The sequence below is a fragment of the Scardinius erythrophthalmus genome (genome assembly GCF_964197995.2).
Source record: "Scardinius erythrophthalmus genome assembly, chromosome: 10".
Classification (NCBI taxonomy): domain Eukaryota; kingdom Metazoa; phylum Chordata; class Actinopteri; order Cypriniformes; family Leuciscidae; genus Scardinius; species Scardinius erythrophthalmus.
In genome coordinates, this window is record NC_138230.1 from 17,791,642 (window position 1) to 17,935,820 (window position 144,179).

Below are 144,179 nucleotides of genomic sequence, written 5' to 3' on the forward strand. Positions count from 1 at the left end.
GTAATGTCCTTAAACATAACAATATGGCTGGCCATACACTGAGAAAGCGCGCGTGTTCGATACCTCGAGTTGTAGACGCAGCGCTGCGCTTCTCGTCCGTGTGCGACCCCCTCAGTACCAGCCCTTATAAAACTAAATTTTATGTAATCAGCGTCGTATTTTATCACCACACACTTCAAAGCTTTTCCTTGCACAGGTCTGTTTCCCACATCTGCTTTTCTTTTCAGAAAACGATCCATATTACAGTACTGCATCTGGTCGAACAAACGTTCAATCTGATCTGATTGGTGTTGCGATATTTAAACTTAAATTAGCTTTTAGATAATGCATCTTGACTTGACTTGAGTGTTTTTGATCATATAAATTCATAAGAACAATTAGATAATTAGAAAATAACAAGATTTGTAAATTAAAAAATAAATAAAAATTAATTTGGGGGTAGTCTACCACTGTCTACACGGCCCACCAGATGGCGCTCCGAGGCCCACCAGAGGGCCGCGGCCCACCGGTTGAGAATCACTGCAGTAGATGACAATAACAGTTCAGTTTATTCCCCTTATAAGCCCCTTTCACACAGAGATTCCGGAAAATACACGGATAAAGTGACCCGGGTTCGTTTGATTTTTGGTTCATTCACACTGCCAGTGATTTTCCGGAATCAGATAGTGCGTTCACACGCAAGCCGTAAAGACACGTGACATCCATGTGACTTTAATGTCTCAGCAGCGTCTGAAGTTTGCTTATGAGCTGCAATTTCTCTCTCGAGAAACCATGCTTGTGCATTTTTTTTTTCTCTGATTCGATCATAAACTTTCGCATTACATACCAGCTGGAGAACGATCACGGCTTCAGCGTCATCACTATGACACGGCATTATTACGGCTTTTGTTCACACAGCGCGCGTTCCGGGACTGAACACGGCAATGTTACTAGGTCCCCAACCCGGCATCGATCCCGGCATAAATCCCGGGATTTGCGTGTTTGCGTTCACACAGAAGGCACTCTGGCAATTTGCCGGCAATTTCCCGGGTTCAAAGCGCTGTGTGAAAGGGGCTATACTGACATGGATGTTTACGGAGCAGATGTCAGTCAGGTCACCTTTCTTTAATTCCTTGGGGAGAGATGGGCTTTTGTCTTATTTTGTGCTGTATTATTTGGTAACTGTGTTATTTCTGTTTCAAAAGGCAGCAATAATTAACACTTTAAAATCTGAAGACTGTTCATGTGATTTTTATGCATTATGCTTACATAAGTATTGTGATAATCATGAAACCATGATTATTTCTCAGACTATAATTGTACCAAAAAAAAACTATAATCGTAGCATCCCTAGCAGCGTACCAAGTACCGAAATGAGCAAAATCATGATATCGTACATTTTGAAATAAAAATATATACCGAGATTTTCACAGTACCGGTATACCGCCTAATTCAGTATTTGTGCTTTCTGAGCATGTGCTTCAGATGTGTTACGATTGATTTCTCTTTTGTGTCTTGTGCTTGCATATTTAAATTAGTTGGCTTAAAACACATGCAAGTAATAAACTTTCTTGAAGATGCAGCCCCGGCCTGAGCAGACAAGTGACTGTTCCTTTAACTGTCCCGGATGTTGTTCAAGCTGCCATCGGGCCGTCCTTATTGTCAATCCCTGCTAAAGTGTTTTGTCACACTTGTGCACCCTATTAAGCTATCTAAATGTTGTCATTTACAATAGTCATTTTGGAGCACCATGTGGATCAGTAAATTCTAAGAGATTATTTTTCTGTGGGTAAACTATGCTTTTATAGAATATTTCTTGGAAACTGTTTTCAAAAAATATTTATTGCTGTGTCACCTCTGATTTGTTGCTCACCTTCTTCACAGGTATGGTTTCGTTTATTTCAGCGAGGACGTTGATATCCAGAATATTGTTGATGTAAGGTCACTTTTACCTTTCTTCAAGACTTTCTTCTCTCTTTTCTTTCTGGGTGTTAGTGTTATGAGGGCAAGGTGATATATTGTACATTTTAATTCTTTTACAGCAGCAGATCAGTTTTAAAGGGAAAAAACTCAAACTGGGACCTGCCATCATGAAAGAGCGAAATTCTCGTGAGTCCATGTGCTTTGCTTTCTGTTTGGTCTTGTGCAAAATGTCATGGAAATGTCTGATCAAATACACATTTTAAATGGTGTCATTGGAGACATTTGTATTGCTTGTAATTTGTAATTGCTTGTTTTTAGTAATTTTAAGGATTGGTAGTGGATATAAAAATTGGGAAAACATCTTTTTAAATTAATTTTGAAATCATAAATGTAATCTTATTGATTGAAAATGTCATGGTTAAAATATTTTGGGATCTTTCTTATCCCAGGTTCAGTGTCATCTCCAATAATTGGTCCATCACAGTGGGTTAGCCCCACCCCGTATGTGTATTGCAGCTGCTGTCCCCCAGGCCTGGCCCCACCCTCACCTGTCTTCAATGGAGGGAATCAATACATGCAGGTAACACATCATGACACCCTGTGTAAAAACATAATGCCCCCACATTTACGAAACAAACGTATGACAAAACTGATCGTAAAACTTGCCATTTATCAATATGAACGTGAGTTTTGGAGTTAGCATGAACTTGCGAGCTGCATAGCAAATCTGGTGGAAAATTATTGAGAGCATTTTGTTCGATTTAGATTATTTTCCTGACCAACAACCGACGCTTTTTAACTGATCATTATCTGTTGAACGACAAGATTAGAATGTCAAGTTGAAATTAAATTAGAATAGATGGGTTTCTGTCACCCGTTAGAAATACAAATGTTTTACATGTGCAAATAGCAGAATAAACGACACTCCACGAACAAGTTCACAGAAAACGAGACCGCAGAAAGCGCATTGTATTTGTTTTCTTAATTTTTATTAAGTCCAACTGATCGCGCAGGTGCCGCACGCACACACAAACATATCAGTTTGTTCCATTGCTAACTTAACATTTCAGAGAGTTCATCAAACTAAAATGCAGTGAACCAAACATAAGTTACACTGTTCAAATTAAATGGTCCGCTGTACAATATGTGCCGGTCAGCGTGCCCACCGCCCCACCAAACACACATTTTGGATGAATTACACATTTTTCAAGGATGTTGTTCTTTCATGGATATTGGAACATGAGTGAAGTACTAAGCCTTGTTTAAATCATAAATAACGTTATACACCAGTACACCAAATGTTAGATTGGTGTATACATCGGACGTGAGCGGTGCGATGCGAAAAAAGACCATGGAACCCATTATAATCAGTGATGTTGTCTACACTGGATGCGACGCGAGCGACACCGGATTTGAGCGACACGATGCGAAAAAAGACCATGGAGCCCATTGGTCTTCAGTGATGGCGACACCGGACACGAGCGACACCGGATGCGAGCGGCGCAATGCGAAAAAAGACCATGGAACCCATTACAATCAGTGATGTTGTCTACACTGGATGCGACGCGAGCGACAAATCTCCGACAGTAAACTGATGCCTCGTTCTATTTATGACGTGCTGATATGAAGGACAAATGCTTTGCAGCGGGTGCTTTTAGCTGTTGTGACGCAAGCGACAATGGTCGCGTCCGGTGTAGACATGGTGTTTGCCCATTCTACCTATAATGCTTAAATGTGCATTTAAATTGTATTATTCATTATTATTAGTAATAGATAAAAAGATAAGAAGATAAAAAAAATCTTTTCTTTTTTTTAATAACAAAGAAAATGGCAGAGATATACATTACATACTGTATACATAACATAATATACAAATTAAATAATTATTTTTTAATTCTAAATGAACAAATATTAAAATAAAACACTACATAGACCTCACTGTATAAATACATTAATTCTTATGAATGCTACTATTAAAGTTCTCATTCAAGAGCAGCGAGTGACTTTCTCCTTTTTTTAGTGCCACCAAAAATTTAAATTGTAATTTACTCTCATGTTGTTTTAAACTCGAGTTAGTTTCTTCTGTTGAAAGTTAGTCATTTTGAAGAATGTGGGTTACCAAACAGTTGCTGGTCCCTAGTGACTTCCATAGTATATTTTTCCTACTATGGAAGTCAGTGGGGACCAGCAACTGTTTGGTAACCCACATTCTTCAAAATATTATATATTATATTTTGTGTTCAGCACAAGAAAGAAATTAATACAGGTTTGCAACAACATTAGAATGAGTAAATAATGACAGAATTTTCATATTTTGGGTGAACTATCCTTTTAAGGATAAGCAGCAGCACGTTAACTAAGACCGGAACGCATCTGATATAAACACATGTGATTTTCTCTCAAATGTTTGCTTTCACTTTAGACATAACCAACTGTTTATGTAAACATTGTGTGTATTTGACAGTATTAACCCAATAAGACTCTAAAGATAACTTAGTCCAGTAACCAGGTGATGTTTGACAGGCTTTTAAGTGCATGTGCGCTTCAAGTGTAGGCTACGTGCTCTGGAAAGTGCATGTTAGAACAGCGCATCAGCACGCAAATGAAATTTTTAACTGGCAAGGTTTTAAAGCATATGCAAATAGTGAACTTTTATGAATTGCAGTGTTCTGTGTGTAACTCTACCTCTGCGTTAACATGTGACGTGAAGTACATCGCGTTGTACAGTATGTTGAGACGGAGGCGCCAGAACTGCAACTGATAAAATGCTTCTTCAAAAGAGGGTCGTGGAGACATTCTTATCGTCCACGATCAAAAATCATGATATCGCACACCCCCTAACTGTACTATTATTTAACAACATACTGATTGTTCAGCTGACGAAATGTCTTTCTGTTTTATGGAGTTATCAAAGTTTTTCGGTTTTGAGTTGAGTTGTAAAAAAAATTGTGAGTGCGTTCATTTATAGTGTGTTATATCCCTCACAGCCTCGTTTTTCAACTGCATTGGCGTCTAGCAGAGTTCACACCACAGCTATAATGATAATAGCACAGAGGAACAATATTGTTGATCACGTTCACAACTATATTTAGTTCCAGCTGATCAATGCAAAAAATATTGACTTCTGAAATATTGAGGAAATCCACCCCGCTTTGAAGAGCTCAAACGTTTTAAATGACAGACAACAGAACTGCAGCACTCACTAATAATTGGGTCTTTAAAGGGGTCATATAATGGTACATGCACTTTTACAAGTTGATTGTACTGAAATGTCTGTTGGCAGTGCCTGTACACAACCATCCTATCATGATTAAAATCCATCCAGTGGTTTTGTTTTAATCTCCTTATATGTTTGACCATCTATGAAATCAAGCCGTTCGATATTGTGACGTCATAAGATCGTACGCCCCTCCCGCGATTGTGATTGACAGCCGTGCTTCAACACAAGACCCGCCCTGAGCAAGCTGTGACAGCCGTCGTCATAGTAGTCCGCCATTGTTGATATGCTGGAGTAGAATGGCGTCTACGCGATTGTGGTGTTCTGTTCTTAGATGTAATAAGGAACACAGCAGTCATTTGGATGTTCCTAAATCTGAGCCGTTATAGATGCAGTGGCTGAGTTTTGTCTTTGAAGCGATATGCCCAAAGGATTGACGCGGGGATTCCCCACGATCGTCCATACTTTCATGTTTACGCGAATCATTTCACACCAGACAGCTTTACAAACGAGAAAAAACGGATCGGTACCAACGTGTTCCTGCTGAACCTCCAGAAGATGTGAGTGTAATGTTTTATTAACCTTTATATTAGTATTTATATTCATCTTTGCGAAATTTGCAAACCTTGCTGCAGGCTTCACGATGAATGCATCTAAGGTTTACACTCAGGGTACATTACAGCATGTTTTCGATGTACGACGTTCTCAATATAATTCATAATCCCACGTTTATAATGAACAACGCGTGGTTATTGTGTTACAAACGGTGTACGCACAGAACAGAGGGGCGGGGTGAGCAAAGCTCATTATCATTTAAAGACACATGCACTGAAACGGCGTGCTGAAAACAGAGCTGTTTTTGACCAGGTAAAATTAGTGTTTTCTTACAATACTAATGAGAATTTTTAATTAAAGTATATTACAAACTTTTAATTTAGACCCTAAAGAATCATATTAGCTTGTACAAAAATGGCATTATATGACCCCTTTAAACATTGTGCTTCCTAAAAAAATTGCACATTCCTAAGATTCCTAAAATGTTTTCCCTGTGTCTTTCTTTATAGCCTTATTCTTACTCCAGTCCTCCAGGATTTATGGTCCCACCAGTGCCCATGAACTATGCACAGACCACGTATGCCTACCAGGTACATGCAAACATATGGTCACATTGCTTTCATCACTCAGATAAGCATACTTGGATATCTTGTGTAAACTCTTTACACATCATCTTTTTCAGGTTAAAAAAAAAAAACTCTTAAGAAAGTCAACCTTTGTTTTTGTGTGTATTTATTAGTATCCCCTGCCACAGTGGTGTGGAGAGCAGAGGACGAGGCTTGTCAACCAGGTCAGCTCCACTTCCATTTTTGGGGGGTTGGTAAATGAGGGATTGAGCATAAGAGGTTGAACTGGATTGTTGTTATTGTATCTCAAAATGCCATTCCTATAAATATTTTTAAATTAAATTGAGCTAAAGTGAAAGTAAAGACAGTTACAAGAGATTTCTATTTCAAATAATTGCTGTTCTTTTAAACTTTCTATTGATCAAAAAATCCTAAAAAAGTAGCGGTTTTCACACAAATATAAAGCTGCTCAACAGTTTTCAACATTAGCTATTTCCATGTAACATTTTAATGCACATTTTTGGATATCACATAAAAACATAGGATGGAAACTCCCGGTGCATTTTTTAAAAATGCACAAACTTTTGCGGTCAATTGAGGGGCTTCATTTAACTTTTTCTGGGTCCATTCTAAAACTTTTTCCATTTATTAATTTTACTGATGCTTTCATCCATATCAAACGAGTAATATTGTAACTTTTTTCCTTGTATTTTGGAGGTGCACCAATATTTGTTGTAGCTCGTATGAAACTTAATTTGAATTGATGCGGTAATGTAATTGCTTAGGATATAACCGAACCGAGATATTAGCCACATTGCTTTGCCCTGTAAATTAAATTGAGAAGAGTGTGCGTAAGCTAGTCTGAAACCGCTGCCTCTTGCGTTTTAATAATACTTGAAAAGCTGTCAGTGCAGTGTATCAATAAACACTGGCAAGCTAAATCAAAACATAGTATCAAAATTGGGTTGCGTTTGAAAGTCTAGTGAATCTACAATGTCTGTAAATTCCTAACTTATCTTGCTTTTCATTAATTGAACCGTATTAAATAAGACAACTTAGAAATGTAGATGAAGGATAAGCAGTGTAATGTTGTGATAAGAAAATGCTTCTATATATGTATGCCATGCGTTTTGAAAGTTTTAAGCTTTAAGACATTCATACCATGCAGTGCACTAGCCAATAGTTAATGAAGATTATATTTAATTGTTGTGCCGTGGTTAGCCTTTAGATGGCAGTGCTGACTGGGTATAAAAACTGCAAACACCAGCAGGGAAATAAAGTGGGCCAACATTGAAAGGCTCATTAATATAAGAAGAGTGAATGTGTGACTTTGTCTTTCAGAACTATGTGGATTGTGGAGTCCAGACTTTGCTAACCCTTCTGTAGCTAAACCTTCACTCCTTCTTTTTTTGGTAAGTTTTTGTGCACCTAATATGAAGATTACAAGTATTCTTGAGTCACTTTTAACTAGTCACTGTTTCTTTTTCTTAGGGTAGACTGCCATAGAAGCAGAGGAGAACAATTTAATGGAGAATCAAGCAGTGCACTTCATTGTCTGTTTTCAAACAGTTGCAGATAGGGTCATCCTGGGTGTGATGTGGAGGTGTATTTTGAGGGGACAACATTGATATGATCATATGATCATACTGTAATCTAAGGCCTCACATCCACTCACTGAAACATTTGACAAGCTTTGTTCGCTTTAGCCTATTCCACCCATTTATTTGTATTGTCTGTTTTCTTTTTTCTTCATGGCCAACTTTAAAGACACTTTTAAGCTCACAAATACATATTTATATTTTATTTATGTTTGCTTATTTTAAAATTTGACTCACTGTTGGTGATGCACCGTATGCATTTAGGTAGCTGTTCTGACATGTTCTGTGTTATTTTAAATCAATGTTCATTTGTTTACTGATTCAAGCTGGCGAGTGTTCACTTGTTAAACTTGATTTGTTTTGGGGTTTTCACATTCAGGGCACAAGTTCAGATTTTCTCTGTTTGGTTATTGAGCACCAGGGAACAGTGGCTCCCCTTCCCCTTTTTTTACTCTACGAATCTACTTTGATTCATCAGTAGTTATCACTGTACTTCCATTAATTTTTTTCCTTGATGCTGGTTTTCTTTCTTGTTAGTGCGGGTAAAAGGTGTAAATAAAATCATTGCATTAATTCAGAAATTACAATAAAATTTTATTCTCAGCCCTGTAAGTCACAGCAGGTCACGGGACGGTTGACTTGTTTTAAATTAAAGCGATGACGGAATATTGATATCACTGTGTGGACACAGTCAGGCTGCCTTTTTCTATTTTTCCAGCACTATTTCGCACCAGTTCCCTTTGTTAATTTGAGTTTTGTTTTTTAAAGTTTGCAAAGATTTATGGGTAATTTTGAACACAAAGCACTGTCATTTTATACCTATTGTTACAACACTTGTTTTTTTTATGGGGGGGGGGCTGATTTAATAGCTGTAGCAGATTCATCACATTTTTTTAAAGCGAACTCTGACTGACTTGTATTGACATTTCAGTTTTATTTCCTCAGTTCCCATGGCCTCATGGGAGTTGTGGTTTCTATTGTGCTATAGTCTGAGAGCTGCTTCTAATCATTGTGCTCTGGGTTTGCCGTGTATATACGTTTTGGATTTTGATGTTGGCATTGTATGGTTTTGCTGTTTTTGTTATTAATAAAAAAAATACAATTGAATTAACTTATTTTTGCCTCACGTTTATTAAAGTGTTTTTGTGTTTTTTTACTATTTTAAAATAAAGCAAAAAAGAATGGGGGGGAGGTATTGCTCATACTGAATCATTTTATAATGACTTTAAGATGAAATGTTTGGAGAATCTTGATGTTTGATTCTGTGGAAGGTGTTATACTGTGTTGGACAGACTTTAAATTATGAATTGGTCACTGCTGATTCAAATTAGAAAGGAATTAAATGCTTCTTATACCAATGAATATGCTTTAAAAGTTATATATATATATATATATAGCAAAAAAACATCCACAGATTCATCTGGGACTCTATGCTTCGACCTAGAAAGTTCTTGATCATTGATGTACTCGCTTAAATACTCTTTTCAACTGAAATATAATAAATTCACGTTTCTGGTTGTAGAATAATTCTGTCATGGATTGTCTGAATCGTAATGAGCAATGTTATGCTCATTGTCTTGAACATTACTGCATGTACTGTAGGAATCTACAATATGATAACTTCAAAAAACGTTGTTTTATCAGGATTATTTTGCCATACAACGGAATTTATATAAACTAAAACAGGATTTTTTTTTTTTTTTAAGCGCATAAAGTGTATTATTGGTGGCGCTATATAGCCATTTTAATTTGGGGTTTTAGGGTTGTATTTAATGAATGAGGAAGCAGACCCAGACATTCCTTGGATAACATTGAACTTTGGAATCAACATTTTTTTTTCTCTCTCTTTTGGTGTAAATTAGGGCGCCATTAGTCAACTAGTTCTGGGTTCTAGTGGAGACTGTTTTGTTTGTTTTTTTCCTCCCCGTTTGACTGTACGATGTTGAAGGTGAAACGAGAGACAAAAGGAGAGCTATTTGGAAACAGTGGAGGGCATCATTCCCCTTTTACTCTCAGGGAGGGGAGGAGGAGGAGGAGACGTTAGTAAGCACACTGTATTGAGTGAAGGAGCGGCAGGAATGAACCGCTCATCTGCTCACCTGCTTCCATTCACACACGCGCGACGGCATGAGAGTTGACAAACCGACAGAAAGCTAAAAGAAACGGGAGAGAAGCGAAAGATAGCCTAATTAAGGGAGAAATAAACGGCAGAGGAGACACAAATCGAGAGAGGCATTATCAAAGAACAGCAGCAGGTATGTTCACTCTTTTAATGATTGTGTGTAGTTTCTTTCTCTCACTGAACCCTAATCTAACACTGTTAACTTTCTGATTCTACCCGTAAGTCACTGGTTTCTTCTCTGCTGATTCATCCCTCTCTTCTTTCTTCCCATGCTCTCGCTATACTTGTAATAAAAGCAAACTTCAGTGCTTTTATTTGAGCTTGTATGAGTCACTTTAAAGTTCAAGCTCACTTCTATTAAAATATCAAAGACTTTCACACTTCCATTCACTTCAAACTATATGTATATATATAAAAAACATTTCCATTTGCATGAATGGTTTTGTATAATTCTACATATAACTTATTATATAACATTATATGTAGTGTTTGGCGTTTTGTCACAAAAGTCAAAACCTAAAGCAGTTTTGTGAAAGGGTCATATTGTACATTTTCATTTTTAGTCACATTCAGTCACAATAGTCACATTCTTTGCTCATATAATATAGTTCGAATTTAGTTTATTGTGACAATTTTCCCTATGATCTTTACAATTAAATTGACAGTTTTCTGTGACTATGACTAACATTTTAATTGTAAATAGACCACGGAGGAAAAATGTTTTTTGAACTGTTGTGGACTTTTTCGCTCCTTTGTCTTCAAGACTTTATAATTGAAATGCTGTCTTTGCATGTGAAAAGAAAATTGGTGCTGCAATATACAGTAGTTTTCCTCAGCCCCTGTACTTAAATAGCCTTTTAGAAAGAGTAGCTACATTGAGTTCACAATACAATCTGCACTAAAATGTGCCACTCAAACTCAGACTTAAATGATCTAAATTAAACTTCTGGATCTTTCCTAATGTTAGTATATGCAGAGCTGCAGGTGCTACACACAGCAGGAATTTATTAAATAGTGCTTCGCCAATGTTAATATTTCTTAATGCAAAATATTGTGTGTACTAAGAATATGTGAGAATTCAGATTCAACCTCAAGTATAAGTAAAAAAACTGCTCATAACAGGCACATATTGTTCATTCACACATGATGGTATCACGTAAGATGACTGACTGCCAGAAGAAGATGACCTTCGGTTAGTATTTCTCACACACTCACAGTGGGGCTCCGAGGCTGATATGAGTGACAGCCTAAGCAGTCAAACTCAGAGAGAGAGAGAGAGAGAAATATAGCAAGGGTGAGAGATTGGAAGCGAGAGGAATGAAGTAAGAGATGATTACGAACCTGTGAAATGTGAGGGGAATGTGCTATCATCAACTTTCATATTCAGCCATGCCAGCCTGCTTCTGCGATAGCAACCTACAAAGTCCTACAAACATCTCGCACAAACTTTCTCACATACATACATTACTCCCTGATGATTGCATGTCACAACCGAATACAGAAACAGTTTCAGATTTAAACAGTTTTAAAAGATACATTTTTATGGTACCATAAAAAAGTTCATGATACAGTGATGTCAAATGGTAATAAGTGGTACTTTGCTAAAGTGAGTCTGAGACCACTAGTGAAAATGTCTCTGATGTAATACAATATTTTTCATTACAATTTATTTTCTACCATCAATCTTTTTTAGTGATTATTTTTTTAAATAAAATTATATATATTATATTTATGAAAAAAAAAAAATATGGACACCACTGTATATACCATGGTACTTAATTATTAACATAGTATTTTGATGAATTACTATCTTGCTATATATACAAAAAACAAGATTCCTTGTCAAACTATAGTACTTTTGTACTATGTACTTTTTGTTCTGTTGACATATCGCATATGATAAGATAGTAAAATTTCTGTTATTTTCACATAGTTTTTACACTATTTTATTATACTCTATTGTTCAGATATACAGGATTGTATTAAGATCCTTTGTCAGAGCAAGACATTAGGAGAGTAAATCAGGCTTTTCTTTATTGCATCATATTGACAATCTCCCGTCTCCGTTGGTTACCAGAGCCCCACCACCACCACCACCACCACCACCACCACCACAATTCGATGTGTGCTCTCAACTTATTATCCTTCCCTATCATCTTGCCTAAATTTAGCTCTTCATCTTTCTTTTTCCTTTTTCTTCCGCTCCCCTCCTCACGCTTATCACAGTGAGAGATTATTGTGTGTGTGAATGTCTTCGTGTGTGTTCTGCAGGAAATGTGTAGTGTGGGAAGTGTGCAGTGTGGTTGTGATGTAGAGAGAAACTGTGTATGCACCTTTGTGCTGAAGAGAATCACCAAGTCTGGTTGTATCCTCATATCCTGTATATGAACATAATGTGCATTTAATGTATTTAAGACTAATATATAATTTAATGTAATGTATTTAATATAATATATACAGTGCTATGCATAAGTTTAGACACCCATGCTAAAGTTGACTAAAAAGAGGAATAAAAAATCATCTTTTGGAAATTGAACTTAATGCCTTAATTGAAAAAAATTGGAAAAATCCAACCATACCTAGAGTTTGGCATGGAGTACTTTCCATAAGATCATCTCTCAATGCAAATCAAACCAGCTATTAGGCTAACTGAAATAAAACCATGCCAATCTCTAGGTATGGTGAAGGCTATGTGATGATGTTGGGCTATTTTAATTCCAAAGGCCAAGGAAACTTTATCAGGATGCATAGTATCCTGGATCCATGAAGTAACTGGCCTTTAAAAATAAAAATCTGCCTGCCTCTATGGGAATTTAACATAGGGGTGTCCAAACTTATGCACCCTGTATTTTAAGGAAGAACATTTATTTATTTACGATACATTATTCATTCACAAAGAAAATTGGTGTCCTTAAAGGTTGGATTTTTCCTAATTTTTTAAATTAAGGCATTAAGTTCAATTTCCAAAAGATGATTTTTTATTCCTCTTTTTAGTCAACTTTAGCATGGGTGTCTAAACTTATGCATAGCACTGTAAATATGTAAAAACCCTAATACTGAGATATAAACTCACAATTGCAAGAAACAAGTCAGAATTGTGAGTTTATATCTTATAACTCACTTAATTGACTTTATTTCTTACAATTGGGAGTTTAACTGACTTATTTTCTCTGAATTGTGAGATGAAGGGCCCTATCTTACACCGGTGCAATGGGGCGCCAGGTGCGACACAAGTGTTTTTTGCTAGTTTCAGCCCGACGCAGTTATCATTTTCACGTCCTGCGCCACGTTGTTTAAATAGCAAATGCTTTTGCGCCCATATGTTCGCTCATGGCCGTGCTGGTCTGAAAACATGGTGTGTTCAAGCGCATTGTTGGCGTGTTGCTATTTTGAGGCAACTGAAATAGACTGTGCCATTGACCAAAAAAAAACTGGTCTAAAGTCAATGGCATTTATTATTTTAGCAGTATTTTTTTATTTAAAGGGTGTGTACATAAAGATATGGTGGGATCCGGCTTGTCCCGTAGATGGTCTGCTTGCACACTTTAACCTCACGCACGAGCTGATCAGTTTCCTCGCTAGAGAAGCATTCAGTCTTTTCGCTTTGTTGATTGGTTTATTGTACATTATGCCCAAAACACACCCATTACTCATTAAGAGAATAGGGACAACCCTTTTAGACCATGCACCGTGCGCGCCGACCATTTTTTCCCGTCGTTAAACTAGCAAAAGTGGATTCGGACACGCCCTACGTGCACTTGCGCCATGCGCTTTAGACCATGTGCTTAAATCGTTAAAAAAGGGTTAATAAACTCACAACTACGTTATAAGTTTAAGTCTAAGTTATAAACTTCAAATTGTGAAAAAGTACGAATTTTGATATAAACTAACAATTGTAAGAAATAATTAGATTTGTGAGACATGAACTCGCAATTAAAAAGGTACTTGGAACTTTTTATCTTACAATTCAAGAATGTCAGAATTGCAAAATATAAACTCGCAATTGTGAGTTTTAAAGTTCGAACTGCGAGATATAAACGTCACAAAAGTCACAATTGCCGTTTTAATTTTTATTCCATGCCAGAAACAAGCTTCCATATATGGTACCAATATATCCCAAATGGAAAGGGCTAAGTATCATGCTCACATTGCTGTGCTGTCATTTTTGTGCTCGATGAGGGAGCAACTATCCCCTCACTGAGGCTTATGTGCTCATAGCAGCATTTGTGTTTATGTCAAAGCTTGCGTTTGCTGGTCCCTTGATGGTATTGCAAATTCAGCTGAGATTAAGAATCTGTGGTTTCTTTTTCTGCTCTAATAGTCTAGCTCTCCAAATGTTGTCTCAGTAACTGTGAGCAAACTGATGATCTGTCGGTCTGTTGCCGAGCGATTAGCATCAGTAATGATGTGATTGTCAGGCTAGTGAAGGGAAATGAGTGGAACCGGATGCTTGACTGCCAGTATTAACTTCACTCAGCACAGGTGTGAAGGTCCGTGTATCTCCCATGAATTAGTAATTTATATTCCAGCTGTCGGATTCATAATAAAAGCAAATTGTCTCAGTAAATCTTTGTGATTCACTCCTACTTGCAATTTAAACCTATTATGTTTGAGGTAACGACTCGGACATTATGTTAGCACCTTCCTGTGTATATTCTCTGTTTAAATATAAATTACTCATTCATTTCTTCTGAATGACTAATATTGAAAGTAGCGCATTGTTTCAAATCATTTCAGTTGTTCACTTGAAGTCTGTAGTCCACCATTTTGTGGAATAAAAGAGATAAAACAGAGATTAAACAGATTACAGAAGTATTTGACTTGAGGAGATAACCAGCCACAATCACACCTGAGGCGATCAAAAAATCTATTCTAAAAGAACAGAGGAAATTCAAAGTGAGAGAGCTCCTAAAATTACAAAGAACCACTTAGAGATGCTCTGTAAATATAGAGTTCTACATCAGAGCAGAGATACCAGCTTACGTTTTCCACCTTATTATGGTTTCATTGATTTCTGGAACCTCCCATATACTATTTTGGTAGCATAGCCGGGACCCACTAGTGAGGACCCACTAGGGGTCCTCAAAAAATTTCTAAGGGGGCCTCAAGATGACTTAAAATTCTGTAAAATAAAACAATATTAGCATTAAAATATGTTCAAACAACTAAAAATCAACATTTTTCTTAAGAATTTAATACTTTTTATTCTGCAATGACACGTTCAATTTATCAAACGTGACAGTAGCATTTATGATTTTACAAAAGATTTCTATTTCAAAACAATGCTGTCCTTTTGAAGTTCATGTTTTCAACAATAATATTAAGCAGCACAACTGTTTTGCACATTAATAATAATAAGGATTGTTTCTTGAGCACCAGATCAGCATAGTGACAATATTTCACAATACTACTGTTTTTGATCAAATAAATGCTGCCTTGGTGAACATAAGAACATGAATAAAATATTTATTCATTCACGCTGTATATTTGTTTTTATACTTATTGTTGTGTCATTATTTTACGGGTCTCAATCTGTTTATCTCATTTCTATTGCCATAGTATTTGGACATAGTACCGTAATAAGTAATACTATGGTCTTTTGGACATTACAACAATGGTAATGCCATCATATTCTTACAAATACCTATCAGTACACACTGAATACAATAATCATACAGTACTATGGTATCAAAATTATATTATATAATATTCTGATTCTGTTGCTGTACCATGGTAAGGCACAGTACTGTTTTTAAGTGTCTATCCTGGTCTACTCATATGCACATCTCTCAAATGATCACCCTGTTCCTGATGCCCAAAACCATTCATCCATTGCTCCCCATCCCATCATCATTGCGCAGTTAATGCTTGTTGTCACGGCCACTGGGCTTGTCCGGTTCCTCTCGGTTTCACCTGTTCTGGCTCATCAAACACTGACCTGGAAATGCTGGCAGCTAACTACCCGTACCTGATGGTGTGTGTTTGCGCTGGAGGCTGGAGGCCGGGGCCCACGTGGCATGCCTTTGCTGTCACATCAAGTTAGCGCATTCTAGATGTGACACTTATTAGCATTAGCCACACGCTAATTCATCGGCCACACATTCCACTGTTTGATTGGTTGTGTAGTCACAGATCAAATATGAAGCGTTATCTGATTGCTGCTTCTAGTAGCCAAGGAGACAGTGTGTGCGTTTTGAAGGGGGCATTGTGCTTGATACAGCGAACGCGTGTTTGTGTTAAAGGTTGATGCTTGAAGGTTGATTAGCTTTCCAATTAGACTTCATGTTATGTTACCGTGTGACGAATCTTTGCTTGTGCACGCGTGCGTGTATCTGAATGTTTGTGGTTATGTTTAAAGACATGCCGATATGCCCTCTCCCCTGTTTTGCACGTGCTCAGTTCCTATTTCAGTGTCAATCTGACTTAATTAGCATGACAATTAGGGACTGCTGCCAAGGCAATCAGTTAAATCAATAAAGTAGTTATGAATACATGAATATTTCAGACAAATTATCCATATTCATCTATCTCATTTTCTCGCTCTGTCTTTGTTTTTCTCCACGTGCGCAGACATGGGCTGTAAGTTGCCGAAACCCCGAGGGTCAGATGAAGCTCCGGGAAAGATTTTATCCACCCTCAGAAGAGCACAAGTGGAGACCCACTCAGGAGTGGCCTACACATACCACTTCCTGGATTTCCTGTTAGGAAAGGAAGGTACACATGCTCATTTCCTGCAGCTAAAAACACTATCACTGTTCCCCAATTCTCATACTATCTGTCCTAAATAGTATTCGAAATGAGAATTAGTTTGTCCCAAATCGTAGTGTGTTGAAATCAGTATTCCAACGATTCCCGGATGGTCTACTTTTTCCAGTTAGAATCCGGAGAGCAGATCCGTGAACTCTCTTACGGCTAATGTAACCCACAACACATTGCACTTTGGATGAGGATTCGATTAGAACTACAAACAAAAAAACTACAAACATGGCAGGTGCACATCTGACGGTTAAGTAGAGAGGTTTAGATAAAGGGGTTTGAGTGATTAATTATCAGTTTCTAATAGGGGTGCCACAATATATCGCAATACAAAAATGCAACAATATGTATCTTGGATAGTGACTATATGTATCGTGGATAGTTCACCCAAAATAAAAATTACTGTGTGAGAATTTTTTTTAGTTTTAGTGTAAGTAGTTAAACTACTATATAGACCTTATGTAGCTCCGCCCCTTTTCAGCGCTGCGCTCATTGTCTTTTGACTTCCGGTCTGTATTTTCACAGCGTTTTGCGTGTTTATTAATGAACGGCTCGTTTTAAAATCTTCCCGGTCGATTTACATTTGTTAAGTCATCTGCTTTAAACATTACAGTCCTCATGATAACTTTCGTTAACTTTACATTAAGTAAATCCACTTAAAAAGCTAATTACTCCTGGACAGAAATGCCATATAAATATACAGAGCGACCGCAAAACGGAAGTTAAAAGACAATTTTCCAAAGATGGCGGCGCCCTTGTTTCTCTGGTGCATAAGGTCTATATAATGTGGAATAAAATGTATAGTAATGCAATGGGGGAATATTTGTGGGTCCTGATAATGCTAAATGTCTTATGTTACCAGTAAAAAGTGGCCTACATTATTTTAAATATGTCTAGTCAATGAGCATATTTAAATATGTCTAGTCAGTAGAGTGCAAGCATATTCGTCTAAAATAATTCTGTATTTTCAGCTTCAGAATCATGAAAATTTGTATTCTGGTGTCTCTATTGTCCTGTGCGTTGGGTTACCAGCACCAAGTCCAAACCTATTCATTTCCACCCCAATGTAATACCAAATTTAGCACTTTAATTAACAGTACACTTTTTGTTAACCTTTTATCATATGTCAAGTCAAGTCAAGTCATCTTCATTTATATGGCGCTTTTAACAATATAGATTGTTCCACAGCGGCTTTACAGTGATAATAGGAAATTAAAGTAACAGAGATTGTTTTGGCTTTATAGCAGCTTTAGAATAAAGTTATTGTCCAGCTAAAGTTAGTGATTGATTCACTTCCATCGCAACGATCATTAGTTACTAACTTAGGGGCCGCTAAGACGACACCGTTTTAACAGAAAACTAAGTTCTCTCTGCGCAAACTTTAAAAACGCGAACCTGTGAGAACGCTGATGGCGTGCACATGCGTATTACGAGTTCAGTCTATAGATATGTGTGTTCGAATATATGTGCGATTGTGCGCAAGCGTGTAGTCCTTCCCTACAAACCAACCCTCAACAAACTACTTGTCTGGCCTTAAAATTTATAATACAGAATTTTTATTCCGGACCCGGAATTATCCCGACAACGCTTTAACTGTAGAGAGGTAAAGGGAGGGGAAGGAGGCCTACACAGGGGAGAGACTAGTTGACACTTTAGGACTGTGTTGTCGTCGCGTCCAGACGCAGGTCCTTCATCAGATCTGGATACGGCCTGGATCCGGCAGACTGCGGTAAACCTCGGGATAAACAGAGAGACTAATATTAGCATAGACACCATTCTTCTTATGATGTAACAAGTACATCAGGATTCTTGGGAAGTGTTCCCGATTCCGGCTGACCTAATCTATGCATCCTAAAATTGAATTATAGAAGTCTATAATGTGTTATGTGTATGCTAGGTCAAAGAGATGTGTTTTTAGTCTAGCTTTGAACTGACAGAGTGTGTCTGCTTCCCGGACAATGTTAGGAAGACTGTTCCAAAGTTTTGGTGCTAAATAGGAAAAGGATCTACCGCCAGCAGTCGATTTTGATATTCTAGGAATTATTATCAACTGGCCGGAATTTTGAGATTGCAATAGATGTGAAGGACTGTAATGCATTAAGAGCTCGCTCAAGTGCTGGGGAGCTAAAGTAAAATGTACAATTTTGTAAAATTGTAAAAAAAAAAACCTTGTAAAATAAACGTTGTAAAATTTATTCGATGTTTAGTAGGGAGCCAATGCAGTTTTGATAGAACTGGGCTAATATGGTCATACTTCCTGGTTCTGGTAAGAACTCGAGCTGCTGCGTTTTGAACTAGCTGTAGTTTGTTTATTAAGCGTCCAGGGCAACCACCCAGTAGAGCATTACAATAATCTAGCCTTGAGGTCATGAATGCATGAACTAATTGTTCCGAATTTGTCAATGAGAGCATATGACGTAATTTAGATATATTTTTAAGATGAAAAAATGCGGTTTTACAGATACTAGAAATGTGACTTTCAAATGAAAGATTGGTATCAAAGAGCACACCCAGGTTCCTAACCGACGACGAAGACTTGACAGAGCAGCCATCAAGTGTTAGACAGTATTCTAGGTTATTACGTGAGGAAGTTTTTTGTCCAATAATTAGAATCTCTGTTTTTTTTTAGAATTAAGTAGTAGGAAATTACTAGTCATCCAAATTTTTTATATCAGCTATGCATATGTCTTGGGAGTATCGCAATAATATCGTATCGTGAGTTCAGTATCGTGATATGAATTGAATCGTGACATGAGGGTATCGTTACACCCCTAGTATCTAACCTTACGAAAATGTATTTATTAAATGTTATCCACATTATATTTCATCTGCAACAGCATTGTGAACTTTTCTAATGATACGTTTGGTCATTAACTTTTAAATGCATCATTATGCAAATTGCAAACACATGAGGAGAGTTCTCCACATGAAAGATCCACGACTGGCAGATCAATGTGCTACTATATTTCTCTCCGAAACGGTAGGAAATTAAATTAAATTGAATGTGGAGAATTTTAACTGACAAGATGATTGACAGGGCAGTTTAAAGTGTGACAGGATGCTAACTAAACGACAGAGTGGCCCTTATGACGTAGTATGTCCCAAAGCTTGCCTACTCTTCTGCTACACACTCAAAAGTATGTACTTTTTCTTCACAAAAACAGTACATACTTTTAGGGCATAGTATAAGTAGGTGAATTGGGATGCAGAATTTATCTATTGAAAAGTCCCTTTAGTAAGTGGTATTCTTGTTCATACATAAATTAATGGAATTTTCCTGTTATATGTTAGGGGGTTCACTTTTGATTTTGGAATAAACTGCACATGGGTTCAATTCAACTCACCTTCAGTGGATTTCTCTGACACCTTGTTTCCCCTTTTTTTGTTATGAAAGACTTGAATGTTGAATATATGTTGAATTTAATTATCTTTTCCCGTTGTTACAGTGTTTCACTTCATGTGCTTTGTTCCTAGGTTGATAGGATGACGTTTTTAAGTATGAATAGTGTGTTCACACTGAAAAAATCCGAAAAGAAAAAGTGCACTTTAAAGGGGTCCTATAATGCCCTTTTCAGAAGATGTAAAATAAGTCTCTGATGTCCCAACAGTGTGTATGTGAAGTTTTAGCTCAAAATACCCCATAGATATTTTTGTTTAAAATAAAGTAAATTTAAAATTGTCACTTTTTGAGGGTGAGGAAAAACGTGCCGTTTTCGTGTGTGTCCCTTTAAATGCAAATGAGCTGCTGCTCCCGGCACAGAGGTCGGAGCTACAGCAGCTCGTGTGTTAGTCATGATAATCTATAAATCGCAGTCCCGGGGGCAGGGGTCTTATGTAAATTTTAGGGTTAGTGATGTCACTAACCTGTGAAGAAGCTCCCTACCAGAAAAAGTAGTCCCTACCAGCTGTTTGTTGTAGTCCTTAAAAAGCGATTTCTGTAAAAGAAAACATCTCCCTTTGCTTTGAGCGTTGTAACTTTGCAGATGTTGTTTATGCTCAAACAGCAACATTACACACTAACTAAATAAAAAAGTGAAATCATAATCAACCACCCCTTTAAATGCCCAGATTATGCACTAAATTAAAGGAAAAAACGAAGTGTGGAATGTTGGACACTTCATGCACTTGACTGTTGCAACTTTAATTATGTAGCGGAGGGTCAGACTCCAATGTTGAATGACAAAATAACCTTACAAAGTCACACACTACACAGAAAAGTACCTAGAGTATAAGTGCATAGTGTATAGTGCTTAGTGTTATAGTGTCACAACTCCTGTTTGCTTTTGTTTCCACTGCTGCCTTGTTTGTTGCCATAGTTACCCTTTTGTAGCCATAGTAATTCATTGCCCTCACCTGTTCCTCAGTTGCCCCTTGTTATCCTGCATATATACCCCTGTGTTTCAGTAGTCTGTTGTTGGTCATTGTCTTTGCTTGTCTGTAAGGCTGTTGCTTTCTCGCTCCCTGTCTGATTCTTGTTCCCATTCCTTGTTTGGATTTTGTTCCTGCTCCGTGTTTGGATTATCTTTGTTGGTGTTTTTGAATAAATTTATGCCTTTGTGGTTGTGGTTGATGGAAGTGATGATGAATTTCTGGAATATGTATTATTTACGATTACAGTAGACCTATATGAAACTCAGATGACACCATTTTGTGGGAAAGGTACTGGGAACAGTGTTTTTGTTGTTGTTAACTACTGTAAAACTAAAACAAAAACTCATCAATAAATATTAGATGGAAAACTGAAAACGGAAAACCAAAATAAGAAAAGTTGCATTGGCAGCTAGCTGAAATAAGTTGAAGTACATAAATTATTAAAACTAAAATAAAAATATTGAAATAAAGTTAAAAAAGGTTGAATGACTTAATAATTCATGCATCAGAGGATTAAAATACAGAGTGACATACAGTATAAAAATGATTGCTGTTTTTCAAAATTCAAAGCAACATATATATTGATATAGATATATATAAATTGATACACAAATACACAAAACCCACCTTCAGATGATAAAGTGTAAAGCTTCAAACTGGGAAGAGAAAAAAAAGTGTGAGATTAGGAGAGAGAGAGAGAGAGAGAGAGAGAGAGAGAGAGAGAGAGAGAGAGAGAGAGAGAGAGAGAGAGAGACCAAACAGTGTATTTTCTTTGAGGGCTTATGTTTCTAAATATACTAATGCTGCTTTTGTTAGTGTGCTTCGAGAGAGGCAATAATGGATCCCGCTGTATTCAGAGAAAGTGAATATGAGACAGGATGAGAGAATATAAGACACAGATTGAAGCAGAAAAACAGACCAGCTCATTTTATTTACTTAAAAGCATAGGAGTATATGGGCCATTACTGAGCATAATTACAAGGATATGACCGAATGTAAAATTGTGTATGGATGGGGGTCAGGGACCCCTCAACATTACTATAACCTGAATTTACCTACAGGGCACCAGTCAAAGGTCCCCATGAAGAAAACATGCTAATAAACAAACTAAATAATGCATTAAGGAAAAATACTAAATTTCCTATATGTAAATGTAGGGCATAGAAAATACCTGAGCTCAGTATAATAACAATAAAAGTAAAATAAATTATTTTCCATGGTAAGACTGGACTGTATTTGGTATCATGAACTAACAATTAACATTATTCTTTATTTAGGAATAAATGTCTGGTAAATTAATACTTGTATAGTGAAAAAAAGTAAAAAAAAAAAAAAAAAAAAAAAATGTAAGTAGCACGCCAGTGTGAATTCAACACAGTGAAGAATTCAGTTCGCCAACGCATGACGTCACTCTTTCAAAGTAAATGAGAAGCGTTAACGCAGACTCCCCGTGTGAATGCAGTGCACCATAGTGGTGTGCAGCGTAGGAGTGGCATAGGTTAGTTGGTACAACAACCGAGAAAGTGATATGGAGCCTCTAAATCTCGAACCTCCGGAGAATCACACGTTTACAAAAAAAATGCAGAACAGAGGAGGGTATGCTCGTAATAAAACAAGAATCAGCATTGGCTTGGCTTTTCGGAGACTGCGAGAACTGAGAGATTTGAAATGTTGTAAAAGTGATGCAGAGATGGCTTTTTATGACTCAACAGATGTTTTATTGAACAGATTAATTTGCCATGATTTGTTGCTCTCTTACAGAGTTAATTGTAATGCATTATCTATTGTGAAGGGTCATATTCATCCGCACAGTCATGCAGAGCCGAAGCATTACCAAAATGCACTTTTTTTTTTTACCGCTAGAGGGCCAAACGCTTCATAGTGAAATTTTAACCAATACTTTTATATACAATATACATATGGGATTGGAATACTTAATTTTGACTGAAATCTGATGAGATTGCGCCGTCCAGCAGGATCTCAGAGGACTTTATATTTCTGTAATATAGTGTGTTTGCCTGGTTTCTAATCCAATTATTTTGTTCATTGAAAAATACTATTTTCTATTATTGGAAGCTTTAAGGTAATATAAAGACTAAAAAAAGTATTCTTAGTTTATTTTATCTAGCAGTTTTACTACTTAAAGTTAACGCATGAAACATTACCCAAACACAAATGTGTGTGTGTGCAGGTTTGTGTCTGAGATTGTGACCTGGATCAAATATTTATTTATAAAAAATTTGAATGTGTGAGAACTGGGACAGCGACAATCGTTCAGGTTCTGGACACACACACACACACACTCACTCCAGGCTTTCTGTTTTAGCTGCTTATCGGTAGACAGACAGGCAGGTCATTTATATGTAAAATTCACTGATGCCTACAGAGACACCGAGACAAAAAAAAAAGAGTTTCACTGCAAACTGCTGTGACAGCACGAGTGTGAGGCAGAGATGTTAGAATATGTTTGTTTGTTTGTTTGTTTGTTTTGGGGCATCAATATTGAAAGCAATGTTAAGTGACTTAATGAATGTGAATGATTGACAGGGACGAAATAACAGAGAGGGAAAAAAAGAAGAGGGAGAGAGAGAGAGAGAGAGAGAGAGAGAGAGAGAGAGAGAGAGAGAGAGAGAGAGAGAGAGAGAGAGAGAGAGAGAGAGAGAGAGAGAGAGAAAATGCTAGGCATCGTTTTAAGGATTATCTGATCTTGAAGATGTGAGGGGTCAGTACGAAAATCCAGGATTTATCTGTTTGTATGTGCATAAGAGAGAAAATCAGTTGTCTTAGTGACACTGAACTGTATTTATAGCCAAAATCTGTTTTTAATTTAAATTGGTTTCTATAAATAATTCAATTCTGCTCTCTGTCGGATTATTATAAAATAAAATAAGACCCCTCCAGGACCCGACATCACAGTCATAAGCAGCAAGAATCCCTCATACTTATGAATCATATAAACACTTACTTTAATATTTATGACATATCAATATTTAGAGAGCAGTTCTGATAGGTCAGCACAGCCGAAGAAAGGGTGGCTATATAATAGATTTGCAACTAACACGTTTAGTTCAAAAAATCATCTAGAGGATTGGTTCAGTGAAATCAAATTACTTTGGCATTTACAATACAATGAACCACTTTGTTTAAATAATAAATGAAAAAAAAAGTTAAAGTCCTGGATGCTCATGGTCAATATCAGGGATGCACGGATATTATTTCAGGCCAATAAGCAGAAAATTATATTCATGTTATATTCAATATAACAGCTATGATGCCCCACTTGCTTGTGTCCTGTTAGTTTGAGCCATAAAACAGAGCAGATCCGTTCAGTGTGTTTGGATTTTAGTTAATCACATTTGGAAACTCTAACAACTTCATTACAAATGCACATAGTACGTTCAAATCTGTGATTGTCTAGGTGTTTAAGACACAGCTAAATCCAGAAAATCCAGAAAGAATTTAGACTAGTGTGATTGTGCTGTGAGAGTTGAAATTTTAGCACAAAAAACATGTTTCTCAGCAGGTGGAGTTTAGCTGATTTACCAAAGTCTCTGCTTCTCATTTTAAGAGCTTGTACATGGATTTAGACTGAGGAATATTCGTTCAGAGGGCTGCATTCTTGAGGTGGACTATGTTGCTGAGAAGGATTGTTTACTGGAGTGTTTAACCCCCGACTGGGTAATTCTGTTTTATAAAGGTGGAATTTCCCCATAGTAAATATAGGGACAGATTATCATATATTTGGCCTTTCAGGAGGAGTCAAATCTTCTGTGTGTGTGTGTGTGTGTGTGTAGGTCCTACACAAAGAAAAGCATTTTCTCATTCTCTCATGCATAGCTGAAGCATAGAGTGTCCTTTGCCACAGGCCTTTCGCGTGATGTGCTAGTTAATATAGTTCATGCTCTGGACCGGAGTGGAGTTAATAGACATCATAAAGTCTAAGACACTTCCGCTGTTTCAGCACTACCAGATGATTGCAAACAGATTTTGTCATTTGGGGAAGTTTATATTGATAATTGAACTGGATACTGAACAAGTTATGCTGTAAATGTAACTGTTTGGTGTTAATTTTGTTTTTAAATGTGATTCTTCTCTCGTCATATTTGAGAGAGTGAAAACAGAAGTGGGCACAGAAAAAAAAGTTTGGGGTCAGTGAGATTTATTGGGGGGGGGGGGGGGGTTATTACTTTAATTTAGCAATGATGATGAAGTGACAGTAAAATACATTTATAATGTTACAAAATGTTTCTATTTCAATCAAATGCTGTTCTTTTAAACTTTCTATTCATCAATGTCTCCTGAAAAAAATGTATCACCGTTTCAATAAAAATATTAAGCAGCACAACTGTTTTCAAATGAATAATAAATTATCAAATAAATGCGCACAAGAGACGTCTTTGTCTCTTCATTTCAAAATCTTCATTTTTTTAACACGTACAAGGTTTACAAATTTAAATTATAAGCAAATCTATTCCAAACCTCCCAGCTAACAATGTTCTAAGAACGTTTTGCTAATGTTCGCATTAATTTATGAAAACATTATTTCTGAATGTTCCCTGAATGTTCAAAATGACCAGTTTTAAAAACGTTTTTTTATTGGTTATGCAAACGTTAAGGGAACATTCCATTGTATCATTTTGCAAACATTATGGGAATGTTACATTTGACTGTTATCTGAACATTTTAAAACGTAGTAACATTTAAAAAATGTTAGACAAATGTTCAACTAGCCTAAACATTTTGGACAAAAAAAGTTTCATGAATGTACAAATAATGTTTTTGGGCTAAAGTTTTGAGAACATCATTAAAGACCAGATAACTCTGAACTTCTATTAACATTACTGGAGTTATATTTGTTCATAACTTTGAGAGAACCTTCCAAGAACTGGGCTGAGCTACTGACATGATTGAATTTAAATTTTCGATCAGACATTTATCGAAATACAGGCTGATGGTCGACCTGCTGGGCATTGCTGCCTGACACACCTCCACCGGTGCCTTTCTGCTCCTCTGAGCACCTCTCTGGGCATAAAACGGGTCATCAGCTGGGGACCACCAGTCATGGATGTTTCGCTCCTTTAACCCCAGTACATCTCCTGGTGGCGGAGCAATGGCAGGGATCACTCCCTGCCACCCCCTGCTGATGCCCTAGGTGTTAATTGGCCCCCACCCCTTATGCTTCCTCCTTAGCCACAGCCAAAAGCTGCCCTTCTCTGCCTCCTCTGCCAGTTCTTTCATGGCTTTTCGACACCCTGCTCCTGTACATCCCATTTCGCGGAGCAGGCGAACCATTGAGGACCCAACGAAGCCCCTGTATCCCACTTCGACGGGACACATGGTGGCTTTCCAGCCAGCCTCTCTGCAGTCTTCTACCAGGTCTGCATACTTGGCACACTTCCGCTCGTTGGCAGCCTCCATTCCCTCCTCCCATGGGACAGTGAGCTCCACCAACAAGATGGTCTTGCGTGGCTCTGACCACATGATCAGGTCTGGCCGGAGCAAAGTTTCTACAATCTTCCTGGGGAACTGGAGCTGCCTCCCCATGTTACATAAATAACATAATTTCCTTAAAATGAGCTGCATCCAAACAGTGAAATTCACACTGCATCACAGAAATCACACATATGCACTCATTTCACATATAGGTTCATCGTGCTGTTATTTCCTCTTTGGAAACACTAATAAACCCCCCTCAGAGTGAGAGCGTGTTCAGACCGTCATAGTTTTGTTTAAACAAGCTCGTCACACCTCTGAAAGATGATTGCAGCTCACTGTGGCCCTGAATAATGAGCGCTGGAAATTAACTTTAATTACTGATCACAGAAACAATTTGCTTGTAAAACCATTTCACCAGAATACTTTCAAAGGAGATGACATATCTTTATCTGACTCTTTCTTGTGTACAGATGGGGAGGCTGAGAAGGTTGTGGAGACCAAGTTTTGTGTCAATGACCAGATGAGAGAGATTGTAGTGAGTGATCCTTTGTCATTAACCATAACTCGTGAAAAACTCATTGAAGCTCAAAGAAATGATCTATCGTTGGGAAAATGTTTTAGGTCAGTGAATAACGATGAATTGGATAACGTTTCATTCTTGGTTAAGGATGGATTACTTATGCGAAAATGGCACAAAAGTAACACTATAGAGAATGAGTGGAACGTAGTTTATCAAGTGGTAGTTCCTACCGTTTTTCGCCAGCAGGTTTTGTCATTGGCGCACGACCATCTGATGTCAGGACATCTGGGAGTAACAAAAACCTACAACCGTGTCCTTCAACATTTTTTTTGGTATGGTCTTAAGCGTGATGTCATTCAGTATTGTAAAACCTGTCACGTTTGTCAATACGCAGGGAAACCTAATCAGGTGATACCACCGGCTCCTTTGATTCCAATACCTGTGTTGGGTGAACCCTTCGAACACGTGATAGTGGACTGTGTGGGGCCATTGCCAAAGTCGAAATCTGGTAACCAGTTCCTGCTTACGATCATGTGTTCCACTACCAGGTACCCAGAGGCCATTCCGCTTCGTACGATTACAGCCAAAGTGGTTGTTAAAACTTTGATAAAGTTTTTCTCGACTTTCGGGTTGCCTAAGATTGTGCAAACCGATCAGGGCACCAATTTTTTATCTAAACTCTGTTCTCAAGTTTTCCAGTCGCTAAATATTACACATCGTATATCTAGTGCCTATCATCCGCAGAGTCAGGGAATGTTGGAGAGGTTCCACCAGACATTAAAATCCATGTTGAAGAAATATTGCATCGAGACAGGAAAGGAGTGGGATGAAGGAGTCCCATTGCTTTTATTTGCAATTCGAGAAACTGTGCAAGAATCTCTTAAATTTAGTCCATCAGAGTTAGTCTTTGGACATACGGTGAGAGGTCCTCTGAAAGCCCTGAAAGAAAGGATGTTAGGGATTGAAAATGGTGAGAAAACAAATGTGCTAGATTACGTAAGTAAGTTTCGTGAACGATTACAGAAATCTTGTACACTAGCTCGAGAATCTTTGTCTAAAGTTCAGGGGGAAATGAAAGCGCGTTATGAAAAAACGTGCAGTGGATAGGTCTTTTGATGTTGGTGATCAAGTTTTGGTCTTACTCCCCATTCCTGGATCTGCATTATCCGCACGATTTTCCGGACCATACGTGATCCTAGAGAAAAAGAGCGAGACTGATTATGTGGTGCGAACTCCTGATAGAAAACGGCAGAAGCGAGTATGCCATATTAACATGCTAAAGGCTTATCATACTAGAGTTGTCTCTAATACAGAATCTCTTACCATGGAAAATGATAATCCTGTTGTTTTGCCAGTAGGGGTGGCTTGTGAGGCGAGTCCAGTGGTTGAACAGCAGGATGCCGATCAGGATGGTGTACTAGAGTGTGATGCACCATTATTATCAGCCAGGCTATCAAACTCTGAAACTCTTGCAGACTTGTCAACCTTTCTAGCTCATCTTAATGAAGATCAAAGGCAGGAGGTTGTAGAGCTTCTTGACAAATTTTCTTCTATTTTGGGTGATGTTCCCACACTTACACACGTGCTACAACATGATATTCAAGTAGGTAATGCACGTCCGATTAAACAACACCCTTATAGGATTAATGCTGTTAAAAGAGCTATAATGAAACAGGAGACTCAGTATTTGGGGGAGAAGGGATTGGCCAGCCCTAGCATTAGTCCTTGGAGTTCCCCGTGTCTCTTAGTGCAGAAATCCGATGGCACTAAACGTTTCTGTACTGATTATCGACGTGTGAATGCTGTAACGATACCAGACTGCTTTCCTTTACCAAGGATGGAAGACTGCGTGGATAGCATAGGATCTGCAAAGTTTGTTAGTAAACTCGATTTACTAAAAGGATATTGGCAAGTTCCTTTGACCTCTAGAGCATCTGAAATTTCAGCGTTCGTAACGCCAGATTGCTTCATGCAGTACAACGTTATGGCTTTTGGCTTACGAAATGCCGCTGCTACATTTCAAAGATTGGTCAATTTGGTACTTGTCGACGTTCCTAACTGCAATGCATATCTTGACGATTTGATTGTTTATTCACAAAGCTGGCCAGAGCATGTATTGTTACTGGAAACTGTGTTTAAGCGTTTAGAGAAGGCATCCTTAACTCTTAATCTTGCTAAATGTGAGATTGGGAAAGCGACGGTGACCTATTTAGGTAAACAGGTGGGTCAGGGTCAAGTGCGCCCGTTGTCAGCAAAGATTTCGGCTATTAGTGAGTTTCCTGTGCCAACTACCAGACGTGAGTTGCGTAGGTTTTTAGGCATGGCAGGTTATTACCGTTGTTTTTGCCGGAACTTTTCATCAGTTGCAACTGCCTTAACTGCTTTGCTTAGCCCTGCCAACCAGTTTGTTTGGTCACCTGACTGTCAGAACGCTTTTGACAACATCAAGGCCTTATTGTGTAGCGAACCCGTGTTGTCTGCTCCTGATTTTTCCACACCGTTTAAGTTGGAGGTGGACGCAAGTGAGGTGGGAGCTGGTGCCGTGTTATTGCAGGAGGGTAAGGACGAAATCAATCATCCTGTTTGTTATTTCTCAAAGAAATTTAATAAGCATCAACGTAACTATTCTACTATCGAGAAGGAAGCTCTGGCTTTATTGCTAGCTCTTCAACATTTTGACGTTTATGTTGGTTCTACTGTCCTTCCTGTAACGGTTTATACAGACCATAACCCACTAACTTTTCTTCTACGCATGTACAACCAGAACCAGAGATTGATGAGATGGTCTCTCATTATTCAGAATTATAATCTGGAAATAAGGTATAAAAGAGGTGTTGATAACGTGGTGGCAGATGCTCTCTCCCGGGTTTAAAGAGCATGCAAACTTCTATTATGCGTAGAAGTTTGTTTTTAAGGGGGTGGGTGTTACGTCTGCATCGTTTTGGTTGTTTTTCTTTTACCTTCCCTTCCTGTTTCTTCTGAGCTGTCCTTTATTTTTAGGTCCACTTCGATTGGTTCAACTTCATGTCAATCATGATTTAACAAGCCAATGACGTTCTCTCCTGAAGGAGCCAATCAGTACTCTCCTTCTATAAGAAGCTGGAAGTGACGAGAGGAAGGGAGGGGGCGTGTTTTTTTTCTTGTTTGATTTGTGGTGTGTTGTTATTAGCCTCCTCGATTGCTTTCTTATTTTTGTTTTCCTAAGTTTGTATTATTTGATTACTTTGATATGTGAACTGCTGTCCGCGAAATCTCCAGACGCAGAGAGGAGGAATAGCAGTATGTCACGTGACTTACACTGTACAACACGTTAGAGTTTGTTTGTCTAATACATCAGGTAAGGAGCGGGTGCTACCTCATGTACTTATGTTTTGTTAGTTAGTGTAGTTTAGTTGGCTATTTGTTGGCCGAAGATTTGTTTATTTTTGTGTTTTATTTCTTTGTTAGATTAGTAGTAATAAGAGGGTTAAGATAGTTTGTTTGTTTTGTTATGTTTATTTCTTTGATTTAGCACCGCTCGTTGTCCTCCTCTTATGTGTTCTGTGTTTTTGGTTCCATTGATGTTACTTGTATATTTTGTAAATATTTATTTACTCACATGGACACTGTAAAGCAATCGGGTGTATTATTGTTATTATTATGAATTACTAAAAATTGTTTGAGGATATCTGTTTCTGTCTGGATCATTATAACACATCATTACAACTATCGGTAACCGAACCTGTTTTTTTTATTTAAATTAAATACTTATATGTTACTTACCCTATTAACCCTAGACATCTTTAAAAGGGAGACGTAACACTATTTCTACAGAATTTCGGTTAGTGTGTCAGAAAATGAGCTTCTTGTCTTTCGTCATTCCTCCTCCCTGTTTCCACATGGGTATGTGGTGGGGGTGAATATATTAGTTCATGCAGATATAGTGTTATGAGAATGCATACATTATTCATCAGTTCATTGATATATGTGAAGGACTAGGGCTAGTTGTCACATTTATTACTCCGGTAAATATCTAAATATATTTTTTCATTCATTAGACATTCCTAAAGAGTTCAAAAGTTTGGATTTGGTAAGATTTTTTATGGTACATTTATTTGATCAAAATAGAGTAAAAACAGTATTATTGTGAAATATTATTAGAATTTAAAATAACAGTTTTCAGCTTTGATATATGTTTAAAATTGTATTTATTCCTGTGATGGCATTGCTGATTTTTAGCGCAATTTTCCAACGGACAAAATTGCGATTGTTAACTCATGATTTAACAATTTCACCTAGAGACTTCGGTTTTTCGGCATTATGTTAAGGAAGGTCTAATCTCGGGAACGCACAAAAAAAAAAAAAAAAACATAAAAAGATTTACTATCTCTTAGTGTTGTGATCCCATGACGTCAGAAAATTGCGCTAAAACACTCACTGAGTTTTTATTACTTGTTTAGCAGTCATTACTCCAATATTCAGTGTCACATGATCCTTCAGAAATCATTCTAACATGCTGATACAGTTTTTTTTGTTCAGGATTCTTTGATGAATAGAAAGCATGAAACACAATTTATTTAAAATTAAAAAAAATGTAATAATGTCAAAGTCTTTACTATCAATTTAACGCATCCTTCCTGAATACAATTATTAATTTCTCAAAAAAATCTTTCTGAAATCTTACTGATTGATATCATTTTTTTAAATTATTTGTTTTATTATTGTTTGTGTGTGTGTGTGTGTGTGTGTGTGTGTGTGTGTGTGCGTGCGTGCGTGCGTGCGTGCGTGCGTGCGTGCGTGCGTGCGTGCGTGCGTGCGTGCGTGCGTGCGTGCGTGCGTGCGTGCGTGTGTGTGTGTGCGCATCAGTAAGGTTTTTTTTTTTCAAAATATTTATATATTTTCTAGGTATTTTTTATTATTAGAAGTAAGTTGTCATGGTGGTAAGTTCATTTCAACGATAATTATTTATGATGATAGTTGAACGATAGATAACATGTTTATTTATTTATTTTCTTTCTCTGCTCATTTCTCTCTGTGTGCCTGTCTGATTCTCTCTCTCTCTTCAGAGGTGTCAGTGTCCTCATTGCTGTGTCTGTCGTCAGTCAGAGAGCTTCCAGTGCAGGTGTGTGAGTTGTATCAGAAGGGATTCGTACTGGCTGCTGTCCATCCCTTTGTTCACTCCTGCGGCCCTGCTAGTGCTAACCTACAGAAGCAGTTACACAGAGCTGTGCTCATCAGACAAACACACAGGTATACACACAAACCTTGACTATATTCGGCATATGCTTATTGTACAGAACGTCTTGGTTACGTATGTAACCCTCGTTCCCTGAGGAGGGAACGGAGACGTTACATCAGTAAATGACAAAATGTGGGTTTCGCTTAGAAGCCTATCACCTTTGAGTTCTACAAAACGAGCCAATAGCAAGGAAAATGCCATGGGTCTGCGGAATTTGCATAGCACAACTCCGCCCCACCGCATGGGTATAAAAGGAGGGATGCTGGCAATCTCTCATTATGTAGTTTTCCGCTGAGGAGCCAAGACTGGACTCCAGGCCGTTCCAGCGGTTGTGGCAGAGGGACTTAACCCTTCCGTTCAGTCACTACGAGTTACATCAGTGAATGACGAAATGGGGGTCCCAATTCAATCACGCCACTGCGAAATGGGGTCCCAATTTAATCACGCCACTCCAGTGCCCTGCACAAGTCTGAGCTCCCTGTTGTGAGACTTGCACGGACGAAGGGCTAGGCTTAACGCAGGAATACCAAGGTACACTGGGGGAAAACACGTGCTCGGGGGAGACTTACCGTGGAAATACACATGTGGGGGTTGCCCAAGCGGGGAACCATGCACATGGAGCACCTAGCCAATCACGAGGGCTGACCAACTGGGCATGCACTCTGGTGATGGCATCAACAGTGAAGGAGGAACTCAGGGTCTAAGGAGAACTCATCTGAGTGAAATAGTGCACGTATCCAGTCCGTGGAGTGGAATTGCGCAGCAAGCGATGACACAGAGCAGGTCCTACTTACTGGCTAGTGGAAGCGAGTACATGAGAGGACACTGGCTCTACCCGGAGATTATAGAATCTCGCAAAAGTGTTGGGTGTTGCCCAGCCTGCAGCTCTACAGATGTCTGTTAGCGAGGCGCCATGCGCTTAAGCTCAGGAGGAAGTCGCACTCCGGGTGGAGTCACCACCTGATCCCTGAAAGGAGTGGTGGGAACCTTGGGTACGTATCCAGGCTGGGGTCTCAAGATCACGTGAGAGTTAGCCGGGCTGAATTCTACGCACGCTTTGTCAACCGAAAATGCCTGCAGGTCCCCTACCCTCTTGATGGAGGCAAAAGCAACCAGGAGCACTGTCTTCATTGACAGGAACTTAAGCTCCACTGATCGCAATGGCTCAAAGGGAGCTTTCTGCAGGGCTGATAAGACCACTGCGAGGTCCCAAGAGGGTATAATAGGAGAGCGAGGAGGATTTAATCTCCTCGTCCCCCTCAGGAACATGACGACCAGGTCATGCTGTCCCACCGTTTTCGACTCTACATGGTCATGGTGTGCAGAGATGGCGGCCACGTAAACCTTCAGGGTGGAGGAGACAGCCTTTGTTCCAACCCTTCTTGGAGGAAGGAGAGCACAAACTCAATTGGGCATTTTCTGGGGTCTTCTCAGTGAGCATAGGCATGTGTCAGCCTTTGTTGCAACCCTTCTTGGAGGAAGGAGAGCACAAACTCAATTGGGCATTTTCTGGGGTCTTCTCAGCGAGCATAGGCATGTGTCATGGACATAGCCCTAGCGGAAGTGATGTTAGCCACCACCTGAGGTGGTAGGGTACTCAAACCTGCCGAGACCCACACATGCAGGTTCCACAGATCAGATGGGTTCCAGATGGTGCCCCGTCTCTGAGAAAGGAGGTCCTTTGGCCAGGGAGGGACTGTCGCGAAGAGCACCAGACCAGGTAGGCCAATGACATGCCTGGAAACTCGTTCTATGGACACTCCGGCCCGTAGAAAGGAGAGGTTCGACCACGGCGTGAAGGTCTGATGGCAGGCCCGAGTAACTGGTACTCGGAGCTTGCCCTGTTGCCATGCCCATCTCAGGACTCGATCACGAAGCCAGTACTGAATCTGTCTCATATGAAGCAGTCCAAGTGGTGTGGCTGCCGCTGCGGATGCCATATGCGCCAGGAGCCTCTGAAATAACTTCAGTGGAACCGCACTCTTGCCCTTGAATTGACTCAGGCAATTCAGCAGTGACTTCGCGCGCTCGCTCGTAAGCTGCGAGGACATGGCGACCGAGTCGATTTCCATACCGAGAAAAGAAATCCTCTGCACGGAAGAGAGTTTGCTCTTTTCCCAGTTGACCCAAAGGCCCAGACGGGTGAGGTGCCGGAGCCAGTGGCATATGCACAGGTCCATGCGTTCTCAAACCTGATCTCAAGAGAGAGCTAGAATCAGCCAGTCGTCGAGATAGTTCAGGATGCGAACCACGTGTTGCCGGAGTGGCACAAGTGCTGCCTCGACGACTTGTACTGGTATGCCTGCGCCTCAAAAGCAAACCGTAGAAACAGTCTGTGTCGAGGAAGAATGGAGACATGAAAGTACTTTGGGCCCTTCAGGTTGATCGCTGCAAACCAATCCAGAGAACGAAAACATTCAAAAATGCGTTAGGCTGTCAACATCTTGAATGGAAGCCTGTGAAGGGTTCGGTTCAAGACGCGTAGGTCCAGGATTGGCCGTAACCCACCGGTTTTCTTGGGTACAATGAAGGAGGGGCAGCCAGCGGCACAGATTGGGAAGCTCTAGCCAGGCTCCCAAAAACTGAACTAGTGGGGTCATGCGAACCATAGATGTACCTACGATGGGGCAGCGAGGTGGAATGACCGGCCGGACGTGGGAGGTGGAGCGCCCCGGTGTGGGGGCATGGTCATATGCCACGTCCTGACAAGAGGAGGCCAGGGAAGGACGAGCGTTCCGCAGGGGCCTGCTATGACAGGCGTCTGGCGACAGGGGGACGAGGGTGGCGAGGCGTAGTGTCGCACACTACCGTCTGCGGCCTCTGGGGGCTCAGAGACGGGGGTGTCATTCTTCCTTTAACCACATTAAGGTGCCACATTAAGTTCTTCCTTTAACCACAAAAGATTCTTCCCCGGCCCTCCACCGGGGGAAGGAGTGGCCCTGCTACCATCTCCCACGAAGAACTGCAGCCCATCTCTGAGCAGTCTGCATCAGGAGCGCCACTTCCCCTGGCATTTGGCAGGCAGCGGGGCTGGTGCGGACTGAGGCGCCTTCATGCGGCCACCTCCACGGCGCGGCCCTGGTGAAGGCTGCTGCTGGGGCCAGGCGGGAGGGGCGGGACCCGCAGAAGGGCGCCCTCGGCGGTGACTAGACTGAGGCATCTGGGTGGCGGCTGGGTGGAGGCAGCAGCTGGCCGCCGGGGCAGAACATGTTTTATGGCCTCAGTCTGCTTCTGGGCAGCCGAGAACTGCTGGACAACATCCTCGAAGAGACCAGCCTGGGATATGGGAGAGTTGAGGAACCGGTTCCGCTCAGCATCTCGCATATCAGCCAGGTTTAGCCAAAGGTGCTTCTCCTGGACCACAGCTATGGACATTACCTGACCCAGGGAGCGTGCGGTCACCTTCGTTGCCCGGAGAGCGAGGTCGGTGGCAGCATGCAGCTCTTCCATGAGCCCCGGATCAGCTCTACCCTTGTGCATGTCCCAGAGCATCCGGGCCTTGTAGACCTGCAGGATGGCCATGGCATGCAGCGAGGCGGCAGCCTGTCCCGCAGCTCTATAGGATTTTGCCACCAGGGTATACGATAACCTACAGGCTTTGGAGGGTTGCTTTGGATCACCACGCCAGGTAGAAGCGACCCCAATGTACCCTTTAGCTGCATCCCCATTGAGGGAAGAGAAGGACTTCCAGGACCTCGTGACCTCTTCATGACGCCCATCAGATGGCAAAACGATCCGACCGCACCCAGAAGTACACGGACGAGACATCTTGAAAAAGATGTGCCACAGGCAAGCTCTTTTGTGAGAGGAAAAAAGCTCAGCAGAGTGCTGAAGCGCCCAGGGAGAAGCACACACACTGTTGGAAGATCACTGCACAGACCAGCAGCAGGCAATGTGATTTCGCTGGAACGCGCCGTTGCACCAACACTCTGGAGAGCCGCTCGTCTCGTAGTCGAAGAACTCAGATACAGGCTTGCAGAGGAGTGAACAGAAACTCTTGGCTCCAAAGCAAAAACATAATGCGAGATTGCCAGCATCCCTCCTTTTATACCCACACGGTGGGGCGGAGTTGCGCTGTGCAAATTCCGCAGACCCATGGCATTTTCCTTGCCATTGGCTCGTTTTGTAAAACTCGAAGGTGATAGGCTTCCAAGCGAAATCCCCATTTCATCATTCACTGACGTAACTCGTAGTCACTGAATGAAAGGGAAACAGTGTTCTGTACACATCAATCAACATTTCAAACAGTAATAATTTTGCATTATATACAACTATGTTGCATTCTTAATTCATATAAAATGGTCCTGTGATCATCTTAGAAATAGAGAGTTACTTTTACATTTTAGTTTGTGTGAAAATGTCAGGTCAGTAAAAGGTTTTAAAAAGTGACTTTAAAAAAAAAAAATTGACTACCATACCTGCGTGAGTAAAAAAGGTTTTTAAAAGAAATCAATATTTTACCTCAACAAGGATGCATTAAATCGATTAGAAGTGACAGTAAAGACAAATTTATAAATAATGTTACAAAATATTTATTTTCCAAAAAATTATTTATAAAGTTAATGATAAATACCTTATATAGTATATAATATATTAAACTAGAAAACAGATCTTTGAAAATGTAATATATTTTTCTGATTATTTTACAAAATGTGCCGCATGTAAACATAATAAATCACAATGTAAATGTCCATGGCCTGGTCCTCTCTCCTCCCTCAATGTCATTACTCCTCCTTTTTTTTCCTTCTGGAACTCCTCTGTGGGACTCAAGACCAATCATTAGCACTCGTGCCACCAGCCCCGCTCCGTTCCCATGGCTCTTGGCCCCACCCTGCTTGCCACAAGGGATTTTCTTTCTTTGGAATAAGGTTCATAGATGAATCAAGACTGAGTAAATAGGGCCTATTTTGATTTCATGTGCATTTAAATTATAGATGTTCAAAAGTCGCTTTATGGTGCTTTTTTGTTACAGTGGTTCCGACAGTGGTCTGCTGAACTGGGTGGAGCCTCATCTCACAACAGACGTGTGTTACCTCGGTCACCAGGACCCTGACCCAGAAGTCATACAGGGCTATGTGAAAAAGGTTTGACCTTATTTTAAAGTTAATTTGTTTTCATTCAAACAGAGAGCAGCAGGTCAATTTGTTTTTCATTCACTTTAGTGGCACACTTAATGTCATCACTCAATTAAAGATGGCATCAAAAACCCACTTACTTCAGACTCTCTCTATCATGGTCTTACAATACGGCTGTAAAACAGAAAACAAAAGCTGACAGGCTGCTGCAAAGACACAGACACCCCGTATTCATCTGCCATTCCATTAGTCGTCACCCCCTCGCCTTTTCAGTAATTGCATTTATCTGGAGATAAGCAGTGTTTGACTGAGTGTGTGTGTGTGTGTGGAAGTGTTTGCGCCGTGTGACATTTACTGATGATTTAGACATATGCGTGTGTGGCGTGACAGTATGATGATTGGAAAATATGGTTTTCATTAGCATTTCCTGTCACAGCTCCACAGAGCTTATTTTAAAAGCATCTAGAGGAAAACGCACCACCTTCCTCTTCCAAAGACACTGTAAAATTATTCATATTACATTGGAATCCATTTACATTGTCAACTTTGATTGTACACTTTGAATAGAACAGGTGTCATGATGAATGTCTTAATGTTTTCAATTAATCCTGGTTGTTTTTTGGGGATGCAGGTGCAGGATTTGGCTGATCAGGGTGATCTGTTTGTGGGGTTTTTGCCCCAGCCCGGTGGGGGTCCATATTTCCTTGGTCACTGGGAACCAGAAGAGCTTTCCTCCTTGCACTCCAGTCCCTGTTCTGTGCATCACAGCAGCAGACCTCCAACCCTCAGCCCTGTGAGCGAGCAGAGCCAACAGGATCGAGGCAACGGGGATCATCGAAACCAGTATCGTACAACCTTTAATCCAGATTTTGAGAACCAGAGCCAACACGATGAAGACTTTATGAACCACAGCCTTCAAATACAAAGCACTGAGAGCAGCCAGGGCTGGAATAATCAGAATCCTTTCACTGAGAACCATCAGTGTCCAGAGTATCAATACCTGAATGTTGAATGTGAATATACACAAGCTGATGATTTAAAAAATCGAGTGTCATCGCATGAGTTTATATTAAGCTCTTGTGCATCAGAGCCACATCAAACCCAAAATACTAGAATGCAGCCAGCCCTGTCCAGCTGCGATTTGGCAGAAAAACACAAAAGAGAGCACAGAGAGCAGGTCAAAAGCCAAGACAAACCCAGCAAGTGCACTGGAACCACCCAGATGTTGAATCGTAAGTATGCAGCCTGTAGAAATACAGAAAATGGGATGGTGGAAAAAAACAAACAAGAAAACATGTTTTCTTTTAGATTATATCAAGTTTTATCAAGATAATTATATCAAATAAGATGAGCAATTTTTAATTCCCAGGTCTGATTTGATCACAATTCTTTAATAGTGAAGAAAACTTGAAATCTTAGTATTGGTCATGATTTGTCTTGTGTTGGTCCAATTCATAATTATTTTCAAAATATGCTGATGACTCAGATCTAATTGTAGAGACGATTTACATATAGTAGAATCTAGATATTGACAAAATACATCACATGGAATCATTCATTCAACCAATTTGTTCAAACACTGATTGATTCAGGAATTAAACAAGTGACTTGCTGCATATATAGTAGCCTATATAGTATGCGAAAAACTGAATACGCAAACGGAGTACTATGTCCAAATACATAGTATTCGAAAACCAGTAGGCAAAAAGAGATTCTGAAGTGCGCATTCAATAGACACTTTGCTATCCCATGAGAGAGGAGTTGTGAATGGTGATGAAGCGACGCTACTGATGGCGTAGGCTACACGATGACAACATGGTGGATGTAGTACTTCCGAATTTCATTCATACCACACACATTCATACTATATAGAACTTGTTTTTTTAACAGTCGTGAAGTAAGTTTCAAACCAAATGTAGTACCTAATACAGTATGCAATTTCAGATGCAGCTTTGAGTTAACCATCGAATAATTTAGTCAACCAATTCATTCAAACGCACTGATTTATTCAGTAAAGTGATTGCTGTGTATTGCGCAACGGAAATTCTTCTGTGGCATTGTTTGGAATTATTTTTGTTTGCTGAGCAAAAGTAGACCAAGTAACAGGGAATATTGTGTTTAAAATTTAAGTTACTCAATATTAACTTTAAAACAACAGCTTCTGTATAAAATCAGTAGCACTCTGACGCATCGTTTATCAGCGGCTTCGTTTCGCAGATATTCTGAGAAACACTTGCTCATGTAGCAGTTGCTTATCTACAAGTTTGTTTATAATTATCTGGCTTTTTAAGTCTTAATCAATATGTAGCAACAGACAGTATTTGTTTCTGCATGTGTAGGTGTGCAGGTGTTCGCGCTGTACAACCATACGATAGTTCTGTCGGGATCGCCAAAATACTTTTCTCTGAGGGTTCCAATGCAGGTGCACAGGGAGGCGGGGCTTGTTAGCTCGGTTGACTCTCATTGGCTGGATCACATGACGCAGCACTTCAGAAGTGGCGCACAGCTGATCGACGGCTACTTTCATCTGGGAGATGACACAGGTACTGGAGATGTAGTGACAATTTACAAATGGTAGTAAATTTTGCTGAATAAAAAAACATTCTACTAATGTATTACATTTATTCATTTAGCGAGTTTTAAAGAAATTATACAATTATTAGAAAAAAACAAATGTGACAAAATGCATCACATATAATAAAAATAAACAGAATAATATTAAAACTATATAATAATATAGAAATATATAGGAATATAGAATAATATACTACTTTTATCATTATTTTAGAAATCAGCTCAGCGGTGACTATAAAACAAATTTGGTCAACAATTCATATAAAGTCCCTTTCAAGGAAAGTCTGTTCACTTGGCGACCATATGGAGCAGGGATGACATCACTTTGTAGGCCAAAACGTGGAAACAAGTTTGCACTTCCGGTTCTATCGTCCCAGAGTCAGTGGGTTTTTGGTTAAATGGCTGAAATTAGGTCTGTGATGAACAAAAGCTCAAGACACTTTTACGTTTTGTTCTGCAACATAAAATACATCAATATCACCCCATCCCATTTTTTGAAGCTGTTACGTGTCTTGTAAAAGGTGGTTGCTAACAAGTGGCTAAATGGGACTACAGAGACTGTCTGGGACATTAAACATCATCACGCTGAACAGATAAACTCAGTCTGCTTTTACATCCTTGTTATGCTTAGAATAGTTTATAAGAGCACAATTATTATAAGTCAAACTTTCTGGGAAAATGTTTTTTATTTGATAAAAACTGAAAGAGTTGTCGGAAGCTTAGTGATGATGACGTTGAATTTGGGACCGTGGTGTAGTTCGTTTATAGCCTACCTTTAGCTGTTTACTTCTGGCGACTGCATTTAGGCTTCAAATTTCATAAAAGTTTTGTTCATATCTGTGATAATTATCTTGATGGACAAAACGTGCAAGTATCATGAACTTTTGTTGATCACAGAGCTTGTTTTTAGTATAATCCAAAAGCCTATATGAAAATCCTCTTGGGTTTTTGTCGAGGGAACCTTGGGTGTGATGCTAACTGCCGGTTGGCCTACAAAGTGACGTCATACCTGACCACTCTATTTGCAACGCCTCCGGGCACCTATTTCAGGCATACAAGACCAAGTCCTTTTTATTTGAATAGGGAAATCTTGAAGTCCCAAACACTATATGCCATACTTACATTTAAATAACATATTTCAAAACTGCAACAAAATCTGAGATGAACTATCCCATAAATTACTGCTCAAATTGCGTTAAATAGGCTGTAGTAACCGGAGATTCCTAAGGGCAGCTGCAGTGACGTGAAGACTTTACTAACTGGCGATTGGCCCTTTAATTTTGAAGGCGGGACTTATTCTGCCATATTGCAAGCTGCACTTTCTCCCATTCATAGTAATTTGAGTGCTACCTACGTCCTGGTATATCTAAAGACTTTGAATTCATATAAACCTTTTCCAATCCTTTTTTCTTTATCTTCAGCATCTTCTTCCACTGTGGAAAGTGTTTTTATCTTCCAAAGTCCTTCAGGTGATGTTGGGCCAACCACAGTGTATGATGCTATTGTAGTTGAGCAATGGACTGTGATTGATGTAAGTCTACTCTGGTACATGCCGAATTCTATTATTTGTAGTGAAACTTACACATTTCTTCTTACCAACTAACTTTTAAATGAGTGCAGACATATGTGCACATTCACACAATTTGTCTCAATAGGGAATGAGTGAAATGTTTTCACACATTATGTTGACTGTTTTGCAGGGTGTCGCAGTGAAGACAGACTACATCCCTCTGCTCCAGTCTCTGGCTCCATACGGCTGGAGACTAATGTGTGTGCTGCCCACCCCCATCGTCAAAATGAAAAGGTCCCAAAGTCATGCTAAACCTTTAATCAAGAGCATTACGTTCAATGATACAGTTTACGGGCTAAACATTCCCTGAAAAAGAAGTCTTCTCTTAGTTTTTATTCTTTATTTAAACAGCTCTTACAGACATCTGATTTGTTATTTTTGTCTTAGTGATGGAAGTTTGGCCACAAAACAGATCCTCTTCCTCCAGAGACCCACGCTGCCTCGCAAGAGGAGAGACTTGACGGTGTGTATGCATGGCACAAGGTTTATTTCTGCCACAAAAGAAAGGATTCTGCTAAAATTAGATTAGAGTTGTCTAAGAGAACTGTGTGAAATTGTAATAGCGTTGTCACTTGACATTAAAATCCTCAAAAGTAGCTCAGTGTCTGACAGTTTGTGTGTATGTTTTCCAGAAACTGCACCTCAGAGGTCAAAACAAAAGGAACTTGAATAGTAAGAGGACATCAGAGAGGGAGATATCACCACTGGCAACGATCGAGAGAGAAATGGAAAGAATGGAGAGAGAAAACACAAGTCTGATGAGACAATGTGAGATTATCCAAAAGGAAAATGGGCAGACATTGCCAGAAAGCCCAGAGAGGAGAGATCAAGCGGAAAGGACGGTGGAATTCCACACGCAGACGATCGACATCCCGAACATCAGCCCAGGAAAAAAGGACGCCATTAAAAACGGCGATCAGGAATTAAAGCGCACAATTACGTGTGTTAAATTGGAGGAAGTGCGAGTGGCGGTAACAGAGAGAGCTTTATTCTCTGGAGTGTGCTGACTATTCATTTATGCATATTTAACCATTACAATATGCTCATGTTTATTCAGGCAGAACACACTATAGTCAGGCCCTTGTCTGGGCAAATACATCTGCTGATGGAGTAACTGTCCAGGTAAGATTGCTAAGAGGGGTCTGAATCTCGTAATTATTTCGGTTTTTAGGGTAAATTGCTGTAGCAAATGGCAGGGGATTCAAACTAATGTGTGAAAACGTCCTTTCAAGGAGCTCTGAATATGCTAAACGCTGACCAATGTGTTGAGACTTGTACCTGTGTGAATCTGTGATGTTAGCTCGTTTTATTACATACAGTATTAGCATACGTAATATGTCATACACTAGCTCAAATCCGTAAAATGAAAAAGATCGATTTATTGCAGACAGTCGCAGTAAGGATGGCAGTAAGTGATGTCTTACTTTGTAAAGTAACAGTTATAGTGAATGTCCGTGAGACAGTTAATGGTGTAAATAAAGGCTCTCAATGATGGGCTTAAGATGCAAATTAAAGACGCATCATTTACAGCAGATTTAGTTCAAACCCTTATCAAACTCACCTAACTGCAATCTTCTAGTAACTAGAACTTGAGCTGGTTCAGGCGTGTTTGAGTAGAGTTGGAGCTAAACTCTGCAGCGCAGTGATTTACAGCCAAACTTGCAGTTTTCAATGTCGCTTATCATTGTGACTTTACATATTTAAACAATTGCTTACTACTAGAGAAAAATGATTAGTTTCGAACATGACGATTATTGACATTGTATTTTAATTTTAGTTTCATTTTGCCAAGTTATAATGCAAAAAAATTCAACATTGCAGCTGTAGTCACCCTTTTTACAGTAAAATTAGATCAACTACAACCAGGCAAAAAAAAAAAAAATGGCATGACTTGCTCTTAAAAAGCACAATATATGATACAGTTCTTGTCTGATTTTTGTGTTTCGGTCTTTTACAAATTTTGGTCTTTAAGTAAAATTTAAGTAAATGAGAGCTGTACTTGCAAAGCTGCTTATGGGGTGTTATGGATATGGCTGATTTTGTTTGAAGATTATGAGGGCACGTGAATAAAAAAAAAAAAGATGCGCATGGATACATTTATAATAAATACTGCAACGACTTTAAAGGGACTTTTAGGACTATATTAGGACAAATTAGGACTATATTAAATATAGGTAAAAATATGTTTTATGTTTTTGTCGCACCACTTTTCAGATCATTTCTACGTCCCTGTGAAAAATGTTTGTAATGAATAAATATGTGTTCTAAAATGCAAACATTATTCACAGACCTACAAAAACAGTGCAATCTTTTAACATGCCTTCAAAACAGGACTCCTGACGTTAACCAGCAAATGAACTATGATGATGAACATTACAGTGCTTGTCATGGTCAATTTGTTGAGTCCATCTTTAAAATGAGGTAAAATTGTTCAAATGCAGACATAGTGTCTGTCTGTTGTGCGTTTCAACAGATATCAAAGTTATTACAGGTCCATTGCCATTAAAGTCTGTTTCTATAATGACACAGATGCAAATGCATCCATCACTGTGTCCTCTGCTTTGGGTGGAGGTTTAAAACTACCACCATTTCTCAAAAAGGATTCTGTCCTCCGGTAGGCCGATTCTCTGCAGGTCTGAACTCACTTTCTCGATCATAGGAGGAGGGCCACAGAGATAACACAATGTGCGCTCCGAGTCTACATAGCGCTGAAGCTCCTCTTCTGATATCCTTCCACCTGCCGAGACACAATAATATCTCACGTGACGCATAAAACTTTAGGAAACAGATAGCAAAAATAACAACTGTAGATATTTCTACTCACTTATGGTGTAAGGCTGAAGTTCCTGCTCTATGTCAGAGCTCTGCTGGGTAACATGGAGATCGCAGGAGAATCTATCTGGTCGCTCATGACAAATGTCAATAATGGTGTTCTAAATGGAGCAGATATCTAAAAATCAGTTGGCAGCTTTAATCTCACCTCAGTGACAAGTCATGGGTGCATATACTTGCCTTGAAGAGCAGCTCTTTGGTGTTCTTGGCGCTGTAGCACAGGTGTGTGTGTCCTGGTGTGTACCTGTGACCATCAGCGTGTCTGAGCAGATCCGCTGCATGCAGCAGGATGGAGTACAGAGGGTTAATGCCCACACCACCAGCTACCAGCAACAGGTCCACCACAGGGTCCGAAGGTTGAGGGTCAAAGTAGAAATTACCTCCCACCCTCACTGCTACCTGAGAGCCCACAGAGCACTGAAACAGAGGACGAAAAAACAATCCATATTGTACATGCACAAGAAATGTAATGCATTACTGCAACCAGCATTTCCATGTGAAACAGGATATTCAGTGAAAATATACTGATTAAAAACTAACTTTAGTTCCGGCAGAGGGATGATATTTGACCTGATGTATGACATACATATAGGACATTTTAGACTTCTAATTCATAACAGGCGTTTTGTTTTACTCTATCCTCTGCGCATCCGCATTCTTCAATTCTCACCTAAGCTTATGCTACTGGATGTGCTACGTCAGGTCAGAGGTCACCCTTCTGGAACTCGACTCCCTTGTGAACACGCGTACGGCTGACTGTTGCCGGAAACCAGTGATTATAGTTTAAAAAGTTTGAAATATGGATTTGTCTTCAAAAACGAGTAGTATGGATTATTTTATGATGGATGGATGGATGCGCTTTTTTGGAGCTTCAAAAACAAAATTACATAGCTGGGAAGAGCCAGAATATATTATTTAATATAACTCAGATATTCTTCGGCTGAAAGAAGAAACATATACACCTAGGATGACTTGAGGGCGAGTAAATTATGGCATAATTTTTATTTTTGGGTAAACTATTCCTTTAACAAACATTTCAATAAAATCATGGAATAAACTAATTCCATTACAGTTCAAAAGTGTGGGGTTGGTAAGATTTTTTTTAAAACAAATGAATATTTTTATTCAGCAGGGATGGATTACATTTTTTACAAAAGTAACAGTACATATCTATAAATTACAGGAACATCTGTCTGTCTGTGTGTCTGTCTGTTATTCGCATATCTCTCGAACCGTTAGTCCGATGGATTTCAAACTTGACAGGTATCTTGCTATGGGCATGAGTAAGTTTGACGTTGTTTGGATTAGAAATGCAAAAGATATCGTTAAATATATCGGTAAAAGAAGCACTTAGAAGGTTGTGGTTTAAAAATAAACATTCTGACAAACACACTGTCAGCTAAACAAAGGCCCCGTCCACACTACTGCGTTTTAGTTTAAAAAACGGAGACCTTTTGCTACGTTTGCACCTCCCGTCCACACTAAAACGGCAAAAACGGAGACCCAAAACGGAGAAGTTTAGAAACGCTGCCGACCCGTTTTTCGTTTTGAATCTCCGGAGGGCGTTTTAGTGTGGACGGGTCAAAACGGAGGACTTTAGAAACGATGACGCAGAGGCTCACGCTCGGCTCTATGATTGGGTGTCATCAGTCATGGAGTACACAGGTAATATTCAGTAAACTTCACCCGCTGGAACAGTTTCTTACAGTAATAAACTGCCGCGGCTCGCGCGGTAAACGCGTGCATATGTTATAAATAGAACCGACGCCTATTTTTCATGCGATACGTGTTGGAAGCGTTTCCAGGCAAAATAGAATAGGAAAATATGTAATTTTGACACAAATACATATTAATAAATGACATTTTGATGTTTGAAAGCATTTTTTTACAGTCTATGTCTGAAAGTCTCTATGTTTACACCGGCACGCGCATGCCCAGTGTTGGTGAATAGTCACGTGATCCGCGTTTTCAGTCGTTTTAATGTGGACGGAGATCAATTCTAATACGCAGCTAAAACGCTGGTGTGGACGGAGATCGTATTCGTTTTAATTCTCCGTTTCTAAACGAAAACGCAGTAGTGTGGACGGGGCCAAAGTCAGCTACACTGTTTATTTCTGAATATTATATTTTATTCACGGCCATCATTTGTAGTAGCCTATTCACAAACTGTTTGCTCAAGCGTAGCGTTTTTTCGGAGTTCACTATGAATCGTTGCGCTTATTCATTTGTGGATGTTAACTGAATCTGTAAGTCAGCTACACTGTTTACTTCTGAATATTATATCTATCTATAAATTACAGGAACGTCTTTCTGTCTGTCTGTGTGTGCGTGTGTGTCTATTATTCGCATATCTCTCAAACCGTTAGTCCGATGGATTTCAAACTTGACAGGTGTCTTGCTACGGGCACGAGTAAGTGCAGTGCCAAGTTTGGCGTTGTTTGGATTAGAAATGCAAGAGATATCGTTAAATATATCGGTAAAAGAAGCACACATTGGCTTTAGCCGCTCTAGCCGCTGCCCCCTCCCCCTCCAACACACTGACATGAGTGAGCACAGCACAGGACCAAAGACGGAGAGGGTCGAAGAAAGCAGCGGCGCTTAAGTAGCGTTAAGTAGCGAGTTCACTGTGTAGCCTGCTCTCTGAATAGTGTAGTTCAATTTTCCACATTTATTGTATGTCATTATGTCAGTATCAGTATTTGCTTTCTACCATGCACAAATAATAAAGTCACTGAACTTTTGCTGTGTAATTGCAACAATGGGCACTCAAATACACCAAACCAACAATTACTAAAAACACACACAAAAACAGATTTTGTACGGGCACTTTGCACTAGTATTTTCAATTTCAAATAAATGCTGTTCTTTTGAACTTCCCATTCATCAAAAAAATCCTTAAAAAAAAAAAAAATGTATCATGGCTCCAACAAAAATATGAAACCGTAACATTGATAATAATAATAATAATAAGAAGAAGAAGAAATGTTTCTTAAGCACCAAATCAGCATATTAGAATGATTTCTGAAGGATCATGTGACACTGAAGACTGGAGTAATGACCGCTGAAAATTCAGCTTTGATCACAGGAATCAATTAGATTTTAAAGTATATTAAAATAGAAAACAGTTGTTTTAAAGGTACAATATGTAAGAATTTTGCATTAAAATATCCCATAATCTCAAGGCCAGTGTTATATATTTTGTTAAGTTGATTACTTACAATATCCCAAATGTTTCCAACAATTTTTAAATCGTGAGAAAATTGCAATTTTTCAAAGGAAACGGGGTGTTAGAGCAGGGGGAGATGGGAGTCGCCAGTCAATTGCGTCATATCCGCGTTACCCTCGGTTTCCGCTCGTACTGCGTGGAGTCCTGGACAAATGCGGAAGTTGTAGTTGTAGCGTCTATCAAGCAACAAACGTTAGCTTGTATCTTGCAGTCGTTATGGAACACAATTATTCTTTACCGATTGCAGCTGGTTCTGTCGACAAAGCATGCTTAATTTTATATTTTCCAAATGTAGCATTCGGTAATAGTTATGTTTATGTAAGGGAAGTATTATTGCTTTAGATTTGTGTTTAGTTTATTGACATTGTTTATCACGTCTGGTGTTTATGGCCATGTAAATAAATATAGCATGTGTTATACATAAAGATTAATCAGTATTTTGGCAAATGATGTGGGTATGTTCGAATGTACTTTTACAACAATTGTTTACAACACATAAAACTGCACCGCGTTATCACAACAATGAATTCGACATACAGTAACATCTATGATAACCAATTTAGTATTAAACCATACTTTTCTTGCGGTTAATTAATTTTAATGAAATAAAAGTGTGATGAGGTTCAAGAGTCAGGAAGGAAGAAGACAGGGATCAGCGTGACTGGGACTCGTACTTTATTAAAATAAAACAAAACAAACAAAAGTCGTGCACAACGCGCATTCACCGTGGCAACCGCGACGGCACAAAACAGTTCAAAAATGAGAGCTCGGATCCACCGGTTTTCTCTCTCTGCGTCCAATTTTCTCTTCAGTCTCTCTCTCATTCCAGCGCGGCTTATAAGCGGTCTATCCATGCGGATCACAGCAATAAGACATAGGTGTTCGTCATTTGCACTTGACCTACTTGCGTCCCGCTCGTCTCTTCTCTCTCCCATTACAGACCGCGCTGAACCACGCCCCCCTCGCCACAAAAAGCATGTCATTATAAAAATAGAACTTAGCCTCATCCATGAACATGATTTTTCGATTCCCGTCTGACTGATTTACATCATAGACTGTAAAAAATAGATTTACATCCACGGTGGCGTTTAAAACGACAGTTCCCATCATTCCACGCTACTTCACATCGTCATCAAGCTACGCCGTTGTTGTTGTTTGGAATGTAGCGCCCTCTAGCGGCAAAAACATTCTTGCATATTGTACCTTTAAATTGTAATATTATTTCACAATATTACTCTATCTTTGATCAGATAAATGCAGCCTGGGTGAGCATAAGAGGCTTCTTTCAAAAACAAACAAACAAAAATCTTTCCAACCCCAAACTTTTGAAAGGTAGTGTATATTTTGTTTCATTCACTCACTTTTGTGTGAATCCATTGTGCTGGAGGATGGTGTGCGTTTTTGACGGCCAGTTCGATAACTCCCTCTCTCTGCAGCAGGCCAGGACTCGAGCAAATGGAGAAGCCGCCCACTGTTTCCACACCTGGGATGAAGAAATCCACCCTGTGAAAAAGGGAGCAATTCAAAATGGTTAATATAATATAATATAATATACTGACACACTACTGAAAACTAACAACACAACTACATAAAGTACTTTTAGAAAGTTAAGAGAAAGTATTCTTCCCAGAAGTACTCTTCTGTAAAGCTGCTTTGAAACAATCTGTGTTGTAAAAAGCGCTATATAAATAAATGTGACTTGTCTTGACACAGTAACATTCTAGGACAACAAAACCCTAGTGTCCAAAATTACTTAAATCAATAATACTTAATAAAAAAAAACTGAAACAACATATGCTTTGAGAGTCACCATATGTGTATGCAGAGCATGAATAAGTGATAAGCACATATGTCAGGCGTACACACACACACACACACACCTACTCGCGCTGCTCTCCCTGACTCGTGTTCCTCGTGTTCTTTAGCAGGAACACAACATCATATGGTCTGGAGGAGTTTATGTGCATATATCTGCATAAATCAACACCTGACTTTTTCACCTCACTCAGACTCCCTCAAAACTCAGACACACACACAACAAGAGCAGAAAGTGCGAGGAGAGGTTGATGTACAAATAGATTTGTTCAAATTATTTTCTCACACTGAAATAAGTGGGAATTTTAAGTGGGAGGAAAGCACCATCTCCTGGCCATTTTGAAAAATTCCATGTCTTCTTATCCACTAGTCACTTTCAAATGAAAATAAAGTAACATTTAGGAACAGTATTAGCTCCAGACTGTCTACATTAGTGTTTCCCAACTTTTATTGTCTCATATACCCCCACAGCCCCATCATATTACACAGGATATCATTTAGTACAGCGTTCTTACCACTGTCCAGCACGGAAGCTGAAGTCAGGATGTGGAACCTCCAGTCTCAGTCGCTTTACTGCTTCAGATTCGTTCATAACCTCACTAACACGTGCAGAGAAAAGCTCCTGGATGCACACAGAACATCAAATCATGTCTTTACAGAGAATTTACAATAAAATCCCCATATTTCAGCCTCTCAGGATTTTAAATGTAATGCTTTATTCAATTCGGATGTACAAATGAGAGCCATTATACATTTTTATCACTCAAAACTATACACACACTCAATGATTTAAATGTGATAATATATAACATGACAATATAATCTGCATAATATGTTAATGAAATAACACTATACTATCCAGTATGCTACATGTCAACAAATTAAAGTAGTACAATAAAAGTAGGAATAAATAATAAAATAATGAACTCTCATGACAAAAATCAATTGACACTGGTTGACATACAACACAGAATAAGTGTCTGAACTTTCACCTACTTGGCTACATCATTTGTTAACCATTTATATGTTCAGAGGCTATGGTCAACAGGCCAAGGGTTTCATCCAATATAGATAAAGAAATCTAAGAAGACTCACCATGTCTCTATGAACGTTGGCGGTTCTCTCTAGATGGTCAGTCTGTCTTCTGGATGACATTTTTCTGAAACAAATTTAGTAAAGTTTAGGTTGAATACAAAGAGTGTCTAAACGCTGGCTGTGTCTCTAAACGCAGTGCGGTCCTTGCATAACGTATTTTTGTTGCATGCCAACTAACTTAGGTAGCCAGCTCAAGAGGTTTTAAAACACAAAGCTTCTAGAAACAGCCTCAGATTCTGGATACTCACCGCGTGACTGTGTCTTTACATGAACACAAAACAGCTGGTCTGAACAGTTTTGATCCAACAGCGAAACTTCTGGCCACCGTTCTTACAAAACACGGGACACTCATGATTGATCAGATAACGTTAGACGGTCTGATCCCGGTCAAACACCTGATAACGTCATCAAATACAAAGCACGTTATTTGTTTTTACTGAACAATAACCAACGACATTGAAATCTGAAATGAGAGTTTCTTCTCAACAGCTGACATTCACACACGTGAGCAGCAAGCAATTTATCTCTAATGATAATAAAATAATCAGTTTTATGTTCAATTTATCTTTAAATGAACTATAAGCAATGATAAATATTAAGCGGACAAAGCATAACGAGCATATATGCTCAAGAGGAAGAATATTTTGTGTCAAAATAATTCACCTCTGTCACACCGGTGACGTTCCTTCTTCGTCTGTGTTTAAGGATAGTGAACACAGTCCATAGCGCCACCCAGTGATCTTCCTTCACTTCGGTAGTGATGGGCGATTCCCAAACACTGCTTCATGAAGCTTCGAACCCTAAACGAGTCTTTTGGTTCAACTCAGTGGTTCGGAGCGTGTCTCAAACTGCCAGTCACGTGATTTCAGTAAACGAGGCGTCGTTACGTCATGGTTCACAGCAGAGCCGTTCAACGGTTCACACATACATTTTTCTGGAACATTTTTTGACAGTGTTCACTGGAAGAAAGCAGGGTTATTCCCTGGTAAATACTGTATGTCAAATCTTTGTGTTGCATTTAGAAATGTATTCACTAAAACAAATTTCTTAAGACTTTGCCTTTATCGCAGTGATTTCCCTTATTGTAAAATCTCTTAAACTCATTCATTACAACAAGTTTACAGAACAAGTTTATTAAGAATCATAACATTTTTCTACTGGTTGAGATGTCATTGTTATTTGTCTGTATTTTTTTTACATTTAACATTTTTTTCATTTTTATGTTAACATGTTCAGTGCATGCAGTGCTGTTTCCTTTCTTGCAAAATTAAAAAATAAAATATAATTCAATGGTTTTCATTCGGATTCCCTGAGATCGCCCCCCAGCGGCGAACCATTGAACAAGAGTCTATGGGTTTTACCCTTTTACAGTCTGTGGTTTTACCTAAGATCTGATCAGTTTTATACATTTGTACAAGTTTAAATTAGACATTAGTATAATTAAAAGGAATTATAGTAGTTAATAGTCTCTTATTGGCCTGTGAGCAATCCATGGAACAAACAAAACAAGCCCTGGAAATGTATAAAAGAACACATATTACACAGACACTTGGGCCCGTATTCATAAAGAATCTTAATGCAAAGAGTAGCTCCTAGTGACAAAATTCTAAGAAAATTCTTAGAAATGTGGGCGTTTACTCTTAAATTTAAAGAAAAAATCCTAGTAAAGAAAAAAGTAATTCAGAAAGCATCTTAACCCTTAAAAGAGGTCTTAAGGTCAAAATTGTTAGGAGCACGGACGAGGACTTTTAAGAGGCTTAAGAGTTTCTTTAGCAGAGGAGAAAATGGCAGAAAGACGAAGAAGGAGAAGAAATGTGTTGCAGACAATGGATGACAGTGAGTTAATAAGACGCTTTAAATTAGATCATGCAGGGATCATGTTTGTGACAGATCTTTTTAGAGACACGCTAATATCTCCAACACAGCGCAGAAATGCCATAGCGCCCGAAATGAAAGTAATCACTACATTACGATATTTGGCAACTGGGAAAATTCCATGTTTGATACATTAAAACCAACATTCAAACCACCATTTAAATAGACATGCCAACAATCAGTGTAATTAGAAAGAGTGGAACAATTTTTATCATTCTAAGCCAAGCAAATACCTTATAGGAAATCAACAGCATGGTTAATAAAATAAGGATTTATATATATAATGTGTGTGTGTGAGAACGGTCAAATAGGAACAATTACGCATGTAATTTCAAAGTGAAGGCTTAGAATTAGACCCTATACTTAAAATCCCTTTTTTCCCCTTCTTGGACAACCAACCAATCACAGTCTTCAAAAGATTGTGTCATACATAGCAACGGGGTCAACCCCGCCTTCTTACTAAGATAAAAGTTTTTGTCTTTTCCTTACTCAGAGTTGCTCTCAGATCAGTTAAGAATCCTACGTAAAAGTTTTTAAGCTAAATTAAGAGTTTTCTGAGAGGATTCTTAGAATCTTTATGAATACGGGCCCTGGTGTTTAATCTTAATCTGGTAGATAAAATGTTTGTTAAAGGAATAGTTCACCCAAAAATATCATCCCACAGTTTACTCACTCTCAAGCCATCCTAGGTGTATATGTTTCTTCTTTCAGCCGAAGAAGATCTGAGTTATATTAAATAATATTCTGGCTCTTCCCAGCTATGTAATGGCATTGAATTTGTGTTGCATTTACACTGTTGTGACCAGCAGGGGTCACCAGCGTGTGGCGTTTCGAACGCTTCGAAACAGTGAATCATTTTGCGAAGCAATCGGTTCAATAGATTCGAAGCTTTGAAAAGCTTAAATTCTCCCATCACTACAGTTCGTAATAAGAGAGGTGTGTGCAAAACATTATCAAGCTATATTAATCAGTTAAATATAATATTGATAATAATATTGAAAATATATTTCATTGTATCTATTTAAGATACACAGCCTAAATTTCTAGCTGTGAAAGCATTAGGTCCAGGCTATATTCCCAAGCAAGATGTTCACGACAAAAAAAAAAAAAAAATGACAAAAATAATAGCCTATTCTAGATACTGAGGGTTGTCAGTGAAACATCGCGATATGGATGTAGGCTACTTGAAAATAGGAAAGTCTCCACATAATTTTCATCAGTTATTTTCTATTTCAAACTATTTCTGGGGGGTTTTCTGTCTTTTCAGTGTTGGTTCTGGTGGGCAGGATAAATGAATGTCACATAAATGTCATGGAAAGTCACGCCATTATGATTACATTAAAAGCTGGGAGGAACTTTCAAACTGAGCTCGTGAGAGACGCATCAAAGCATGTGATGACATGACATGCCAGTTTCCTTATGGGCAAACATGATTAACAGTTATTAGGCTATGCCGCATAACTGCCTAATACATTTTTCTCATGTTTTTATTCAATTTGATTATTTTTTACTGTAGGCTATTTTAGCTGACTACTTAAGTCTTAGGCTACTTTCAAATAATTAAAGGAGCTTTGCGCTCGACAAATCTTCTGCAATCGTTCGTCCCTTTGACCTCCAACCGTTTCCCAATGACTCTGTCTCCTGAAAGCGCGCGGATTTGTGCAAACCTCAGCTATATGTCTTGAAATCTTATGACATCCGAGTTTCTAAATTGTTTTTAACGCTTTGCTATTAGATGACACGACCTTGTTTTGTCACGAAAAAATTTGACCCTATGCTGCTATGTGCATTTAAGCACATGCCAGTTTATTTAAATATACTTTTCAGACTATTTCATTCACCACCAGACTGTGCGAATATGTTATCTAGTCTAATTTAATCTCTTTTACTGTCAACGGACATTTTGTGCAACACAAACAGCCTAAAACAATCTACATAATGTAGCCTAAGTAGCAAGACTTTAATGATTTTTTAAAACTGACAATGTTTCATTCACTTGCATCATTAAACCTCTTCTGATTAACATGTTTTAAATGTTTGACTTAAATTTTTTATAGCCGATTTTGGGGTTTAATGCCTTGCAGTGAAGTTTTATAGGACTATATAAACAATATTGTCCCCAAATCTAAGTCAGTGGAAAAGATATTTTGACATTTTTAATGAAAAGGCAAGGTTAGTTCAGGTCAAACAGAGTAACTCAAAGAAAACTTCATAATTTTCGCGATTCAAAACTTTTTGAAAATAATTATCGAGTTGTACACCCAAGTGTAATCCCAGGTCAGAAATTCTGTTGAAATTTTATAAAGGATTTTCAAAAATGTATGCAATTATCAATCCAAATATTACATTTTTAATAACTTGTATAGACGTTTTTAAAAATATGTCCACATATAATCATTCTTATTTGTCGTTGACCCTCAAATCTAAAAAAGAAAAAAGGACTCTACAGATCAAGGATATCTAATATAATGGACCATTAAAAAGGCAACAATGTAGCCTACCATTTGTTTTGGACAAGACTACGAAGCCTAAAGTCTCAGACATCAGTCTAAGAAAAATAAGATTATTTTGAAATAGCTTGTGTTTCGAAATACAAGGAGAAAGCAACAAGGGTCACGCCAACATGAGACTCCGAGGTCTCCTCTCAGCTCGCGCTCATACATCCCAATTAAGAATCAGATGCTTCTTGTTACAGAAACGTCACATGATTGTTGTATTAAATTAGAGCTCGTGCGAGTGACTGAGCAGAAGAGAGTTGAGGTCTGGGACGAGCAGCTGGACTGGCAGAGTGGGACATACAAGGAAAAAAAAACCCAATCTGATCACTATTTGTATTTTCACCCAAAAAGTCGACATGATGCATTTGGAAATGTTACTCGTGCTGGCCTGGGCATTTTTCGTTCCTATAACGAACAGCAAAAAAAGTAAGTAAAAACTTTTTTTAACGAAATGATTAGTTTAATAATGTTTATAATTGTTACATGCTGTCCGCACATTTTTCTAATAAAGTTTTTACGTTTTTGGACAAGTGATTGTTGAATCAAGGTGATTTTGAATAGGCTAAACCACTAAAACAATCTTAGGGTGTAGGCTAGTATAACATTTTCCAGGTTGCCATTTCCAAATTCCCCCAAAATCGACGTAAATTATGCTTGGTAAAACATATGATAGGCTATAGCTATGTTTTACAGTGTGTTGGAATAATTGTTTTCGTCCGCGCGCTGCAGTCTCATGAAACTAATTAGTCTTGTGAAAATACTTTCCTCAATATTTCGTTCAGACTGTGCGAATATGCTTTCTAGTCTTTTCTTTTAATTTCTTTTTTTAATATCTGAGTTCGTTAAAAGTATCCATACGCAGAATGCAAGGATAGATAAAGTTAGTGCGTAAATTACGCGCATTTTAAGACTTCTTTTTGGGAAGAAGGCTATATCTGGGGCTTTTGTCCTATTTTTTAGTAGGTTGATATTTTTACGTTCACCTCTGTTTTTGTAGATATAGCCCACTGAAAAGTGGCAAATTCCCTGTGAGACAACTAGCCCAGTTTTCCCTGATATGGTTTATAAAATTTCAAGACTAATTCATGTAAATTATTGTCCATTTAATTACATGAAACAGTTCCATAGCGAAGAAATGCTTGTGTAATGGAGCCATGAGTTTTGCATGGCTTTATTTTCATTCACAATGCTTTTAAAAGATCTGTTTTCCCTTGTCATGAGTGCAGCTTATGGTGACATGTTCCCTCACAAACACAAGCTCCCTTTTCCGTTCCCAATCCCTGGATGGGATCCGGACACGAACCCTTGGGACGAATCTTTGTATCCCCCCATCAAACAACAGCTGACTCGCAGACATGGTAAGAGTTCTGTAAAATAGCCTATCAGTGTTACTTATTTTGATCCACAAGATCATTCTTGAGTGAAATAAATATAGGCTAAAATAATTTGCATAAAATTGTACACCACACTTCAGAAATGCACAGAAGAACCCCTTTTGGTTCCACAATTGATATTAAACAAACAAACAAACATGTTTTTTAGTGTAAAGAAAAAATATATATATATATTTTCCACTATAAAGAACCTTTTGTGTAGGCTAATGGGAAAGTTCAGTGGATACAGGTTCTTCATGGCACAATCGATGCCAATACAGAACCTTATTTTTAAGAGTACAGGCACTCAAAGTGTATTAATTATAACATGATTATTTATATTTACACAATAGATATGAGATAACCCAGTTTTAATAATTGTGATATCAAAATAATTTCTGGACTTTTGGCAAACATAATGTAAAGTTTTAGAGTGAGACAAGCCAGCTAATAGCACACATCCCAGAATTCATCAAATTGCCAATGGGTGCGTCTCAATCAGCTCTCTAGCTCCCTCGGTCGGGAATCAACATATCGTGTTCACCAATTCAGGCACTGTGATGGACAGTAAGGACCCTGGCTCACTACGCTAGTAGTAATGAGTTACTAGTAGTATTAGTAGTAACTAATGAGTACTGGCCTATATAGGCCTAAAAAATAGAGACACTAATGACTCTATTTCCGGTGACATGATAACATCCTCATTGTATATACACTGTTGTTATGTACAACATCAGAACTGATATCGTTCAGACATTATTTTTGACATGTTATTTAAAGTAGCCTACATTATGATAAATACATTGCTTGTTGCATTTGCAACATTTGCCTGTTACATAGGCCTATGTGCATAATTTCAGCTGTAAATAAATGATAATATTACTAACTTATGTTCACTATACCTGTGATGTAGGCTATGCTTATGCTATAGGCCTATTAAATCTTTCCCCGCCGGCGTATTTTTAATTTTTTTGATCATTTTTTGAACATTCGTTTTTGATAATTTTCACAAAAAATGTCATGGTCCCCAGAATATTTTGTTGAATGAATATCTGAACATGCAATATATCAATACCTCATAAAAAAAAAAATGCAAATGATTATATATGACATCGCTTGTTTCTGCTTAATTCTTAGCCTGTGCTTTGATCTTCTTCTTCTTTTAGTTTTATGGCGGATTGCAACCATGACTTATTATTTTATTAAAAATACATAAACTAAATCTTATAGTATATACCCCTATATCCTTCAGGTATTCCACAACAGCTTTCTATGTATCGTTTACCACTTCTCCTGTTGTTCCCAATACACCCTCAAGGTTCCATTTCTTCCCGCCTGACTTATCTTTTGCTTTAGTCTAATCCTCTCTTCCCTGTATTTCCTACAATGAAACATTATATATATTATATAATATATATATATATTATATATATATATATATATTTCACATTCCAAACATTCATCTGATTGACTTTTACCTAATAAAAACTTTTTTTTATTTAACCCTGTGTGGTCAAACCTCAGTATGGTTAAAACAGACTCTTCCCTTCTGTTCATTCTAATCACACCCTGCAGATTTCTACACTGTAATATTTCCTTCCATTATTCCCACCTGTCCTGTCCTTTCTTCATCATTTCTTTTTTGATCACTGCCTTAGCTTCTCCTTTACCAAAGGGAATATTTATAACATCGCTCATCCTGGTTGATTTTTTTTGTTCCTATTTTGTCTGCTCTCTCATTCCCCTTTTTTACTTAAGGTACCCAGCAAAATATCACATCTATCCGAAGCCTTCGCAATCAAAATAAACTTTGATGTATTTCTAGCATTTCAGTGTTTTAATCAAGAGATTCAGTAGGCTACTCTTTCAGGAGATGTGTCATAGCGCCCCCTAGGGGCCCTTGCGTATTACAGTGAAAACACAGAAGCCAGGAAAATTCTGTGTTTGTCTGGGAAGCGTTTTCTCACAAATAACGGAAAATTTTGTGTTTGACGGGGAAAGAGTTCAATAATTCATTTATAATAAAACAATGTTTTGTTTTTTCAAAACATCTATTAGGCCTACATGTTATTGTGTGTGATGAGTTGGCTCGCGGGATGTAGGCTATGTTTCACACTTCAGAACTTTCATTAAGGTAACGGGGTGTCTGAAATTGCATATAGCCTACTCTTTTGAGTATAGCCTTATTTTGAATAATTAATTAGGCTACTTCACGACCGCTAAAAAGTATGTTCTTTATAGTATGAATGTGAATGTGAATATAATCTGGACGGATACTACATTCGCCATGTTTTCATTAACATGCCATTCACAAATCCTCTCCAGTGGCCTCATGGGATAGTATGCACACTTAAGGATCTCGCCAGGAGAGTAATTTGCTTAAGGAAGCTACTTTTTGCCAACTCTTTTATGAGGACTGTGAATTTAGACATACTACTTTTGTCACATACTGTTTTTTGCCTGCTATAGGAAAGTATACGATTTCGGATGCAGCATAGTGAGCATCGATGCTCCTTGGTTTTCATTATACATTGTGGGATTGTTTAGGAAGCGAAAGTTTCAGTGAACTGGAATTATTTTGCGACTGAGACAGCCCTTATAATGGCAGACTCCCTGATCAGTGCCCTGACTACTGAATTAGGGAGCTGATTGAGACGCACCCCATACTTACAGATATATGTGCTGATGTTTTCCCACCAAAATGATGTCTCTTACATGCAGGAGGAAGATGATCTCAGTAGTTAAGTGATATTATAAAAGTTTGACAAGATGGAAAGGTCATACTGAGGCCACACGAAACCCCCCCCCCCAAAAAAAGACTTCCAATTTAAATAATATTCCAAAGAAAACGTTTTAGAAATTGCCATTTTGTCCTTTTATAATTTCCATTTTTTCAAATTTTGAGATTAATATTTTTAATTTTTTTTATGTTTCTTAAAAATGCTCTCTCGTGAACATCACAGACAAACCACCGAAGGTGCGCCTCACGAGCGACAGCCCTGCAATGAACGGCTCGTGCATGTCATTCACTGCAGCTCTGGAGTTCCCACCCTGCCAGAAGGAGGACAGCAGTGGCAATCTGGTGTATGACGAGCACTGTGACGACGGTATGATGGAGGCCTCAGGTGCTTCATACCCCTATAATCTCTATGAACAATTGCAAGGGGAAAAAATGAGCTGTATTTCAAAAGGTTGCATTTACACATCACACATTATTTTTTCATCTGTTCAACCCCTTTGCTTTTTTTCAGCTAATGGGCAGGTGCGTTCAGGGTATGTGTTTAACTGGACATCCTGGTTGGATGACTATGGCTTTGGGAAGTGTACAGATTTGAAGAGGTGCAATGTTTTTCCTGATGGAAAGCCTTTTCCTCAGACCAATGACTGGAGACGTAGAGGTTATGTCTATGTGTGGCACACCATGGGTGAGTTTCAGCCATTCACTGACCCAAATGATATCAGTGTAACCACACTAATCTACCATCATCCTGTGGATTTCCCCTCACAGGCCAGTATTTTGAGACATGTGATGGCTCCTCCTCCCATCTGACCCTGAACACCACTAACATGACATTTGGAGCCGGTGTGATGGAAGTGATGGTTTATCGTAAACGTGAGCGCAGAAAGTACAGCCCGCTCTCTACGGACAGTACTGTGTTCTTCATAACAGGTCTGCCAGTTACTTTTAGTCATATTTATGTACAGGATCATAAATGTCCCTTGTATAGATTTCAATATATAAATAATATTATATGTATAATATTGTTTTTTATTATACTATTAATATTATTATGTAATTCAATATATTACCTTTATTATGTAATTATTTTGTTTTGGGTAAGATTTATTTTTAAAAAAGAAAAGAAAGAAATTGATACTTTTATTCAGCAAGGATGCTTCAAATTAATCAAAAGTGACAGAAAAGACATTTATTATAATGACAGCATATTATAATGATTTTTAAGGCTTAGTAATTGAGACTAGGGTAATGGCTGCTGAAATTTACAGGAATAAATTACATTTTAAAATATATTTAGAAGCCAGTTACTTTAAATTGCAATAATATATTTTACAATATTAAATTTTTTTCTCTGTATTTTTTAATTAAATAAATGTAGCCTATATAAATGCAGCCTTAATATATATATATATATATATATATATATATATATATATATATATATATATATATATATATATATATATATATATATATATATATATATATATATATATGTATGAAGACCTCCGATGCAAAAGCCTCTAAAAGCCACCTCTGTCAAAAATGAGATAATTATATTGGGTGAATGCTCTCCACACACAGTATACGTTCATCAAATATTTTTAATTCAAACTCACTAAATCACAGCCTCAGCCCATTCAGTGGCCTTTTATCGTGGCCAGCCTAAGGCACACCTGTGCAATAATCATGCTGTCTAATCAGCATCCTGATATGCCACACCTGTGAGGTGAATGGATTAGCTCGGCAAAGGTGAAGTGCTCACTAACACAGATTTAGACAGATTTGTGAACAATATTTGAGAGAAATAGGCCTTTTGTGTACATAGAAAAAGTCTTAGATCTTTGAGTTCAGCTCATGAAAAATGGGAGCAAAAACAAAAGTGTTGCGTTTATAATTTTGTTCAGTGTATATATATAAAGATTAAAACCACTTCAACTTCTTTTATTGATCAATTTTCGATTTTTAACCAAGGTTTTTTTTTTCATCCAGATAAGATTCCGCTCTCTGTGAACATTTCCCAGAAACAAGCAGCCAGCATAACTGACAAAAACATCTTTGTCAGAGGGTCTGATGTGATTTTCAACGTCCAGATCCACGACCCAAGTAACTATCTGAAGACAGCTGATGCGGTGGACTTCAGTTGGGACTTTCGGGATGGCAACCAGTTGGTCACCCACAGCAATGTGGCAACCCATGCATACAACACGCTTGGAAATGTTACAGTCAAGCTCTTAGTGGTGGCTTCATTCCGTGTACCCTGCCCACCACCGACTCCAACACCAATGCACTTCACACAGGCTCATACCCCAGGTAATCTCATCAACACAGGCACTTTACGCTCCTAGACAACAGATATCCTCTCATCTAAGCCAGACATATAATATTCATTATTATCCAATAAAATCAGGTCAAAATGTGGACACATGCTTAAAACTGCTGTCATGTTAAAGGCCAGCCAATATACAGCATTCTGTTTGATGTGTTTTGTGTTTCAGCAATGCCTACTCTACCTCCTGGCACTCATGCATTCACTAGCAAAATGGAGACCACCAAGGGTAAGACAAGTTGTATTTGAAACAACAAAAAATTATAATATGAATGACTACAAACAGAACACGTAAAGGACATTTCTACAACCCCAAATCCTGAAAAGTTGGGACCTTTTGTAAAATGCAATGAAATCAAGAATCTGTGGTTAGTTCATTCTCTTTCATCTTTATTTAACTGACAAAAGTACAAAGAAAAGATTTCCAATGGTTTCACTGAACAACTTAATAGTATTTTGTAAATATAAACAAATGCTTATTTTGATGGCTGCAACAAAAAAAGTTGGGACAGAGGCAAAAAAAAAAAAAAAAGATACAATATCCAAGTCAAACTGTTTTGAAACAAAACACAATGAGCAGGTGAATTGATAATAGGTGAGGTTATTGTGATTGACTGTGTAAAAGAGCTTCTCAGTCTTTGCAAGCAAAGATGGGTCATGGCTCATCACTTTGAGCCAAATATCACGAGTGAATTGTCAAACAATTCAAAAATCACATTTCTCAAAGCAAGATTGCAAAGAATTTATGTCTTTCACCATCTACCATATATAATATTGTGAAAAAATTCAGAGAATCCATAGATCTCAGTAGATGTAGGACAAGGCAGGAAACCTCTGTTGAATGTGCGTGACCTTTGAGCCCTCATACGGCACTGCATGAGAAACCATCTTGCTGCTCTGTTAAATATATCCACATGTGCTCGGGAGTCCTTTGAAAAACTTTTGTCACTCAACACAGTCTGACGCTGCATCAAGAAATGCAACTCGAATCTCTGTTACTTCAAGCAGAAATCTATACATCTGTTTAATGCAGAGATGCCGGCAAGTTCTCCGGGCCTGAGCTCATCTCAGGTGGTCTAAAAGATAGTGGAAACGTGTGCTGCGATCAGTTGTGTCCACGTTTAAGCTTGTTTTTGGGGAAAACGGACATTGAGTTCTCAGTCCCATAGATAGACGAAAGGGACCATCCAGACTATCATCAGCGACAGGTACAAAAGCAAACATCTGTCATGGTATGAGGTGCATCAGTGCAATGTGAGTGAAGGTACATTGACATGGTGGAGGCGTATATTTGGATTGTACAGAGACATAAACTGCCATCAAGATGACATCTTTCCTGGGAAGTGAGACAATGCCAGGCCTCATTTAGCATGTTCTACAACAGAGTGGTTTCTTAGACACTTTACACCAAAGCTGAAAGAGAGTTAACAAATCACAGATTCTTGATTTTATTGCATTTTACAGAATGTCCCAAATTTGCTGGATTTGGGGTTGTACAATGTATTTAATACTTTTTAACTATTCTCTAGCTCCTATCATCACCAATCCTTCACCAAGTACAACCCCTCAAGTTCATTCAACTGCTGTCCCAACAACCGAACCATTACAAACTGATTCAGAGGTGACATCTATTACAACAACTGCTGTACCTGAGGCCAGTTCAACCTATAAGCAGCCCACCTCTCCGCCGATGATCAAACTCACACACTTCAAGGAGTCCGACTGTTTCCGCCACATGTATGGTTCGTTTGAAGGCGAGATAATCATCATTGGTAAGAAGATTACCAGACCACAGTTTTTTTTGGTTTGCATCAGGGTTATCGCTAGCTAAAACCAAAACCATTAAAAAAGAATTGTTTATAATAAAATAAACAATAACTGAAATAAAATTAAATTTAAAAAAGCTACATTTCTCATTTTAATTTACTTTAAAGGTGCAGTAAGCAATTTCTGAGCAATGCTGTTGAAAGTGGATCAGACGGAGCAGCGCAACAAACTTGTAGCCAATCAGCAGTAGGGGGCGTGTCCACTCATGATGGGGGAGGAGAGAGAGTGAGCAAGAGGGAGATTTGAAGAAAGACTTTAGAAAGAGAGATGGCTGAGAGACATTACAAAAGAGAAAAGCTCAGGGGAATATCACTGGAAAAAAGAAAGGTTATAATCAGGCAACAGCTTTAGGACCCATGTTACCACCTCACACGAGCTTAAAAAAACGGTTTTGCGATATATGGGAGTTTTTGTGAAATTGATGTGTTTTGGGCGTATTTTCAATTCATGATTTCAATTTGCGCAATATGAAGCGTAATGGAAACGCAGCTGTTGTGCTGCTGGCAACTAACAACAAACTCTTGCTTGTATACTTCATTTTTTGTTCTTCCTTGTCATTCGTTCATCATCTTTGCTTTATGTTTCGCGAAGCATTATTTTAGTTTCTGCTATGATAAAAGAGACATCCACTCTTGCATTCTTCCAATACCTTTAATTTGTTATACTTTATGCTTTTCAGCAAAAAACATCAGAAACATACATTTTGCCCCATTATGAAACCCTCTGCACACAATTCTTAACATATCGGACATGCTCGAAAGACTGTTTTCAGTTCAGTGTACTGTTGGACTAACTGGAGTGCAGAATGAGTTGGCAGAAACCCGCATCAAAGGATCATGTACTCCCGGATATTGGCTCATTTCAAGATGGTATGACTGTCAGACACATCTGAAAGTGTTTGATTGAGTAACTTGGTAGATCTGTGCTGATTTGAGCCACAAACTGCTTCAGACGTTTCAGTCCAATATGGTGAACTGGTTCAGCCAGTTCACTAAAAAGAACCGGTTCAAAAGAACGATTAGTTCGCTAACTGGACATCACAACGGTGTTTGTTTGGGTTGATTTCAAATATCAACAGTGTTTCTCAGAAATCGCTTTCTGCACGTTTAAGTTGAACTAAATAAACTAAAAAACTTCCCCGCTGGGTTCACAGACTAAAATTCCTGTTTGAGCTGGTTTAACTGGAAATTGCACTGCCATGTGTTGTTTTTTCCTAAGGCATGTTTAAAAAAGCAACTTAAATGTCCTTATTGAACTAAGGCCTAATCCTAAGCCCTGTCTGTGAAACCATGCCTAAAAATACCAAATTTAAACGTAAAATGCAAACAGAAAATATAAAAATAAAATCTAATATACTCCAAAATATTACAAACAATAAATTAATATATCAGTGATTCTAAAATAACACTGGTATGTTTTGTACTTTTCATTATTGTTTTTTATTTAGAAAAAAAAAAGTTTATGTCTGTTTCTACAGAACCTCCTCCAGCTCTTCAGAATCTGCCAGCTAATCAGATTTTAAAAGTGTCAGCTGACCAAATTTCCAACACATCTGTAAACTTCATGGTGACATGCTCAGGCAGGTAAGATTTAGACAAACCGCATATATATATATATATATATATAGCCTATATATATATATATATATATATATATATATATATATATTAAAAAAAGCAGACAGAAGATCATGTGCTTCACATGAGAAGACAGAAAGTGAAGAGCATTTTTAGATGTAGTTGATTCTGATCTGCAGTGAGCATTTTGAGGCCCTCCAGCTGAGACATTTCACAGCACGTCTCCGTCATATGTCAAAAACATTCAGTCACATTTACAACACAGATGACGTGTGGATCACACCCAATATAATTGAGCATCATCCCTCCTTTTCTCAGTGTTCCCTCAGTGGCCTGTACCATAGTGGCCAACTCCGCCTGTCAGGAGGTCAAGAATATCTTGTGTGAGGACGTGGCCCCTTACGGCGAGGGCTGCAAGATCAGTTTGACACGCATTTTCCAAACGCCGGGCACTTACTGTGTCAACATCACGCTGGGTGTGCCTGGAGGCTTGGCTCTTGCCACCACCACCTCAGTCATAATTGGCAACAGCCCTGACAAGAGTAAGTTTGTATGTAGTGTCCCTTGAAATTATTATTTTTTTTATTTATTTTTATAGAATTATCCGGTTTCACTTTATTTTGATGGTCCTTTTAACACATTCTGTTGACTATAAGTAATGTTGCACCTACATGTCTACTAACTAACATTAGTAAAGCATTAGTAGACTGGTAGGGTTAGAATAAGTTGGCATGAAGTTACTTCTAGTCAACTGAATGTTCAAAAGGGACCATCAAAAGTAATTTTTTATAATATGTTATTTTAGTATTATTTATATAAAAGTAGTATTTAATATTCTGAATGAGCTTTTTTCCCCGTATAATTTTACATTTATTTTGTTACGTGCTTTCGTTGTTTTTATTAGTTTCTAAAAATATATTTCAATTTATTTTTACTTCAGTTTTAGTTTTGGTCATTTTAGTACTTAAACTTAATTTATTTCAGTTAGTTGCCAAGGCAAATTTTCAAATTTTCATTTAAAGGAGAACTCCGGTCAATTTTAACATTGAGCTCATTTTTTTGTAAATTTGGAGTGCTGTCAATACAGAGAACAACGACAAAAATCAGTGTTGCCTACACCGTGTTATCCTCTTTTTAAAATGTGCGCCCTGTTGACTTCAATGGGGCAAGTTTTAAACCTGCTTTTAGCCTCTTAACATCCTTGATGTGTCATTACAAGTGCACAGCTAATGTGAGTGATTCCTCTAGAGTGAACACGGGTGAATCTGACTGCAGTAGATGTGAAAGATATGAATAATAATAAAGTTAATTCGGCCAGCGCTCATACCTGTATTTACATCCTGTTTTCAGTTGAAGTTCAAAGTAGTCGAGTTCACACGCGTGATCATAGGTAACTAAACATATGCGCGAGAACTCGACAATCGACTACTTTGGACTTCAACCGAAAACAGGATGTAAATACAGGTATGAGCGCTGGCCGAATTAACTTTATTTTTATTCATATCTTTCACATCTACTGCAGTCAGATTCACCTTGTTCACTCTGAAGGAATCACTCACATTAGCTGTGCACTTGTAATGACACATCAAGGATGTTAAGAGGCTAAAAGCAGGTTTAAAACTTGCCCCATTGAAGTCAACAGGGTGCAAAATTTAAAAAGAGGATAACGGTGTAGGCAACACTGATTTTTGTCGTTGTTCTCTGTATTGACAACACTCCAAATTTACAAAAAAATGAGCTCAATGTTAAAATTGACCGGAGGTCTCCTTTAAGTGTTTTATGTAAAATGTATAGATTTTTTTCAGCTCATTTTTGTTTAGTGTTGCCAACTATTTCCAATGGAAAGTAGCTAAAGCCTGCTCAAAAAATTTGTTAAATGTTGCTAGATGACGTAATGCACCAACTCCTAATATGTGCTCACATACTGTATTTTAATATTAGTATTTAATACATAGCTGATCATTTAGGCTACATATTTTCTGTCACACAGCAGAACAAGTATATAGTGACTGACTAAATGTTAACCAGCAGTCCAAAAAGTCACTAGTTTTGAAAAAAAGTCACCCCCCCCCCCCAAAATTCATTAAAGGGGTGTCTCTAAACTGAGCTTTTTCCTGTTTTTTTTTCCTCACAAATATTTCACTTTAAATCAAACATTTATAAAGATTTAGAAATGTATAATTGTACAGACTTATAAATAATATTTATATAATTATAATTGGCTGATGAATATTTAAAAAAAAAATGTATCCCTCTTCTTAGACTCTCCTAAATCCTCCCATGTTGCTGAGGTGGTTCTGTCTTCCAGCGCTGTGCTTATTTCCATCTTTGCATTCATTGCCATCATGGCTTACAAGTGAGTACCACTAACCAAACTGATGTTTTAAAAACATAATACGAATCTTAATCCCTTCATTTTTTTCTATTCCTTTTAGGCGATATAAGGTGTATCGTCCAGTGAGGCGCTCTATGCTGGAGGACGCCGAGAGAAATGCTGGTAGCTGGAGTTTAAGTGGACTAAGAGCAGCTCTGTTCTCTGCCGACGAGGAGAGAAGTCATTTATTGACAGAAAGGCCACAATAGACTGATCCGAGATGTCGCAGCGTCTAGTTTCTGCAGCTGCTATTTATTCGATACATCACTCAAAGCTGTAGTCTATCTATAAGAATAACAAGTGATCTCGTAGACCAGTGTTTTCAACAAGATTAGATTACTCTGGCATCTTCTATTCAGTTAAGTTAGAATAAATAATCAAAGCATTTTAGCTACCGCACATACAAGCTTTAAAGATTTTTAATGGGAGATAGGGTATGAATGAGCTCAGATAGATCTATGAACCAGGACTTAAAGCTGAAAATTACCGCTTTTGGCCAATTTTGAGTGAAGCTTTGTGGCATTTGATTTGACATGTTCATATGAAATATTTCTTAATGTGCAGAAAGGATGAGAAAGTTGAGTGAGAAGGGTAGTGTAATGTTCCGAGAAGATACGGTTTTGAATATATTCAAGAGATATTGGATTCATTTTTGAATGTTTGGGGAGTGGACTTGGTGCACTTTTTTGGAGAAGGACCGATGTCTTTCACTTGATGGTAATTAAGCTGTTATTTCATAAGAAAACCCTTTACTAACAACTTATGACATGAATTTGGGAAATTTGTATTGATCACACACATGCAGGTTGGGTATTTAAATTAATTTGACAGCACTTCTGGAAAATATAATTAACCACTCCTGTAAGTGCTGTATATACAAAAATATTCTAATAAACTTTCTAAACCACTATCTGCCATTTTTATATATTGATAACCCATTTTGAAAATTCTTCAACCTTTGTAGGGGTCATTGTATTTGAACTGAAATTAGACTAGTTTTGGGGATGGGGAGGGAACAACCTTCCAGTTCACAAAGTGACAAATATGGACACAAAGAACAGCCAAGGAATCACAAACGATGGTTGCTAGGAGCCAACTTGACTTTTAATTATTTTCTTTGTATCAGAGGCATTTGACAAGTGGAGGTGTGTGAGGGCGCACAAGCACGGTCGGAGGGGATGTTGCTTATCATGCTGAAATCGGACCACGTTTTTTTCCCGGGAACTATTCCAGATCCCAGAATTCCACATCACATTCCCACTGAAACATGATTCACCACACAACACAGCCATGAAAAATGAAATTGGATCAGATCAGTCAAAAAAGAAAAGAAAAAAAAAACGAAAAAAAAAAAAAAACTGTAGCATCCATAAGACATGAAAAAGGTAAAAAATAAAAGACTCCATTGTTCATATTTCATAAGCAAGAAATGAAGCAGGCCCTTGAAAAAAGTTCTATAGCCATCATTAATCAGTTTCCAAATTAAACACTTTGACCTTTAATACAATACCTATGCAAGAAATAAAGCCCAATACAAGGAAGCCACACCACCAAACCAAGAAGCCGAAAGAAAAAGGGGGAAAAAGCAATTAGGTGAGGTTTCAAATCAGTTAGCAGAGAATAAATTGCAGGCAAAAATGAAATCATTTTCTTAGTCATCTTTAAAGCCTAGCCATACATGATTTTTTTTTTTTTTAAATGATATTTTTTTTTCTGTGAGGAAAGGGACAGGTGGGATATGACCCTATAGATTCTAACAAATAGCAATATGCCTCTAATTTAAATACTTTTCTAACAAGAGGTAGATCAAAAACGGTGTAAGAAGTGTGGAAAGAAAAACAATACGATCACTTGTGCCCCTCTGGTCAGCGCTCGGCGCCACGCGCATTCCCAGTGCGGAAGTGTTCGCGAGGGACTCGAGGTATCGCTGCGCGCGCTGGAGGTCTCGGGTGAGATGGAAGGATTCCCGCCACACACCCTTTTCCTCAGCTGAGGTAGACAATGGTCTAACTAGTGTGGAAGCATGGATGCACTCTTTTACCACAATCAAATCATATTTACATTCTGCATGAAAACAAAGGAATATTGGTTTTTTCACTTATTTACTAAACGTTTAGTTTCTTTGCTAATGTTCATTTTATATATTTTTTTGCTTTTTCACTTTGAATGAGAAACGAAAGATATAAATGAAACCGTTCGCGCGTTCATCTCTACGTCATAGCTCGTTAGCCTAGAGACGCGCCCCCGACTATTGTAACCTAATAGCTATTAACGCAAAAGCATCAGAACAGTGAAACTTCCCAACCCCGACATGCATTGACTGACGTTAAACACTGAAAATCTTCGGCATGTAAAGCCCAGTTTGATGCAAAAAGCCGTCCCAAGACCAAACGGAGCGCATTATTTGGAAAAGGGGGAGAAAAAAAAAAAACAAAAAAAAAAAACGATGAGCACGGGAAAAGAAAAAACAACCTCAATCGGGCTGGTCGTTCTTTTTTATTATGATAGACAACTAGTCGCGTTGAGGATGAGGGGGTGTCAAAGAGGTTACAGCAGGACCTTGATTATCCCTGACCTCTATTGCTTGCATCCAACCCTAACTGAAGTGTAATGAACTGCGGGTGAAACGTATGCTACCGCCGAGACAGGTATTAGCATATTAGCACGGCATTGCTGCGGTATGTATGGTTGGCGTTATTTCTCATTACCTTGACGTGTTCAGAGGGTGGTGGCTCCTCAGCGACACTGAGGCGCTTTTCTTTTCTTTCTCCTATCTGTAGCTAACATTGAAGCCCAAACTCCGCTCTTTTACACACCAGATATGCGCAAACTTATATACAGTTATTAATCGTGCGCACGCTGCAAACAGAACAAGGCGGAGTCCGGGATTCATCCGTTCACTACAGACTAAATTTTACATTTTCTTAAAAAAATAAAAATGTTCAAGAACTATTAGCTTTATAAAGTATACAAAATACCACAAAGCAAAATAAAAAAACAGAACATTTTTTTTTCATATATCATTTTCTTTTTTTCTGAGGTACTCTAGCCTGAGGTAGATCAGTAAAATGCATATTAACTTGGTTTCCTGGCCAACACCAATCAACACTTCCCTCAGTCATAAGTGGCAGTGTTGCTCCACCTTTCATAATTTTACATATGTATATATATATATATATATATATCTATTAATCTATAAAATGCATCAGAATTTATAAAATGCCACTATGGATCACAGGACAGCGTGCGTACTTCAACAATCCTCTTTCCATCTCAAGCCGAAGACCTTAAACCCCACCCCGTGTCACCCATTCCGCACCCCAAAAAAACAGGCTCAAAACGCCTTTTACACTCAAATGCTGCATTTCCCAATGAACTCAAATATCAAAAACTACGTTTAACGTTTGTCAATTAAGGACTGTGCATTTATCGTATTAAGGCAGGGACTGGGTGGCTGATTTTCCTATGATTTGATTCAAAGAAATTGTGAGGGGAGGGAAGGTGTACACAGTCTCAATGAAACTTCAGGAGGAATGGGTGTAAAAGCAGGCGGGGTTGTAAGGACATTCCCTGACCCCTGAGATGGACGCGTCCCGTGTCCTGTCAGTCTCCGAGAAGACGCGGTGGCTCTATTTCCTCCGGGTGACTGGTGGACCTGTGGCCGAGGCCTTAGGCTGCTGCTGCCGCCTCACCTGAGAGATAATCTCCTGGATCTTCCGCTGAGCCAGCTGAGAGACATGAAAGATAATGGAAAAATACTCAAATCAAAGCGCAAAATAACATAATGTCATCACAGTACTTGAGCAATAAATGAAAAAAGGCTGGATGATTGTATACTGGATAAAGCTGTGTGTAAGGCTCAATGAATCATTAAGAATTAAGAAGTACTTGATCAAAATACATACTGAAATTAATAATAAAATATTTATATATACACACTTGTAAGTATTATTTAAATACAATACATTAACACATTTATTGGGATCAGAGAAATTTTACCACCAGAGAATTTCACATTTTAACCATTATTCAGCTCTAGCATGTCTAGTAGCTCAATCACCTGGCTTGCATAGAAGTGGCCTGTGATTTTTACTACTACTTGGTCATTTTCATCAGGCGTCTGGTCCCGCGGGACAACCACCTCTGCACTGGTCAAGTTCTGTAGTTCATTCACCTAAAGACAAACAGAGAGCAGCGGTCATTCCTGGGAATCAGTGCCTTTGGTGTCCCCAGTAAAGATTATGATTTTACAGCCTTAAAATATTGAACAATATCAAAGCTGTCTTAGTCATAACACCATTTGAACTAAGCATATTGAAGTAGATAATTGTTTTTTTTACATTTTACAGCATTTTGAACCACCATATAGACCCATTTTTCCTATGTCCCCAGGTTTGCGTACCCCATTTTCATGTTAAAGGGATAGTTCACTTTGAAATTAAATTTTGGTATGTTTTAGCTTACCTCAAGGGCATACAAGATGTAGGTGTCTTTTTTTCCGCAGTAGTTTAAATTTTGATATTTTTAGGTCAAACCGTTCTTGTCTGACAGTCATATCATGCAGGTCTATGGTCACCCCCTCAAAGAGCATTAAGAGTCCAAATTAAAACAATTCCCCATCGTCCAAATTAAACAATTCCCCATCGTAAGTACCCATTGATGGCCTAAGACACGAAACGAGCGGTTTGTGTGAGAAAACGAACAGTATTTATATCGGTTTTACCTCTTATAACACAGCCACGTCCAAGTGATCTGAGGGCGCGGGCGCTTCCTGCTGTGTGACGTGTGCGCAGACTGGTGCATAGATATATATATATACACTAGATGTCGCATTAAAGACATTCGTTCCAATGAACTGCCGTAGCCAAGGCGACATCTAGTGTATATATTTCTATGCACCAGTCTGTGCACACGTCACACACCAGGATGCACTCGCGCCCTCAGATCACTTGGACGTGGCTGTGTTACAAGAGGTAAAAACGATATAAATACTGTTCGTTTTCTCACACATACCGCTCGTTTCGTGTCTTAGGCCATTAATGTGTACTTACGATGGGGAATTGTTTAATTTGGACGATGGGGAATTGTTTTAATTTGGACTGTGCATGCTCTTTGAGACAGTAACCATAGACCTGCATTATATGGCTGACAGACAAGAACGGTTTGACCTAAAAATATCAAAATTGAAACTACTGCGGAAAAAAAGACACCTACATCTTGGATGCCCTTGAGGTAAGCTAAAACATACCAATTTAATTCCAAAGTGAACTATCCCTTTAAATACAACACATACTACTGTGATTTTTCCGATTTTAATTTTTTTTATACGTTTTTGGGTATATCAGTATTGATTCTCTCTAATGTAAAGAGTTTAAATTAATTTTAACAATTACAATAAACATTTTTAGCTTGTCCCTTAATTTATTGTCCACTTATTTTTTACTACTTTCTCACCATCTATTTTTTTTAATAAATTTTATCTTTGAAATTCAACGTCAACCTGTTAAATCAGAAGACGTAACAGAGTGGACACCGAGTGTGTATCCGAAGGACAGTGCTTGCACAGTAGTGTCCCCACTCCCATCAAGACCATAGACAGTAAAAGAAATGGACACAGCGACCCCATTGGAACTCAATTGAGACCAGTGAAGCCCATTTTTAGCGATTTCTTAGCACTTCCTTTCCTGACGCGCAGACTCAAACCGAGCAAAGCGTTACACGGACCACGTGAGCAACCCGTCTGTCTTCTAGTAGCTGTGCCAAGAGAAATCTGAATCATTCCCTTCCGAATCTTGCAGAGACGAAGAGTGTGAGTAGGAATTGTCCATGAGCTTGGAGCAGGAGCAACTTTTGCTAGGTATTCTGATTAATTATATTGTCATTTTGCCTCTTACTCCCCCCGATTGCCCGCGAGCTTCTCCTCCCGTCCATACGGTAATCTCTCTACTGTGCGACAGAGTCGCTTGGTTATGACGCAATCGTTAGCCTACTTTTACAAAAACTGCTTCTACGGGGCCATAACATAAGCTACAAGGTAATGGATCATTTTATACATTGTCGTGTTTCTTTAGAAATAAATAATGGACAAATGGAGTCTTCAAACGCCTCAGATGTAAAATTATTCGCTGTCAAAGTGACGCCAAAATGAATGGGAGTCAATGGGATGCTAACAGCAGGTGAAGTTCTGCTACAAGATGGTGGCACGCGGTCGGCTTCAACTTCCGGTCGACTTCCTTCCCGCCTGATCAAGACAAGGCATTAGGACCCACACAGACCACAGGGAGAGCACCCCCTGCTGGCCTCACTAACATCTTCCAGCAGCAACCTGGTTTTCCTCAGGAGGTCTCCCATCCATGTACTAACCAGGCTCAACCCTGCTTAGCTTCAGTGGGCAACATTTGTCTTGGGCTACAAACTACAATTCATACATAAAATAAAATGTACACAACGCCCATAAATTAGAATCATAAGTATTTTAAAGGGGACCTATTATGCAAAATTCACTTTTATATTGTTTTTGAACATAAATCCATCCACTCCAATTGTTATTTTCCCCATTAATATGTAACAGCGTCTTAAAGGCTACGCTCACATTGTGAGCCTTAGTGCTTAATTCCGATTTATTATAGTGGTTCACATTGTCATTTTAAATGTGGCCAATTTCAGATTTCAGTGTGAACAGATCATGGTCCTGAACTGATCCGCATGCGCAAAATAACAATAAAAAGACGACACGCAGCTCGCTGTTATATGGAAGTAAACAGAGGACATTAAAGTACATGATTGCGCGTTTATAGTGTGATCTGCTGTGGAGGCCAGCAAATTTGTGCAGGCAATATAAAATAAAATAAAACTAAGATCAGAAGATGAAGAGCAGAATTTTTTTAACATTTCTGATACGAGCCCGCATGATTTGCTTGTATTTAAAGCTGTTGCTGTAATACCGGTACTTATAAGTTCAGAGACATCACTGTCCTTTCACTGACTTCATTGAGCAACTGTCTTGATAACTTCGGCTATGCAAAATCTTTGAGCACAGAATTGTGACGAATATTGCTCAAAAGGAGTGTTGTCAAAATCAGAAATTTTAAAAATGTGACCGGTCCGCTGATAGACGCCTGCTTGTGCTTTCAAACGCTCCCGTGCGTTGATCATTGAAGCCAATCACAGACATTCAGTATCCAAAGAGCGGGTGAACACAATAGCCAATCAGATGCATTTACGATTCCGGGCTCAAAGATTCACATTTTGAAAATTTCAGCACCGATTTGGTACCGAAGTCGGTACTTTTGACAACAACTCCTCTAGAGTGATGTAAAAGTCGCATGAATTCCGATGACCGTTCAGACTGAGGTCGCATTGCAAAACATCTGACCACATATGGAAGTGGCCCAAATCAGAATTGAAAAGTTCAGATTCCATGTGGTTTGTGCTGTTCACACTGTCGTGATCAAAACAGATCTGAGTCACGTGAACAAAAAAGTGTGATTTGGGCCACATTTACCTGCAATCTGAACGTAGCCAAAAGGAGCCATTCAGGAATGTACTCCAATGTGACATCACATTAGAACAGACCCCACCCATGACTGGCGATGGAATCTTATATAAGAAGCTTATATTTCAGGCTAGACCAGCTAATACGCATGTGAAGTCCTAAGTACAAGTCTCGGGATTTTATGGGAACTGGAGCTTCTAACGGCATCTGCAGTGACGCAATGACTCATTTAGAAGAATTGGACGTATATTGCCATATTGTGCTATGCAGTTTCTCCCATTCATAAGTAATAGGAGTGCACCATCTTTGTGTATATCTATAGTCTTTGACAGTCTGCCAGGTTTATCTCCTCGCCACCGCAAGAGCATTTAATAGCAGCATTCAAATAAGAAATGAATTCTTATTGAAGTTGCTAATGTTAATCAAAAGAGCAGTGAGGGACTGTTTATTCTTTTGTTGTTTGATTCATATTAACATCATACACAGCAGTAGGTATTGTATATTACGCTGCTTTCATTTTAATACACAGATTTAGTATACACATGCGATTTCTTTCCCCACCGTTCTCGTTCACATACATAACCGACTGTGTGTGAACTTGTGTGAATGACAGTTTAAGCACAATAAGACGCGAAAGTGAACTTAGTTTAATACTCACGCGACGCGGCGTCTGGCATCCAGCTTTCTATATGTGGGCTCAGAAACCCATAAATCAAAAGTTGGTATGAACTGATATGGCTTTAAAACTCATGGAAATAAACTTCCATGATGACGAACTGCAATGTCACGTGAGCGTGACCACGACAGAGATTGCCCAAAAAAAATCTCAGCATCCGTTTGATTTTGATTGAGTATACAAGGCACGAGCTGTAAAGGCACAGCGCTATAGAGCGGTGCAGGTATGACGTAAATTTGTAGGCCAAAACAAGACATTTTCGCACTTCCGGTTCGATCTTCCCGAAGTGAATGTTTTTAAATGGGTTTTTGGTTAAATGGCTGAAATAAGGTCTGCGGTAACACAAGCTCAAGATACTTTCATGTTTTATTCTACCACAAAATACATCAGTATAACCCTCCTCGTGATTGTTTTTTAAAAATGTTATGTGTCTTGTACCCAAGCTTGACAAATCATTTTTCAAATGTTTTACATCTCCCTATTATGATAGCACAAAAATTCCTTTTAAAAACCGAGTTTGATTTTCTAAATTTTACAATGTCCAAAAGGCACCGCATGCCAAGATTGAACTAGCAATGACCATTGAATGCTGGGAATAAATGCATCTTTAAAGCAAATATGAGCATTGAAAACCTATAAAAAAATAAAAGTGCCCGTTTACCGTTTTGCCTCCTTTGCCAATGACTCTGCCAGCGGCGAATGATGGCACTTTTATGTGAGCCTCTAATTTAACCTCCTCCTTCGGTCCAAAAAAGTTCTCCTCTTTTAACTTCCCAAATATACGTCCCTGAGCCTGAGAAAACCAGCAGAGAGAATCAAATGACTGTATATTCATGCAATGAATTGATTCATAAAATGTCAAAACATTGTTACCTTGAACTGTGCCTCTGGTGGTCCAATAATAATGACCATTCTTTGCTTGGCGTCAACTTCATCAGCAGGTGCAATCTATTGAAGACAAAGTGACAGATCTTAAACTTTAATATTGCATTAGCATGGTAAAAATAATACATAATACCTATAACTATTAAGTTTAACAAACAGGATTAGAAAGGAAGATAAAAGATCACAAGTCATTCTTGCGGTCACTCACTTTGATTGACGCACCAGCAAAGCGACTGAGCTGTTTAATGTGCTGGCCCTGCTTGCCGATAATAGCACCAACTGCCAGGGCAGGAATGAAGAGGTGCACGGTTTCTGACTCCATCTGTGACTGCTGACACAAAATACACACATGAGTTATGATCACACGTTTAACACAAAAAAAATCTGCTTTTATGCGAGATACATCAAGAGAATATGCCACAAGACAACAAACAACGTCCTAGGAAAAAAACATTCACTCACATGGTCAATTAACTATCAGGGGTCATAACATGAGGAATGAAAACTTTATAGATATATTAATACCCAGCCTATTCAGCAACCAGAAAATCTGCTCACCCAGTTATAGTGAGATAAAACTATTTAACTGATGCTGTTATTTTTATGCTATACGATTACTTTTTAACAGAAGTCCCCAGTTCAGTCTCAACTTTGTGGCATGCAAAAAATGTATTTTAGAACTTATCACAGGTGCGACCAAACCGCTTGAGCAAACGGTTGCAACTCAATTCACATATGAAGAGGTTTTTATTAAAAAAAATTATCTAAAATTGAGTCATACAAATGTAGATTGAGCAAACATTCAACATGAGAACTATTCAGAAAAGCCAAGGGGTGAAAAATAAATCCCCAATAAGCCACTATAGACACAAAATTACACACCTGTGCATTTCATTCTAGTTTTTGGGTTAGTCCAACTCCATGTTATTCATGCCCTTTCAAACTTGACAACGTTCATTCCCACCCATCACAAACACACACACAAAGCACTTTAGGTCTACGTCACGTGTTAAACATCTGACCCGCAGTTTTTCTGCATTTCTGTTAGCTGTGGAGGCTGAGCGACGTCCCCGGGGCAGCAAGTAATCAGGGAGCAGACGTTTGTCCCTTCAGCAAATCCAGTAGCGAGCAGCCAAGCCATGCAGTGCATGGTGGGTAATAAATAAAAACTTACAGAAAAGGCTGTACTGCTGCTGGAGGAGAGCGTAGAGGCCCAAAACGGCACCTCACTCCCAAACACGCTGCACTAAGGAAGAAACATACACATTAACACGCACACTCCCACACACACTATACAGCCGTGATCAAAAACATAGGCAGTGGCATAAATTGTTAAGCAAAGTTTGTCACCTTCTTCATAGCCTCCCTCTGCAACTAACCTAACACAGATCTAAAATTTCTATGAACCGGTAATGATCGCCGAGCCACTTCATTACCACTCTTGTCTTCTTGCTCAAACATGCTGCAAAATGCACGGATCACCAAATTGCTTCTGGATCATTGGGAGAAGTTGCTCTTGCAGGACAATTTGATTCCATTCTTTATTCATGGCAGTGTTTTTGGGCATACTTGTGAGAGCACGATTCCTTGGATGAAAAGCAACCCCACCCATGGATGGTTTCATGATGCTTCACTGTTGGCGCAACACAGGACTCATGGCTTCTTTTTTTGCCCTTCTTGACACCAAGCCATTGTCCAAAAGTCTTCTTCACACCCACCTGCTGCCAATATTGAGAAAGCTCTGCACTGGCGGTAATGTCTAGTACTTGTTCACACTTTCCCATGTACTGATGATGATATTATAATAATAATAATAATAATAATAATAATTCGTTACATTTATATAGCGCTTTTTCTGAGACCTCAAAGCGCTTTACATAGATGGGGGAATCTCCTCAACCGCCACCAATGTGCAGCATCCACTTGGATGATGCGACAGCAGCCATATTGCGCCAGAACGCCCACCACACACCAGCTTACTGGTGGAGAGGAGACAGTGACGAAGCCAATCAGTATATGGGGATGATTAGGAGGCATGATGGACAGAGGCCAAGGGGCAAATTTGGCCAGGAGGCCGGGGTTACACCCCTACTCTTTTTCGAAGGACATCCTGGGATTCAGAGACCACAGAGAGTCAGGACCTCGGTTTAACGTCTCATCCGAAGGACGGTGCTCTTTTGGCAGTATAGTGTCCCCGTCACTACACTGGGGCATTAGGACCCACACAGACCACAGGGTGAGCACCCCCTGCTGGCCTCACTAACACCTCTTCCAGCAGCAACCTGGTTTTCCTCAGGAGGTCTCCCATCCAGGTACTGACCAGGCTCAACCCTGCTTAGCTTCAGTGGGCAACCAGTCTTGGGCTACAGGGTGATATGGCTGCTGGCTATTAGTGAAAATACGTTAGCTGGTCATTTTGTGCCAGGGCCAAAAATATGAAATAATGAAATTTGGGTTTTGTGAGTGTTCATTTTTTTGGCCAATGAGGCCTTTTTGCACATGATCACTCGGAACAATAATCTAGAAACAATGTCAATCAACACCACAACAACTTAAGCAGCAAACAAAGGAAAACTATTTACGTCACTGCCAATAATTTGTCCACGGCTGTAGGCGCCAACTGTACATATTGCCGTTACATACGTAAATAGCGGTGTCAAAAGTACCGACTACCGACTGAAGTTTTAAAAATGTGACGCTATGAGTGCTGTTGAGCGGAATCGGAAACACCTCTGATTGCCCATTGTGTTCAAACGCTCATCAAATATGTCTGTGATTGGCTACAATGTTCAACGCTTCAAAAACATGTTGTATATATACACACACATCAATGATGATCTTCACCTAGCGTTTACACAGATACACACGGAGCGTTTGAAAGCAGGCGTCTGTCAGTGGACTGGTCTGCTGCTCAACAGCGCTCAGTGTCACATTTTTTAAATTTTAGTACCGACTTGGTACCAAAGTCAGCACTTTTGACAACACTATACGTACATTAACACGCTCTCAACTTGCATAAGTGTACACCAAACATACATCTCTCACACACACAAATACACACAATTATATCTAATTTTGTTACCCCAAAAGATTGATAGCCAGCTTGAGCCCCTGCCGGAGGTCCTGATACCACAGAGGGTGACATCCCTCCACCCGCTGCACCGGGAAAAATACCCAACGCGTTTAGATTGAGCCCTGGAATCAGGTTAGATTGTAGCTAGAGGAATAAAAGGGCAGATATTTTGTTGTTGTGCTGTACGCGATCTCAGATGAAAATGAATCCATAAAGATATCACTGCAGACTTACATGCATGGCAGCTACGTCATTCTCGTAGGACTCACGGATTTTCTTCATGACTTCTTCTTCTGCTTTTGAGCAAGCGTCTAATGTACCCTTAACAGTAATGGTGCGCTCTGGGTTATACAAGGTCAAATCCTGCAGACTAGGATTGGAGGGATATGGAAAGAAAGAAAGAAACATGAAGTAGCTCTGTTAATACAAATATATGCTAAAGAAATCTAGTGTTATATATTAACTAAAACTATTAAAAATAATTGATTGTAGAAATAAAGCTGAAGAAAAATAAATATATATTTAATTAATCTAATATGTGTATATTGTATGATATATATTATGTAATATATATATTGTATGTAATATGAAAAATTACCAATATTGCCATGGCTTAAGTTAAATTAGTACTAAAATGACTAAAACAAATGAAGCCAAATATAAAAATGACAAATGCACAAAATTACTGGGAAAAAAACAAAAAGAAAATAAAAGCCAATTCAAAATATCAATAAATCCTATAATAGTATCTAATTAATACTAAAATAACACTAAAGATAACCAGTAGAAGCAAAGCGAAAACACACCAAGTTAAGTCCTTTGGTAAAGTGGCATAGACGGAGTCATCAACCTTAGACATGTGTGCCAAAAGAGGCAACCAGTCACACGCGAGTGATAAAAGTGAGAAAGAGGCATAATTTAGTAATATATAATAATAATAAAATAATAAAAACCTAAATTCCCTTGCATTTGAAGGTCAAACTACCACTTGAAGTAACAGTCCTCATTATTATGCAGCCTACATTATTTAGTAATATGCTGGATGGAATCCAAACACTCCAGCTGAACTGTGCAGCATGGATAAACCCACTGGACAAGTTAAATGCATATTCAGTGGGTCACACAGTGTATATCTGAGAATGTTGCCTTGAGCAAAGTTTTAAAACAATGATCTCTGCAGAATAAATGACATCTTCGGAAGTTTGTATGGTACCGAATAAAGATTCAACCCAGTGTACATGATTTATTCATGTCATAGTGCATGCTGGGAAACATAACCAAGCAAACAGACCTCAAGGTATAAAGATAAAAAAAAATAAAAAAAAAACAACAAAAGAAATAAATAAAAAGTACTTACGGTGAGATTGTGATCTTTGTGTCAGTATCTTGTTCAATTTTCTTCAAGTTGCGTCCCTCCTTTCCAATCAGACGGCCGACAAAATTATTATGAGCCAGAATCTTTAGAGGGATTTCCTCAGTGCTGTGTATATGGAGGGTATAATGGGTTTAATGTGACTAAATGTGCAACATTGAGTGTAAATGACTATAGTTGTGTCCCACATGATACTGTACACAATGTACTTATGCACTATGTACTTAACCGTGCAGTGTATGAATTCTATATGGATATTTTGTCATTCAACATGGGAGTCTGACAGCCCCTCTCCCTCCGCTATGTAATTAAAGCTGCAACTTTTCTGTCAATTTAGGGCATCATCCGGGGATTTAAAGTGCACTTTTGGGAATTTTCAGTGAGAACTACTCGCACTATTTACACTACAAAACGTCATAGAATAGTGCACAAGTACGCAAATTGGGACCCACCGCCCGTCTGGAAAGTTTGTGTAACAGTGTAGTATGACATACAAAAAGGGATCAACAGAAACAGAATGACAGAGTTTGTATATCATCGCACATTTTAGTGTCAATTGCCTCTTTCTGCATGATCTCCATGATGTTTCGACAGGCCGAACTGCATCCCTCTGGAGTGGAGTGAACAGTGATGGGCTTTTCCGCAGCCCCTGCATTCTCCTTACGATGGATATCAATCCTGTGTGCACATACACAATATGTTATCAACTTGTTAGAGCAGTCTGACCAACGCTGGGTTCCCATCCCAAACGCAAGGATGTATTAAACAGACCGAAGGTGACAGGTAAAGACATTCATAACATTACAAAAGATTTCCATTTAAAACAAATACAGTTCTCTTGAAGATTCTATTCAAAAGAATACTGAAAAAAAGTCACACGGTTTCCACAAAAAAGTAATTAAACGTTTTTCAACGTTGATAAGAAATGTTACTTGAGTACAGCATATTAGAATGATTTCTGAAGGATCATGTGGCAATGAAGACTCGAGTAATAGTTGCTGAAAAATCAGTTTTGCCATGACAGAATTTTTTTTTTAGAATATATATTAACATGAAAAGATATGACTTGGATATTATTTTTGAGCAACATATACTGTAAAAAAAAAAAATCTTACCAACCCCAAACGTTTGATTGGTATTGTAAGTACATTTGCACAATCGGAAACCATTAAAATCATATCTACATCATCTACAGAGCTGGGAATTTGAGAACTGGTTGAAAAATGGGCCCATATTTTTTTCTAACCACTTAAGTTTTAAGTACATAAAAATTACGCAACAAGCAGTGGTTACACTTAAGTCTTTAATGCATCAATTTGGCGAGTGATTTTATAATTTTATTAAATACATTGATTTATTTAATCAAATTCTTCAATCATCGAGAATACAACTTTGATCAGTTTGATTTCATTAAATCCAATATTGCGAAAGATTTGAATAAACTGGTATATAGGCTGTGTTGAGTGTAAATGTTGTAATGTTAATACGTGGTGCTTGTGCGCATTGTGAAACGGGACTGTTTACAAGTACGTACACAGAGTATTCTTACTTTGAGTGAGTCTGCTTGGTTATGTTGCGGATGGTAGCACCTTCCTTGCCAATAATAGCTCCTACAAACTGGGTGGGCACCAACATGCGTAGAGGCACGTCTGACTGTAGTTTAGGTCTCGCGCCCAGATTGGGAGAGCCTTGACGAGGTGGCCCGCGTGAGTTGAAACCTCTCCTGCCGCCCACGGCGGGGGTATCTGCTGTAGCCGTCTCATCTGGGATATAGGAAACCTTTAGTGCGTAGTTCTCCATAAGGAAGCCATTTAATTTGTCCAATGCTCTGGAAAAGTGAGCGCAGAGGAAACATTAACTTACTAACGTGAACAGATCTTTTTATTTAAGAACTCATTTTAAAAATCATGTTGCATTTAGAAGTTATATTTCAGTGAAAGGACCAAAGCTACTTTTACACACAAACATCCCACTTTTATGTGTGGGATATTATGCTTCGTTGAATAAAAAAATAAAACTGGGCCTCATTAATGAAAGCAATTCTGCATTTCAGCAAAATATTGATTACATTATTGCACAAACACGATTGAAAATGTAAAAAGTTTTTGGTTTAACTACCCATTTAAACAGATTGGCTCTTGCTGATTTGGAACAAATTAAAATAGTACAAGTATAAAAACAATTGCTGAAAATAAGATGGGCCTCATTTATAAAAGCATTTAGTAAATATACAATTAAATTTTTGCACAATTTGTCGCAATTCAATGCAACAGTTTATACAAAAATAGTTAATGAACATTCCATGAATGAGGCCCAATGTTTTGCGAAAAAACTATTTTTTATTCAATATTGGCCATTTTCGGGGGAATAGCCCTGGCGACTGAGACAAAGGGCATGAAATCTGCTTTTCAGCTTCCTTCTCAAACAGGACACATGTAAAACGTATGCTCTTCAACTCCCCATCGGTTTCGCTTAAGGCTTAGACATGATGTAATTAGGGATGTCCCGATCCGATCCACGGCATCGGTATCGTGCCGATACTGGCCCAAAATGCTAGATCGGATATCGGAGGGGAGAAAAAAAATTATCCGATACCTATGATCGATACCCATTAGGGGTGTAACGGTACGTATTCGTACTAAACGTACGTTCGGTGCATGGATTTACACAGAGAATACACGGTATAAAAATAAATCAATCTCTCGTGCACATTAATTAATGTAATACGGAACTAACGTTACTGTTAGATACGCGCATATGCGGGTTCTTTAGGGACACCTAATCTGTAGCCCGCCTTAGCTCTGAACGCACGTCTATATCGCTTCAAACGCTCACTTTATCATTATACGCGCGCAGCGCGTCCTATTCGCTTTGGACGCGCGAATGGATTCAAACTGTTCAAGCATCGAACTAGACGCGATAGACGCAAATTTGACGCTCTATTCGCGTTTTGGTGTGAACGCAGCAAAATGAACAGGCTGCAGTGTCAAGATTGCAATGCTGGAATGTGTGTGTGTCAGAGAGAGAGAGGCACGGGCGCGATCGAACAGTGGAAACATAAAAACATACTCCGTCATTTTCATACAGGACATCATTAAAACTGCAAAAAGTGTTTAGCCTACTTATATTTGTGTAAAACACAACATTGTGCTTTTGTCAAACTGTAAACTCTTGTCAAACTGCAACTGTCACCCAACCAAAATCACACACACACACACACACACACACACACACACACACACACACACACACACACACACACACACACACACACACACACACACACACACACACACACACACACACACACACACACACAGTTTAAAAGCAAAAATTATCTCATCTTTTGGACATTCATCATTGCATTGGTTTTCATTTCTTGTCCTAAATTAGAGCACTAATCTGTTTATTTTTAAGTTACACATTCTACATTGAATGAAAAAGAAAATCAAATGTGTTTTTAAAAGTAGTATTATTTTATACAGAAATAAATTATTTATAATTCAGATGAGAATAAAGTTAAAGGTAATTAAATTTTGAAGGAAACAAATATATTGATCTGAAATATAGCAAATTAATTTAAATTCATTCAGGTTGCCAAACATATCTCGAGGTCTTTTGAATAAAGGCTGGCAGTCTTTCATTATCAACTGTTGTTGTGGACTATATACTGGAGAAGTATTTATTCTCCATTTGAGTGAGATGTTTTTATGTGGCTAATTGAGCAAAGTGCTTCCATTATATTTTATTATTATTAGTATTAGTTCAAGAATAAAATAAAAATATCGGATTGATATCGGTATCGGCAAATAGCCAAAGCTGTGGCATCGGTATCGGTATCGGAAGTGAAAAAGTGGTATCGGGACATCCCTAGATGTAATGCCAGAGCCCTTTAAAGCCACCAAATCTTTCATTGACATCCACTAGCGGATGGTAACAGGAACTCCCTATTGTGCGCAAACAATTGCAGAAGATTCTTTTATCCAAGCCTTTCCATTCATTTACCAGAGGCTTCTTCACCAACCCCTGTGACCGCTCTGCAGTTCAACTAATCAAACAGTAGGTGGCACTGAATGAGTTATTATAATTGCTGAATAAATCCCAATAGCAGTGCATGTGTAACCGACAGTCTCACATTTCACTGCGAGACGTGGGACAGAGATGCACTGGAGGGGGTGGGGTGGTGACCGAGTCGGCCGAATCCGAGGCAGATGATACTCACTCTCTGGCTTGGTCCTTGGCGGCATATCGCACATTGACTACAGCAGTCTCCGTGTCAGTGTTGACTGAAGATGGAATAGAAAGGAGGAAGACAGAAGGGGAGAGAATTAACTAATCTTTTAATATATGGATTACTAAAGTGACAATCTGCAGAAGAGCACATCCTACCTTGTTCACAGCTCTCCACTGTGCCGTACTGGGCTAACAACCCGTCCAAAACCTGTTGGTGAAGACAAGTAACAAACCTTCAAAATAAGATTAACGGTGTAAGAGACTGGAGGTAGAAATAACCAAATAGTCCAAGTAACGGGGTCAAAAATATTGAACGGTTGAAGTTAAGAGTAGACCCAAAACCATTTACTCACCCTCATGTTGATCCAAACCGGCATGACTTTTTCTTCTGTGTCAGAAAAAAAATGGTTGCTTCTGAACCATTTTTATTTTTTAAAACAAAAACAAACAAAAAAGCCATTAGCTTTTGTGTTGCTCAGAAGTCAGTCACACAGGTTTGGAACAGATGAGGGAGTGTAAATGACAACATACATTTTTCTTCAATATACATAGTCACTGCAGTTAATGAAACCGTGACAATAGATCTTTCATATTGTGATGAAATTTAACGGATTATCGAAATGGAAAAGGAACTTTGTATGCATCAGTTGGCTTAGATTAAGGGGTTAAAGTGGAATAAATGGGATATATGATTGGAAAAGTCCAGCATACATCACTAGAGAGAAGTCTGTTTTAACTGGAATGTCCAGTTGTGACAAACTACCTTTTTTTTTTTTTTTTTTTTATAAACACCCCCCCCCCCCACATGGATAAATTGTTCACAATAAGATCTATAACACGCATTCTGAAAATAAATAGGGTGATTTTTCATTTCATGTTGACTTTAAGCATTTGCCTCAGGGTCTTGACCAAAGATTTGAACTCAAAAGCACACTTATGGAATCTTATACTTTAAAAACATGATACCCTCTCCAAATAAATAAATACAAACAAAAAGCACTGTTTTACACCTCATTTGCCACAGTTCTTCGCTTCCACCACTCCTGCTCTTAAGGAGGCGTGCAGGCTGAACACTGAACATGGGTAAAAGGAAGCCTACAGGCTTTCACACACACCAGCCCCCTATACGTCACACATATTAATGCCCCAAACCACCCCCCAACCACCGCCACTTCCCTTCTCCATTACAAGCAGTCCTATTGGTTGGCGTGTGCATTACTATGGAATTCCCAGCAGCCATTGTGCATCTCTAGTCATTGGCTACATAACCAGTCAGTCATTGAGTCCAGGCCAATAAGACGAAGCTTCCTTCAGTCGGGTGAAAGAGGAAGGGGGTGTGGTTGGCTTTCAGACAACATGCAGTGAGGGGAAAGGTGGGGGGGGGGGGGTTGATCTACACATTCTGGGTGTCCGCACATGGAGCAGGCCTGTAGCTAGACGGGGCAGCAGGTTAAAATCCAGCCCCGGCTTAGCTCGCCTGAGCTTGGTCACACAGCAAAATGCACATCCCCAAAGCTACGCCATCACAGATAACACACACACACACTCCAAGATCTCAACATGTGCCCACAGTAACAACACACATACCTTCTAACTGAACACAAATGGCAGGTCAAACTCAAAGAAAAGCAAAGGGAGAGATTAAATAACTAAATCTCGCTTAAGTAGGTACTTGACATTTTTGCAGCCTGACATCATGTGACTGCCGATTCATTTTGAGCTGAAATAAGAGAGGGAAATTTAATGCACTATAAATTAAGTAAGTTTATTTGCAAATGCATGGGAAATAAAACAATTAGACCAGGTCCATTTTTTTTTTGTACTTTTGGTTCGTGCCAAGTTGATACACCTATCTGAATACAAATACAGCATATCCATCTAAATGCTTGTGGTTTTAAAAATAGTACATCCGAAATTCTCTCAAATTATTTATTGAGATGTACTGCTGAAAAAGTACTTTTTATACTTTTAAAATAATAAAATGCTTTTATTCAGCGAGAATAATTAATTTGATCAAGTGATAGTAAAGACAAATATATACACACACACACACACACACACACATCAAACGATTTAAGAGAAAGTGTTTCTTCAGCAACAAATTAGCATATAAAATTAATTCATGGAACAATGTGGACAATGTCTGTCAAAAACTCAGCTTTGCCACTAGAGAAAAAGTACATTTTAAATAATATTAAAATGGAAAAGTTATTTAAAATTGTAATATGTTGCGCAATATTACTGTATTTCGTTTAAATAAATGCAGCCTTGGTGAGCATAAGAGAATAAAATTTTTTTTTAACTTTTGAACAGTACACTAAAATGACTCTTCCTATCTAGCTTTCTTTCACAAACGGACTACAGGCTAAAATAAATAATAAATAAAGTGAGCCTTTATGACCTTTACAATTGACTTAATCTGCCAAACTGAGAGGCTAATTCACCATGGGTTCCCTCTGGAATTTTCTATGGCTTTTTAGCATGGCGGTTTCAGTTTTTTGTTTTGTTTTTTTCTCAGAAAAAAAAAAAAAAAAAAAAAAGGTCTGTGATAAACACCACTTTAAAAAGACTCATGCTTTGTTCTAAAACAAATGACAATCATACTTCAAAAGTGAATTTTAAAGCATTTACTACATAGTTGATTTTTTTTTTTTTACTACATTTCTTGCAGTATTACATAAGTTACAACACAGGGATTTACAATGGTTCGCTTTGTCAAGCACAGAAACTCACATACTTGTGGTAGTCGTGGCAACTTATAGGACAAAACGTGAAGGTATCTACAAGTCTGAAAGTCACTGGAAATTCCCAAGGAAGCCCATGGTTCAAATGATCATTGTCTTCCGGGTTAATGGACTACAAACAGATTAGTATTATCCAGCAACAGAGCTTACCACCACAGGGCAAAACCTGAGTAGACATGATTCATCAGATGGATCATAAATACTTCAGCAGAATTCTGCTGCGGAAAACATGAACAGCCTTATAGTATACCAGAATAACGCAAAATTTACAGAAGTTTCATTTTGATATTTTACATACACGTTTAACATTAAAGGTGATATTTACAGTGCTAACAACCCCCCCCCCCCCCTTAAGAGAATACATCATTCTTAATGTCTTCTCTTTTTTTCTTTAAAAACATGCCTAACCTGAGTATGGATCATAGTTACTTCAACACGAAAAGGTAACAGAAAGCATGTGGCCATTTAAATAGGAGATTTTTACACAGCTAGAGTAAGTGCAAAGAAACTGAAACTAAATTCAGGGGTAATAATGATACACTTTTAAAAGTTGACATGGTATTAAAATTAAAAATGCTAGGGAGAGAAAAACAAACAAACTCACTTACACACCAATTAGTTTCTGTTCTCAGTCTACACCAGACACAATTACGTACAACAATATCAGAGAAAAGTGGTTCTTAAGTTAAATAAAACACTGTTCAAGTTACAGCATCTTTTAGGAACCTTTAGCCAAAAATATTAAGATAAAAAAATATTAATCCTAAAGACTACTATATCAATTTCTAAGGCCTCAATTCAGCATAATCACAATTTCGCTGAAACACCTGTTGTTCACAATCTACTACATGCCTTATGATTGATAGTTTATACTTCATCACATTAAGGTGTTTATTTTCTTTTACTTGATAATACAAGTATCATTTTATGGTGAAATCTTTACAGATTATAAAGTATATGCAAGAATAAATTTACTTTAAAAACACATACTGGACTAAAGCAACTCCAGTTTACTTGATTATTCTTACAACCAACCATACAAAAATAAACATTGTATTTAAAGAAAGATACATCAGGCTTTTGAGGACTGTTTCTTTGTACATTTGCCCCACAATAAAAAAAAAATACGGAGCTTTGATCATAAAACTAACCATTTAAATATCTTTAGTTTATTAAAATGAATGCCATGTTAGCATCAGGGCTATTTATATGACAAACACAAGGTAAACAATCCATGCCATTTAAAATACTATATTGAACATTTCAACTTGACAATGTTTTCTGGTAGCATCATAAAAATTACAGTCCAACAGAATATGTTTACCAGTCAAAGGAACATGACAAGAGTCAAAGGAGGAGTTTCGCCTTTTGATAGAAATCCACATGCGAGTCTTGAGTGACCCAGTCAAGACGACTTGGTCAGGTCTTTTTATCCTGGGCTTTCTTTCATAGAGTTTATTATTTTTATATTAATTCCATTCCATCTGTCACTTGTTAGTGACGTATAAGCTAATTAATGGTCTGGCTTCAGAAGGTGGTATTTGATATTTCCAGGTCAAGCACTTCCCTGGCAGTCGCTTCCCAGAACCCAGAAAAATATCGTTTTCCTTCTGTAAAAGCACTAGTTTAGTTAAAACTTCAATCTCAAAGTGGTCAGTCTTTATGGATTCAAGAGCTTGAAGACAAGACATTGAGTAGGAGGTAATTAAACAGTCTCGACCCTTCTCAATATTTTCTAGAACCAACAGCAACGTTCGAGTCTGAGCTGTGAAGATAGAGCTTCGGTCCGGAATATGAATACCAATACCATATTGTTGATCCCCCATTACGGTTGCTGCAGAAACAATGCATTGCCTGATGGATCAAAGACCAATAACAGTTCTATGTAGTGGAAGTGAACCTAAAGAAAGTAAGACATATTATTGGAAGATATAAAATGACAGCTGATATATGCATTTTTTTGCAAGTAGTCTGCTATATAGATAAATATCTAATTGATTTACAAGCTATCAGAATTGAATCTTTATATGTAAGCAACTGCATATTGCCTACAAATGTAATATTTTTGCTCAGTCTGGACCTCTGCTTCTTTCCTCGAGTATGAAGTCCATATTCTACGACCATACTATGAGAGCCATGAAAGCCTAACGTATCAATTCAGTTATGATACTCCAAACGTGCTTTTTTAAAACCTTAATATTTTTGCCTATAGGTGCAATAAACTATAACAATACTTTGTTTTTCAGACTTATTTCATATATCAGGCTTTTCAGGTTTACTTACATCAACATAATTGATAATATTGTCAAGAAACTTTAGTAACCATGATCGATACATATTGAAATAGCCTTTAAATCGTTCACAACACTTCATATATTCGTTTTACTGTGACTGCAAACAATCCCAGTAGACTTTATTTACTCATTTTACCTGTAATAAAATATGCAAAAGGATTGCTGCAAACAAGAATAAGTGATGCTAATGATACAGTGTGCAGTGATTATGCAGTAATTACTCTTACATTTGATTATTCAATTTCTGTATGTCTTACTTGAATGCTTCTGATAAACAGATGTAAATGAAAAAAGTAAAGCACTGTTTATTTACTTTTTTCTTTTATTGTTTTAGCTTTACTGCTTGTTTTTTTGCATCTTTGTTCTTATTTCTATTAAAATAAAAAAAAGTTATTAATAAGAATTGGGAAAAGATGCATTATGAAGCGCAGAGAATAATTTTATAATCTAACGGTTTTCTCCAAAACATAATTGGTTCAGGAGGCAAGTGAAGATTCACACCTCTTATATAATAATAATAATAATAATAATAATAATAATAATAATAATAATAATAGCCATTAGCAGGTTTTGCACACACACATATACACACACACACATAGCAATTCTATTAAAGCTTACTATATTGAGTTGGCTAGGGAAAAAAAAGAAACCACACACACCGAAAGCTCCCTATGTTGCTGACTAAATCTATGATGGAAATCACAGCGAGTCGCCATTTTAATTGTAGTTATTGTCGACTCTAATGTTTCTTTAAATCATTACATTTAATCCAACATCAAAGAGGCAATGACCTACTACTGTAATAATACATTTAAAATGAAACTGGTAGTTGAGAAGCCCCCTACCCAGCACCCCCAAAAGCTGGGGAAACAACGCAGTTTTGAATCTGAACTGATTCCTATGATCAGAGCACTTTTGTAGACTTCTGTAAGGCTAGGTTCACGAGCAGCCATGTAAACTTGCAAGAAAGGAGCGAGAATGAGGGACACGCAAAACGAGCATGTCATGCACGCTTTCAAAGGGTCAGTGAGACCTTGTCTCAAGCTCAGATGAGAAGCAGGAGGGCAAAGAGCAGCGTACTGAACTGTACTAATCACTTCTACAGATAGTTTGATCTGATAAGTGAAAGACAAGAATAATGGGTTAGTAGGTGTAAAGGGGATTTTTTTTAACTGAACATCATATGCTTTTACTAGATCTGTTCTAGACTGGCACCCACACTATACTAATCAAGAAAAGCCAGATAATACCCATCCAGCTTGTGAGATAACGGCACAAATCAGGAAATTTTTTAATGCTAAGTATTTTAGATCCAAATCTTTTTTCAAAGCAATTTTTGTAACTCTACATCACATGACGAGGCTTCCCGAAGCTCAAACCTCACACACAAGTCACACACACCTCTAAAACGAACATACACAACGGGCTACTCCCCCAAAAGCCGTTTGAAACATCTGATTAATATGAAGGATAAATATGAAGGATAATTACTTAAAACACAAGGCCCAAGATGTCAAATTCTAGGACATTACTCAGGAGGGCTGCTATCTTAAATAATAGTGCTGCTGAGGCGTGGTGGTGAGCCAGCAAGTCACAGTATGGCTTCAACACCACACCTCATACAAGGCCCTTCACCTCAGAGGAGGAAAGAAAAAAAAAAAAAGAAAAAGAAAGAGAGAGAGAGAGAGAGAGCGAGCAGCACTTACTTCCCACTGCATGTGAGGGGGGATATTCCTGATCTGCAGCTTGCAGCTCCTGGAAAAAAAAGAGAGGGGTCATTGTAATACAATAAAAATAAAAATAAAATTTATACTTGCACTCTGAAATAGGCTTTTCCCCCCTACAAATCAATGTAGTAATTGTCAATTTCTATACATTTTCCATTTCTTAGTTGAGACTTGTCACCAGAAGTCCACTTCCCACTTTGGTTTCCACGAATTACTGAAAATTAAAGCTAGATTGTGTCCAATCAAACAGCCTCTCTAACATAGCAAACAGCAAATAGAAAATGGGTTTGATCTTGAAAACAAATTAGGTTTATTTAAGCTACATAGATGGAGTTTTAGTAATTCTAAAGACCTCAGTTTCAATATGTAGACCTGCAAACACCAATGTATTGCAAATACATGCATTAGCTGTTCCTTCATAACTCAAAGAAATTATCTGACTATATGGTACATGTAATTGGAGATTAGGGATCCAGTTGGGGGCAATATTAGCAAACATAAGTAACTCATCAGACAAGAAGGAAGCAAGCTAGTGGTTTTGTGAGACATTGATACCAGGATAGCAAAAAGACATACTGGAGTCCATCAACTGGAACAAACACAACCTGGGATTTGTTGTATTAGGAAACAAAGATACCTAACGTAAACCAGTCTCCTACTACAACTGAGTCTGAAATCGGGGTTTATAAATCAAGATAATTGATACAAAAAGGTTGCCCATCCTTCTCATGGAACTATACGTGAAGGAAGTAATCAGCTACAGTGTAGAAAATGGTGAAAGTCCAACGACTTAAGTGTAAATATCAGTTGGTTTTAAGTACGTTACAGCCACAGAAAGGGGACAGTAAACCTGTTCAAATAGGTAGAAAAGGCTCCTCTTAAAAGGCTTTTTGACAGTGGTTTCCTTTAAAACTCATTTAATACAGTCACCTTGAAGTCTCCGAAAGCCTCAATCAATCACCTCAAAGGTCCCTAGCTTTTCATAAAGCAGCATGAAAACTTAAACAAAGGTAAAAATCTCTTACCAATGTCTGAACACCTTGCTGACTCATGTATCGATTTAAACACCCTTAGTCAATAGAATTCTAGTTATTTTTTAACATGTACATGATCAGAGCCAGATGTGTTTTAATTAGCCTTCAGTTGTAGAATTGATTTTGCATATATAGCAAACCTGACTACACAAGATGTCATTATGTCTGAGATGTTTGGCATATTGCCACATGCCTTGATTTCTCAAACACTGACATGAAGATAATTAGATAATGTAGGGTGAACTTAAAGGTGGTTTTATATAATGGACACACGTGATTCAAACATTATACTATAGGTCAGGGTTCCCCAAATCTTGGCCTAGAGAGTTTAGCTCCAACCCTTATCAAACACACCTTAGAAAGCTAATCAAGTTCTTCATGATCACTAGGAAACAAAAGTTAAATAAAAAATAAAAAGATCACAGGTAGGTGAGTTTGATTAAACTCTGCAGGGTTTTTTTTTTTTTGTTTAAGAAATCCATAACACCACACTGTCTACAATACCAACTGGTCAGAGACTACAACCAAATATCTTATGAATCAACTATTTTGTCAATGTAAAGAATGTGTCAGTTTGCTTTGAGGAAGACACCTGTAGCAGTCAAGAACCCTGACAGGGTATTTAAATGTTTACATTACTACGAGTACAAAGACATCTTGGCTACAATCCTAATATAAACTGCACAAATGAATTATTCCATAAAAAAAAAAAAAAGATACTGATGGCCTACACTTTTTCTTCAGATTCATTTAGAAATGACAGCGTTTCTCAGATTTATACAGAGCCAGTAAATGTCAGTCGGCACTGTAAAATCAATTTTAATGGTGGTATAGATTTTAAAGACCAGTACTTTTATTTTAATATAGGTTTCAATAATAATGTGTATGTTTTGGTGTAGCAATTGTGAAAGATCTATAACTGGCCACTTGACTTTACACGGCTCCAAAGTTCACGGTCTGTATACTTGCGTATTTACACACTAACATTAACAAGAACAGAATGTACAGAGGACATGGGAACAAACAAGCCTCTACCTGAACAGGTAGACACACTCCCTCTCTCAAACACACACATTTTACACATGTACATAGACTGGGGACTAAATAGTAAGTAATAATAGGGGACTCGCAGGACAGTGGTGTTCAAGAAACTGACCCACCATAATAGAGTAATCAATGTCGATGCACATAGGTGATTAAAGCAAACCTGTGCATCAACAGTTCTGATGGCTTTATAAACTCAATGGTTGATCGGGATTATTTACTTAGTGTATTGTGCTCTAATTACTAGCTATCGAAATGTCAGCTTTCACCTCCCTAAAAGACAGTAAACCACCACCCCAAAAAAACAACAACCTAAAAACAACATATTGTGCAAGTTGTTTTAATGACAGTGAAAAAAACAGATGGAGGATCTTGTTATAACAGCAATGTCTTTGCTGCAAAAAAAAGTTACGAATTGAGCAGTTTAAGCTGAATTTATGATTATTCATTTAGACAAAAAAAAATTATGGAAAACTAAAAATATCCTGTCATGTAGATTGTACAGTAACAAATTTAAATAGCACTACATTACCATCTAAATAATTCAGGACTTTGTAGCAACTATTTTCTAAAAAATAAATAAATAAATAAATAACTCAAAATGGTCATACCATAATGCCTCTGCAAATTGGAACAAGCTTGGATATAATATTTGGACATGCACTACCACCATTAACTCCTGCAACAATTTTTGACCTTTTAATTTGTTGTTTTACCTTGAAATTGACAAGTTCAAACACTCACTGACACATTAACTCTTAAACTTAAAGCATGTTAAAAAAAACTAGACTGTCTATCCTAGCTTTGTAACGCTAAATGGAGTAAGGCCTAGAGATGAAGTTGTGCATGGTGTAAGGGACATTTGCACTCATGAAGAGTGTACATGTCAAGAGGGGAACAATCACTGGGAGTCATCTCAGGAATGATCAAAATGCATCACAACTTGCATTCAACATCTGTGTGATTCCTGGACATGTTTTCCCCAGCGTGTCTGTGGTGTGAAAAAATCCAAGGCAGCGCAATCCAAATTTGATTTGTAACCAGTGAGGCAAAAATACCACAGGTAGTTCAGGGCTTATGCTAACATCTAACAGAGAAAAGCTCCTATAGAGAAAACAAATTGAAATAAAAAAATATTTTTAAGAGTGATACTACACACAACACGAGAAGCCGTCCATGCTTCACTAAAAATCCACTGTGGCTTTAAGCTCTGACAGAATTACATAACCTAAAACAGCAATATATACACATTCAATATTTTAAATCTAAAAAACTTAGTTCATACAATCATATCAAAATTAAATCTACTAAAAAGGAACAGACACAAAGAAAACATTAGCACTCAACTGAATGAACAGAGACATATGCGAGACCAGAGGGGGGGGGGGGGGAAGCCAAGGCCAATAGTATAGCATTAACTGGGGTGAGTGAATTTAAAAAAAAAAAAAGAAGGAAAAAAAAAAAAGAACCAAATGCCATTTCGTAAGCCTTTACGTTCACTTAAAACCAACTTTAGCGGAAAGTACAGCCGTACGACATTCCAGGTTTGACATACGAATTAAACACTTCCCTTGTCTTTTCAGGAATTTAGTGGGATTGGTGTGCTTTTCCAGTCCAGGTCTGCATTCCAGTGGGAATGCATTATGGAATGTTCTCCTACAGCAGATTAAGCTATAGGAGCAAGAGGGGAGAGAGAGTGTGTGTGTGTGTGTGTGTGTGTGTTGGGGGTTAAGACGGGGGTGGGGTGTTAGTGCCCCATTTCAGGGTAACAAACTCTCTCTACCCCAGGGGGTGGGGTCTGGTTACCATGGTAACATGTTAGCCTACAGACAAGAAAGGAAAAAAGGGTTGGGGGTTTGGTTGTGACGTAAAGGAAGTAGAGGGCATCTTCATTTACTTCAAAATCCAACGGACATGCAACAACTGTCTCTGTGTGTACACGTGTAAGAACATACATAGCGCAATGGGGGGATTGGGGTAGACGTCCCAACACAAACACTCCAGGAGGAACCAGGAAACATGGCTGCATATCATTCACAAGCCCGTGACTCCATCACGAGAACCCAAAATTCTGTCTGAATCAAGACACTTCAATATTTAGGTTTTATACTCACTAGTTCATAACAGTAAAAAGACAAGAAAAAAAGAGAACATTTCAACCAGAGTTGATATTGCATAAGTTAAATAAAATAACATCAAATAAAAAATACAATTGATAAAATTACCACCAAATTCATTAGCACAAAGAAATAAAATAGCAGCTACACATTGTGTGACTTGAAATGCTAAAGTAGGGGAGGGTTTTCAACCATACACCAATTAAATAAGAACTTTTTATGCTGTATGGGACACTTTACATTATATTACTGAAACCATTTTTTTTTTTTTTTACATTAGCAATTTTTTTGAACCAAAGTAAAAAGCAAGCCAAATATCTAGTAATATTTTCTTCTCAACTTGCAATCGTTATAGATTTTTTTTTTTTTTTAAAGTAACATTAAGTATAGCTAATTTCAGGACTGTAATATTTATTAAATAAAATAAAAAGACCACACAAAGGTTAAAAAAAAAATTCCACACACAACAGAGTATCTGTTCTAGCTGAAGACCCCTTTCCCCCACTCTCTTTTCCAGTTGGGGCCCCCCTTCAAGCGCCACACACGTGTGCATGCACACACACACATACAGCGCAAGCTCTGAGTGAAAACGGCTATGCTAGTAATCAAGAGGAAGCTACAAAATGAAAGATGGCGTATGAAACTAAACTTTTAAAAGGCCAATGGGTTGTCCATGCAGACCCCTGCTAAGCTCACGTTGTACACACAAGACTGGTTAAAGTCTGACTGGTCATCATGTTATGTATGAAACATTTTAACTATGCTGCAAAATTACAATTCTGAATTAAAAGGGAAAAAAAATAATAATCCAGCCTAAATGTTGAGGCGAATAATCCTGAATATTTACATAAATAATTAAGTCCTGTGTACATACAGCCTTGTACACACGTTGCAACCCTGACCACACTAAAGCTCCCAGAAAACGGCTCCATAGCATGCACAGCACCCCTTGATACACACACACACACACACACACACACACACGAGAGAGAGCTAAGGGGCCAAACTTTACCCAAATCTTATGTTTTGTGTGTGTGCGCGTGTAAAGGTGGGCAGGGCCTGAGCCTAGACTCATGACAGAATGCAAGATCACTCCCATCATGCATTTCACTATACTTAACTCTCATTGGTTCGCAGTTCAAACCAACTTTACATACACAACCTCTGACCTGGTCGTATCAGCAAGTAGGCTATAGCACATGTGCAGCACACACACAATGAGCATTACACACTTAAATTATAGTTTTTCTATAATTTACACACAAAACTCAGCATATTAAGCCATAGTTTGACACACGGTTAGTAGATAAAAATTAAATGGCAACCAAACGGCTTGCATGTCACCAACAGTTTAACATTAGCAGTCCCACCTTAAAATTTAAAAGAGATTAACTTAACATGCGTTTAACCAGTACGAGAAAAAAAATCTAAATAAAGTAATCAAACACTACGTAGCATTTATTTTAATTAAACGTTTTAAACGCTTAAATGCAACGTCTTTAATTAAACAAATATAAATGTGGGCTATATCGCGTAAAATCTATGTGTAAACTGCGTTGATTTTTGCCTGAGCAACCAATATTAAAAACACTACACGCTAGTTATTAATAAAAACACAGTAGCTACGCCAAGGAATTGTGTAGCCTACGTAAGGCGAACGTATATTGAAAATAAGGCGAATATTCATTAGAGCCTATCGTGTCGTTACGTCAACTTAATGATTAAAATAAAACGGCAACCCAATCGTACACGGTTGGGATACAGTGCTTTGTGGGTTAGCCTACACCGGGTCTTAGTAGTTACAGTTCCTGTGAAACCACAAACCAGTTTTGTGACAAGACCTCGACCCTTGCAGTCCACACGCGCTGAGGAGTCCATCTCGTGCCTGAGCAGCGCGAGGAGGGGAAGAGGGGGCGGAAGCACTGAGTGAGCGGCATGACTGAATAGTAGTTTCTTCTTAAATGGACGCCACTGCAAGCATGGCTCCATTAATGCACGGTCTCATTTTTACGTTTGTGTTCTCACGTTGGACGCCGTGCTACGTTCCTTGCTACATTTTGTCAAGGCCTAAAGGCCCAGTAAATATGTGAAGTCAGCACATCAAGGGCCTCTGATTTGTTACAAAAACCCACATTCCGCACGCTGCCATGGAGGTTCAACCAGTAGCTTCCACACCTTATTTTGTTACTAAACACACCGGCAGATTTACATTTAATGCAGATGCATGAAACACCGTCACCAACCTAAATAATGCATTTAGCTTGCAAATAACAGTTTGAATGATCATATGAACGAAAACAAATCAAATGAGTCATTTGAAAGAATAAAACAACAAGAATCCCCATTTAAAAGCAGGGCTACAGTGGACAGAAATTTAGAGGTATTAATTCAAAACAAAAACGTGGATTCAATTTCAACGTAGATGAAATTGGGAAATTTACAAATGAATCTTACCTTTGTCGCTTAGGGACAGAGTGCTCCACTTCTAAGACTTTTCCGTGGAGTTCTACTTTCCCTGAAAAATATTAATTGTATTTTAATAAATCACATTCTTGTTTCAAACAAAATGTCTATTATTTGTCAAATGTTTACAATGTACTAAAGTGCAAAAAAATTAAATTCCTATTTATGTTACGTGTACAGAAACCACACTGACATGTAGGCTACTAAATTTCCACGACATCTTACAGCAAAATCGGTTTTTAATTTTTTTTTTTTTTTAAGATCATGCATACAAATTCCCAGAGGTTAAACATGGAAGGCAAATTTGCCCCACGCTTGCGCTAAGGCCTCAGCCACGAGCAGCGAGACACTGACTTGTTTTAGAAAAATCACGAAAATGTCCACTGACTTATACGTTCCATTTACAGCAAATATTGCAGCCTTTACACAATTTACACTCATCCCAAACATAATCAACCCATTTTCTGGAGACGAGGGGAGTAGTCGAAAGGCCTACAAGCCACCAATGCAACCCAACCACCTGGTGTTCTAGAGCAGCTAGCGATAAAAGTGATACAATTTTACAATGGCAAAGTTCGAAGACGACCAATTCTGAGTAACACTTCAGTTCACATTCAGAAAGTGCTCCACGAGCTGCGAGCTGCGTTTAAAAACCACACCAAACATGAAGACAATTTTAATTCAAATAAATAATATGTGCAACCACTCGCCACTTGGACACAGCATTTCACATTTCGCCCTGGTTAGACAAGCAACGCTGCAACTTTGATGGACACTTGCCGTTCAGTTATTTTGGTTCTAAAGCGAGACTTGGCGTTCTCGACGAGTAAAGCCCGTGGTTTAAAAAACTGAAAGTGAATATTCAACACTTGCTCAATCTACGTGCACATCCCTGCTTTGCATAGGCATTTAATTGTTAAACGCGACCGCTGCGTGTGCATTGTAATTCATATGGAGGGTGGACAAAATCACATTCGGATAAAAGTCTCACCTGAAAGAGTGTCAATGGCCCTCATCGCTACCTTTTCGTCGGGGCAATCCACAAACGCGTAGCCACTTTTTACGAGAAAGGGTGCACTGAAAGGTATCTTCCACTGCTCAAAGATACTTTCCAAGTCCAGCGCGCTCGCCTGCTCGCTCACGTTCCCAATGTAAAGCTTATTCATTTTGTTGTATACAAAAAAAGAGCGACCGTGTTGCAGAGGGGCAGCCCTTTATCGCGTCGCTCGGATGGGCAGTGTTTGGAGAGAGAACCGCACTGTCGCTCAGCGGAGGGTCTGGGAGTGTTCTCCCAATCACTCCAAGCTACTGAGATATTTGATGGACGAGATCGCCGCCGTGGTTGCGCGCACTCGCGTTTCCTCTTGATTTAAACGAGCTGAATTATTTATTCCGTCACCTCTGCGAGGCAAGGGCTAGGAGGAAACCAGAGAAAGTTTCTTTATTCTTTGGCGATGCGACTAAATTGTCAGACACGTTTGTGTAGGCACCGCCTCTCAATAACATCAAGAAAACGGAAAACAAAAAAACCCTAAGTTCTGCCTTTTTCAATGAGCCACGTGTTCAAACTACAAATCAGTCCTGCACGTGAGGTGTCCCGGTTGCTCAATTAAGTGTCGGATTGGGGGAAAATGGCACAGGGATGACTGGGGTGGGGGGAGATAGAGAGAGAGAGAGAGAGAGAGAGAGAGAGAGAGAGAGAGAGAGAGAGAGAGAGAGAGAGAGAGAGAGAGAGAGAGAGAGAGTGCATTTGCAGGGATCCCGTGCAAAGCTAGCTGTACTCGTTGTACCGTTCAATGATATTCCGTTCGGTGGACTTTTCTCTACTAATGCAATTCTGCGCTCTTATTGGTTGTTGTTGGAGTTGTAAAGAGGCGTTGCACGCACTCTCGCTCTCAGCGCTAAAAGCCAACAATGTTATCTGCGCTTATGGTGGGCTGCCATATAGGGGACGAGGGGGAGGGTCTGCCATTCATACAGCGTCTACTTTATTTTCTATACATTATATGAAATGCAATTAATAAACCTCTGTAAAACTGAGACAGCGTGCAATCAGTCAAGGGACATGGTTTAAATTATGCCTCTTCTCTGCTATTTCATTAAGAAGTCCTACACGCGTAACTATGTAGGCTATTATTAACACAGCTACATGTGTGGTAGGCTACATTTATGTTACGCTAATACGTCTTCATAACTGTACAGTATTGTGGCCTAATGTAATGTGACCTGACCCGACTGAACAAAGCGAATTAAACACTTCCGGTGCCTAAAGAAAGGGGAGGGCCATGCGCAACATAGAAAAGTCATAATGGCGAGTGGTTAAGGCGGGCCTCCTTCTGGCACAGCGGGGAGGAGATCATAGGCCTGTGTTTGTTCATGCAATATACTTTAGAGTTCTTCCCTGATAATTCGCTACATTTCTTTCACGGTTCCACAGAAAAAGACGAGTTGCATAAATATGTGGACGTGCGGCCTGCAAATCGCTCGACCTTCCACGTAAAGCGAAGGCATTTACACAGGGCCCACGCCCATGCGCCTCTTTCTCTCCCCCTCTCTTTCTGTCACGCACACACACACACACACACACACACACAGGTCGTGTTGGATTCCTTAAAGATTTTTCTGTACACAAAAACAGAGAAAGTCAGTTTTTGGTAAATATTCAAGTTGTACAATTAATGCAATATGACACGTTCGACAGATTTCGGATAGTTAGGGCGTATTCATTTTGTGCTGGGGCTGCGAGATATGTAGCGCAACCTGAAGTGTCGTTCTAAAATGTCAACAACAACAAAAAAACTTTACTAGTGGCAGTATTACAGGTTATCCTACATAAGACGGCCACGTCAAGAATTTTTTTCTGTTATTTTTACGTGATCCAGGTCCCTCGCTCCCTCGCGATTTAATTCAAGGGAATTTAGATAATTTGTTACCTGGCGTTTAAATGAAATGAGGAATATTCCTAAAAATATTTTCATCTTTGGTTTTACCAAACGTCACACGACGTACACACATCAGCTAATTAAATATGCTATATTTGATACATTTTAAACAAATCTGTAACCATTAGCAAAGATAATCGCACATATTAAGGTAAAACTATGATTCAAATAATTAAATAACACTGTCCAGCACCTTCAGGGTAATCACATATTAGATACGCAGTTTCGAATGAACTTTGTGCTTTTTTTTCCCTAAATTATTTTATTAATTACTGTTTTTCACGTATCAATCTTTAGCCTATTTCTTTTTTAGCCAGGGCCAATGTTTTGGAAATGTGGTGGCAATGTTCTTTTTCTCGACAATTTACTTTTATCCCAGATTCTGTCTTACCAATATTTATTTAGCTTTTTTTTTTACTCATTGAGACACAAACAGAATTGCAGAATTAGAGTAAGCCATACATCGTGGTTTGTTCTATAGCAGCATTATAGCCATGTTTCTACTTTAAAATCCTACGAAGAGGGTTATCTTCATACTTAGAGCACCGACATCTTAATTTGGTTTTCTCATAATTAAATAGAACTAGCTTATTTTAGTGCCATAGACGTGAACTTTAAATGGCACATAAAAATGTAAGAAGTAACAACAGCTGACTTCTCAATGTGGGCCTAGATGCCAGTAGTATGGCTTGCACAACTGAAATACTACTATAGAATGGCACGCACATGAAGCGCTCCTATTGGTCGAACAGGAGACCAATGAAAACGCAGCTCCTTTCTGCTTTACTACTCTCGCTGTCTGCTGCGCCGACTGTTCATTCATTGGTTTTCATCCACTGTTCTTCGGTACAAATCCAGGCGCGAAAAGTCTACTATGGGGTGGAATTACTTCATCCAGTCTCAAAACTAGAAACCGGAACACATTATGCACTTTACATTTTCTTTTCGTTTCAGATTTAAAAGATAAAGGCATGCAAAGAAAAGAATATGTGGAGGAGGACTTCGTTTTTTCATGAGGTATTTCGAGACAGTTCGCATGAATGTGTTGCATATAGAACATTTTCTGATTCTGAAAACTTGTTTGTTGGTATATATAACGTTATGTTAGGAGACGTTGCCTTTAGATACCCAGTCCTTTTGTGTGGGGGATTCGCCTCCCCTCATTCGTTGGTCAGATCGGAAGCTCATTTTCATTGCCCCCCTTTTACAACGTCAATTTCTTATAGTAAACTTTTATATAGATTGTGATAATAAATGCTTTATAAAATCACTAAACATTTACATTCGTGCAGTATGTTAGTGAGGTTGCTTTAAAATGCATGTTATTGAAAAGGAATGCGACCCGTTGCTCCACCCGTCAGGAGAGACGTTTTCTATAGGAAAACATTGTTTATATAGTACGCGGATTGAGGGTGGTAAATATTGGTGTAACGATGGAAATCTACGGGCTTTCCTTGAAAGCACCGGGATAATTTGCCGTTTTAAGTCGAATTAGTGACCCAAACGATAACATAAATACGTTTTAATCGTAGCATATATATTATATACAAACAAAAGGCTAACAAGAGCAAGAATTGATGTTAGCTTCGCTTTCGTTGAGGAACAGTGGATTTAATCACTTTGTAAGTTAAAACGTATTTTATGTACCGTCTCAGATTTTGTACTGTTTTCAGATTATGTTCCCTTATGAGTGGATGTATGGAACATTCTGTGCAGCTATCGCCATGTTTTTGAATAATTTGCTTTCAGAAACTTCCATGGAAGTTTCGTGTTTAGCAAGTAGTTTTGTTTCGTGTTCTCAAATAAGTAATTTTTTGAAAACCGACTTCTTCTTCAATCCTCTTGGTTTTGTTTTAAGGACATATTTTATGACAGTTTAGTCGATGTTTATGTTCTTGGCTGTATGAACCACCGTGCATTTATACAGAAAATGGCGGTACTGATTCACATCTTCCAATTGTTTTTTTTCCAACCTGCTTCCTGTGTTCATGTCAAAGAACTCATAGTTCATATATTTACTTTAACAAACGTCACAATTACATACAACAACCTTTTTTTAGGTTAGGCTACTAATGTCATCTTAAACAATGTGTTGGATAGTCATTTAGACTACGTTACGTAGGCTACGTTTATTCAGTTATTCATTCACTTTATCCTGTTTTGATATTTAAAAGAAGAAAGCTTAAATAAACTGTTTAATGTTATGTTGCAGAACATCTGTATTATTATTACTGTGCCTTTACACAATGTAAAGTTGAACGTTTTACGTATTGCATATTTCCCTTCAATGTTGTTATTTTGAGATGTTAGTATTAAGAAATAATAATGATGATTGTGATCCATAAATAAATAAAACAACAAGAATTATTATAAATCTTGGGCTACATAAATTATTTGTAAATCATGGCCTGTATAAAGCTATCCTTGTACAGTCTGAATATTTGATTGTTAAAAATCACAAGGTTTTGTTTTTTATATTGATTTGAGAATGAAGAAGGGATTTACTAATCGCCTATTGGTCTCAAATTCATTTTAAGAAAAAAAAAAAGTTGCATAACCCATGTGACGAGGTGGGCCTGACCTTTGACTGTGGGGCCTCAAAAATCAAAGCTCTGCAAGCTTGGGGGTTTCTTGAATGCTAACGAACAGAGGATTGGAATAATAATAATAATAAGAGATTTAATATAAATGTTTTATACATGCTTGGTTAGAGAGACTGTTTAAATGTAGTGCGTACTGTTTGAAAATCACAACAGACCTGAAAAACAAATCTAATAATTTGCTCATTGTCTCAAGCAGAACAAAGCTAGATGTTGTCACACTCTTATATAATTAAAAAGTGTACAACAACCTACAGAGGTATTAAACGCTACGAATGCCCTCCATTCCTGGAAATATTTTTTTGTAAAGCACAATATAAAATAATAATTTGTACTTATGCAAACAATGATATTTTGAGTGTTTCATACAATGTGCTCTAATTCCCTCCTCATGCTCATTTCCAGGAACATTTGAATGGACTAATATGGACCATTTTTGGTATTGGAATGTATTTAGTTGCACTAATGTATGCTAACAAATTGATGATGTGCACTGAAGAATATCCACAAAACAAATGCAGAGGACATTTTCCAGAGTAAAGACTGTTATTTAATGTATCCAACAGTCACCTAATATTTTAATTGCTGGAATGGGCTGGAAATGTAGGAATAAAAATGTGTAGTAAAAGAAAATATTTTAAGGTATTGTTGTGTGGCTTAAATAGCTTATTCTGCGTGCAAGTTGACGTATGTGAGAGGATGGCATGTTTTTGTGTGATGTCCATTTTTCATGACATTTGGGTTTGTTGAAGTTCTTCAAGCGAGTATGCGGTCGGTGGTTTTATTGCATATTTATAAGATCTTAAAGACTGCAGCCTTGAGTCATTGATTATCAAGAATTTTAAAAAGCAGACAAGAATATGACTTAAAGTTATCCTTTTTCTTCTCAAATAAAGCTTTGTAAATGTAAGATTTGTTACGTCTATGCATCACATCACGATAAAAGAATAGTCTCATATGATATTATGAATGTTTACTAAGAAAAAAATGATCTTTTTTTTTTAATAATCACAATACACCGACAGCTGAATACAGCCTGTTTAAATGTGCATAAAAGATGGCCGTGTATGTATTTTGGTATGAGAAGTAACAAAATGATTTGAGTTCATTGACTTATACGAGAGGCAGTTAGCGATGCAACTTTTAAGCCCACCAGTCTGTTTTGTCTCTGTAGACTAATTTGCTAATTTCTATATATTCAAAATACTTTTATTAAAAATGTAGGAGTGCTGGCCTCATGTCACTTACAGGCCATATCAGGGAGCGGAATCTAAACAATGGTCTTGTCTCAGAATTTCCTTACTCATCCACGCCACTGATCTGAAATGCCTGGATAGGTGAAAACAATATGGCCGACAGTCTAACGTAGCCAAGTCCTCCATGCTCCTCTAATGGAGAACCTTGTAGGCTTGTTCTCGTAGTTTAATATAGTTGATTTCAAACACATTACATATTCACAACAAAGGTGTCTTATAAAATCTGTGGACCCTCTTGACAATTTATATAGCCTACTATAATACATGTGTAGTATGAACAAATTGAATGCATGTTAACTAATGTCTCTTATATGATGTTTGTATCAATGAAAGTAGCTAAAAAAAAATGTGTTACTGAAATATGATATATTTGCCCTCAACATTAAATTTGTACTATAAACAGTGAAGCCAGCATGTATTCGGCCCATGCCTATGTCTATGGTTGGGGAAAAAACAGCTCTATAGTGGAATATTAAATATTATAGGATTAACTTATATAGAGTGTATTTAAAAACTGAACACATACTGATATATTAGAGGTGCGTTTATTAGTATTGATGTACCATGCAGCTTTACACAAAATGCAAAAGCATTTATTTGAATTATTTTAGGATAAATTGTTACTACACTTTGTTTTGTAAAAACATTTTTTGTAAGATTTGTATTAAATCTTTTCTTGTGCTATAATAAAGAGTGATTTAAAACTGTTGTGCACATCTCATTGCATTATGACAACACAATCTGATAATCATACAAATGGTCAATGTTCTTTTCAGTTATTAATTTCATGACATAATTACATTTTAATAAAATTCAAGCATTTGTATATTTGAATGTTTGAAGTTTAAAATCATTTCGCATTGTGAGTAACCACACTTTTTAAAAAAAAAATAGTTGAACATTATTTACTAGCTAGAAACACATTTCTTAGCAATAATTCAGATGTTTCTTCACACATTTTTGATGTCTATGGTTATGGTAATTATTAAGGCAAGCTGACATTAGATTATGTGTAGTACATTGCTTGTATTCACACTTTGAAGAACATTCACAAGACTAAGTAGCACATCAAAGCATGTCTTGTCAGAATAGAAAGAAACACATTTTATTTTGAGCTCTTTATTTCTTGAGAAAGAAACAAAGCGACACAAATTAATCCTGAAAATAAAGTTTTTTTATGTCACAGATAAACAGGCAATCTCAGCTTGCTTTCTCAAGTACACAATGCTCTGTCACACAAATGTACAGCAACTCACACTCTTACTACAGCATACACACCCGCTAAAAGATGCCCAGTATTTAAGAAAGTTCATATCACACCATAGGAGCACACTACACAAACAAAAAAAGAAGTCTCGCACATAAAACCCTCTGATGACAGTATTTATGATCTCCACAAACCCTAAACTTATACACTAGGGAGTCTACAAATTAAGACATTTATTAAACAAATCTCTCCAGTACAGTGAGTTTACATGTACTTCATGTTTTTATAAATGTATAGCTTGATGCAAACAGGCAAAAAGAAAGAAGTCATCCGGATCTTCTTAGTATCGTCCTGCAAAACATAAAAGTTCTATTAGCATGAGTCTATAATTAAAATATCCATCACATTGTACACAATTCTGTGACCTAACTGGTGAATTTCATGAGTAATACACTCTAGAAGTTGAGGCTTATAAAGCAGTCATGTACTTGGGCATATGTGGAAAATTTAGATTGCTCAAGGCGTTTAAATCCACTCACGTGGGCTGTATGAGCGAGATCTTGAGCGAGACCTGTACCGGCTGTAATAAGGTGACGGAGAGCGCCTCCTGCTGGAAAAGAGAAGAACGGATCAGGATCCACAAGGATTTTTACATTTCGCACAATGCAAATGTTTGTCTCTGCAGTACACAGTAGTGGCCTTAAGTGATGTTCAGCCTAATAAAGTCAAACTTTATTAAAATATTATTAGACATTTGTTTATTTGAGAGAAAGCAGCATGCCAAAAAAAACAAGAGTTGAACCAACTAAATACTAATAACTGATTATAACTGTAGTTAATGTATGCCTTTTTTTCTGTAGCTTGCCTTGTTTTTGCCAAATAATTTTGTCAGACAAATGCCTTAAATTATAGCGTAAATTATAAAAAAATATAAAAAAAATTATCATATTTTGATGGTTTAACTGAACTTGTAGGGCCATTAAAAACAAATTACTTTTGGCAAATGCTGTATGTATATTCACGTTACCTGTATCTGTAGTCATACTCGTCATATCGGTCATATCTGTCATAGCCACGATCATTATATGAGTCTCGTCTCCGGCCACCTCCGCCGCCGCCGCTGCTGCTGCTGCTCCCGCCTCCATTACTAAGAGTCATATTTGAAGTGTCATTAAAAACCATCCTACTAGCCACTTGCTTCTTGTTATTTTGCCTGGAAAATACTCACTGTGTGGGCCGACCCATGTAGATCCCTGGTGTGGGTGTGTGTGGACGTTTAGTGATGGAATAATCCACCCTGATGCGTCTTCCATCCAGCTCCATGCCGTTAGCCCGCTCCATTGCCTATGGTGAGGGACACATGGTCTTTTTAGACAAGATATATTTACAGAGCACTGAACCATATAAATGAAAATGTCTTGTTTTGACAGATTAAAGGAAGTTTTGCAGACCTATTCACTAATTGATAATTCAGACTGTTTAACTGATTTAATCGCTCACCTTACTATTGCATGCAAGAACATTCTACTTGACAAGCAATTTATAGCAAAATACTTTGAAACACGCCTTATTGCAATACTGAAATTATCATGACTTTTCCAGTCCGATTTTGTATGGGAAACTCTTTATAAGTCAATGTGTTCACTTGGCTACAACAGGTAATCCGAAGTTGTCCTTAAGCTACAATTAAGTCAATGGCTAAACCTCTTATGCCGGTGACACACTTATTGACTAGCTGAAACATTCTAAGACTGAACTGAACACACTTACAGACTGTTTCCAATTACTGGAATAGATTTTAAACACGACTGAACGCAACCGTCTCTGACTCGGCACGTTTGGGAATGAAATTACATTCATAATCGGCCTTACAGTCGTTAAGTGTGTCCCCGGCTTTAGCCCATGAATATGTGTTGGCAGATCTTTTACAGTTGGGGACGTACCTCTTTAGCATCGTCGATGCGCTCATAGTAGACGAAGGCAAAACCGCGAGAGCGCCCCGTTCGCTGGTCGTAGACAACGTTGACACCGGCTAAAGGGCCGTAACGTGAGAAGACCTCTCTCAGGTCTCGCTCTGTTGTGTACAGACTGAGACCAAACACACCTAGACATGTGTTTGGGTCTGGATTGGCCTGTAAGAGGGACAGAGGTGTGAGCACTAGAACACAAGACAGATGATTCAAAACACCAAAAATGTAATAACCACCAAATAATACAATACAACATTGTGTCTATGACCTTTCATTTCATTTATTTACAAATATTACTGTTCATATAAATATGTAAATATTAAACTTACATTATCGCTTCTTTGATGAGACATTAACTTAAGTAAAAGAAAAAAAAAACATGCTGCAATTCAGTTCTTTGTATCAAATTTTAGATCACAAAAAAAATATTCACATGCAATGACATTAAATAATTACTGGACGTGATGGAAAGCAGCTCAACATTCTTTTTGTATGAAATAACCATTCTAGGTTTCCCAGTGTTTATTGTTACACCACTAAACAGAGGTGGATGTACCATTTTTCAGGAAATACTTCATTGCTTTCTCTGGTGGGACGGCAAATCAACATGACTGCTTAATTTCCTGAAATTTCTCCGGGTAACTGTGTGACAGTATTTAATAACCCCTGTTACAGAGATGTTTAATGCAAGAACAAACATTACAGCTTTCCGTCCAACAAAACATTTCTTAAGGCATTATGGTATGAATATGGTCATTGCATGAGCCATCTGAAGGGCCTTCACAGTCACTGCAGGAGGACAAAGCGATTCTTAAAAGACACCAAAAGGACCTCTTAACCCCTTTAAAAAGCAACATGGAGACCTGTCTGGTCTAGTGATCATTGTTAAAAGGTTAAGAAAGGTCCACATACCCTGGCGTCACCATGACTGTGTGAGTCTTTTTTGGAGTCATGGCTGTGTGAGCTCTGTTGATGTAATAAGAGGGAATAAAAGGGGTTATTAAAGACAGTCATGCTCATCCCCGTGAGGCTGTGATGGGGGTTTGCATGCATTTTGTACAAAACCAGAGACTCACAAGTTTGAGACTAGTATTTAAAACATCACTTTTTAAAAATACATAAATCAAGTTGTGTTACATTTTAAGCGTAGCTGTTAAAAATGGTAAAATCTTTTAATCAAAAACGGGACCACATAGCTCTTAATTGAGTTGATTTCAAGGGATAGTTAACCCAAAAATGAACATTCTGTCTTTATTCACTCACCCTCATGTTGTTACAAACCTGTAAGCCAGTCGTTCTCAAACTTTTTGACTCGAAATTCCCCTAATTTCCAACACAATATGCCCCATATAGGCTAAGATATTTCCAGTATTTTTCAGCTGCAATTATGACAAAGCTGCTTTCCCCCCCAAAATGTATTTGTTTTTTTATCAGTAGCTGGGAGTATTGATACATTAAATTAATTAACCATAATTAAATCCTCATCATTGTGATCCTGGCCACCCCAGAAGTTTGCTGAGGCCGCCGGCTCCTTGGTTGAGAACCACTACTGTATGCTGTTATTTATTTTATGACTTGGTATAAAATGTATTAAAAAAAATAAACTTTTATGAAAAAAACAACAACAACAGCACATGGGTTTACGGTGAATAAATAATGACAATATCAATGACAATTTCATTTTTGAGTGAACTATATTTAACTGCAGCTGTGGCCCATTTGAACTTTGACCCCAAACCATGGAACTCACCCGGCTGCCAGTGTGTCTGCGGCGGTTAGACATGGGCGATGCGCTCTGGCTCCGTCTGCGTCGGTATTCAGGGCTGTAGGAGCGAGAACGAGACTTTTTCCGGTGGGAGTGAGACCGAGAACGGCTGTAACGGCGATTTGAATGCCGACGAGAGCGGGACCTGCAAAGGACCAAAAACAGAGAGTGAGAGATAGCAAAATAAACAGACATGAAGCCAATCAAGAAATGGCTTTATGACATTCAGCTAATGTATGGTCTAACCTGGACTTGGAGTGGGATCGGGATCTTGATTCAGAACGTTTGGATGCTCGGGAAGGGCTGGGAGAGCCAGACCTGCTCTCGTTCTTGGGTTGGACAGGACTGCCCCGCTCCGATTTGGATGGTGAGCGGGATTCCTAATGTCACAGCAATGTGTTACAACATTTACGAGACAAACATTCACAAAGCAAGCTAACTTACGCCACATCACATTCATAATTGCAGAAATCCAAACATACACTTTATAACAGCTGTGGAGGAAAGTGTTAGAATTACTTAAATTATATAATGGATTTAAAAAAATGCTAATAACATTATCGATACATTTACAGGTCCTTGTGATGCTTTTTCTTTAGCCGAATCACCATAGTAAAGCTACAAACATGCAAATGATCATCAAAGAGAGATTAGAAAGACACTTGGAACACAAATTTTGCATTTACTTAACCTACGGACTCATTCATTCTTCTGTTTTCAGTATAGGCTATTCCTTTCTCTCAGGCATTTTATTCTTCGGTCTTCATTTGTTCAGTTTTCATTTTTCCTCTCCTTTTCATTTCTTCACCCCAATCTGAAACCTTTTTTCTTTTTTCTGCGTTAGACATAATGCGAGCGTGCTTCTATCTGACCGATCTTCCGTTCTTTTTTCCCCTTCCCACTTAACCGTCTGCTCTGTAAACATTTTCTCTGTAAAAGCCTTCTTTTATCTTGAATATTCTTCCACATTCTTGGCCTTAACTCTTCAAATCCTTCACGACCAATAACCTTAATGAAAAAAGAACATTCAGAGCAATTAAGATCATGGGAAATTTAGGGAGAAAAATGAATTGAACTATTCAAATTTTACCACTCCTTTTGAAATACAGATGTTGGTTTGCTTATATAATCATATGATGTAAGAGACAGAAGGTAGGGAAAGATCAGAAACGTTGGAAAGAGAAACCAAAAGTACACAGGCTACAATTGTGTGAATGTAGTAGTAATTGAATATCATGTATTAACATATTTCTATTCAATGTCTACTTTAATAACTATAACTTACTATTCTAGGTCCAGCAGGTAACACACTACCAAAAGGACATATTGATAAACAAAAAAATACATGCTGGTGAAAAACAAACAGCGTAGTTACATTTATTTGATATTCGACATTGTAAAGGACTCATAAACTTTAAAGTGACTAAATATTTTGCGAATTATTAACCTATAAGTATGTATCAGCTGATCTATCTGCTCAGTTAAGTTGTAAATAAACAAAAGAAAGCGGCAGCTAAAGTTAGCTGTTCGCTAATCGAGCATTACCGCAAAAATGAAAGAAAGAATATTTGAGAGTAAACTGCAGAACGGTTGACACAACAATAATGCTTACCCTCCCCTCGAATTGTGGCTCCTCGACATCACTCATTTTTAAAGTATGAATGATTGGTAGAATGAAAATGAAGATATTCTTCCCCGAAGACTTCCGCTCTCAATGTTGTAACTGCAGAAAATGGCTGACCACACCAAACACCAACTGAGCAACTGAAGCGCGAGGGGAACTGGTATGAGAGAGGAGATCGCTCAACTACTACGTCACATCCTGCTCAACGTTTGGAGACGGATGGATGGATGGATAAACATCAATTACAATTTATAGATATAAATTACAGATTATAAATCGACATATCCACAATCTTAATAATGTATTGACATGGAATATAAACCATGGTATTATTTGAAGCACTTTGGAGACATTTCCAATTTTATTTAATCACGTTAATGGCACAAATCTGTGTTTTCAACTCTTGCATAGATTGACACAAATGAAGTCTGGTACATCTTTTATTGCATGGATTGAGTTGTAGAGCCTGGTGTACAGTTCCTTCTGAAAGCTTAATGCTACACTCAGTTTTGAGGTAAATCCCCACCCGAATCAGCCTGCAATAGAGACATCAATCAACTATTCAGAGAATATTCTTTGGATCCACAGTTCAATAGCTAATGCGTAGAAACGCATGTAATCCTAACGATTCAAAGGCGCCACCAGTAGCTAGCTGTGGAGATGATGCTGTACATGTAGTCTTTTGCAGATACATTATGAAACACTCATCTGTATATCAAAAATCAGTTTTCTGTATATATATATATAAATAAAAAAGAATCATCCTATCACTCTCAGGTCTTATATTTCATATTGCAAATAAGTTATAAAATATATTTCTGATCCATGAATAAAGACAAAACAATTAAGCTGAAATTCATGTGCACAACTAAAAAAAATGTCTAAAAGCTGCTTTAGTCTAAAAATATATATATATATTTATATATATTTTTTAATCTCTGTACAGGCTTTGCTGTAGTGACACATACGATGTCCATGGCCACAGTTTTCTATTTTAAAGAGTGCGGCTTTTGTGGCCTTTCATGAGATTGTGGCAGGAACTGCAGAGGGTCACTACGCCTGTCTGGCCGGTGGGCAGGCATATTTGGTTTGGTGGACCTGGAAACAGCAACTTTGGCAGCAAGGAGAGTGCCGGCTCCAGCAGCAGGACGGGAGATGTTGTGCACGGAAGCGTTCACTGCAGCATCCACTTTCCCCTCCAGCTTCACCAAACGATTGAGAATATCTTCTAACAGCACAGCAATTGTCCTCTTCAAATCAGCTTCAGCAAAAAGAGATAATGAAAGTATTAGTATTGTGTTATTTCTAAAGTTCTTTCAGACACACCCATCCAGAATGCTAAGTACGCTTTCACATAAGCTTCACATGCAAAAGAAAAAAGACAACGTAAAAGGATTACAGAATTACATGTTAACAGTTTACAATAAGGTTTTAATTTGTTAACATTAGATTACATAAGTTAACGTGAACTAACACAATACTTCTACAGCATTTTTTTAATCCAAGTTATTGCTAATTAAAAAAAAAGTTAAATCAAAAGCTGCATTTGTTAATATTAGTTAATGCACTGTGACCTAATTGTATTTTTATTAACTAACATTAACAAAGATTAATAAATGTAAAAAAAAGAAGCTTATTGTTAGTTCACAACACATTAGTTAACACATTAACTAAAGTTGACAAATAAAACCTTATTGTAAAGTATTGTAAAGTGTAAACCATAAAAGAAGCCAATATGGTTAACTTGTAAATATTAGACAATGCATTAGATATCATGAACTAACAATGAACAAGCATTGTTTTTACAGCTTTTAATAAGTTCATTTTTAATTGAATTTTTAAATATGCATATTTAACATTTTTAGTATATATATAATAACATGAAAAAAATACATTAACTTGGATTAATAAATGCCATAATAAAGTTTATTTATTTTATTTGTTTTAGTTCATGATAGTTATTGCATTAACAAATGAAAATTAATTACATTTTATTGTAAAGTGTCACTCAAGTAACAAGTTAAAACTGTGAAATTTTGTTTGGTTGAAAGACATAAGGGAACCAACAACATTTGCCACAGAGTACAGGCATCAATTTAGGTCTTTTCATCACAAACATGTATGTCGTATGGACTGTTTTATGGCACATTTGCATAGCTTTTTAACACTATAAAACAGCATACAGGTTTGGAACGACATGAGGGTGGTTAAAAAAATGAATAATAGTAAATGCTTACCATATCCTGCCATGGAGGTGCCATGGGGTCCTGAAGGGTTCTGGTTCTCCTCGCTGAGGACTTTGACGTAGCGATGGCTGAGCTCAAGGATCTGTTGGCGGAGCTCTGCGCTGCTCTCCCGGCGTGGTTGTGTGACGGTGTAGTGAAACAGCAGCAAACACCAGGCCAGGCCAAAGAGCACCAGTAACATACTAAGTTTATGAGACATGCTCCTACGCAGAAGACAGCCCAGCATGGCAATGCTGCAGGTCTGATGGGACCCCAGTTAAGGGGATGGGGTGGGGATAGGTTTAAAAGGGACTGTCAAGTTCAGGGCTGGGGACAAGATTGGGTAATAAGGTCACTGATCGCATACATTTGTTTATCCTTTTTTTTGCCTAGGAAATGAACAGGGTGGAAGATTTTGAATGTGTGAGTGTGTGTGTGTGTGTGTGTGGGGGGGGGGGGGGATAAGGGGGGGGGGATAAATCCCTATTTATCAATGGGGTTTAGGTGCAATGAATATCTGTAAAACACCACACACAAAAACAAGCAAATATGTGGATTAATCATATGTAATAGTACTTGCCCTTATAATAATAATATCAGATTTTATGAACGTGCACTTATTTTGCAGAGCCTCAGATTTCAGTGTGCATGAATAAATTACATTTCCATCCTAAGTGAATGGGAACCTTGTCATCGCTCTCTTTCACTATGGCCACAGTACTATTCTCCACCAATCACAAATCAATCACTCGCTGAGACGATGCTTTAAATAAATGAATAACGCGGGAGGGAGAAATAAGACCACTTCTAACTCTCTACACCACAAAATCAGCAGCACAATATTGGCAAAATAAAAATGTAGTGTTTTTGCACATTGATTATATTAGTCAAGAAGACATATTCAAGCTTGTGACTTAAACAAAGAGTGATCAAAGTACAGGGGGTTTACATAGTGTGCTCCACCCTGTCAAGCTATTGTGTTCGTTTGCAGAGCGGTCAAAGCATAGTCACATGCAATTTAAGATGGGGAAAAAACTGGGTTAAAGAGCTGAGGTCGACCTTTCATGCCTTGCTGAACAGATCATGATTAATAGTTAAACAATGCTAGAAAGTTATTTATTAACAGTTTAGCTGTTGATGCTATCATACAGCTGTTATTATATAGTCTTTAGGAAAGGTTAGCATTAACAGAAAAATAGGATCACTTATATTAGGTAAGCAGCATGCAGATCAAAAACAGTTCAGGATTCTGGCTGGACTCGTATCAATCGTCGACACGTGCTCGATGGGTCATTTTCACTCGGTCTGCAGACTGTTAAGCTATCGAATGTATTGCTATTACACACACTCTATTATCGCTTTAAGACTAGGGCGGCTGGGAAAGACATTAGACAGCTGGGACAGCCTGAGGAAACCAATACAATAACATATATAGCTCATATAGAAATTACCTTAATACTTTAGTCAAGGTGACAGATTCGCTGACTCCAAATTGTTGACATCATCTTATTAGCACGTTTGCATGGCTGGCAGCCTTGCAAAAATCAGTAATATTCAAACATTATTCAAACTGCAGCATAACTTCAGAGTAAGCGTCTCTGTATGAAGTAAGAAGCGAATTCTTTTACAGCTAAAACGCCTTAAAATAAATGCCAGATAATCATTCGGAGCAGCTTGATGTGGAGAAACTAGGAGCAAACATAGCAAAATGTTGAGTATTTCCCTGCGGTGACAACACGACCTATTGGATGCGACGTCATGTTACGCACTAGCGATGTCCGGGTTGTGAATGAACTGTTCTTATGAGTCGAATCTGTCTAAATGAATCTATCGAAATGAGTCGTTTCACAATATCGTCTGATTCTTTCACATTGGACTGAACGCTTGATACACGAAACGAACAAAAATATTTCGAGCGGTTCTCGAGTCATTTGCAAATTAATGTGCGTGTGTTACTATTCTGACTAATAATGGACAGAAAAGTTAGAGCAGACATGTACGAATTAAACGTTCTGGATTTTTATTTTTTTTATTTTGTACGACTTGATCGTATAACATGATTTGATCAAAACTGCATGTTATTAAAACCGGATAATTTTTTTTCAGCCAGAAGATTTACATTTCTTGTATTATTTTCTGTTAACGCAAATACTATTTATGCTGTAAATGACCTCATGTTTTTATGAGCATGACATTACAACAAACACCTTAATTAATAAACTGGGAAAAAAGCAGCATAGGCAGTTGTGGCCTATGTGCCTACATACAGTATTTATTGGAATGATTTTTAATAGGCTATAGAAACTATGCCACACGAGGACCATGCGATAACGCAAGTACGCAACTACGTCATAACGTAAAAGAATCACTGAATCGTTTTCTTGAAAAGAACTGTTTGAAGGAACCGATCGCGTATGAGACTTCTCGTCACGCACTTACGTAAAAGTCATAGGGAGCTTGGGAAATGTAGTCAATTTGTACAAATATCGTCGAGATGCAATAAAATGGCTATATTAGGCTATATTGGACATTACTGATAAGATTTTTATATTCGTATATTTTTTCTTCTTTCTTTTACCTGGTTTAGACCTGGTTTTTAGACTATGTAAGACAAACTGATCAGTGTTGTTTCGTCGTTGCCTAGAAACACGTCACAGACGCAAAGAAAAGTCTTCGTTCCAGACAAGTTGTCCGTTGTCAGTGTTGCAGCGCGAGACAGTAATTTATATATCAACAGACAAAACAACAAAATAGACTCATAATCACCGTGGAATGGAAAATATACAAATCGACAAAAATGCAACCAATGCAGTGGAGGCCTATTTAGAATACAGAAGGTGGGTTTGCTTGAGGAAATCGGTGAGCTGATAACTAAAGTCTGTTAAAAAAAAACCCCGAAAAACTTTATTTTGATCTTTTGATTTCTTGTTCGTTTGTTTCATGTTCTGGTGATTTGCACATCCCTTTCAAGTAATAAGCTTGTCAGTTTGAAACGGTGATCTTGTAATTCTCTATCATTAAATGCCATGCTTTACAAAGGATTGTTGGGGAAGATGATAGAGGGACGATGTTTTCAGAGGATGAGTACAAGAAATACAAAGACACAGTGGTGCCAAGAAGATTACGAAACCGCCTTTACGTAAGTTTTGGCATCCCAGGACAGATAGACTGCAAACTGATTGGACCAGAGACACCTTGCTTCTGTACACACAGGTATGGATCACTAGTCATACACATACTTGATGTACACACACACATACAAAAACAGATTATTCTATGTTTCTATTTCATTCTCAGGTATAAACAACACTGCACAGACTTTGAGGAGTTGCCAAAGGAAAGGCCTATACTCCTGCCCTGTAGGGTCAAAGGTTGTCTCTGTGTGTCCTATGAATACGTTCATATCAACGGCTCTAACCAAGTACGCTGCCGATGCAAACACACAACCAGTGAGCACGCTGAAGTTTCAGGGCACCTGTGCAAGAAATGTGAGTTTTGCACCATTGCATCCCATATGTTATTAAATGAAAGCTAACATAATTTATCATGTATCGCATAAGCATTCAATAAAACATAAAATGAGTCTCCATTTGTCTTAAAGTTACCTGTTCATATATGCAGGCACTCAGTGTACTGGTTATCGAAGTCCATTCACCTGCGGATGTGGCCAGCCTGGATATGCTCATGTGACGGTGGTTGAAACCAGGGAAGAGCGCATGACACGGGGACGTCCGGTGGGCAGAGCTGTTCCTTATGCGGCTATGGGAGGCCTGACTGGGTTCAGCTCTCTGGCAGAAGGCTACCTGAGACTGGATCCCAGTGGCATAGGCAATGCATGTGAACATCACACACAATACATGTCACCTGATCAATGATTTGGTGGCATTACAAACATTAGGTTAGCACACACCTTTAGAGTCAACATTACCCTTATTTTGTTGTAAGTATATGTGTGGCTATATATATACACTCACCTAAAGGATTATTAGGAACACCATACTAATACTGTGTTTGACCCCCTTTCGCCTTCAGAACTGCCTTAATTCTACGTGGCATTGATTCAACAAGGTGCTGAAAGCCCTATACATGTTAGAAATGTTGGCCCATATTGATAGGATAGCATCTTGCAGTTGATGGAGATTTGTGGGATGCACATCCAGGGCACGAAGCTCCCGTTCCACCACATCCCAAAGATGCTCTATTGGGTTGAGATCTGGTGACTGTGGGGGCCATTTTAGTACAGTGAACTCATTGTCATGTTCAAGAAACCAATTTGAAATGATTCAAGCTTTGTGACATGGTGCATTATCCTGCTGGAAGTAGCCATCAGAGGATGGGTACATGGTGGTCATAAAGGGATGGACATGGTCAGGAACAATGCTCAGGTAGGCCGTGGCATTTAAACGATGCCCAATTGGCACTAAGGGGCCTAAAGTGTGCCAAAAAAAATCCCCCACACCATTACACCACCACCAGCCTGCACAGTGGTAACAAGGCATGATGGATCCATGTTCTCATTCTGTTTACGCCAAATTCTGAATCTACCATCTGAATGTCTCAACAGAAATCGAGACTCATCAGACCAGGCAACATTTTTCCAGTCTTCACTGTCCAATTTTGGTGAGCTTGTGCAAATTGTCGCCTCTTTTTCCTATTTGTAGTGGAGATGAGTGGTACCCGGTGGGGTCTTCTGCTGTTGTAGCCCATCCGCCTCTGGTTATTTCAGTCAAAGTTGCTCTTCTATCAGCTTGAATCAGTCGGCCCATTCTCCTCTGACCTCTAGCATCAACAAGGCATTTTCGCCCACAGGACTGCCGCATACTGGATGTTTTTCCCTTTTCACACCATTCTTTGTAAACCCTAGAAATGGTTGTGCGTGAAAATCCCAGTAACTGAGCAGATTGTGAAATACTCAGACCGGCCCGTCTGGCACCAACAACCATGCCACGCTCAAAATTGCTTAAATCACCTTTCTTTCCCATTCTGACATTCAGTTTGGAGTTCAGGAGATTGTCTTGACCAGGACCACACCCCTAAATGCATTGAAGCAACTGCCATGTGATTGGTTGATTAGATAATTGCATTAATGAGAAATTGAACAGGTGTTCCTAATAATCCTTTAGGTGAGTGTGTATATATATATATATATATATATATATATATATGTATATATATATATATATATATATATATATATATATATATATGTATATATATATATATATATATATATATATATATATATATATATATATATAATTAAAGTATCTGACCAGATCAAGGTCAAAATGTATATTAATGTATATTTTAGTCCTGTAACTTTTTGCCTTTTTTAGTTTCTCTTAAATGTTCCTGCAGTGTGGAAAAATATTCATGTTTAAATTGGTTAAATTCCTGATATAGTATCTGCTTTTGACCAGCAGAAGTCAGTAGTGACACACATGACTCTGCTTTGCTTCACCAGCATTGACGTGACCGTGTGAGAGAGATGTGTCTTTGTTTTCAATGAATTGGCTTTAAATTCCTCTTCTCTACTTGGTAATGTTCAGAACAATAATAGCAATTAAAGTATGTAATTAAAAGAGTGTTTATTCTCTATCTATGAGACACAGAGGGCTGCGTGCTCTGTGAATTCTGCAGGCTCTGTAGTTTGCATTCAGTCGTTTTCTGTTTAAGGAGCAGAAAGAAAGAAGAAACAATTTCACCCCTAATCATTGGTACAGTTCCACTAGAATGGTTTGCTGTATGTGCTTTGCATGACTAGTTCTGTGTGTGTGTGTGTGTGTGTGTTTAGAATATGTTTGAATGTGCTACTCTGTATTTGTATTTGTGAATGTTTTATGACTCATCCTAAGCTTCTCAAGATTCCATTAGATTGGATTCGTTACGACTTCCTCTTTTATACGTTCCTACTCTCTTCCTCTGTTCTGATATGCGTCTCCACTCAATTGCTCTCGAGAACATCTGTATGTCTCATGAAATGTGCAAATGCGAGTGTGTGTGACCTGTGAGACTTGCCTTTGGTGACGTCGGTGATGAAAAACCGGCGATGAGACCAAACACAGACTCTTCTCATTACCACACTTGAAATAAAACTCGCGGCTCATTGGTGGATTTTTCATTGCCACCAACACTCTGAAAATACCTCGCTGATTTATTTAGAAGTCTCTTTTGTACTGCCGCTCTTTGCCTGGTCCTCTATTTATATTAAGCCTCATTTAGATCGTATTATATTATGCACCCTTCGCCTCTCATACCTCGTCAATGATATCTTTAATTCGTTCCCTCTCTTTTGTCCCCCTCCTTCAAATCCCTCAGCTTCAAATCTTTAGTTGCACAGAAATCAGTTAAAGACACTGAGAGCGGGAGAAAACACAGCATGAAGTGGGTCTAAGTTCACTGGTTGGCCGGTGTTCTTTGCCATGTTGTACATTCACTCTATACAGATAGTTATCCCCAAAGAATAAAATCCTCATTTACTCACCTTCATGTCTTTCCAAACAATATAACTTTCTTCCTCCTCATGGATCAAACCTTATGGAAGCAGAATGTCCAAGCAGCTCTATTCCATAATGATAGTAAATGAGGACCGAGTCTTTTAACGAATAACCACTTAAATCTGAATCTTTTTCACACACAAAGGTATCAGAAGGTGTACTTCTTCTAATGCTTTTATAATGGATCGGGTCCTTTCAGAAGCTTGACAGACCATTGCCACTCTCCAATTCAATTGTGTGAAAAAAGAGCAGTTGGGAACATTTTTCAAAACATACCCATTTGTGTTCTATGGAAGAAAGAATGTTATATTCAACTGGAATGAAACGAGTGATTATGTAGAATTTTGAGTTTTGAGGTGTAATATCCCCAACAATTAGTATACTGTATATTCCTAATGAATGCGTTTCTTTAATTATATGATCTAGATTTTGATTTAGAACCCTTAAATATATACTTACATTTATCTTTGTTTTGAGGTTTAAGGTTTAATTTCCTGCAACTAACTCTTTTTCATTACGGAACCTTAAAAGCAGGGTTCCAACAACCCGAATCTGGTGCATTTAGAACAATTTGTCATTGGAGATTTTTAGTTTGAATGAATAATGTTTTTTGAAGTCTATTTGTATTTGAATTGATGAAAGAGAACATATTATAAAATTCAGCTATACTTAAATCCCTTGAGGGTTTCTTGATACTTGATATACCATATTTGCTTAAAACTGATTTTGTCATTTAGAGTGCTATAAACCAGGCCCTGTGGCCTCTTTGCTGCATGCATAAAATTAGAAAATGCATTGCAGTTAAAATATCGATTTTCCAATCATATGCGCTCAAAACAAGTGACTTGTTGTTGGAGGGGAAATTGCTTAATTAAATATGCCCATGCACACACACACACAAACACACATACAGTACATGCAGTGTTGTAATAATGTGATAAGTCCACAATAATGAAACGCTTGCTTTGTCCTGCTTCTTTCCATATACTTCTTTGATTTAAAAAAAAAAGAATGAAAGAGGAAATCAAAAAGGCTCTTTGAACTCATTAAAAATGCATCGCATGAAAAATGAGAAGCAGCAGTTTATTAACAAAATATAAAATTACCATCCAACTGAGGCTTAGAATGACGACATAGAAGAAAATCGGGACAGGATTACATATAAAGGAGCTGGTGTAAATGTTTAATTAATCTGATTAGATTCAGCAGATGTGCTCCACTAAAGTGATTCACATTGAAATCAGATTAATTCTCTTCCTTGCTGTGATACAGTGCATTAAAGGGGTGGTTGATTGCTATTTCACTTTTTTCATTTTAAATACTGTGTAATGTTGCTGTTGGTGCATGAACAGTATCTGCAAAGTTGCTGCGCTGAAAGTTCAACATAAGCAGAGATATTGTCTTTTAAAAATCAGGAAGTTGAATGCCTACAAAAACGACTCGAATGGGACTACAACGAGATACTTCCCGGGTTTTATACGTAACTAACCCATACATTTACATCAACCCTCCCTCCGGAACATGTTCTGCTGTCGAAGAGGAGGAGTTATAGTGGAGAGCTGTAGCCGTCAGGTCTTCTGTGTTCAGGCTTCCTACAGACGCTGTAGTTCGTCAACAATGGTTCAAATTTAAGTTTGATTATGTTCCTGACAATTACAATCGTAGTTTAGCTCTCTGTGCTGCGCATTTTACGGAAGACAGCTTCCAGAATCTACACGAGTTCAATGTCGGATTCAACAAGAAACTATTACTCCAACATGAAGCAGTTACAGCTTTAAAACCAGAGGCCACAACCTGCAAGTAAGATTTAATCATTTTAAATGTATTTGCCTGTATAATTTAAGACGTAATGTTTTACTTTTATCAAGGATGTAAAAAAATCCCAGCGCTGGCTGTAGATGCGTACAAACATTTTGGACCCGAATTTGTAACTTATATGTACAAATTTTGTAAACGTATTTCCCATGTTTACTTTATGACGTAATTTTTTTATTTGATCAAGAACGCAAACCAATGCCAAAGCTGTTTGGTTATAGTAGCTAGTTAGTTCGATGTTATTTTGTGTGTATAAGAAACGTATACAAACTTCAAAAAATTATCGCAACAGCAAACTTCAGCTGCTGTTATCACATGTACACCTAAAGAAAACGACAAACTGAGTAAACTACCGGTAAGTTTTGTGAATAGTTAAACGGTTGTTCATTCTATCAATAAAACAATATCTTTAAAAAACGGTATTACTCAGTCATGTATTCAGTTATATTAAATGTTTAACCAGGGGGAAAGCGTATCTCAAAAGCTAACAAACAGCAGTAGCATTTTCAAGTAACAGCGTATGGGGATTCTTTGAGAAAATAATAATTAAAAAAAATTACCATTCAGAAACGTTTAGTAAGAGCCGTGTTTGCGGAGGTTCTGCTTGACTCTCTTCATCACCGCTCTCTGGGTCTGATTCTGGCTCAAACTGATGAGGCAATATTGACACCATTACATTTGACCGGGATCGGAGCACATGCAACTGTCGCCCGTAAAGGTAATGGGCGTGAAGATTCCGGACGCAGTTTAGCCAATTACAGCACGCCGGCCGAACTAACCAATCTGAGCCCATTGCCTGTTTCTGAGGGGGTGTTTTCATAGACTCAGGAAGTCAACCGGTCGTTCAAATGACAGAGGAGGACGCGGCTTACAATAAAGGTGAAATTTATGAAAAATAAGGCGTTTTTTAACAAACGAAACACGAAGACATGTTATATTGCAGCCCATAAACACAATCAAGCAAAGAAAAAAGGCAGTAAACCACCCCTTTAATTTTAATTCTGAGCTGAAATGAGTAAGTAATCGCAGTAGTGATTAAGACAGCAATTTGCTATCGTGCCATGTTTTTTGAATTACCTTGGTCTGTCAGAGCAGAGATCACGAACTGCTGTGATTCAGATTATTGATGTGGCTTCATTTGTTTATGACACACTTTGTATCTTTTTTTGACCCAAGCTTGCAGGTGTCCAAGGGAACGCAAACAATCTACAAACACACACCTGTGTCCAAAGAGAACACTGGAGTAAGCTAGCGGAAGGGATGATGTCTGATCTGAAAGGTGACATATCGATTTAGTGTGAGTGTTTGATGATTGTGTATGTGTGTGTGTGTGTGTGTGTGTGTTGATATCAACCCTGATGCCTAACTTCACAGATCCTTTGGTGTCATTTTGCCTTCAATAATCTTATTTCATCTAATCAGTCTACGCTGTATAAATTACATCTTCCTGATGACCTTAATCTAAAGACTAGACGCAATGTATTCACTTTACAAATTCCCCGTCAGAGGAGACCATGATAAAAATGCAAGGAAAGAAGGAAAGCTTCGAAATACATACCTCCTCGCAAGTCTAATCTCCTTGCCATGGAAACCTTTCTGAGGTCTTTAGAGCAACTGATGTACTTCTATAGGAGTCACCATGGTGTCGTGATTGACAGACTTTGGGGAAGAACAGAAAAGAGTAGAAAATAGACCTGAAAAATATTCACCCGCGCTAGGTTATAGCTCATATTCGTCACACAAAGCAGCTGTCAATCAATGATATATTTCAAGAAGTCGAGTTTTTATTACTTTATTAATACTTTATTAGTTTTACTCAAACTGCAAACTTGCTATACTAAGTCAGGATCTGTCCAGCGAACTATGAATCACAAGGCACTTCTTGATTCTGTTCAGACTTTATTATTAGTCTATTTATATTACATTGAATTTCGTTGAAGCCTTGTAAAGTGTCGCCTTAAGAGTTTCTCTTCTCAGTCTCCCATAAGCCTGACAGATTGCCACACAATTGTCAGAGTCTATATTGTGTGATGTTGAAAAGAACAACATCAATTACCTGGAATCAAAGCAGTGAGACCTAAAAGTGCGTCAAGACAATTGCTTTTTTCAATTTCTTTGTTAAAAGGCTTGAAAATCAACGCTGGGACTGCATTGTGGCCGTGACTTGAGGTGCTCTTGCTCCTCTCCAATCCTTTATTCTGCTCAGTGGTGCTTTGAAGGATTGAAAAAGAAGGAGGAGGAAGAGTGAGGGAGCAGAGATGAAGACTGTGGGATTGGTGACGCTATTTATTCACGCCGAGCCCATGAAGGGGGAGACGAAACCCAGCGTGGAATCACGCAGCTGAGCAAAATCGATAAAAGTTTGCTTGACAGTAATAAAAGATGATTTCTGTCGTTTTTGCATCCAAACACTTCAATTTGCCTGCCTACTGAATCCAGACTCTCTCAAATACACTCAGACACATGATGGCACTCTGATGATGAGACCATCCTTTGAAGACCAACCGCCAAGGACGGATAATGGTCCTGCGAGACCTGGGACAACAGCTTCATTGGAGGCCTCTTCTTGACACAATTGTGAGCTATTTTTTTACATAGTTGTAAAAGTTAGCATAAGCATTGAACAACCTGTAATATTTTAGGCAGTTTATGACAAAAAGAGAGAAAAACTCTTATTTTCTTATTTTAAATTATGATTTATAATTTAAAAATTGTTTGATTTTTTTCATAAATTGTTTACTTTCATTAACTGCTTTGGCCATAAGTGATTGGCTTGATTCACATTGTTTCTAGATTATTGTGCAGAGTGATCGAATCTTCGAATGCATTTTAAATAATTGCAAAAAGCTTCATTGGCAAAAAAAGAGAGAAAAGAACACTGTTTTTATTTTATTTTTGCCCTGGGCCTGGCACAAAAATACGACCAGCTAACATCATTTCACGAATCCTATCATCAGCACATGGGAAAGTGTGAACAAGAACTAGTCAGATAAACTAGTCTATTATTCTGATTGGATTATAAGAGCAGACTGATTGCTATAAAAGGAGATGGATGTCTTTCTAATCATTATGGTCTTGTGTTAGCGATCGCTACCTCCAAAGAAAGACGTGTAGCCATCATTGCTTTGCATTAAAATGGCCGCACAGAATATTGCAAAGAATATTGCACCTAAAAGAACCATTTACCGGATCATCAAGAACTTTAAGGAGAGAAGTTCAACAATAGTGAGAAAAGCTTCAAGACGTCCCAGAGTGTCCAGCAATCACCAGGACTGTCTCCTCCTGAAGAGTCCGCTATGGCATCATGTCACCACCAGTGCAGAGCTTGCTCAGTATTGGCAGCAAGTGGTTTCGAGTGCATCTGCACACATAGGCCCTCATTTATCAAAGGTGCGTACACCAAATTTCCAGCGTACACCTGGCGTACACCCAAAACCACGGTGACTTTGAGATTTATCAATATGGACATTGGCGTACGGCACGCTCAAATCCTACGCCAGCTCAGGATGTGGTGTACGCACGTTTTGAATGCGGGAATGCGCAGAAAAACAATTCCTAACACCACAAAACGCACTGACAAACTAAAAGATATAATATATTATGACCCACTGTAAAAAAAAACAACAACATAGTAATTATAAACTTCAGTGTGTATTTTTGTGCAACATGGACTTCAATGTTTAATTTGTGTGAATTTACCAAAGCATTTGAATTGTAGGCATATGTATTCCTTAAGTTGCGAGCCTGTGCGCTTTACCTGACGTTTCAAGCCTTGTTTACTTTCGCCTGGCTCCGCAGCGCGAGTCTCCGCAGACTGCGCGCGCACCTCCCCAAACGGACGAGGCGTTTATACTCGACACGCTCGCCGTTGTACTATTCTTTGAAATGATGGTTAGGCCAGGGTTAGGCCCGGCAGGTGTGCACGGACTGGGTTTAGTAATGAAAGGCTTTCAATGACCAAAAAAATAATTCAGACTGACAAAATAATAAAAATGCCATCTTATTTAAAATAATAATAATAATAATAATAATAATACAAATAATAATAATAACGACATTCTTCTTCTAAATAACAATAAGCGTCATTAATAATAAAAATCTAGAAATCAATTTTGTTTCTTTCCACTTCCCTGGTTTTGCTTTCTCTTTCTCAAAGAAGTTTCTCTTCTTTGCCGTCTTCCGTGTGTCCATGGCGTAAAATGAGGGCGTGGGGGGAGCGGAGACTTGAATATATAGGGGCTTGTTATTCTAATGACGATCGATTTCAGCCGCGGCATTTATCAAGGGCAGGTATTGCGTACACCAGAATTTCAAAGGTACGCACAGCTTCATAAATCAGGCGATGAGAAGAGTGTAAGCATAATCTTACGCCAATATATACGCCCGTTTCTACGCAAGATTGATAAATGAGGGCCATAGTGAGCGAGGTGAAGACTTTTGGACAACGGCCTAGTGTCAAGCAGGGCAGCAAAAAAGGCATTTCTCTTCAAGAACAACATCAAGGACAGACTAAAATTCTGTAGGAAGTACAAGGATTGGACAGCAGAAGACTGGTGTAAAATTATTTTCTCTGAAGAAGCTGTTTGGGACATCTGGCAAATCGATTGTCTGGAGAAGAAAAAGGCGAATGCTACCATGAGTCCTGTGTCGTGCCAACAGTGAATGTTGTGGGGTTCTTTTCATCCAAGGGAGTAGGCTCTCTCATAATTCTGCCCAAAAACAATGCCATGAGAATGGTATTAAAACATCCTGCAAGAGCAACTTCTCCCAACTCCGCCTTGGCTCGTCCCTCCCTCGGCTCCACCCGGGACCATCGTCCCCGTGCATCGCAATGCTTCCTCGTCCCACCGGCTCCACCTTGGTCGGACATCACCCTGCCTGCGTACTTTTGAGCCTTCCGCTGCACTTTGGCTTTCAAACCCTTCAGCTCCTTCTGGCCCTGCCTTCCCTGCAGCTTCACCAGGGTCCTCGGTCGCACATGCTGTTACGTTCCCTTCCAGCTATTGAATTACCTGAGTTTGTTTTATTAAAGAACCTTTTGTTGCTAAATTATGGCTTGAGGAACTGACGTCTACTCTACACCTGGAATGAACTAGATACCTTTGGAAAGGCAACATTGGACAATTCCACAAGATTTGGGACCCTTTCATCTGCTACCTCAATAGGAATGTTACTCCTTAATGCAATGTATTGTAGGCTGTCTTAAGTGCTGTGTATTAATGTCACGGGATTATGTATTACAGTTTTTCTCGATTGCTTAAACACTATAACCAGGCTTTTGAACTAAAATTTCAAAACCATAACGCCATTTATCAAAAAGCACACCCATTTCACTAAACTATAAACACGATTCCCTGTTTTGACACATGAGTCAGATTTGTTGAACTGTCACTGCAAAACTCTACACACAAATCCCTTCATTTCTCATTGCTTAGACCATGTTGTCATGTATAAAGCACTAGCATTCAAAATTGTTCACTCAAGTCAGCACAGCTTCAGCTCAGTTAGCACACAGTTACCCAGGTGGAAACACTAAGAGTCAAAATTTAACACACATCAATCAAACCTTCAATAGATAGATAAAAGGGCCCAAATCAGTTTATTGCGTTTTGGAACAATGGATCCAGAAAGACATGAAGGAAGAGGGATAAGAATGAGGAGGAGGAAGGGCAAGGACAAGAAGACAAGCAGTCTCAGATGAAATTCAAGCCACTCTAGTTGCCCATGTCTTTATCAATGGTATGACTATAAGGGAGGCTCGGCTACGAGTAAGGCCAAATTTGAGTCGCTTCACCGTCGCCTCGAGAGCCTTCAGGGAGGAGTGGTGGCAAACAAAATTCTATCACTGAATAAGAGACAAACATTTCCAATAGTCTTTGATGAGGTTTATTTTCTTGCAAGAAAAGGCCAGCAGTCGTACAGTCACACAGAGCGGCTACAGAGTGTGACAGTGAAGGGAGGGCATCCTTTCTCCTTTATAGTCTTGACTCCCAGAATGTTATCTTTCTAGGCAAATGATGGTATTTCAACCATATGTGGAACATTCTTAGACGTGTCCATCATATTGTCTCCATGAGTGGAGGCCCTCCTGTCACGACCAACACTCTTTACCATTCCAATACAATTCCATATTAGAATAAGGTTTGTGTGTGCTCTTTTACTGTCATATGGTGGTCACACACATCTTACTGCAAGTAAATATAAAAAAAAAATTTAGAGGAGAGAGTAAAAAAAAAAAGTAAAAAAAAAGTTTTTGTGAAAGTGAATGGTTTTGAGTGTAGAGCTTCATTTTGACCTGAAAATAGGATGTTTGGGGAATTGGGTGAGACGTTATGGATTTGTGTTTATAGTTTTGAGAATACGAGGCATAGTTTCAAGAAATGTGTTTAAGCAATCGAGAAAAACTGTAACAGGCGGGGGGATGGGGTGTTGGTTATAGTTTTATTTGTTTTTATTATTTATTTATTTATTTGTTGTTGTTGTTTTTTTGCATATAAGAAAATTAATCCTGGAACCTGTAATTATTTCAAGGTCATTTGTTGTTTGAATAAAAAACCCATTTGACAAAAAATAACCTTTTGTTGGTGTAAAATTATTTTTCATCTGAACCTAACCGCGTTAGTGTTATCATTAGACTATGCTGTTATGTTTTCAAAGTGTGCAGTAATATTTTGGTAATAAAACACAATTAACTTGGATGGAATATGATATAATGCATAGAGGTTTACACTTGTGAGAAGCGCTTTCTATTTCCAAATAACAAGAAATGACACCACAGATATGTGTAGTCAAAATTGTGAGATATAAAGTGGCAGTTACAAGAATAAACACCTTATTTGTGAACATTTGCAAAAGAAACAAATGTACCACACTAGCATTGAGATGCTCAAAAATCTGCTGTTGGTGCTATAAGGACATTTCTCATTTCTGCCTTCATTTCACATTGCACCAGTAGTCACAGGCATACATTCAGACAGTGTCAGTACGTCTACAATACATTTATTTTACATTTGCAGTAGCTTTTTTTCAGGTGTCTGGCCACAAGGGCCCTTTCATGGGGGCCCCATTTGTTCAATTAGTAATCTGTCTTTGCCAACGTCCATGACTCAAGCGTAGGAATGGACAGAGTCAAATAACAATTATGAAGAGCGAACAGAAACAGACTTTTGTAAAAACAAAAGAACATTACAAAAAAAGTGAAGTTCCATGTTTTTATAGATTAATAAGACATTGTAAAACCGCCCTGAGAAAAAGATAAGGAGAAAGAGAGGGAGAGGTGGAAAAAAGAGAAAAGAGACAATTGGTGTTTGAGTGGAGCGAAATTAGTTTGACGTTCTTATCTTTGGACGCTTTTCTTTAACATAAAGGCTTTTATGTAACATGTTAAACCAGTCAGACACAGTGAATGGGAGAAGAAACAAGAGCAATAATTGCAAATAGTGAGTCAGACATTTTTGCGAGCAAGTAACTGCTTTTTTTTCCAGACAACCAGCCTTTACTTTAGACAAGTACTGTATATGTAGGACTATGTGTGTGATTTTCTACAACAGTTCAACAACCAAGAAGTTTATATATTGAGTAACTTATAGCCTACATTTTAGATACAGTATTGCCAGTTACTTTGTTGTTGCTCCATCAACAAAAATTGTTCCAAACAAAGACACAGAATAACTTTACAACACCGAACATTAGTGGTTTAGTTCCTGGATGATTCAGCATTTTTTAATTAATCAATTGAATTAATGATTCAGTGGCTCACGGTAACACTTTATTTTACAGTGTCCTTGTTACATGTTACATGTACTTATTATTAGTAATAACAGTAAATCATGCAACTAACTCTAAGCCAAACTCTAAATCGAACCCTATCGTAAGTAGGCCTACATGTTGCCAATTAATATTAAGTCAAGTCAAGTCAAGTCAGGTCACCTTCATTTATATGGCACTTTTAACAATATAGATTGTTACAAAGCAGCTTTACAGTGATAATAGGAAATTAAAGTAAAAGAGATTGTTTTGGCTTTGCAGCAGCTCAAGAATAGAGTTATTGTCCAGCTAAAGTTTGTTTTGATTGATTGATTCACTTCCGTTGCAAAGATCATTAGTCATTAACTTAGGGGCCGCTAACACGACACCAATCTAACAGAAAACCCTTAATGCACTCCGGCCACGCATCTGCACAACAACAGTGCCTGGTGGCTCGAGAACGCAAACCTTGAAATAGGTTCCATGGTGCAAGCCTTGAAAAAAAGAAAAGAAAGGTTATCTCTGCACAAACTTAAATAAACATGAACCTGTGAGAACTCTGACAGCGTGCGTATTACGTGTTTAGTCTATAAGTATACGTGTTTGAATATATATGTGCCCAGGTGTGTAGTCTTTCTTTACAAATTGACCTCAACAAATTACTTGTCTGGCCTCAAAAATGTATAATACAGAATTTTTTATCGCTTCCGCGTAGCCATGTGAACCGGAATTATTTTGACAATGTTTTATTGGTACAGAGGTAAAGGGAAGGGAAGGAGGCCTTCACAGGGGAGAGACTAGTTGACACTTCAGGACTACGTTGTCGTCGTGTCCAGGCGCAGGTCCTTCATCAGACCTGGATACAGCCTGAAACTTTGGGATAAACAGAGAGCATTTTAATTAAATACTTTTTTCACAGCAGTATTTAGTTTTTTATTTAAATACATTTGACAAGTAAGTATTTGTAATTTGTAATTAAATACTTTTTGATGTATTTGTGCCCATCTCTGTCCGGCTGACCTAATCTATGCAGCCTCACATTGATTTATAGAAGTTTATAATGTGTTATGTGTATGCTAGGTCAAAGAGATGTGTTTTTAGATTTAAACTGACAGAGTGTGTCTGCTTCCCGGACAATGTTAGGAAGACTGTTCCAAAGTTTTGGTGCTAAATAGGAAAAGGATCTACCGCCAGCAGTCGATTTGGATATTCTAGGTATTATTATCAACTGGCCAGAATTTTGAGATTGCAATAGATGTGAAGGACTGTAATGCGTTAAGAGCTTGCTCAAGTGCTGGGGAGCTAAACCATTTAAAGGGTTAGTTCACCCAAAAATGAAAATTCTGTCAGTAATTACTCACCCTCATGTTGTTCCAACCCCGTAAGACTTTCGTTCATCTTCGGAACACAAATTAAGATATTTTTGATGAAATCTGAGTGCTGTCTCACTCCTCCACAGGCTTATGGACACTATAACTTTCTGGCCCAGAAAATGTATTAAAGACATTGTTAATATAGTCCAAGTGACTCCAGTGGCTCAATCTTAAGTTTTTTTTTTTAACATTATATTTATTGAATTTTTAACAAAACAAGTCAAGTCAAGTCAAGTCAAGTTTATTTATATAGCGCTTTTCACAACACAGGTTGTATCAAAGCAGCTTCACAGTAATAAATTAGAACAATACATCAATGTTTGTTTCTAGTGGAACGTCTACGTTTGGTAATGCTGATCAATAGTATCGTTGATTGATTAATTCAATTAAATATCCCCAAATATCCCCAACTGAGCAAGCCAAAGGCAACAGTGGCAAGGAACCGAAAAACTCCCATCAGGTGACCTAATGGAGAAAAAAAAACCTTGGGAGAACCCGGGCTCAGTCGGGGGCCAGTTCTCCTCTGGCGTTTATGAACTAGAGGTCGGATTTAACTGTAGGATTAAAAGTATTATATGAATGCCTGGCTGAAGAGATGCGTCTTTAATCTAGTTTAAACTGGGAGAGCGAGTCTGAGCAACGAACAGTATCCGGAAGACTATTCCAGAGTTTTGGTGCTAAATGTGAAAATGCTCTCCCTCCTTTGGTGGACCTAGATATCCTAGGTATGACCAAAAGCCTCGAATTTAGTGACCTTAAAGAGCGCGATGGATTATTGGGCGATAGAAGATCCGTTAAATAGACTGGAGCTAAGCCGTTTAGGGCTTTATAAGTCAGTAGCAATACCTTGTAATTAATACGGGACTTTATAGGTAACCAATGTAGAGATGATAAAATCGGTGTTATATGATCATATTTTCTTGATCTAGTAAGAACTCTAGCGGCGGCATTTTGGACTAACTGTAGCTTGTTTATTGAGGATGCAGGACAACCGGCTAATAACGCATTACAGTAATCTAGTCTCGAGGTCATGAATGCATGAACTAACTTTTCTGCATCAGAAACAGATAGCATATTACGTAGCTTAGCAATGTTTCTAAGGTGGAAAAAGGCTGTTCTTGTAACATATGAAATATGATTTTCAAAAGACAGGTTGCAGTCTAATATAACACCCAGGTCTTTTACTGTAGAGGATGAAGTAACAGGACACCCTACTATGTTAAAGTTGTATTGTGAGAGGTTTTGTGGGATGTTTTTTTGAACCGATAAGTAGTACCTCTGTCTTGTCTGGATTTAATAAAAGAAAATTATGCGTCATCTAATCTTTTATATCTTTAACACACTCTGTCAATTTGGATAATTTAGCGTTTTCATCTGGCCGTGATGAAATATAGATTTGAGTGTCATCAGCATAACAATGGAAACTAATTCCATGTTTCCTTATAATATTTCCAAGTGGCAGCATATATATTGAGAATAATAGAGGGCCTAACACAGATCCCTGCGGCACTCCATAGTTTACTGGAGTTATGATAGATTTTTCTCCATTTAAATAAACAAAATGGTAGCGGTCAGATAAATACGATCTAAACCAGCTTAATGCTTGTCCTTGAACACCAGTATAATTTTGTAGTCGATCTAAGAGTATTGTATGATCTATAGTATCGAACGCAGCACTAAGATCAAGTAAAACTAATATTGAGATACAGCCTTGGTCAGAAGCTAAAAGTAAATCATTTGTGATTTTAACGAGCGCAGTTTCAGTGCTATGATGCGGCCTGAACCCAGACTGAAACTTTTCATAGGTGTCATTTTCTTGTAAGAAAGAGCCCAGTTGAGCGGACACAACTTTTTCTAGTATTTTAGACATAAAAGGTAGATTTGAAATGGGTCTATAATTTACTAGATTATTCGGATCTAATTGTGGTTTCTTAATGAGAGGTTTTATAACTGCCAGTTTAAATGTTTTTGGAACATAACCTAAAGATAAAGACGAGTTAATAATATTGAGGAGAGGCTTCCACTACAGGTAACACTTCTTTCAATAGTTTAGTTGGTATAGGATCTAGTAAACATGTTGTTGTTTTAGATGAAGTAAAAAGTTTATTTAACTCTTTTTGTTCTATAGTTGTAAAGCACTGTAATTGTTCTTGCGGGGTGATAATTGAGGCTGAATTATAAGGCGCGATTGAGGATTGAACGTTTACAACTGTGGTTCTGATGTTTTCTATTTTCTCAGTGAAGAACTTCATGAAATCATTACTACTAAACTGTAATGGAATATTTTGTTCAGGAGACATCTGTTTATTTGTTAGTCTCGCCACGGTGTTAAATAAGAACTTAGGATCGTTATGGTTGTTTTCTATTAGTTTGCGTAGATGCTCAGCCCTGGCCGCTTTTAGGGCCTTTTTATAACGTGACATACTGTCTTTCCATGCGATTCTAAAGACCTCTAAGTTGGTTTGTTTCCATTTACGCTCTAAATTACGGGTTTCTCTCTTTAGAACACGCGTAGTATTGTTGTACCATGGTGCTTTACTTTTCTCTCTGACCTTTTTTAATCTAATGGGCGCAACAATATCCAATGATCCAGAGAGAATGGTGCTCATAGTGCTAGTTAATTCCTCAAGTTCATCTGTTTGTTTGGGTTCACTGAGCAGCTGAGACAGATCCGATAAGCTGTTTGAAAAATTATCTATGGTGGATGGAAGGATTGTTCTGCCTAATCGATAACGCGGCGCAGCATGATATATTACAGGAGTACGTAATATGCAAGTTACCATGTAATGGTCAGTGACATCGTCACTTTGTGGAATGATATCTATATCGGTTGGATCGGTTCCATGTGATATAATTAAATCGAGTGTATGATTAAATCGATGAGTCGGTCCGGTAATGTTTTGCTTGACCCCAAAGGAGTTTAATAAATCAGTAAACGCAGCCCCTAACGCATCATTTTGATTATCTACATGGATATTAAAGTCTCCAACAATTAATGCTTTATCGAAGTTAACTAATAGGTCTGAGAGAAAATCTGCAAACTCTTTTAGGAAATCAGCGTAAGGCCCAGGCGGTCTATATACGGTAGCCAAGGCTAGAGATAATAGGGATGTTTTTCGAACATCTAAGAGCGTAACATTTAGTACAAGTACTTCAAATGAAATAAACTTATAACCCGTTTTCTGAGTAACATTGAGAAAATCTCTATAGATTGTTGCAACACCGCCGCCACGACCATTCAGACGGGGCTCGTGCTTATAGGAGTATCCTGCTGGAGTAGACTCATTTAAACCGAAATAATCATTTGGTTTAAGCCAGGTTTCAGTAAGGCAAAGTACATCGAAGCTATTATCTGTGACTATTTCATTTACAATAACTGCCTTAGGTGTGAGTGATCTAATGTTTAGAAGACCTAGCTTTAAAAATTGTTTTTGATTACCAATAGCAACATTTTCTGGCTTAATAACAATTAGATTTTTTCTAGATCCTGCAGTAGATTTATGATTTGATCTCACTAAACGAGGAATAGACACAGTTTCTATGCAATGTTCTACACTATTTATATCAGTTAAATTGGTGCAGCAGAGACTATGATTTGGACTTTTGGTTACTAGTCAAAAGGTATTTAACATTTTGGAGATGTTATCTGACAGAAGATCCGATCCGAATCTGCTTGGGTGTAAGCCATCAGCACGGTAAAGCCTAAGACGCTCCCAAAACAGATTCCAATTATTTACAAAGAGAAGTTTCTGCTCATTGCACCATGACATTAACCATTCATTAAGCGCAAATAATCTACTAAACTTTTCATGACCTAGTCGGTACGTGGGAAGCGGTCCTGACACAATAATCGTTATATCAGGCGATGTGCTGCGTACCGTATCGATCAGATTCCTGAAGTCTTTCTTCAGAACCTCCGTCTGGCGCAGTCTGATGTCGGCCCCTCCCGCGTGCAGGACCACGGTTCCGACGCGCTCGTTCAGAATCTCGGGAACGTGAGCAGCGATTTCAGAAACACGAGCACCAGGAAAGCAGTGACTATGCACCTTACTTTTATTTAACGTAACGTGTACGTGTCGAACGATGGAATCGCCGATGATCACAGCATCGCGTTCTGTTTCGCGGAGAGAGTTTTCTTGGTCTAGACCTGGCTCGCGTCTTCCGCTGCGGAAAAATCCAGGCTTCGTGATGGCATGTTGGAGCCGGAGTGAACGAGACCATGGCTGATCGCGACCTCGACGTTCGGGACCGATGTTGAGGAACGCACGGAGTAGACGAGGTCGGAGTCAGCGGGTTAGTAACGTTAATCTCTGATTTGTGTGCCTCGGCACGTGATGTTTCAAGAGCTAACCGCCGGTCTATCAGCTCGGCTTTTCTTACTAAAAGGTCGTGGATCTGTTTCTCAACAGCTTCCCGCTCAGACTGCACCGCGTGCAGCTCAAATGTGTCCTCACCTGCACCAAAAGGTAGACTACTTACATTTGATATATTCGCCATTTTAACAGATGGACAGTAAGTTAAGTTAGCAACGACGCTAACAGTGGTGCTATCAATATTAATACTAATTTATGGCTTAAGTCTTGGATATAATCCGTCTTTTCAGTGGTACGGGTGTAGAGTAGACGCACGATAGGCGAAAAAATGTTTGTTTGTAAATGAGTGCGGAGAAGACGCGTTCAGCCGTGATCCACGGACGTAACCTATAAGAGTATCCAGCGTTGGATCACTAGGCTTGAGACGCGTCTGCTCAACAATCCGCGTTATAACTATGAGGTGAGGAAAAGTAGAAAATGTTCGTTGTAAGTGAGTTTAAAGAGAAATGAAGAATTATAAATCAATCGATGGAGCTCCAAAGACAACAACGCGCTGAGACGCGACGCATGTGCATTCAAAAAAAAACAAGCAAGTGATACATTGACATAAGCTTAATATTTCACAACCTAATCCCCAAAGTAAATAGAAAAAAAAATAAAAAATTGACTCCCATTCATTTTGGCGTCACTTTGACAGCGAATAACTTTACATCTGAGGCGTTTGAAGACTCCATTTGTCCATTATTTATTTCTAAAGAAACACGACAATGTATAAAATGCTCCATTACCTTGTAGCTTATGTTATGGCCCCGTAGAAGCAGTTTTTGTAAAAGTAGGCTAACGATTGCGTCATAACCAAGCGACTCTCTGTCGCACAGTAGAGAGTCTACCTCTTTTAACAAATTTTTAACAAAACAAGCAAGTGATACATTGACATAAGCTTAATATTTCACAACCTAATCCCCAAAGTAAATAGAAAAAAAAAAATCACACATAACAGAGTAACAAAGACAATGATAATAAAACACAAGAAAAAAAACCAAAACAACTCGGCAGTCAGCTTTACTTTCTTAATTTCCTTCATAATGTCTCAGAAACTCAGTCAGTGGTGACCATATTTCTTCAAAATTTCCTCCCTTTCCTCTAACAATATAAGTGAGTTGTTCCAATACAATACATGATGCCATCTCCTTCACCCACATATGATTTGATGGTCCATTTTCTTCCAGTACAGAGATATTAACCGCCTGGCCTGCAGGAGTCCAAAGTCAATCAGTTTTATTTGTCTGGAGCTAAAAACACAGTTCTCTGGATATATACCCAACACACATATTTTTGCCTCAGCAGGTATGTTTACTCCAGCAATCTTTGACAAAGTCTGCATGACTGACTTCCAATACTGATGTAATTTTGGACAGTCCCATACACAGTGAAAAAGAGTAACCTTTCCATCTAAGCATTTACTACAGCTATCTGGGATATTAGGTGACCAACGGTTCAGTTTGACCGGAGTTATGTAGGTTCTCATCAACCATTTATATTGGAGGAGTTTCATCCTGGTACTAATTGACTGCTTTTGGGCTTTTAAACATGCAGCTTCCCAGTCTGCCACCTTTATCTCCTCTTGGATGTCAGATCTCCATGCATCCAGCTTATCAGCAGTGGATTCCTCATCATGTGTTAGTAAGGCTGCATAAAATAAAGAAATATGACCTCTCCTTTCAAGATTTTGCAATATAATATTCTCTAGGTTTGACAGTGTTGGTTCAGATTCAATCTGTTTATATTTCGACATAATGCAATGTTTATTTTGTAAATGTTTATAGAAATGTTTCTTTGGAATGTTATATGTTTGGCATAACTGCTCAAATGTAAGAAGGTTGCCATCCTTATAAAGGTCTGCCAGCTTCTGTACACCTTTATCTGCCCAGATTTTGAAACCCCCATCAGCTCTTCCTGCCTTAAAACCTGTGTTGCCCCAAATAGGCGAAAAAGGAGAGATGGGAGGAATACCTCCCACATACTGATGGGCCCTATACCAAATATCAATTGTGTTTTTTAAAAAGTTTTTTTTTGTCATTTTTCCCAATTTTTTGGGGGGCATGCGGAATATAAATACAGATTCAATTTAAGTTTTGTTTCTAATTGTTAAATTTTTATCCATGCTGGGGGTGTCTCAGTTGCAAAGTAGAATATGGCTGAGCGCAGCTGTGCAGACCAGTAATATAATTTAAAATTAGGGAGTTGTAACCCCCCTCTCTCATATGGCAGGTACAGCAGGCGAAGCCTTAGTCTAGGTTTTTTATTATTCCAAATGAATCTATTAAGGACAGTGTTTAATTCATCAAAAATTGTTTTGAGAGAGGCAAAGGGAGTGCCTGAAACAGATATAAAAATTTTGGTAATATGTTCATTTTGATCATGTTTATTCTGCCAATCATTGACACGGGCATTACTATCCATTTACTTAAAGACTCCTTTACTTCACTAACCAAAGGATCATAATTCATTGGTACAATGGTTTTAATGTCTGGGGTAATTTTAACACCAAGATACACAAATCCCTCTTTTGCATTGATAAACGGGGTCTGTATGACTGGATTTAGCCCTTCGTCCCTATTCAAAAATAGAATAGAGGATTTTGAATCATTTATTTCATAGCCAGAAAATCGACCAAATAGCTCCATTTGTTGCATTAAGTTTGGGACACTGACGGACAACCTTGTCAAAAAAACGATCAGATCATCAGCATATAGGGCCAATGCTCTTGATCTCCTAACTGGATGCCAAATATATCAGTTCGCATTCTTATCGTCATTGCCAAGGGTTCCATAGCCAAAATAAATAACATTGGAGATAACGGGCATCCCTGGCGAGTGGAACGTTCCAATGTGAAAGGTTTAGAGACTATGTTGTTTGTCAAGACACTGGCTTTAGGATTTGTATACAAAAGTTTAACCCATTTGAGAAAGTTAAATCCAAATCCATACCTCGGAAGAACGTTAAACAAATATGACCACTCTATTCTGTCAAAGGCCTGACGGGCATCAAGTGATAATAAAGCCGTATCTTTAGCATCAAATTTCTCATGAATTATATTCAAAACTCTTCTTATATTATGAAACCCTTGACGTTTTGGTACAAAGCCATTTTGATCGTTACGAACTAGATGTGAGATAAAGGGGTCTAATCTTTTTGCTAAAACTTTACAAAGTATTTTAGTGTCAACCCCCATCAAACTTATTGGTCTGAATGATGAGCATTCTGCAGGAGGTTTACCTGGTTTTAATATTAAAGTGATCATAGCCTGTCTTAGAGTGGGTGGGAGAACCTCATTTTTAAATGCTTCTTCATACAAGTTAAAAAGTGGTACTATTATTTTTTCTTTGAAAGTTTTGTAGAATTCAATCGTAAATCCGTCTAACCCAGGAGCTTTACCACTGTTGATGCTTTGTATGGCCTGTGATATCTCTTCAATACTTAAATTTCTGTCCAACTCTTGTGTGTCTTCTGTAAGTGTCTGGAACTGAAGTTGGTCCAAGAATAGGTCTTGTTCTTCCGAGGTATGGCAACAATCAGATTTATACAAATTTTCATAAAATTGTCTAAAACTATCGTTAATTTCAGATGGGTCTACTAATACCTTACCCGAGGAGGTCTTTATGCTATTAATTGCTCTTTCACTCTGTGTTTTCTTTATTCTCCATGCCAAGAGCTTTCCTGCTTTCTCACCTTGGTCATAATAAGATTGCTTTAACCACATTAAACTTTTTGCTGCTGCATCAGAAGACAATTTATTATATTCAGTTCTCAAACGTAACAATTCACTTTGTTTTATTGGTCATCACTAGCATTTAAGTCTAATTCCAAAGATTTAATTTGCTTATCCAAGATTTCCATTTGCTTTTGTTGTTGTTTATTCTTCGTACTCGTATAGCTAAGAATTTCACCTCGAATATATGCTTTAAATCCTTCCCATCTCATTGCGGCACAAGTTTGATTTGTATTTAACTCAAAATAATTATCTATTTTCTCCCCTATAAATTTAACAAAGTTTGAATTCTGTAGCCATCTTGCTTGAAACCGCCAACGGAACTGTTTGTGGGTAAAGTTGTCCATGTAAACATTCAGTGAGATAGCTGCATGATCACTGATCACTATGCTATCATACTGACATTGTTTGATCCTTGATAAAAGTTCCCTTGAGACAAGAAAATAATCTATACGTGAGCGGGATTTATGTATACCTGAGTGACAGGAAAATTCTATTTTATCAGGATTTTGTTCCCTCCACACTTCCACCAAATTCATATCCAATATATTGATTTATTAAATGTCTAGTTTGAGCTTTATAGATATCTGAGCCTGTTGAACGATCTATACTTGGATTCAAGGTACAATTAAAGTCTCCTCCAATTATATAGAGTCCTTGCAGAGTGGATACGGTAAGAAATAGATCTTCAAAAAACTTACATACAAACCATACAAACTCACTAAATTCAAAGTAATTGAGAGAATGGACCCTGGACGATTATGTATCTACCAGCCGGATCTTTTTTTATTTGTAGCATTTGGAATGGTATGCTCCTATGAATCAGGATAATTACGCCTCTTGCATAGTTATTGTATGATGAGTGTATCACCTGGCCAGGCCATCTGTTTTTTACAAATTTTAATTCACAATCTGTAAGATGCGTTTCTAGAAGAAAAAATATTTTCGATTTGAGTTGCTTAATCCTGTTGATAACCTGTTTTAGTTTAAAGGGTTAGTTCACCCAAAAATGAAAATTCTGTCAGTAATTACTCACCCTCATGTTGTTCCAACCGCGTAAGACCTTTGTTCATCTTCGGAACATAAATTAAGATATTTTTGATTAAATCTGAGAGTTGTCTCACTCCTCCATAGGCTGCTAGGTGACTGAAACTTGCTGGCCCAGAAAAGTTATTAAAGAGATCGTTAATATAGTCCAAGTGACTACAGTGGCTCAATCTTAAGTTTATCAAGCGATGAGAATACTTTTTGTGCGCAAAAACAAACAAAAATAACGACTTTATTCCACTATTCATTTCCTTCTCTCTGGGCCTCTAGTTGGTTCACGTAGTGTTTTTGCGTAGCGCGTCTGTGTTACACATCACCACGTAGGCTCACAATTGGCCGAAGCGGGTCATGTGTGTGATGCGCGATGACGTGCAACACAGACGCGCAGCGCAAAAACACTACGAGGCCCAGAGAGAAGCAAATGAATGGACTATATTAACGATCGCTTTAATAACTTTTCTGGGCCAGCAAGTTTCGGTCCCTCTGAAAGCCTATGGAGGAGTGAGACAACTCTCAGATTTAATCAAAAATATCTTAATTTGTGTTCCGAAGATGAACGAAGGTCTTACGCGGTTGGAACAACATGAGGGTGAGTAATTACTGACAGAATTTTCATTTTTGGGTGAACTAACCCTTTAATTCTTTTCCTGAGTCCTCTGACATTCCAACTTGTGATTTTTATATCAGACATTATGAGTATTCACTTGTTCCATACTTTTTTTTTTTTCAGGAATATTAATATAGCAATACGTTGTGCCGAGTTAGTATGAAATACAGATAACTTTTGAATTAAAAAAAGCAAATAACTAAATGAAAAAAGAAAATCCTGAAAATGACACATAACACTTAAAATCCCCCCGCCCCCTCCCTTACTCAGATTAGTAAATGGGGGTTTGTGCTAATCCACTAATAAGGGGAGTAGCTAAGATATAAAACCCAACTTCAAAAAGCAGCAGTGGTGTCCGTAAACCATGCATACACCAAACTAAGAAATAAACACAGCAAACCCATATGAACATGTTAACATAGTCCCCGAATGAAATTATTCAACAGCAATGTCTTTTATCTGCTCATATTGTCTCCTTTTCAAGAATAAAAGTTTAACCAAAGTATGTAGTATTAATGTGTTTAGAAAAAGAGAGAAAAAAAAATATACACACATATACACATATATATACATATGCATACATACACATGCGCCTATAGTGGCGTTATGAAAGTATTATAGAAAATACCTTAAAGTGCAGTTATTAAGTGTGAACAGCTGATTTTCTAGTTCGGGAACTGAATCGCTCACCATCATAGTCAGTCCTGTCCAGCGTGTCTGTGGAGAAAATCCCCAGCCTCCTTTGGGGATGAAAACAGCTGTAGCTTCCCATTGTGGAGGATCCTCATCTTACATGGATTGTATTGGAACCCGCGGAAAAAGCCTTTTTCAACGAACACTTTCCTGACGGTGTTGAAGTCGGCTCGTAGTTGGACGGTCTCAGCTGAAAGATCCTGGGCGAAAAAAAGTTTGTTTCCTTCGTGTTCGAAATTACGTTGTTTTGTGGAACGGAAAACAAACTCCCGATCTTGGAAATTCAGGAATCGGATAAGGACTGCTCTGTGCTGGTTTGGTCTTGGAGGTGCCAGGGTGCGGTGAGACCTCTCAATGACAAAGGATTTGTCGGTCTCCAGCCAGCGCGGCAACGCCTCCCGAATGTACTCCAGCAGTGGCCGCTGACCCTCGGCGCCCTCCCGGAGGCCAAACAAGCGAAGGTTCTCCAGGTCGTCAGTCTTTGCCTCCAGGTAGGATATTCGCTTCATGGCGTTGTTAAGGTCGACCGTGCTCTTTTCCAGGAGCTCCTCCGCCGACATGATTCTATTCTCAGCTTCCTCCAGTCGAGTAACATTAGTGGCTACATTTTGCTTCACCTCCGTCATGTTTTTCTCCAAAGCAGCGACGGATTTAGTCATTTCACCCATACGATTATCTATGCTATCCAGCTTGGTTCCAAATCCACTGAACTCCGAGTGCAATGACCGAAGTTCAGCTAACACCGTGGTAAGGTCACACATGCTATCCGTGCCAGCAGTCCCCACGATGTCTTGACCTGCTGCCGAAATGACAGTTTTAGCTGGTTTTTGGGAAACGCATTTTCTTGTTAAAATATCACAATCCTTGAGAGTAGCAGATTTTGACATCTTCCGATTCAGTTTATGCTTCAAGGGCTGGGTTTTTTGGAATTTTTGATGCAGGCTACTACACGGAGCATTCACTTTAAGCTGCCATCTTGGTTCACGGCTCTATAGCGCCCCCCCGGCTCAGTCTTAAGTTTATAAAGCGACGGGAATACTTTTTGTGCGCAAAAACAAACAAAAATAACGACTTTATTCCACTTTTCATTTCCTTCTCTCTGGACCTCGAGTCTTTTCACGTAGTGTTTTTGCGTAGCGCGTCTGTGTTGCACGTCACCACGTATCACACACATGACCAGCATTGCCCAATAGTGAGCCTACGTGGTGACGTGCAACACAGACGCACTGTGCAAAAACACTACGTAAACTAACTCGAGGCACAGAGAGAGAATGAAATGAATAGTGGAATAAAGTCATTATTTTTGTTTGTTTTTGCGCACAAAAAGTATTCTTGTCGCTTTATAAACTTAAAATTGAGCCACCGGAGTCACTTGGACTATATTAACGATGTCTTTAATACATTTTCTGGGCCAGCAAGTTATAGTGTCCATAAGCCTGTGGAGGAGTGAGACAGCACTCAGATTTAATCAAAAATTTAATCTTAATTTGTGTTCTGAAGATGAACGAAAGTCTTACGGGGTTGGAACAACATGAGGGTGAGTACTGACAGAATTTTCATTTTTGGGTGAACTAACCCTTTAATGCTTTGTAAGTAATCAGCAATATTTGAAAATGTTTAATAGGGAGCCAATGCAGTGTTGACAGAACTGGGCTAATATGGTCATACTTCCTGGTTCTGATAAGAACTCGAGCTGCTGTGTTTTGGACCAGCTGTAGTTTGTTTATTAAGCATGCAGGGCAACCACCCATAATAGCATTACAATAATCTAGCTTTGAGGTCATGAACGCATGAACTAATTGTTCTTATTTGTCATTGAGAGCATATGATGTAATTTAGATATATTTTTAAGATGGAAGAATGCGGTTTTACAGATACTAGACACGTGACTTTCAAATGAAAGATTGGTATCAAAGAGCACATCCAGGTTCCTAACCGACGACGAAGACTTAACAGAGTAGCCATCAAGTGTTAGACAGTATTCTAGGTTATTACGTGAGGAAGTTTTTTGTCCAGTAATTAGAATCTCTGTTTTTTCAGAATTAAGTAGTAGGAAATTACTAGTCATCCAGTTTTTTTATATCAGCTATGCATTCCGTTAATTTTGTGAATTGGTAAGTTTCGTCAGGGCATAAAGAAATATAGACCTGAGGATCATCAGCATAACAGTTAAAACTAATGCCATGCTTCCTAATGATATCTCCTAAGGGTAGCATGAACAGAGTGAACAGCAATTACTCATTACTCAGTACTTACCAGTATAATTACACTGTAGCAAGGACACCTTAAAAGAGATTGTAACCTGGATCCCTCATAAAAAAACTTGTGTTGTACCTGAATGAGGCTGTGTTCCAAATGGGATAAATCCACCTTCGACGGTCACTTCAGAGTGAGAACAATCATTGCCACCATATTGAAGGGTCCCTCAAGTACAAGTATTGTTTCCATTCATTTCTCCAATAGGGATTTAAAAAAAGAGTCTGAACCAAGCCAACTAGCTACGATATAAATCATAACATCACTGTT

General features: G+C 38.3%; 8 protein-coding genes across 22 annotated transcripts in view; 4 read left to right on the forward strand and 4 right to left on the reverse strand.

Moving 5' to 3' along the window:
* dazl (deleted in azoospermia-like) overlaps positions 1-8,952 on the forward strand; it is a 66,782-nt gene extending 57,830 nt beyond the window's left edge. For 2 of the 4 annotated variants that reach the window (XM_081377319.1, XM_081377317.1), the window contains exons 4-10: positions 1,864-1,915; positions 2,022-2,088; positions 2,352-2,482; positions 6,184-6,264; positions 6,414-6,464; positions 7,582-7,652; positions 7,732-8,952. In XM_081377319.1, the coding sequence (XP_081233445.1) occupies positions 1,864-1,915; positions 2,022-2,088; positions 2,352-2,482; positions 6,184-6,264; positions 6,414-6,464; positions 7,582-7,626 (427 nt within the window). In that variant the 3' untranslated portion in view covers positions 7,627-7,652; positions 7,732-8,952. The remainder of the gene's footprint in view (positions 1-1,863; positions 1,916-2,021; positions 2,089-2,351; positions 2,483-6,183; positions 6,265-6,413; positions 6,465-7,581; positions 7,653-7,731) is intronic. The other 2 variants (XM_081377320.1, XM_081377318.1) reach the window with 1 other exon arrangement.
* Positions 8,953-9,907: 955 nt separating this feature from the next.
* On the forward strand, positions 9,908-43,545 carry rftn1a (raftlin, lipid raft linker 1a). The gene is made up of 10 exons (XM_081377301.1): positions 9,908-10,093; positions 16,531-16,674; positions 32,089-32,272; positions 37,234-37,345; positions 37,968-38,568; positions 39,676-39,879; positions 41,332-41,441; positions 41,611-41,714; positions 41,868-41,943; positions 42,113-43,545. The coding sequence occupies exons 2-10, from the start codon at positions 16,533-16,535 to the stop codon at positions 42,485-42,487; spliced, it is 1,908 nt and encodes a 635-aa protein (XP_081233427.1). The 5' UTR covers positions 9,908-10,093; positions 16,531-16,532; the 3' UTR covers positions 42,488-43,545.
* oxnad1 (oxidoreductase NAD-binding domain containing 1) lies at positions 41,723-51,259 on the reverse strand. Its single transcript, XM_081377308.1, has 8 exons — positions 51,112-51,259; positions 50,697-50,843; positions 50,449-50,512; positions 49,869-49,975; positions 48,900-49,041; positions 44,493-44,729; positions 44,305-44,413; positions 41,723-44,217 (listed from the first exon to the last, which is right to left on the reverse strand). Exons 2-8 carry the CDS (start codon positions 50,798-50,800, stop codon positions 44,060-44,062), a joined length of 921 nt encoding a protein of 306 aa, XP_081233434.1. The 5' UTR covers positions 50,801-50,843; positions 51,112-51,259; the 3' UTR covers positions 41,723-44,059.
* Positions 51,260-55,075: 3,816 nt separating this feature from the next.
* Positions 55,076-67,950, forward strand: gpnmb (glycoprotein (transmembrane) nmb). Of its 2 annotated transcripts, none has more exons than XM_081377303.1 (12): positions 55,076-55,247; positions 56,048-56,179; positions 59,158-59,301; positions 59,446-59,619; positions 59,703-59,864; positions 60,927-61,247; positions 61,433-61,492; positions 62,793-63,035; positions 64,568-64,673; positions 64,986-65,209; positions 66,930-67,023; positions 67,103-67,950. In XM_081377303.1, exons 1-12 carry the CDS (start codon positions 55,178-55,180, stop codon positions 67,248-67,250), a joined length of 1,878 nt encoding a protein of 625 aa, XP_081233429.1. In that variant the 5' UTR covers positions 55,076-55,177; the 3' UTR covers positions 67,251-67,950. The 2 variants fall into 2 exon arrangements, with proteins under 2 accessions (XP_081233429.1, XP_081233428.1); XM_081377302.1 differs by having other exon boundaries at positions 55,086-55,247; positions 59,158-59,319; positions 67,103-67,949.
* Positions 67,951-68,129: 179 nt separating this feature from the next.
* igf2bp3 (insulin-like growth factor 2 mRNA binding protein 3) lies at positions 68,130-100,004 on the reverse strand. Of its 4 annotated transcripts, none has more exons than XM_081377305.1 (16): positions 99,193-100,004; positions 98,193-98,253; positions 91,523-91,571; positions 84,932-84,983; positions 84,765-84,828; positions 82,092-82,370; positions 81,086-81,220; positions 80,528-80,650; positions 79,405-79,540; positions 79,180-79,314; positions 77,272-77,343; positions 76,306-76,425; positions 76,086-76,160; positions 75,874-76,005; positions 71,102-71,215; positions 70,520-70,769 (listed from the first exon to the last, which is right to left on the reverse strand). In XM_081377305.1, the coding sequence occupies exons 1-16, from the start codon at positions 99,365-99,367 to the stop codon at positions 70,671-70,673; spliced, it is 1,821 nt and encodes a 606-aa protein (XP_081233431.1). In that variant the 5' UTR covers positions 99,368-100,004; the 3' UTR covers positions 70,520-70,670. The 4 variants fall into 4 exon arrangements, with proteins under 4 accessions (XP_081233433.1, XP_081233432.1, XP_081233431.1 ...); XM_081377304.1 differs by having other exon boundaries at positions 76,306-76,428; XM_081377307.1 differs by lacking the exon at positions 77,272-77,343 and having other exon boundaries at positions 68,130-70,769.
* A 5,526-nt stretch (positions 100,005-105,530) lies between these two features.
* On the reverse strand, positions 105,531-111,790 carry tra2a (transformer 2 alpha homolog). Of its 7 annotated transcripts, none has more exons than XM_081377312.1 (11): positions 111,554-111,707; positions 110,637-110,949; positions 110,188-110,321; positions 109,927-110,086; positions 109,089-109,142; positions 108,506-108,532; positions 108,150-108,338; positions 107,435-107,550; positions 107,234-107,353; positions 106,746-106,816; positions 105,531-106,557 (listed from the first exon to the last, which is right to left on the reverse strand). In XM_081377312.1, exons 2-11 carry the CDS (start codon positions 110,646-110,648, stop codon positions 106,547-106,549), a joined length of 894 nt encoding a protein of 297 aa, XP_081233438.1. In that variant the 5' UTR covers positions 110,649-110,949; positions 111,554-111,707; the 3' UTR covers positions 105,531-106,546. The 7 variants fall into 7 exon arrangements, with proteins under 7 accessions (XP_081233438.1, XP_081233440.1, XP_081233436.1 ...); XM_081377314.1 differs by having other exon boundaries at positions 106,746-106,813; positions 111,554-111,703; XM_081377310.1 differs by lacking the exon at positions 110,637-110,949 and having other exon boundaries at positions 111,554-111,790.
* A 199-nt stretch (positions 111,791-111,989) lies between these two features.
* Positions 111,990-115,566, reverse strand: ccdc126 (coiled-coil domain containing 126). Of its 2 annotated transcripts, XM_081377323.1 has the most exons (4): positions 115,242-115,566; positions 113,803-114,307; positions 112,534-112,826; positions 111,990-112,101 (listed from the first exon to the last, which is right to left on the reverse strand). In XM_081377323.1, exons 2-3 carry the CDS (start codon positions 114,035-114,037, stop codon positions 112,555-112,557), a joined length of 507 nt encoding a protein of 168 aa, XP_081233449.1. In that variant the 5' UTR covers positions 114,038-114,307; positions 115,242-115,566; the 3' UTR covers positions 111,990-112,101; positions 112,534-112,554. The 2 variants fall into 2 exon arrangements, with proteins under 2 accessions (XP_081233449.1, XP_081233448.1); XM_081377322.1 differs by having other exon boundaries at positions 111,994-112,826.
* Positions 115,567-116,562: 996 nt separating this feature from the next.
* On the forward strand, positions 116,563-117,665 carry fam221a (family with sequence similarity 221 member A; the record flags this gene model as incomplete). Its single annotated transcript, XM_081376530.1, has 4 exons — positions 116,563-116,627; positions 116,830-117,003; positions 117,088-117,278; positions 117,412-117,665. 4 exons carry the CDS (start codon positions 116,563-116,565, stop codon positions 117,663-117,665), a joined length of 684 nt encoding a protein of 227 aa, XP_081232656.1.
* Between the last annotated feature and the right edge of the window lie 26,514 nt (positions 117,666-144,179).

What these genes read in the sequence shown, in the direction of transcription:
- rftn1a (XM_081377301.1), top strand. Translation starts at nt 16,533, where the DNA reads ATGGGCTGTAAGTTGCCGAAACCCCGAGGGTCAGATGAAGCTCCGGGA. An exon ending in AGCAATGGACTGTGATTGAT is followed by an intron (nt 41,442 to 41,610) that starts GTAAGTCTACTC and finishes ACTGTTTTGCAG; the next exon opens with GGTGTCGCAGTGAAGACAGA. An exon ending in CCCATCGTCAAAATGAAAAG is followed by an intron (nt 41,715 to 41,867) that starts GTCCCAAAGTCA and finishes TTTTTGTCTTAG; the next exon opens with TGATGGAAGTTTGGCCACAA.
- oxnad1 (XM_081377308.1), bottom strand. Translation starts at nt 50,800, where the DNA reads ATGAGTGTCCCGTGTTTTGTAAGAACGGTGGCCAGAAGTTTCGCTGTT. An exon ending in CACAATGGATTCACACAAAA is followed by an intron (nt 44,730 to 48,899) that starts GTGAGTGAATGA and finishes CCTCTGTTTCAG; the next exon opens with TGCTCTGTGGGCTCTCAGGT. An exon ending in ACTTCAGCCTTACACCATAA is followed by an intron (nt 44,218 to 44,304) that starts GTGAGTAGAAAT and finishes GTGTCTCGGCAG; the next exon opens with GTGGAAGGATATCAGAAGAG.
- gpnmb (XM_081377302.1), top strand. Translation starts at nt 55,178, where the DNA reads ATGATGCATTTGGAAATGTTACTCGTGCTGGCCTGGGCATTTTTCGTT. An exon ending in TATAACGAACAGCAAAAAAA is followed by an intron (nt 55,248 to 56,047) that starts GTAAGTAAAAAC and finishes TCATGAGTGCAG; the next exon opens with CTTATGGTGACATGTTCCCT. An exon ending in ATTGCCATCATGGCTTACAA is followed by an intron (nt 67,024 to 67,102) that starts GTGAGTACCACT and finishes TATTCCTTTTAG; the next exon opens with GCGATATAAGGTGTATCGTC.
- igf2bp3 (XM_081377304.1), bottom strand. Translation starts at nt 99,367, where the DNA reads ATGAATAAGCTTTACATTGGGAACGTGAGCGAGCAGGCGAGCGCGCTG. An exon ending in TTGGCAAAGGAGGCAAAACG is followed by an intron (nt 71,216 to 75,873) that starts GTAAACGGGCAC and finishes GTTTGTCTTTAG; the next exon opens with GTGAATGAACTACAGAACTT. An exon ending in GCCACTTCTATGCAAGCCAG is followed by an intron (nt 70,770 to 71,101) that starts GTGATTGAGCTA and finishes CATGTCTCTCAG; the next exon opens with CTGGCTCAGCGGAAGATCCA.
- tra2a (XM_081377310.1), bottom strand. Translation starts at nt 111,589, where the DNA reads ATGAGTGATGTCGAGGAGCCACAATTCGAGGGGAGG. An exon ending in AGCCACAATTCGAGGGGAGG is followed by an intron (nt 110,322 to 111,553) that starts GTAAGCATTATT and finishes CTGTGACATTAG; the next exon opens with GAATCCCGCTCACCATCCAA. An exon ending in CGATCCCACTCCAAGTCCAG is followed by an intron (nt 110,087 to 110,187) that starts GTTAGACCATAC and finishes GGTCCTTTGCAG; the next exon opens with GTCCCGCTCTCGTCGGCATT.
- ccdc126 (XM_081377323.1), bottom strand. Translation starts at nt 114,037, where the DNA reads ATGCTGGGCTGTCTTCTGCGTAGGAGCATGTCTCATAAACTTAGTATG. An exon ending in CACCTCCATGGCAGGATATG is followed by an intron (nt 112,827 to 113,802) that starts GTAAGCATTTAC and finishes TTTTTGCTGAAG; the next exon opens with CTGATTTGAAGAGGACAATT.